Source organism: Balaenoptera ricei, chromosome 16, assembly GCF_028023285.1.
Source record: "Balaenoptera ricei isolate mBalRic1 chromosome 16, mBalRic1.hap2, whole genome shotgun sequence".
Lineage (NCBI taxonomy): Eukaryota > Metazoa > Chordata > Mammalia > Artiodactyla > Balaenopteridae > Balaenoptera > Balaenoptera ricei.
This window is the reverse complement of record NC_082654.1, coordinates 49,200,037-49,344,215: the sequence shown is the minus strand read 5'-3', so window position 1 is coordinate 49,344,215 and position 144,179 is coordinate 49,200,037. Positions and strand designations below refer to the sequence as shown.

Genomic DNA, 144,179 nt, shown 5'->3' with positions numbered 1-144,179 from the left:
GGGCTGGCCCTGCCCCCTCTACGGAGCCCTCGGACAGTCACCCTCTTGCAACTTAAGCTGCAGCCTCAGGCTCCTTCTCTCTGCACCTCAGAGCCCCAGCTCCTTCCTGCTCGGGGCCTCCACACATGTCCTTTTCCCTGCCCTCTTGCTGCCACTCTCTTGACCTGAGTGACTCCAGCCACCCTTCAGGTCAGATGTCACTTCCTTGGGAAAGACACCCGCACCCTCTAGACTACCTTGAGTCCCCCCTGCTCATTATTTCTGTGAAATGCGGACGACTGAAAAAACATTTATTGTGATTATGATCTTTTAATTTATTTGCCCTTCTAGATGACTGTCTTCCTGCAGCATTATGTTGCTGTGACCCTAGGAATCTCTCCAGCCTTTTTCTTGACTATGTCCCTTGGGCCTCAGAGATCGATTAGTAAATATGGATTGAATGAATTACTTGGAAATGGCTATTAAATAAGTTAGAAAACCATTGACTCTATTGCTTTTAATAGCTTTTATTTTTTAGAGAAATAAGTTCGCAGCAAAATTGAGCCTAGAGTAATACAGAGATTTCCCACATGTCTTTGCACTCACGCGCACAACCTCCCCGTTATCAACAACCCACCACCAGAGTGGTGCCTTCATCATAATCAACGACCCTACACTTACGTATCTTTATCACCCAAAGTCCATAGTTTACATTAGGGTTCACTCTTGGTGCTGTACATTCTATGGGTTTGGACAAACGTGTACAGGCAAAATGATTTTTATTGCACTTCTTATTGTGCTTCACAGATACTGCTTTTTCTTCAAATTGAAGGTTTGTGGCAACCTGCAACGAGCAAGTCTATTGGCGCCATTTTTCCAACAGCATTTGCTCACTGCATGTCTGTCACATTTTGGTAATTCTCGAAATATCTCAAACTTTTTCATTATTATTATATTTGTTAGGGTGATGTGCGGTCGGTGATCTTTGGTGTCACTCCTATGACTCACTGAAGGCTCAGATGATGGTTAGCATTTTTTAGAAATAAGCATTTTTAAAAATAAATTTATTTATTTATTTTATTTTTGGCTGTGTTGGGTCTTCGTTGCTGTGTGCGGGCTTTCTCTAGTTGTGGCGAGTGGGGGCTTCTTTGTTGCGGTGCGTGGGCTTCTCATCATGGTGGCTTCTCTTGTTGAGGAACACAGGCTCTAGGTGCGCGGGCTTCAGTAGGTGTGGCTCATGGGCTCTAGAGTGCAGGCTCAGTAGTTGTGGCACACAGGCTTTGTTGCTCTGCGACATGTGGGATCTTCCCGGACCAGGGCTCAAACCCATGTCCCCTGCATTGGTAGGCGGATTCTTAAACACTGCGCCACCAGGGAAGTCCCTAAAGCATTTTTTAATTAAGGTATGTACATTGTTTTTTAGACATAATGCTATTGCACACTTAATAGACTACAGTATAGTGTAAACATAAATTTTATATGCACTGGGAGACCAAAAATTCGTGTGACTTGCTTTTTGCAATATTTACCTTATTGCACTGGTCTGGAGCTGAACACGCAGTACCTCTGAGGTCTGCCTGTAATGACATGTATCCACCATTGCAATGTCACAGTATCTTCTCTGCCCTAAAAATCATCTGCGCTTCTCCTGTTCATCCCTCCCTCCCGAGAAGCCCCTGGAAATTACTGATCTTTTTACTCTCCCCATGGCTTTCCCTTTTCCAGGTTATCATTTGGTTAGAATCATACAGTATGCATAATTTTTTTGCCCATTTTTAATTGAGTTGCTCATTTTCTTATTGTTAACTTTTAAGAGTTCTTTGTATATTTTACATAAGTCCTTTATCAGATATGTCTTTTGCAAATATTTTCTCCCAGTCAGTGGCTTACATTTTCTTACTGTTGAGTTTTAAGAGTTCTTTGTATAGTTTACATAAGTTCTTTGTTAGATACGTCTCCCAGTCAGAGGCTTGTCATCTCTTTTTCTTGAATTATATTGATTTTTAAAGACAAAAATAAACCTGAAGCTATTTTAAGGAGTTTGTAAGATAGATAGATCCATAAGTTATATCCAGGCTTTCTTCCTAGTTCTTGAACCCATGCACAAACACAGATTTGTAGACACTTCTCAACGTGAGAGAGCAGGTTTGTCAAGAGTTACGGGAATATCTCCTAAGCTGCCCTGATGAAGCTGAACAATGAACATGGCCAAGTCCGTCTCATCTGGCCTGCTAAGCCACAGTCACCATCTCAGGCTAAGGCTTTAGGATAGAAAAGCCAAAAGTCCTTTGAATAGAGACTCCACAGGGCAGAAGGAGGTGGGGAGGGCAGTCCAAGACTGATGCCGCAGGTGAATTTACCTTCAAGCTAATGACACTTATAGGACAGGCCCCCCAGTTTACAGGAACCCCTTCCAAAGCCCCAGGAGGGACCCTAACAATATAAAAAGTAAGATTGCCTTCTCTTTGCACTGGGGCTTCCCATTTGTCACATATACCCCCCAACCCCCATCAGATGGCACTGGTGGGGCCCCAGGCGTTTTGGTATCCAGCTAAGGAGAGGTTCAATTGGGAATATATTGTTTAAATTTTAACTTAGAAAAATGTTTTTAAATGTTGCAATAAATCAAATGAAAAGTTATAGTTTTCCAATTTGAACATACATGTAATTTTTTGTACTTAAATTTTTAATTAAGAAACTGAGAAAAGAAGCATACTCACAGATATAGAAGACAAAACTGTGGTTACCAAGGGGGAGAGGGAAGGGGGGAGGGGCAATGTAGGGGTAGGGGAGTAAGAGGTACAAACTATTAGGTATAAAATAAGCTACAAGGATATATTGTACAATAAAGGGAATATCGCAATATTTTATAACTATAAATGGAGTATAACTTTTAAAATTGTGAATCACTATATTGTATACCTGTAACTTATATAATATTGTACAGCAACTGGACTTCAATTTTTAAAAAAAGAAACTGAAAAAATCAGATGAAAATTAGTGGAGTATAAGACAAGGTATAAAGATGTGCAATGGAATCAATCAAAATTATCGTTAATCAAATTAAAATTTTAAATGTTCAGATTTTACCATGAAGAGGAAGAGATAAATCTCTAAAAAAATAATAAATAGGCTCTTGGATGGGTTTAGTAATCTAACTAATTAAAAGGAGTGAATCCCAGGAAGATATTGGGAAGATATTTCAATTTCTTGCTGAATTCACTAAAACTGACAACAAAGAAAACACAAAGTGACAAACATGTGAATATCATCATTCAGAGAATATTTAACAATAGTAACCATGCGAAACCTTGAAATGCCCTAAAATCTTATAGCTCACATACACACAGAAACATGATACAAATGTTCCCCAAATTTGATAATAATACTATAATTTACATGTCATTACCAATGAGTTATGAAATTGAAAGCAATTTTTCTAAACTACCCAAAAACTTTTACTATTTTTGATCAGCCATACTCTGAAGAAAGACTAAATTATCTTTTTATTATGACTGTAGAAAATCACTGTCATATGAAGAGAACAAAGACTACTCAGCCAAAAACGTAAGGAAAGTATTATAGAAGTATGGCTGGAAGTGAGTCAAAATTATGTTTTTGAAGGGTTTTATGATATTTATATTATTTATCAGCTTTTTAAAATGTATGATTTGTTGTGTTTCTGGTCACATTGGGCATATTCACTTTTAGACCTAATTTTGTATTCATACTTTTGTGTTTGTTTTTTCTTAAAGGAGTTCCCCAACTTGAATAAGGAATACTAGAACCTAAGTCTACCATGACTGACATGGGTGACGGAGGGATGGGAGGGGGAGGGGGCCTGCCCACCACACAGACTCTCCACTGCCTCAGACAGTCTTTGGTGGCAAGGTGCCTGGCAGCCAAGGGCACACAGAGCCAACCTAAGAACCTGCAGGAGTGGAGGCTTTCCTGCAGGGAGCCAGCCCTCTGTCCCTGAAGCTTCAGCAGAGGGCCCCCTGACAGGCAGCTCCTGCTTCACGTGGTGATTGGACTGGCATCTAGTCACTAGATAGCTAGGCACCAGATTCACGTCTGAGTCATTTCCAGCCCTGATCCTTTTTTAAAGACTGGTGGTGGGCACCGTCACGCTCTTGGAGAGCAAATAAAGTGACTCACTTTCTGGAAGACTAGTTGGCAAGAAATACTCAACATGTTCACACCCTTCAGCCCAGTGATTCCCCTTCCAGGAATCTATGAATAGAAATGATTAGAAATACAGGCAAATATGTAAGCAAAATGAAGCTCCCACAGCATTACATGGCACAAAGACGATACGATAGCGACAGTGTTTAAAACAGTCCCCCTCTTGTGTACAGCTAGGTGTCTAGAACTGAAGAAATTTACCAGAATGTTGCTAAAATGCTTCTCAGTGGTGCCATTTGTGATTGTTATTTTCTTTTTTATGTATTTATCGGTGTGTACCGGCACGTGTGTGTGTGTGTTTGTGTAATCAGCACAGATGACTTTGACAATCAGAAGAATGTGCATTTTTTAAATGAACCAGTTGTGGAAGGAAATCAGACACCTACACTAGGTGGCCAACACACCTGCTCCCACAGGAATTTCTTTGTACTCATCAGTCTTTCTTTAAAATAAATTGCTTTAGCCATCAGAAAAATGGGCGCCTCCCACCTCGTTTCTCCAGGATCCCTGGAGCCTTTGCCTGGACACTATGATTCAGCAACACAGGTAAACTTGGAGCCACTCTTTGCAAGATTCCTCGCATTCTAATGTGGGCTTTCCTCTCAGTGGGTGGGCTATTGCGTGTACAGGCAGTCCTCTCGGTTCTCACTGTCACAAGAGCCGTGTACATGCCTGGATGGGGATGTGTAAGAGGACATAACCTGAAGATATCCTCCAGCTGAGGAGTCCTTTGGACCTTGGAGAGACCAGGAAGCAGAGAAAGCACAAGAGCCCATGTGATGGACCTCACTCTCCTCTCTGTAAAGTGAGGGTCTGAGCGATCTCTGAGGACCCTGGTTCCACCCCTTTGAGCACTGCTACAGTGCTGGTGCATCATGAGAACTACACGGCAAGGACACAGACTCCACCTTATCCAGTGGGATTGTCACGGCTCTATTTTAGGTTGGACGATTCAATATTACTCATCCTGAACTCAAACTACCTTCTCTGGTCTGCTTGAGTCTCTTTAGAAATCAGGCTGGGATTATGGAAATATATAAATTACACATGCTGTGCAGGCAGAATTTTTTAAACAGAAATGAGCAAGGGGAAAGGAGGCAAAAATAGTGTGCCTCTGTGTGCCTGATCCGTGCAAAGTGCCTGAGTATGTATAAAACAAGCCTGTGAGCTGGGCCATCAACTGTGCTCAGGAAGGGGATGAGCAGCTATGGTGGTCAGAGCAGGGGGCAGAGCTAGCGCCATCGGCCTGCACAGCAAGGGTCCCATCGCGGAGGCCTCTGTGCAGGGGCCACCCAGGAGGGGACTCTTCATGGGACTCAGTGCCACAGGGAGTCTCTATGGGTCAGGGGAGTCCTGGGGTCCAATTCCAGGAAGGGAGTGTTCCAGAGAGAAGAACGAGGGCCAAGAGAGGTCAAACTAGAGGCACAGCCCTGTGCCAGGTACAGAGGAAGGCCAGGAAATCACAAGCGCAGGGTGGGCTCACGGCACTTCAGAGGCCACCAGCCGGGGAGGAAAGCCCCCTGAACCGGGTGCCTGAACACAGCATGGCCCACAGACCCCATCCTGCCAAAGGCTCTGCACCCACGCACTCTGATCTCCCTTATCCCGGCTTTCACACAAAAAGAGTTTCTACGTGTCTATCCAGCCAGCAAAGGCCACCAGCAGGCTCAGGAATGAGGTGGAGCAGACCCCTTCCGGGCCCTCTACGGCCTTTGATCCTATGTGTTACTCAGGCCAGTTCATGACGTGGAGGATCCACCTGATGCAGAGGTTCTATCTCCAGGAAGCCCTGGGTGCCACCTTTGAGCCTGCTCGGAAGAATGTCGGAATCACAGCAGATTGGCCGATGTCTAGGAGAAGCTGGGGAAACTGAGATCCACACAGGGAGGCATAACTCACTCAGACTCCCAGCTGGCGCAGGCAGATTTGGAAGCAGCTGGAAACCACACTGTGAATAACCATGATCTGCTTTGGCCACAACTCCCGACGGGGCATTTTCCCCCCACATTGCCTGCTCGTGGGCTTCCAAACCATCCACTTGGAAGCTCCCCATCACCAGCCTCTAACGAAGTGCACTCGGCCTTCCAGAGCACGGCCCCACCTTTACTGATCGGAGCAGCCCCTGGTCCAGGCCGCACGCACTTGGGGGTGCGCCACTCCGGCTGCATGAATCCAGTGTGCTGTGAGATGCTGGGAAATGGTCTGCAAAGCTCTGATGTTTATTACTTTCCAAATTTATCACGCTCGGTCTTCCAACACAGAAAAATATGGTTTTGATTTTGTCATCGATGCGTCCCAAAGCCCCAGTCTGTGGGTCCTCGACGACAGGCCCCTCTTGGTGGGCAGGGCCTGGGGCCCGAGGCTGGGCTCAGAGGGTTTGCTGAGCCTTCCTGCCAGGCCCTGATGCTGAGGATGGCGCTGGCCTTGCCCGATCTTACTGGCCATCGGCAGAAGCCCACCCAGCCCGGGTGGTCCTTTCCCAGATGTCCCCAGGCTGGCTGAGGCCCTCCTGGTGTGCTTTCCCTGGTGAGCAGGGATCCACCGGCAGGAGACGGAGCAGCAGCCATCATAAGGAGAGCTCTTGAGCACCTGGTATGTGCCAGCATCATTAGTACCGGATGCTCCCTGGCATGGGCCGTGAGCCAGGCCTTGGAAGGGGAGAGGTGAGGACCTGCGGTCAGGTCTTCAAGGGAGGCGGGTGGGCACCCAGCTTGTCCCAAGTCAGGTGGAACCCACAGGCCCCAAGAGGCTCATCCAGATTCCCACTCTTTCTTGTTCTCAATCTGTCTCTCGCTGTCTCTGTGCATCTCTATGTCTGTCTCTGTCTCCTTGTCTCTCTCCATCTCTCCTTCTCTCTCGGTCTCTCTCCCCCTGACCTCCCATCACCCCCACCCCATCACCTCCAGGCTCATCTTCACCTGGCAGCAGTTGCTCTGTGCCCAAGGTCACCTGGGGGCCTGCTGGGGTGGGTCCTGCCCCGTTGTTCAGCCGAGCCTGACCCAGTGCTTGCCCCTTGTCCCGACACCAGGGAGCTACCCCTGTGCCCCCCAGAGGGTGTGCCTGACCCAGGGAGCTGCGGAGCCTTCTCCCCACATCTTTGCCTCCCCCTCCGCTTGGGGTTAAGAACAGTTGCTTCAATGTCTGTTGTCTGTCCTGGAAGCTTGTGGTATGTCTGGAAGCTTCTGGAAATCTTAGGAACCTCTTTTTGCCCTTTCCCTTCATCTCCCCCAGAGTGGGTGGAGTTTTCCTCTGTGACAGTGTGACTGGGGCCAATCAGCTCCGGCCTTCTCTCTCCCAGCATGAGAGAACCAGAGGCCGAGCTACACACAGGGTCCCCGGCTAGCTGCTCCCACCAGGTTTCTAGCCCAAACCAAAATCGCTAGTTCTGGGGTGGGGGAGCCCTCCCTCACTGCCCCCCCATTCACTCCCTACTCTGCTGTGGACTGCTAATACCAATGACCTTGAGTGCCTGTCACCACCCCCATATTCCTCTCTAGGGCAACCAGGATCATAGCCAGATTGAGGGTCCTGGGTAGATGCCAAGGACTCATGGAAGGCATCCCCATCCATGGTGGAGGCTGCTAACAAGGCAGGGGACATATAAGCAGTGAAGGGGGCACTATAGGGAGTGGTGGGGTCTGTGGTAACATTTTCACCAACTGCATAGGCAGCCTCTCTCCTCTCACACAGTGTGGCCAGATCTTCCATTTTTTTCAAAAGAAACTTCAAACCTGGATTTTTATAGGAAAATGTTAGGACATAAATAAAAATTTTTGAGAAGCACTCTGTAAGCCAAATCAAACACACTGACAGGATAAATCTGACCTGCACACCACCTTTATGACCTTTGTTTGGTGTCCCCTAACACCCACCCCCTAACCTCCCAACCACCCTGATGACTGACTGGCAGGGGGGCTCCTCACAGATCCCACACTCCTCCTTTGCCCCCAACCACGGGCCACATGCCCTGTCCCTCAAGAGCCATCGAGGTACTCAGATGATCCCCATGCAGAGACCACTACAGCCTGCAGCCTCCAGGCTGGTCACCCTTCCCTTGGCCTGCAGACTCCTGGGCTGCCCTTCTCCTTCTCACCCAGCACAACACAAACAAAGCCGAGGCAGTAAGATGGTCCAAGCCACAGGGAGTCCCCAGAGGGCCAGGCTGCCGATGACATGCTTGTTTAGTTTTCTTTCCCCTTCTTTGCTGCTACCAAAGATGATGTTTCAACACAGCTACTGTCTCCACTCAGGCAACCAGGTCAGAGTGCCTTCCAGGGACTGATCCCACGGCCCCCAGGAAGGGTCCTGCCTGCGCACGGCTGGCCCCAGCCCTGGGCTGCCCCTCAGGCGGTGAGAAGCAGACGTGTCTGGACCAGTTACCAGCTTTGCTGAGCTATGGCTGTGTGGCCTGGGCAAGTGACTAAACTTGGCTGCCCTGCTTCTTCATCCATAAAGCAGGAACATTAACTACCTCATGCTAGATAAAAAGACACAAAATTAGATAACATACTTAAATTCCCTCCCAGCTTCCTCACCTGCAGAAACCCTGGAATAATAATAATAATGGTTAACATTTATTGACCCCTACGGTGTGTGAGGCACTGATAAGGGCTTACAAACATCTCATGTAACCCTCACGACTGCCCTGTGGGGATTATCATCACCCCATCTCCCCCATTTCCATTTTACAGATAGAATCCCAGCTCCAGAGAAGTTGGCTATTTGTCCCTGGAAAAGCCCAGATTTGAAAGTTTAGTTTGTCTTAATGTTGAATCTAAAGATACCAAGGTAGGATTTGGGGCCGCCCCTGTTGGTTTCAGTTACCTGACTTCCACCCCCTTCAGCTCCCTTGTCCTAGGACTCACTCCCTCCCCCAGAGTCTGCCCTTGGCCCTGGGGTCCAACATGTGTGGGTTCAGCTGTCTGAGCACCCCACGGGGGCTGGACAGCCGCCACTCTTAACACAGACCTGCAGCCTTCTTCAACTTACCACCCACCACCCGGCTCCCACTTCCTTCTTGTGCAACACGGGCCTCGAGCGTGGAATGCTGCCCACTTGGCGCAACTGACTCCTACTCATTCTTCGGAACACAGTTCAGACAAACCTTCCACTGAAGCCCCTGGCAGCCCCCAACCCCTGAGCTGGGCTGAACCCCTCCTCTGGGCCATCCCGGCACCCACCCTTGCCTTGATAGCGCATTCTTTTTTGCCGCATGAGTTCACAACACAGTGAGTGACATAAGTGAGCAGAGGCAAGGCGGGTCTCTCCAGGTTTGACCTGAGGGTCCCAGCAGCTGTTCCCAGGACCCCTGTTCTTGCCTCTGATGTCACCCCAGGCCACTCTTTGCCGCTCCCAAGAAAATCACACCCTGCCAGGAGGCCTGGGGGCCACCAAGCCTGCGAGGACAGAGACCTGTGCTGGGTGTCCTGCCCTGGGCTCTGCAGAAGCCCCTGGTCAAAGCCCTCTGGCCTCCATGCTCCCCTTTGCTCCTCCCATGTGGACTGGGCACCTTCCCTTTCTCAGGCTTTATTTCACACCTGCTTCAGATGCCTTCTCATCAGGAACTGTATGTCCCTTTCTCAGGGCTGAGATGAGTGGAGGCACCAGGAGCCCCAGGCTGCCCCGGGTGTGACATCCTGCGATATTATTAGCATAGGAGGCGATGAAGTGCAGACAGTTTGCCATCTAGGACCGGAGCTAGATTACCATCGAAGCGATGCCAGATATGGGCACCCACTCAAAAATGTAAAAATATGTATTCCAGCTGTTGGAAGTGTCTCCAGGAGAGGGGGCGGGGAGGGGCGTCCCTCGGTGGCACAGCACCCCCTGCTGGTCATGCTGAAGATGCAGCTTCACTCACAGGCATCCTTTGCTGCAGGGAGGGACAGAGGGGGGACCAGGGGATACAGGGTGTGCACGCACACACCATTTCTCCCGCTCTCTCTCTCACACACACACACACACACACATACACACACACACTGACGCCCCTCTTGAAGACCCCTCAGTCCACTGGCACCAGGAACCAGTCACATAGCAAACAAATTCATAAGCACCTACTGTATGCAGACACTGCCCCAGAGTCTCCTTATCCAGGGTGCCCCCCAGCCTTCACTCCCTGCCTTCACTTTGCTATGGAGTCCTCCTTTCCTGCCTCCAATGGCCCCCACCCCAGGGAACTGGCCCTCGACGCCTGCCCCCAGGCCATGATGCCCTCACAAGGAGACGGGCCCAGGGCCCAGCCAGGTGCCCTGCCTCTGCGTGTTCCCGCACCCACCCATCCTGCAGGGCCAAACCTCCAGGGCCTCCCCTGCGGCAGTGAAGGCCTTGGTTCGTGAAACCAGCCCGCACACGGGCTCCCCATTTCCCACTCATCCACCCTCTATGCAAACCACAGCGCCATCGCCTACCCCAGGCCTTACAGACCCCCTCACCTGCCCCCTCACCAGCCCAGGCACCCCCTGCTTTATACCCCTCCACACAGCCCTCGCCCCTATGCCTGCTCACAGACGCACAAGCTTTCTCTTCCTCACTCTGTGCCACGTGTACCTGCCAGCCCTCGTCTCTCTGCACGAGACCCCCACTCCCAGAAGCACCCACTTCCCTGACACCCTCGCCCCTGAGGCCAGGGCTCTGTGGAGAAAGGTGGAACACAGGGGAGCATGAGGGTCACAGGCCGCACTGCCCCATTTCCCAGGAGGAGCCTTTCCAAGACGTTGCATTCAGAGGGTGGCGGCCTGCCGCCAGAGCTGCACAGCCAGCAGGACCATTGTTCAGACCTCGGCCGCTGGAGTCCCTTCTCTGTCTGCTGAGGCAGTGGGAAAACGGGACCTTGAACCCGGAGGCCTAGGGGCGCATCTGAGCAGCTCCCCTCAAGCAGAAGTTTCCCACATCGCCTTCCAGCTGGGGCGCTGCACCAAGCCCTCCACCTCCCCACCAACGCCCGCCTCCAGCTTGCCTGGCCTTGGCGTTGTGTCTGCCGGAGCAGGGGAGGGCCCGGGAGAGGGGAGGGAGCTGGGAGGGCTTAGCAGGCCGGCCAGGCTCCTGAATGGTGGTCGCCCTTTCTCTGAGGATCCTTCTGGCCCTCAGACCACCTCTTTCTACCGCCTAGAGATACACCTTGACCTGCATGGGGCTTGGGGACCCACCAAGTGAAGTCCACATCACTGGGCCCCTTCCAAGCCATCGTGTGACCCCGGGCAAGTGAGAGGACCTTTTCCTGCCTTGTCTCCTCATGCCCTCCTCACTGAGACAAGCTTGGAGAGCCCACGTGGAGATTCCGAGAGAAAGCTCCTGTACAGGTCCCAGAGCGGCACCTGGTACTAGTGAGCCCCTTCTAAGATATCCTCCCAGGAATCCGTTTGCCCAAATTTGAGCTTCTTCAGGACCTAGAGACCCCACCCCCAGCTGGAGTGGGCTGCTCTCTCCCCCTCCCCTCGGGGGGCCTCTGTTCTGGCTGTGTTCTCAGCCTGACGTTGCCCACCTCCCCTTGGCCTGCAGGACAAGATGCTGGCACTCTGTGTCCCCGCCCTGAGCCCCACCTCTCTGCTCCACTCTCCCCACCCCACCTGACCGCCCCGGACTTCCAGCCCTCGCCGTTCCTCTGACAGGTGCTGCTTCGAGCCCCAGGGTCTCACCTCTTCACACCCAGCCCCTCGGCAGGGCCAAGGTGCCTCAGCAGGGGCTTGGTGGAGAGCGGGAGGGGGCCTTTGACACGCAGATGCCCTCTGCATTGCTCTAGGGAGAGAAGACACAGAAAGTACTAACAACCCAGGCTTTTTGTCCCCAGGCCCTTTCGGAGAGACCCTCTGCCCTGCTGTCTCTGGTAGCTCCCGCGGCTGTTTCCTACTCATGCTGTAGCCTGGCCGTCCCAGTGGGTCCGCACACTCCCTGAGCCCATGGCCACAGGGAGGCCTGGCTGCCATGCTCCTTGGAGGCTCAGGATCCAGGTGCCAAGAGCTCAGGGCCACCTGCTGAAGTCCCCTCCGAGAGGGTCCATCCCTTCAGGCCTGCACACAGGGGTGGCTTTTCACAAGCACACATTGTGCCTGGCTGGTTCCAGGACCTCCTGAGCCCACCCCACCTGCCCACACAGCCAGTGAAGATGAGGCCAGCTTCCAGGTCCGCTCACTCTTGGGACCACCCTGCTATGACTCTGTCCCTGTTTCCTCTGACCTTTGATGCCTTTTCCTTCTTGCAACTCAGCACGTCAATTGGACTCAGTCCATGGGCCTTGGAGACCTGGCCTTGACCTTCAACTCACCCCAGGACTGTGCCTTGGACTTGGCCCTTTGGCCTTTTCCGCCTAGTACATGCTCAGGTGGACTGCCCAGAGCCACTTTGAGCCTCACAGGACCCATTTCCTGTGGTGGTCAGTGCTCTAGACAGAGGAATGTTCTGGAGAAGGAGCGAGACGTGCAGGACTTGGGGCCTGGAGCAGCAGATGCTGAGCCTGGCACCTGACCCTCGGCAGCACCTCGGACTGGATTCCATCCTTCTGCAGCTCTTTGGGGTCCCAGTTCCCATACCCTATCGAGGAAGGGAGACCATGCACAGGGAGGTGGAACTCTCATCCCACATGGCAGTGGAGCACATGCTAAGCAGGGTCTGGCCTGTGACTGTTCTCAGCTCTCATGGAATCTTAGCATCAGGAGGACCCGCCCTCATGCTCCCTCATCCTGATAAGTAGAGGGTTATCCAATAAAGGGCCAGAGAGGCCCGGGGGCGGGGGCAGAAAGGCCCTGGGAGGAAGCAGCAGGGATGGCAAGCCACTCTAATCAGAACAGAAAAGCATCAGTGGGAATAAGGGAAAAAAGAGGGCAAGCATGAGACAAAGGATTGAGTAGGTTCTAGAAAGAGTCCTGGGCCATGCTGAGCCAAGTCTAGTGGCTGCCATCTCCCAGGAGGTAGAGCTAAAATCCAGGGGCAGGCACAACCAAAGGGATCAAGCAGGACCCAGAAGACAGAGGAGATGGCTCCCAGGGGGACACTGCGATGGGATTCCTGCTGTCTTTGCAATTCCTGGGCTCTGTGTCTTCCTGGGGGAGGCTGGAAGGCCTAACCCAGAGCATAAGTCTTCTGAAAGGCAAGGCCGGCCTGCTTCTTAGGGGAGAGGTACTGGTCAGTGGTAGGGGCATTGTGAACGGGGTGTGCAAGTCCCATGCCACTCACAGTGACAGGGCTTGGCCTTACCTGGGGGTCCAGGTTATCACGGCATCTTCCAGTCTCCCGGACCTCCTCATCTCAGGGTCATTCCTCATGCTCCTTCCAGGGACCCCCAGTGCTCCCGTGTGGCCCCCGTGTGGATATGCTCCAGAGGCTCAGAGGCCCTTCTAAAGTGTGGCGCCGAAAAGCACCGCCCGCCCCCTCACCCAGCCCCGGGGCAGAGGTAGAAACGTTTTCCACATGCATGTCACTCTAGCTCGGTCTCATGAAGGAGAGACAGAAGCTGACACGGGACATCAGAACTGCCTGTGCCCCTGTACTCAGCTCGGATGAGGTGGGACGCCCCGCAGCCCCCGTGGCTCTGCCTGGGCCCATTCTTTGGATGCCCCTTCCTGGATCTCAATCAGCAGCTTCAGTTTGGACCTCCAAAGTGGGGTTCCAAGGCCCTGACTGCTCTCTCCTCTCTGAGCTGAGCTGGAGGAAGCTCATCAGAGGGGATGCCCAGGGGCAGCTATAGCTGCGAGGGATGTCCAGGGTTCCCCAGAGATGGGGTGTGAGGCACACATGGGCCAGGAGTTCTGCCCTCAGCAGCAGGACCCCCAGGGGTCCACGGCCATCGTCCATCACCACCCGGAACCTCTGGCTGTTCTGTCTCCCCACTCTCTGGGCCTGCTCGTTGCCAGGTGGGCGTGAGCATGGGCCCTCATGGTCACGGAGCCCCACAGCCAGATCATGGCGAGGTTTACAGGCGGCCAGTGCGTGGGAAGCAGCCTGCTGCTTACAAAGCACAGGAAACTCCAGGCACTGGCTACAGAGCCTTCCCATACAAAGCACAGGAAACTCCAGGCACTGGCTACAGAGCCCAGCATATCTACTTCAGTTTCCTCAGGAGTGTGAAAAGTATTTTACATGAGAGCTCAATTTTCTTTAAACAGGTGGAGTGACCTATGCAGGGCACCTCCCTGATGCCAAACATCTGGGTCCAGCAGTGAAAATGCCCCTAGTCGTTTGGATGGTTTCTCATATCCAGATGTCGGGCACCAGGGAACTCAAACTTCCACATGAGGACTTTGGGTTCTGATGCAGGAAAGACCCCAGAGGCCATTGGAGTGATGGTTGTCACTTCCCAGGTGAGCATGCACACCTGGATACAATCCTTGACGCGGGATTGACCAGGCAGAATCAGGAGGCCTTAAGAGGAACTAGAAAACTGTGCTCCTCCAGGGTCACCTTCCTACCGTGAAGGAAGTGCCACCTGTAGGAAGTGCCACCTGTGAGTGCCTGGCACACAGTGGGGCTCATTAAATGCTGGGAAGTGTCCACTGACTTGAGGTCAAGTGGAGGAGTGCAGCCTCCCGTGCAAGGCTAGAGCCCCATCTGTGCTGCACACACACATGCGCCTGCCTCGTCTAAGCCGAGGAGGGAATTTCATCAGGACAACTGGAAAGCTTCTCCCCAGTCCTTGGCCAAGTGGCCTGATGCCAGAACTGCGATCCAGGGCATCCCTGCCAAGTTTCCAGGCTCTTGTCATGCTTCCCTCTTACCCAGGGGGAAAACCCCTGCACTTTCTCACTTCTTTTGAGACAGATCCATTTAAAGAGAGTTGGCTCAGATCTAAGACTAGGCCTATTTTCTCTACACACGTTTTTTGGAAGGGGGAACAAATTATTTTCCTTCTTTTCCACGGATGCTGGTGATGGGCTCTGGGGGACATGCTCCAAGGCACCTGTTGCTAAATCCCAGGGCTGAGCAGAGATGGCACAAACTGCCAACTGCCGTGGGCTCTGTGATGAAAAAGAGAAAAAGCCACTCAGGTTCTCTGAAGTCCAGTGGCAGCATCTTGCAGGATATACGGCGGGGTTAATGGTGCCCTGAATGTGCACATGGCCATGACAAGGCTGAAGGGCAGATCTCCACTCAGCCAGGAGGGTGCTTCTCCACAGGCCCTGCGGTCCTGCACCCCTGGGAATTCCAACCTGGGCCAAGGGTAGAGGGTGGGCCCCCGCTGGGCACTCACACAGCAGTTGAGCCTGAGGGCAGCCTGGACTGGCTCCCTGTCCTGAGGAAAGGGCCAGGTGGAGCCGTTGTCCTGAGGCAAGCCTGCTTCCATGGCCTGAGGGATTTATGCCCGTTTAGGTGAACCATTCATTCACGGGCTCAGCAAGCATCCTTTGAAGGCTTCCTCATGGAAAGTGCTACCATGTAGGGCATCTTTCGGGAAAATCACACAAGAACTGCACTAAGGGTCTCCTGAATGCACTGGAGTACAAAGAGAGGATCACCACCTGGGCTACCCCCAAGGGTTCCATGTCTGGAGAGAGTGACAAGGCATGGCCATGCCATCCTTGAGGGAGCCCTGGACCCCTAGGGTTGGGAGAGTCCCCCAGAGGAAGTGGCTCCTCAGTTGAGCCTCACTGGATGACCTTCAAGGATGGGGGCCATTCCTCCCACACGGAGGTCTCCATGAGGGGGCTAAAAAGACAGAACATTATATAGCTCAGTTTTACAGACCAGATCACATTAGGGGGAGACTGATGGAATGTGTGTCCCCTGTTCCCATTTCTAGAACACTCGTGTCCCTCTCTTCCTTCAACTTGGAGGCCTTCCTCGACCCTCCCCGACAACATACATACACCCTCCCCCTCCCTGCTCCATCATTTCTTCCTGGCACTTCTTCCCACCGACAGCACGTATTTGACTCATGTGTGTTGCTCACTGTTGGGCCTCCTTCCTGCTGTAGCAGCAGCTCCTGGGGTCCGTGAAAGCAGTACACCTTGCCCTGCTAGAAATACAACCTTGCTGCAGCTAGAGGTTTACATTTCACCATTTCATCAGTTCTCAAGATAGCTTTGCAAGGCACGTGTCACTGCTCCCATGTGACAGATTAGGAAACCTTCTCTCAGGTCCATAAGAAATATGCCGAAGGTCCCACCCACAGCGGATAGGAGCAGAAGTGGGATTTGAACCTAAGATTGTCTGGTTTCAAAAATGCACTTAAAAAAAAAAAATGCACTTAAGAACCACCTTGATGCGCAGTTGGGCCATCCTCCCCCTGGGCATCCGTCTGGCAGGCATGGGTGTGGAAGCTGTGCTGGACCGGCTCATTCTTATCCTGCCCACCTACCATGGACTGTTTATGTTAATGTCACAGCTCTAAAATATTATCACTGGAGGCCATGAGAGTTCAGAAAGAGCTTCCTTTCCAGAGCCACGTTGCTATCTATAATTAGCACAAGTTTCCATAAGCATCAAGAAAAGGCAGGAGCAGCTGCCCCGGGAGCTAGGTTTGTTAATGTAAGGCATTCCTGGGGCTTCTGTGCAGCCCAGGCTGTGCTCCTCTATCCCCGCTTCTCTGGCCCCTGCCATCGGGAGCCGCCAGGCCCTCATTAAGGGATTAGCAACATCAGCCATTCAATGCCTTGGCTGTGGACGCGAGAAGTGCTGGGCCCTCTGCTCTGTCCCCTCTGCCCCTTATCAGTGGTCCCTGAGTCATGTTTGTGCTGCGGAAATCAAAGCAGGGCTTGGGCGGAAATTATGGACCACTGGTGTCACACACTAATTAAAGACTCTGGGGTCAAGCTTCAGGGAGGGGACCAGACTTCTTCCATCCTCGGTCCCTCTGCTAATGGGATGTCGAAGAGCACAGCTGGGCTGCAGGCTGAGAAAGCCCACTGTGCCAAGGCCTGTGAGAGAGAGATAAAAGGGTGATGCAGTCTGCTGTGCCTCAGGAAAGATGACAGGTCTTCCTTAAGCAAGTACAGAAGAGGGGCGCTCCTATCTGGGCCCAGCGCCTGGGTCACAAAGCATCTCGCTGCCGGAGACTGGCCACATGCTGTGAACACCCCCAGCAGTGGTCCATCTTCAACAGCCCTCTGCTTTCAGTGCAGGAGGGCGGGAGGAGCTCTGGGGGATATTCTTATGTTGATCACAACACATTTATGACCCGGTAGGATGTTTGGGACAATTCTGAGCGTCTATATCTCTGTCATTAAAAAAAAAAAAAACTGATTAAAATTCAAGGACAATTCTGAATAATGAAAAATAACCAAACATACAGGGGAAAAAACAAAACGTAACCCTGAACAGCTTCTCCTATTGTTCTCTGTTTCCTAGGCTCTCAGCCCACTAGACTGTGAGCAGCTCCATCAATATGATCCTTCTCTGCTCCTGTCCCCAAGAAGGCAGGTGCAAGGTGAGAGCCTGGGGCCGAGTCAATGGCTGAGCCCTTGCACGAGGGGTGAATAACACCCCCAGGTATCAATCACATCTCCCTCTACCTCCCCTACTCACTCAGTCCTTCTTGCGACTGGGGCCCTTTCTCTAGCCTCATCCTAGCTCCCAGCCCTTGCCCTCAGCCTCGCCCCAGATCCCAGCCACAGACAGATGGACAGGAGACTCTTCCTGCTGACTCCAAAGCAAAGGCTGTAAATATGAAACCACTAAAGTTAAGGCCTGGCAATTTCAGCCTAGATGAGAGAGCTGGCATGAGTTCCTGCACAGAAAGCGTTCATATGTTCCGGGACTAACACCAAAACTTCTCATGGACCAGGAAAAGGTCCACATGGGCATAACCCCACCTGAGTAAGCATGGTCACTGCCAGGACCAGGTAGTACTGCAAGGGTCCAGCTCAGAGCCCCTGCCCCACCCACTGTCCTCTGGTCAGGACTCCCAGTGGTGGCACCTGCCATCCAGTTTGTAGTGATAGTTAGTCACTGCCCAAGACTATCCCCATTCAATGCACCCATGTGACCAGCCCCCGTCTAGTGGCCCAGGACACTCTCCAGCCTCTTTCTAGACCCCTGCAGGAGATGCAGTGTTCAAGGCAGGCCTGCCCATGACCGGTGTGGTGTGTTGGGGCAGATGTGCTATGGTGTAATCCAATAATTCTTGAGGAAAACTTCTGAGACCCTTTCTCTTCCTCCTGCCTGTTCTCAAGCCCCACTTTTGTTGAACATGTTTTTCAACTTCTTTATGACCCAGTCAAGCTTCTTCTGACAGAAGCAGCCTCACCTTTATTGAGCACATACTATTTTCTAGGACCGGTTCCGCCAACTAGGCCTGCAGACCAAATACAGCCCATTGTCTGTCAATAAAGTTTTATTGGAACACAACCAGGTCAATTTATTTATGTTTTATTTTACTTCCTTATTTATTTTTTTTAAACTTTTTATTTTATATTGAAGTATAGTTGTTTAACAATGCTGTGATAGTTTCAGGTGTACAGCAAAGTGATTCAGTTATACATATACATGTATCTATTCTTTTTCAAATTCTTTTCCCATTTAGGTTGTTACATAATATTGAGCAGAGTTCCTTGCACTATGCAGTATATTTATGTATGCTTTTAGGCTACAGCAGCCGAGTTGAGTATTTGCAACAAAGACCGTGTGGCCCACAGAACCTAAAATATTTACTATCTGGCCCTTTACAGAGAAAGTTTGCCAACTTTTGTTCCAGGAGGTTTGCAACAATGGTTTTGTTGTACCTTCATAGTGTCCCTGGGCACCACACCCTGATTTGCATTTGGAGAGAAGCCTCTGAAGCCTGGCAAAGTCAAGTAGAACCCATAGCTGGTAAGGAGGGGAGGCGGACCTCAAACCCACCACACTCTTGGCACTTGGCATTTCTTTTGCATCTTTGGTAGAATAAACTGAGGGTGAATAGTTGCCTTTGTCCTGTTGTTTGGGTGGCTAGAACTATGGCTCCCAAACCAGCAGGATGTCTAGTAACTGACTCCAGCTTTTCTCCCTGGAAATCCTGATTAAAAACAAAAGATAAGTGACCTTCTCCCAATTATCTCCGAAGATGCCCAAATTAATCACCCAGGCAACTAAGTCCCTCCTCTTCCCCTTGGGTTTGTGAAATAAAAGTCAGTCAATCAATCAGCCTCTTCCTCTTCCCTCTGATCCAGGTATTAGGCATTCAGACCCCGAACCAAGTGGGTAAGGCTAGGCCAAATGCCCCTCAGGGTCTTCTCTGGGAAAATCAGAGGATTTTCCATGGGCCGTGAGACTCAGCATGAGGAAGTTGATGGAGAAAGTGCCTTATGGGCATCCGGAACTCAACAGACCTTATCTTTAATCCCTAGGATTCCCTGGAAAGCACATGAATTGGCACTAAGCTGTTTCTCATTCTCTCTGTTGGCTGCCAAGCCTCTGAATGTCCTTTCATGCTTGGAGAGCTGGCCTTTGCATGAGTCTTGGGGGACACAGAGCACAGCCACCGCTATAGAAACTGAGCAGGGTAGGCATGGCTCTTCAATCTTTCTTCTCCCTGTGCCCACCAGGCCATGTCCTCTACACTCCTCCATCCAGGAGTGACCTCCACCAAGGTTCAAGGGCCGAGGTGGCAGCACAGGGCAGTGGTGTCAGCGTGGCAGCAGCAGTGGCCTGGACCCACACCCTCACAGCTGACCTTGGCCTTGGTGGCTACGCCTGCCTTGATTCCTGCCTGTTCTCCAAGTCTGTGCACCAGGCTTCTTTGTCACTGGCCTGATCTCTTCCAATAAATTCAATTTCTACTGAAGTTGACTCAGGTCTGTGAAGAAATGGAGCTTGAAGAGATTAGATGGCTTGTCCAGAGTGACACTAATAGTAACAGGCAGATCTGGGATTCATTCCTAGCTCCTCTGGACTGAACAGACAGTGCCTTTCCACTAGCCCACACTTCCTCTCAAGGAGTGACACCACTTGTTGTAGAACCTCAGAAATTGGCTGCCACCCAGATGTGGTTGGAACTGTCCTATGCCCACCCTCACTCAACTCCCAGCCAGGGCCTCCCTAGTGACTTCTCAGGCCCAGGGCAGCCTCTTGACCTAAGTCCTGGCTTCTTGGGAAGCACAGTCAAATTCCTGGGCTACCAAGTGGGTTTCAGAAATGAAAGTAGAATTTTCAATCATATGTGGAATGATGAGGGGAAGGATGGGCTTGGAAGGTGCCAGTCAGCTTGAAGATGAGCAGCCTTACCCATGGGTACCAGCCACGGGAGGAGGTGGATGGGAGGTCCAAATCCCTGGAGGGTCTGAGACCAAGTCAAGGAACCAAGAAAGCGAGCCTGTGGTGGCTTGTCAGTGTCCCAGAGCAGGATGAACAGGGGTTGCCCACTGGGTGGGGTTGTGCAGGTGTGGAGTTGAGACTGACCTGGGCAGAAGGGTGTCTGCATAGGGCAGTGCCGCTCACCTGCACCCCTGCAGGACTCCCATACACCTGCCAGTCCTACAGGAGTCTTGGGGCCTCAGATTTTTTTTTTAATTCCTGAGGCTTAACTCCCTGAGCCTAAGGATGTGTGGACAGGACAGATCTGGGCCTTACCTCCTTCCTCTTGCTCCTGCCCAGACATAGCTGGATGATGGGCCAGACATTGGGGGGAAGTTCTGACTTCTAAGTTTGGGGACCCAAGGGTCCTGATTTTCCTGTTCAAGCCCAGGGATCTACATCCCTTGGCTTTTGACTATGGTCACTTGGGGTACTCCCTCAAAAGGTGAGCATGACAGCCCCGTGCTAAGTACTTCACATATTTATGTGACAAGGGCCATCGTGAGGATGAGACAGACCTATTTGCTGATCTTCTAATCATCTCATTTTTAAATCACAAAAGTGAAAATAAATAAGCTTTATTTTTGTTTATTTATTTATTTATTTATTATTTATTTTTGGCTGCTTTGGGTCTTCATTGCTGCACTGTGGGCTTTCTCTAGTTGCAGCGAGCAGGGGTTGCGGTGTGCAGGCTTCTCATTGTGGCGGAGCACGGGCTCTAGGCACGCAGGCTTCAGTAGTTGTGGCACGCGGGCTCAGTAGTTGTGGCTTGTGGGCATAGTTGCTCCTCAACATGTGGGATCTTCCCGGACCAGGGCTCGAACCCGGGTCCCCTGCACTGGCAGGAGGATTCTTAACCACTGTGCCACCAGGGAAGCCCGAAAATAAATAAGCTTTAGAAAAAAGAATTCCTTTTACTTGTCTTTGCAGAGAAACTTAAGAAATTATCACACTTCCTCAGGCCTCCAAGTTGCCTTCAGAATTCTGTTGAAAACTTGGACAGGGTGCTTGTAACATCCTTGTCAACTGTCCTTATTGACTGAACATTTTATTGAAATTGCACTTAGCACCTGCCTGCAATCTCTCAGCTCTGGCAAAGAGCAGAACTCTGGTTAAGTGCTTGTCCCCGCTTTCGCACAGCATCACCCCAGGCGAAGGCCGGGCCGAGGGGGCATCATCTGTCTTCATCAAGCCTCCGCTCCCACGCTCTGACAGCAGCTGTTCAGGAGGTAATGAGGACAGTTACCGCTGGGAGGCCGAGATGCTAACGACATCCTCTTCAGTGTCCAGGGAGTGATTTGTATTCATTACCGGTCCTCCCAATCCCTGTCTCCGGGCTTACACGGAGAGCAGGCACGGACAGCCTGGCCAGGCTGCGAAGGCAAGGAGGCGGGGAGGTTAATGATGGCAATGATGCTGACGACGGTGATGATGAGAGGAGGTGGCGGCCGCTGACGCCGATGCTGATGAACCCGGCCACTTCGGGAGCACCTGCCGTGTCAGGTACCATGCCAATCGTGCGGCCCAATCCTTCCCATGTCACACCCACGCCAACTCTGCGAGATTGCTATTCTCGGGTTCTCCTTCCACTTTATAGCTGAGGAGATGGAGATGGGCGCACGATCACTTACCCAGACAAACTCAGCCATGTCCTTCTGCCTGGAAGCCCACCTGCAGCCTCCTCGAAGGCTTGAGCACATGACCCTGCCCCTCACCTTTCCCTGCCAGGAGGTGCTCCCTGGGCCAGTGGGGCTGGCTTTCTGTGGCCGCAGGGAGGCAGGTGTACTGGGTGACTCTGTGGTCATGAGCTGTCCCCTCAGCCAAGTCCATCACTGGTGGGTCTCCTGGTTCAAACAGAGCTAATTGTTGAACGTATTAAATGTAGTGTGTGTGTGTGTGTGTGTGTGTGTGTGTGTGTGTAAAGCTGTGTTTTAGAGCTAGAACACGGGGAGGATTGTGGAATGAGTGGAAAACGTCATGATTCATGGGATCAGTGACATGCAGGTTGGAGTCATAGCTCTACTTTCAACACTGTGACCTTGGGCAACTCACTCATTGACTAACACCTGCCTCAGAGTTATACCCGGGGATGGAGCCCCAGGGCTCACCTCTACCACTAAGGGAGTGGAGTTCTCTAATCTTCCAGGCCAGTTTATTCACATGAGGAGATGCTTTCGCCATTCAGCTCCAGAGTCCCACTGGCCCTACCTCCTATCTCGCTGGCCATCCTCTCCGCTCCCAACCCATTTCCACTGGCCTAATCGTACCTTTATCACACATCCTCCAGACCACTGCTACTGAAGCAGTCTTGCCAAAATGCATATGGCACCACTTCCCTGAGTAAAGTCATTTAAGGGCTCTTGTCTCCAACCAAGTAGAGCGAAGCCCCTCAGGGCACCATGCAAATCCCTTTGGCTCGGCCCTTGCTTAGCCCCAGCCTATCTCCCAGCCCTCCTGGCCTCCCCTTTGCTACTCCAGTCATGATGAACCACTGGAAACTCCTCGAACCTGCACGAGGGCTCCGCCACCTCCACGTCTCAACACCATCTGCTTCGTGGCTTGGAAGTTTCTTCCCTCCTTTATTTATTCATCAATTATCAGACAACATCCAGAGAGCTGTCCTGAACCCTGCACCTACTTTCTGTGCCCACCCCACCCATCCACTGCCCCAACCCTAATACCACACTTTCTGCCTGCTGCTTCCCATGTCTATCTGTCTCTCATCACCACCAGACTGTAGGTGCCAAATATGGGAACTGTGACACATGTGCATCTGCATGTCTGCCCAGCACCTGCCCTACCAGGGCTCCAGGCTCCTGACTTGCCCTGGACCATCCTTGTATCACATGCTGTCACTTAGCACGTTCACCTCAAAGTTGTATGAATGGCTTTGGTATTGCCTGTGCCCACCCTCTTCATCCTCAAAATAGTCACAGAGGCTTACCTCCCAGCTTCTGATTTCCTTTTAATAAAAAGACCCACCCTCCCAAGAACCAGAACCATAACAAAAAGGCAGATGAATGAAAGGAAAATAGAAGCAAGTCTGAAACCCTCACCACCCTCCGTCCAGGGAAAGATGTCTCAAGGTGTCCTCTCAGCCAAGTGGCCTGTCCATGACCGCCATGACCAAGGCCATGACCTGTCCGCCTCACCGACTAATACCCAGTACAGTTGCCTGGAGAATGAGTCACAGAATCACCCCCATCTCAGTGCTGTGGGGATTTTCAAGGTCCATCGGACTCAGCTCCCATGGGAAGGGCCCCTTCTGCATTATCCCCCAAATGAAGTCCAGCTTCCCAAGACATCCTTAGGGGAGGGGCTTCTGGGAGGAGCTGCAGCTCTAAAGTCAGAAAGCCCCTTCTAAGCCTTGGCAGCCCCCTCCTCTGGCTCTCTCTCTCCGGGAGCTATAGAGCCGCCCAGATGAAGTGCCACCAGGAAACAAATGCACCTGTTCCCTCCCTTCACCCCCGCTCTGCAGGCGGAATGATCCACCCAAACACTACCACCGGACGGGTTCCGGGCCCTTCTCTTTCCCTCTCAGGCTCTTCTAGAGGCACTGCCTCTGTGGGGTCTGAGCAGCCCGGAGGAGACCCGGTGCCCTCGTGCTAGCGGTTCTACCTCTGTGGATACAGGGAGCAGCGGCAGTGAGCTTCCGGCAGCCCCGCTGCCCTGACTCACACTGAGCCTTGCCTTCCCCTTGGCTCCACCCAACCAGAGCAACAGAGCCTTGCTCTCCAGCCTCCATGCATGACCTCCCTGATCATTTCCCGTCGTTGAACTCAAGCCAGAGTCAATTCAGTGACGTGCAATGGTCTCAGGGGCTGTGCTTACATTAAGGCCCAGCCTGGGTCCCCACTCTGTCTATCCCTGAGCCTCCCCAGGGAGTCCTTCCCACCTCCCTCTACACCTCCAGCCCCATCTCCTCTGGCGCCAGACCTGCATTTCAATCTGAAAGTTCCAAGGGCAGCTCAAACTCACCATGTCCCAAACTGAACTCATTACTGATTCTTCCAAACTCACTCCTGTTCCGTGCTCCAAAAAATGACATCACCACCACCCAGTCTCCACGCCAGAAACCTGGGACTCATTTGAGATGTCTACCCCACCAGTGAGTACGCATTTACCTAGTTTTTCTCAAATCCAGCCACCCCCTGCCCTTCCCACCGTGCTTTCCCTAATTCAGACTCTCACCATCTTTTGTCTGGACTATTACTGCACCAGCCTCCTAACTGGTGTAATTCTAACCTGGATTCCTTCCAATCCACCCTTAACACAGTTCTCAAGAAGCTCTTTCTAAATGTCCAACATATACATTTCAAGGAAGACAAACTTGCTAACCTGGCTTATGCCTGCTTTGCTACCTTGTTACCTTTCTTTTCTTTCCTGCACTTTCAATTCTCTTTTTATTTCCCTGTGATCCCCCTTGTCCTCCATCCCCAGCGCTGAGCATGCTGTAGGGCAGTGGTTGTCAAACTTAAGGGTGCATCAGAATCAGCTGTAAGGGCCTGTTAAAGCACAGTGCTGGAGACCCCCTATCCAGGGTTTCTGATGAGGGAATCTGGGTGGGCCCTGAGAATTTGCATTTCCAACTTCAAATCTTCATAGAGTGACGCTGCCAGTCTGGTGGCCACATTTAGAGAAGCGCTGGTACAAGGCTTCAGTGAGTACTCAGAAAGGACTCAGTAAATGTCAGCTGAATGAACGAGTTGCATACATGCTGACCAACTGAAGTTTTGCAGCCCTTCATGAGGACTCATTACGCACGTGTATGAGTAATCTCGGGTGGAATTTCTGAATAAGTTAAAAGAGACAAAAGTACATCACGCCCTCTCCAAAGTCTGGAGGACCCATCTGAGTTTCTCCCCATGATCAGGGCCTCGCTGTGTGCCTGGAGGAGGCAGTATCTTTCCCAGGCACAGAGGAGGGAATTGGAGGGTCCGGGCCTGGGATCCACGACAGCATTCCCGGTCACATCATTTGGAATTCTTTATAGAGTGGAGAGCTTACAATGTCATCAAAACATGTTTTTGTGATTTTCCAGTAACGCTGATTCCTGCTAACATGTCCTGTTCCCAAACCACTGCCAAGCTGGGCGGACAAAAGCCAGCAAGCCTCTGAGCTCTCAAATGCTCATAGCATGTCCCTTCTCATGGAGGGGGTTTGGAGAATGGAAAACAGGATGCGAAAGACCCAGAAAACACTAGAGAAGGTTCTGCAGTGAGCTGGCCCATACCTGGACAAGTAGTAATTGTGGAGACTCCGTGCCTTCCAGAGTCATGATCAGTATAAAGAAGACCCCAGGGCCCAGCACAGCCATGCCGGCCACCAAGGTCCCCCTGCTTCACCCATCTTGCGTCCTGAGCCCCAGGCTGGTCCACTCTGATCTTTGAAACAGTAGAACTAACTGGAGCAGCATCCGTTACCCCATTCCTCAGTTTATCTTAACTGCAGGTGCTGCCAGCTCCCCTGGGACTTCACAGAGGACGTGCAGGGGATAGCTGCTGTATCCACAGCTGCAGGCCCCGGGGTCCCACACGGCAGTCACTGCGAGGGTCCTTTCCCTGCCTGAGATTTAGCGCTGAGCCTTGGGTAAGGGAAGTCCTCTCCAAGGGACTGTCAGGCCACTGTCCCTCCTCCAGGTAACTCCAGGTGACTCTGCCCCAGAAAGGCGTGCTGCCCTCGTGCTTCTCGCTACTTCCGCAGCGCTCAGGGGTTCACTGTGCCTCAGAACGGCACCTGCAGCACACACCAGTGTGCCTGGAACACTGTCGTGAAGGGGACGAACATAGGAGGCGAGGGTGGAGGAGGAGGCTGCAGGCCTGCCGCGCCAACACCAGCCCTCCCTCCACACGACGGGGAGCCCTACGATTCAACGCGCTCCTGATGCTAACCGCCTGGTGTCAGAGCAGCCCGCGAGGGCATAGGGCCACAGCACTGCCTCCATCGCAGACGCTGGCCCCAAGCTGGCAGGTGTTCCCAGGCTACCCACACTTCCGCTCAGCCAACTCACGAACCACCCCCAGCTTTGATAATTTTCTAGACCAACACACAGAACTTGGGAAAAGCCTATACTTACTACTACGGTTTATCATAAAGAACACAAATGAACAACCAGATTGAAGAGAATAGGACAAGGTGAGGGGTGGGATGGGGGCGCAGAGCTTCCGGGGCTCCCTCCCAGCACACCCACGTATTCACTAACCCAGATGCCTTGCTTCAAGATCTTTTCTTGGGGTTTCATCACCTAGGCAGGATTGAGTAAATCATCACTGGTCACATGATTGGGTGCAATCTCCAGTCCCCTCCGCCCCACAGGGAGTCGGGAGTCAGGAACCGGTGGGGCTGAAAGTTGCTACCTCCAATCTCGTGTTTGCTCTTCCTGGTGGCCACCCCCTGCCTTGAAACTCCCTGAGGGCCCGCCACGATACACGTGTGTCTGTGAGACATAATGTCAGGTATGGTCAAGGGGCTCTTTATGAATGACAAAAGACACTCTTACCACTCAGGAAATTCCAAGGGTTTTAGGAGCTCTGTGCCAGGAACTGGCGGCACAGGCCAAATAGATGTTTTATTACACCTGAGGCCCCAAAGACAAATATAGGGGCCTTCCTTCCCTTGCAGTGTGACCTCCCAGGTCCTACCCACAGCCTGCAGGTTCCGACCCCTTCTCCCGCTGGCCAGGCGTGTCCTGAGCAGAAGCGGGAGCCCCACTGAGGCTCAGACACAGGCCGCCCAGGCTGCTGGGATGCTGGGCTGGGGCACAGGCTGCAGAAGCAGGCAGGGGCCAAAGGGCTTGGGCCTTCGGGGCCTGGAGAGTCGTGCTAAGAGCCCCCGATCGAGATTCTGAGTGACTGGGAGCCCTGGGAGCAGGGGCGGCACTGATGGAGAAAGGCCGCTTTGCTGCTGTGTGGGAAACGTTCCCTGTGGGAACGCAGAGCACAACTCCAGGAAATGTTCTCACTAAACATCTCTTGAGTGGACTTGAGCGGGTGAAGCCTGAGGCAGGTGACCCTGGAGGCAGGAGGCTGACAAGGGAGACTCCCCCCAGTTCAGGCAGAGCGGTGGGGAGCCGAGGGGAGTCATTGCACATGTTTCAGACAGAAAGCCAGGCAGAGCTGGACCAATGGCTGGCAGGGGTGGGCGGGCGGAGGGCACTCCAGGCATTCAGTTTGGGGCTGTGTGACTGGCCTCGGGGGCGCAGAAGGGTGGGAGGGAGGGTGGCGGTGGCAGCTTCCTGGCGGACAGGCTGAGGATGAGGAAACCGGACACTGGGCACGGGCAGCCGGGGCCGGGGGGAAGGAGACCCTCCCACGGAGGCCTGAGCCCGGCTCTCACCTTCCCCCAGGGCAGGGTGCAATCACACGTGGGTCCCGCGAGCCTGGGTGGCACCCTCACCGTCCTGCTTGCTCTGTCCCTCCTTGGGATGGAGGGAGCCTAAGATGGCTCCATCAGCAGGTTTCTCATAGGAGTTAGCCCTGCAACCTGCCCAGCACACCTGGCTCAGAGGTCGGTGCGAATCAGGTGTTCCCTCTCCTTCCCTGGACCCTGGTCATCCATCCCCATCCGGCCACCTTTGCTCATCTCAGGCAATGTAGGAAAGACTTGGATTCCCTGATTGGGGGACTGCAGAGTCTTCAGAAGAACAGGGCGACCAGCCTGTCCCTCCCCCTCCCCCAGCCCTGCTCCAACTCCCTAAGGGCTTCCTTCCCAGCTCCATTGCCTCTGCACCCCAGGCTGCCCAGATGCGCCCCACTGGGAAAGCTCCTGCTTCAGCCCAGGGCTCTAGAATTGTGCGTCAGGTGCACGTGGGGACAGCCGATGTGAGGGAACCTGGCAGCTATGGAATCAAGCTGGGCAGCCCCAGGCCTGCCCATGACTTTTTCTCCTTAAAGAAAGAGGTCATTAATGCCCTCCTTGGTGGCTCATACTGCTCTGCGCCACAAGCCCTACAGTCACTCTCACCCCAGCCGACAGGAAGGGAGCAAAGCCCCAACTACAGAAGCCCCGCCCCATCTGGTCTCAGTCTTCTCTGGGTCCATGATCCCTGATGCACCCACAAGTCCCCTGCCCTGCGCCCAGCACAGCCTCCTCCACCAAACACGGGACAGGGCCCAGGTGGGGGCACATGAAGACAGGTAGTTCTGGAGGTTGTTCTGGTTTCCTTCGCCTCCAGGCTGTGTGACCCTGGGCCGTTGCTGAACCTCTCTGAACCTCCGTTTACTCACTTGACAGGTGGTTGCGAAGATCCAAAGCCATAACGTATGTAAAGTGCTTTTTGCATGAGGCAAATGAAGGCTTCCCTTCCTCCCTGAAACTAACAAATGCAGCCCTGGGAAGTGGAATATTAAGCCCATCCTCAAACAGGATTTGGGGCTGATGGCAGCGATTTCCAGCTGAGGCTCATCTGTTGGCCACAGACTTCTGACTCGGAACGGAGCAGGGCACAGGGATTGGGTGAGCGGGAGTCGGGGGAGCTTGCTTCCCAGGACCCACCGCTTTCTGGCACTGACGTGCAGCTGCACAGGCAGGCAGCGCCACCTAGTGGATGTCGTTGGGACCATGAATCAGGAGGCCGATTTACGGGGTGGGCGTCTTCTCTCTCCTGCCGCACCTCTCTCACACAAACACGCAGACGGACACACACACAGCATCAGGAACACTTACCACAGCCCCTACCCACACCTGCGCCCACACACAAATATTTCCCAGCCTCCTCCCCGCTGGGTCTCGCTTTGGAGCTGGCCATCGGCAGCCATAAAACAATGATTCCTTTCTCTTTCCAAAAACTGATTCTGTGACAACTGTGTGAGGACAGCAAAATTGTCTGAAAAGGAAACGGAGTGAGGTCACATTTGCTAAGGGCCTAGTACTGCCAGGCTTCAAGCCGTGAGGTAGGTGTCACCGTCACACAGAAAGGGCGACGTATCCAGGCCCACCCAGCCAGGAAGGGGCTCCAAACTGCAGGCTGTGCAGCTGAGGCCTCCACTCCTCTGAGCTCCACCAACCGTTCCATTTTCTAAAGTGGTTGCTATGGATCCTGTAACTTCCTTCTTGAACTAGGATTTTATTTCAAACAGAATCGGCTTGACCCAGAATTCTATTTTTGGTCCTAAGATGATTTTCTAAGTGACACCAGAACCTCAACTCTCAATAGTCAGTGTCGTACCTACCCTGTCCTCAGCCTCCTCCCAGCAGTGGAGTGTGTGTGTATGAGTGTGTGTGTGTACATCCACGTGTATGTGGTTTGGTATATGTTTTATGTGAGTGTCTGTGAATGTGTGTATATATCTGTATGTGCAGTATTGTGGTATGTGTGTGGTGAGTGGGGTTTGTGGCACAGATGCCGCAGTCAGAGACGGGGGGGGGGGGGTCAAATCCCAGTTCTGCCCCCTGCTATCCTGGGTGTGAGCCCACCTCCCGGGTTTGTGTAATCCCCCCCAACCTTGAATGTAGGCTGCCCCTAGTGACTTGCTTCTAATGAATAGAATATGGCAAACGTGATGTGATGTCACTTCCAAAATTAGGTCACGGAAAAGACTCTGAGTTCCATCCCAGCTGCCCTCTCACTCACCTGTTCTGAAGGAAGCCAGCTACCATGCCCTGAGCTGCCCTATGGAGAAGCCCATGTGACAAGAAACCTCATGAGAGAGGCTTCAGTCAACAAATAGCAAGTAAGTGAATGGCACCAACATCACTGGGCAAGATTGGAAGCAGGCCCTCCCCAATCAAGGCTTGAGATGAGACCACAGCCCCAGCTGACAACTGGATGGAGCCTGTGAGAGATCCAAGCCAGGGGATCAGCTAAGCCACACCTGGATTCTTGTCCCACAGAAATTGTGAGGTGATAAATGTTGTTTAAGCCACCAAATTTGGAGTAATTTGCTATGCAGCCATAGATAACTAACACCCTGGGCCTTTCCTTTGCTTTTCTTGAGTCCCAGGTTCCCTGCTATAAAATAGGGATTGGATCCTAGGACATGCCTAGCACAGTGCCTGGCGCAAAAGAGAGACAACAAAAGTTTCCTTTCTCCTTTCCACGCTGAAGGCAGGCTTGGTGGGTGTATTGCTCTCCCAAACAGCATGGTGTGATGGAAAACCCTAAGTCAGGCTCTGTTTGGAGGCAGGAGGCTGACGGAGAGCCCACCCCTTCCCAGCCCATGACTGGAGCACAGCTTGTTGCCTCTAGAGAATCAGGAGCTGGCAGCCCAGCCATGCGTAGAGCAGATGTGATGGCATCAGCTTGGGCCTCCTCCATTGTGCAGGGGGTGGGGTGATCACCTCCAGCCACAGATGCCCTTGACCTCTGTCCTTACTGGAGGGAGCAAGACCCTCTCCAGGACCAGGACGGTCTGCTGGGTGTTCACTGGACCAGACGCTAACAGCCCTAACAGCAAGCTGACTCTGCCTTTGCCGCAGTGAGCCCAGGGAGGCACCCGGCCACCGCCCACAGCTGTGGGGAGGCGCACCTGCCCAGCGCCTGCTGCCCCAGCTGCACCCAAGCACCCCCAAGTCCCTCTGTCTATCCTTCTGGCTAAAGAGTGGGAGGCAGCCCCCCAGCTCCCTCCCCTGCTGCTGCCCCAGGGCCCCCCACTGACATGCTGTCTCACTGCGAGGATTCCAGGGGTGGCTCTCCAAGGCAGGCCCCGGGAGTCGCGTTCGAGGTTGGGTCTCCCTCCGGTGAGGCCGGCTGAGCCCCTCTTCTCCTGCTGCCCCTTGGGTCAGGCACACTGGCCCCCGACCCTGCAAAGTGCAGAGAATTCACCTCTGGAACCCGGGCTCCCAGACTAGGCTTCTACCTGCTTTATCCTCCCTCCCAGCAAGGGAAGAGTTTGTCCTACTTTCTAGATGAGGTTCAGAGTCTTTGGCAAGGTCACACAGCACGGGTGGCGGCTCTTAAACACTCTTTGTTCCCGGAATTCTCTGACATCCCTGGCACTGATGGGGGCGGGGGGAGGGTTCTGCCCTCTCTCTTTGAATCTGGGCCTGGGACTGCTTGGCCAAGAGAACACGGCAGAAGCAACACTGTGCCAGTTCCCGTGGTGGGCTGCAAGGAGCTGGCCGCCTCCACTTCCGGTCTCTTGGGACGTTGCTCTTGGAACTCAGTCACCATTCTGTGAGGAAGCCCGCGTGGAGGGGCTGCATGGAGAGGAACCGAGACCCCAGCCCTCAGCTCCAGCCAAGCCCCTGCCGCCGGCCAGCACCCCCTCATCAGCCATGAAGTGAGACTTCTTCAAAGCAGACCTTCGGCCCCTAGTCGAGCTGCCCCAGCTGACGCCTCTCTGCTGAGTCCTCTTCCAGCCCACACTGCTGTGTCCTGAGATAAATAAGCGGTGGTCTTCAAGCCAGTAGGTCTGGGATGACTTTAAGTTTAAGGAACTGATACAGCAAGAAGTGATGAGCACAGCTCACCTGACAGCAAGGTCCATGCTCTCCTAGATTCCCAGTGTGGCAGGAATACCCCCAAATCAAACTCCCCATCTCACCAGGGGCCAGGAAATTCCTTTCAGGCCTAGCCTGACTGCATTTCACCTCCCAGCCCTGTGGTAGGGTTAGAAGGCCAAGATGAGCCTGAAGCCCCTCGCCCTTGTACAACCTCTTTCCTTGATTGTGGGTAAGACTTGTGAATATGGTGAGATATCACTCCCTTGATGAAGTTACTTACATGGCAAAGGGACTTTGCAGATGGCATTCAGGATACTCATCAGGTGACCTTAAGATAGGGAGACTTTGGGAGGGGCTTCATCAAACCTAACCTAATCACCTGGGACCTCTAAACTGAGGCGTTTTCTCTGGTTGGTGGAAGACAAGGTAGTCGGAGGGGATTGATGTGGGTGCTTGAGCATGAAGGAGGGGCTCCCTTGCTGAGGTGGAGGGGCAGGGGTCCGGACCTGAGAGTGGTCACTGGGAGCTAAGAGCAGCCTCCAGATCTCAGCCAGCAAGAAAGTGGGGACCTCAGTCCCCAACCCACAAAGACCTGAATCCTGCCGGCAACCTGAAGAAGATGGGAAGCAGATTTCCCCCAGAGCCTCCAGATAAGATCCTGGCCCAGTGATTTCAATCCCATGGGACCCTAGGCAGATGGCCCAGTGGAGCCCACCTAGACCTCTGACCTACAGAACTGCGACATGATAATTGGGTGTTAAGTCGCTAAATTTGTAGTTTGTTACACAGCAATAGATAATTAATACGACCCCATTCCTTTTGCTTCTGGACTCTTCCTTCCCTGGAAGTATCCTTTCTTTCTTCATTGCACATGGGGTAACACGTAGGCCTTCAAGCATAGGCAGGGGTGGGATCTACAGCCTGGGCCAGGGCCCCTGAACCAGCTCTCAGGAGTAAGCGGTTCCACCCATCGGTGGGTCCAAGCGTGGGCTCAGGATGGAGGTCCTTAGCATCCCCCTGCCAAGCCTCTGTGGCCTGGCAGAGCCTTCAGGTCTCAGGGTCCAGCGGATGGTAGCATCAAGTCCGCTGGCTATCAGACTATCAGACTCCCAAAATTCTTGTTAGGGTGACTAAGCCTAGCCTTAATTAGCTGGGCTCTGATGACCTGGACACTTCCAATTCCCTCATTTCCAGGACAATAAAAGCTCCCTGTTCAGACCAGATTTCCTCCCGAAGGACCAGTTTCAAACTCTTCATATAGCTGATTTAATCTGCTCCCTGTCTAACTAAGCCATGATTTGTCTCTTACCTTCTCTGAACCCAGCAGCATTCTGGTCTGGATCCACAAGGACACCTCACAGCGTGGGGACGCTGGGGTATGGATGGTACTTAATGGGCTCAACGCCCCTTCACCTCCTCCCCCTCCCCGTGCCAGGCCGTACTCCCAGGAAGCAGACCACACAGCAATTTCCATGCCCATTTTCCAGATGGGAATCCTGAGGCTCAGAGCACTAACACAGAACATGGCACTTAGAATGCCACTTGGAGGGGTTTCTAGTTACTTCATGTCATTGCGATTACTTCTTAGGTTTTGAAGGACAATGATTTTTGTCTTCTATCACTAAGGAAGATGTCCCCATCAGAAAGAAGCACCAGCCTGGATATACAGCGGATGATTAAGAAAACTGCCCTGATGATTGCCAGGTGATATATTTACTTATCAGATCAAGCAGGGGGGTGTTGTTTGGATTCTCCATTTCCTTACTAATTGTCTTACCTGTTTAAATAGAAGTAAATTAAAATCTCCCATTTTGGTTACAGCTTTGCAATTTCTTACCATTCTGTTGGGTTTTGCTTTATGCATGTTGAGGCAATATTGTTTTTGATATTCCAGGGCTACGTTATTTAAGAACATACAGCTCATAATTGCAGACTGTTCCTTTGAGGACAGTGAATTGTCCCACATTACCCCCAAAATGCCACTTGCCTTAAATTCTATTTTATCTGTTATTAATATTGTGTCACCATCATTATTTAGGTTTGCATGTGCCTGATATATATATTTTTTCTATCCCTTGATTTTTCTGCATGATTTTGTTTCAGTTCTGTCACTTGTAGCAGCATATTGATGGATTTAAAAATTTTTTAATCTGATGATATCTATCTTTTAATAAGCAAGTTAATCTGCTTACTTTTTTGTGATTACTGATATAACTTGGACTTACTTCAGCTATTTTATTTTATAGTTTCTCTTTTCCATACTTTTCCATTGCCTCTCTTTTTATTTACATTTTTCCTGCACAGGCAATTTTTGCTTCTTTTATGGTTTTGAAGTGATTATATTTTTCTGTTCTTGCAGTTGTTACCCTGACCTTTCCAACCTACATCCCTAACTTTACCTTTTCCTCTGAGCTGAGAATAATGTACATTATTATTCATCATCTCTATCCCCCCTCCCAAGTATGACAAGGACCTTGCCAAACTTAACCACCCAGCCATGGAACCCTTGTCCTTCATTTCTTATTTTTGTCTGAAGTCAGTTTTACCTCTTATCTTTATATAAAATATTACCTTTAATTTTTACAATCAAAAGTGTATTATAGTTTCTGACATACTTTATAGATTCCATGTTAAATGGCTGATGTATTGTTTAAATTATTACCGGTTTCCTGCCCCAACAGATATTCTTTGTACTACATGTTCACGTTTTCCTAATCATTAACTCTTGAGCCTTTTGAGACTCAGGGGAGGCCTGAAGCAAAGGCTTTTACTTCAAGAGATGGGGGACATGGTTGGGGGGGTTCTTATACCCAAGAGGGTCACAAAGGGTCCTGTTCGATTTCAAAACGAACGCATCTGAAAACTAAAGGAAAGGAAAAACCTTGAAAGCAGGGTAACTGACATTCATGCATATCAGACAGATGCAAATTGAGGGCTACCTGCACTTTCACAGAATGAAATCGGCCTGAGGGGGACCCTTGGGATAGATGAAACTAAGGTGAGCACAGAATCTCAAATATCCCTCAAGAATCAGTCCCTCTGATGTTACCCTAGTCGACCACAGTCTGCCCCTACATCCATCTCTCCCCAGCCCTTGTTCACCTGCTATTTATCCCCCTAAATATCACCCATTTTCTCATCCTGCAAGTTCCTCCTGAAATCATTTTGAACTTTAAGCTCACATACAACTCCAAATCCCTGGCCCTCCTGGCATTTTTCCATTCCTGCTCCAGCACTGGAGAAGGCAGCACCTGGCTTCCCTTCTCCCCTCCCCGCCGTGCAGCCTGGATCCAGAGGCTGTGGAACTGTGGGCCTCGGCTCCTCGACAAGCCTGTCCTTGTTAACCTCCACTGGCCCCTTGAGGCTGCTGCGCAACCCAGTTCTTCATCCCTTGCTGGCCTCCGGCATATTCCCCCAGCATCTGTTCCCAATCTTTCTCCTCTCCCCAAGTCCACGCACCCACCCCTACTTCCTGAACTCGTAGGGGATGACTGCGCTTCATAATTTATTGAGAATTTCATCTGATAATGACACTCTCACCTTCTCTCTCCTTTGCCTCAGAATGTCTCTATCTTCCCCCAGTGGGTCTTTATTGAGAAATAGCCTTCCTCTTTCAAGACAAACGTCTCCCCCTGGACTCTGGATCCCACGCCTTCCTGATTCCTTCTTGACCTCTTTCCATGTTTCTGTCCCATAAATTCTTTTTATTTTTTAGATTTATTGAGATATAATTGATACAAAAGCATACACATATTTAATTTATACATCTTGATGAATTTGGACATATGCATACACCTGTGATACCATCACCACAACCATGGCACCAAGGCACTAAAAATATACATCACTTTCAAGAAAATATCCTTGCGTTCTTTTTTCAGTAAGAACATAACGTGTGATCAATCTTCTTAACATATTTTAAAGAGTACAATACTGTACTGTTAACTACAGGTACTATGTTGTATAACAAAATCTCTAGAACTTATTCATCTTGCATAATAGATTCTATACCCATTGAAAAACAATTCCTAGTTCCCCCCTACACCCCAGCGCCTGGCAACAACCATTCTATTCTCTGTTTCTAGGAGGTTGACTATTTTAGATGTCTCATATAAGTGGGATCATGTGGTATTTGTCCTGTGACTGGCTTATTTCACTGGGCATAATTTCCTCTAGGTTCATCCATGTTGTCACAAATGGCAGAATTTCCCCTTTTAAGGATTCAATTTTATATATATATATACACACACACACACATATATATACACACACATATATATACATGTATGTATATATATACATATATACACATCATATGTATACATACATGTATATATGATATATATAATTTCTTTGTCCTTTTATCTGTTGATGAAAATTTGGTTTGTTTCCATATCATGACTATTGTGAATAATGCTGTAATGAACTTGGGGATACAGATAACTCTTAGAGATCTTGATTTCAATTTTTTTGGATATACACCCAGAAGTGGGATTGCCGGATCATATAGTAGTTGTATTTTTAATTTTTTGAGGAACCTCCATACTGTTCTCCATAGTGGCTGTATCATTCTACATTCCTACCAGCAGTGTATAAGGGTTCTAATTTCTCCACATTCTTGCCAACACTTATCCTTTGTTTTTGATAATTGCCATCCTAACTGGCATGAGGTAATATCCCACTATGGTTTTGATCTTCATTTCCTTGATGATTGGGGATGTTGAGCACCTTTTCATATACCTGTTGGCCATCTGTATGTATTATTTGGAGAAATGTCTATACAAGTCCTTTGCCCATTTTCTAATTGGATTATTTGTTTTTTGGGTTTTTTTGCTATTGAGTTGAAGGAGATACTTATATATTTGGAATATTTTCCCCTTATTAGATGGATGGTTTGCAAATTTTCTCTCATTCTATAGGATGCCTTTTTACTTTGTTGATTGTTTGCTGTTTCCTTTCCTTTTTAGTTTGATATAGTCCCACTTGTCTATTTTTGGTTTTGTTTCCTGTGCTTTTGGTATCAAATCCAAGAAGTCATTGCCAAGACCAGTGTCAAGAAGTTCTCCACCCCCACCCCATGTTTTCTTTGAGGAGTTTTATAGTTTCAGGTCTTACATCTAAGTCTTTAATCCATTTTGAGTTGATTTTTATTTATGATGTAAAATAGGGGTCCAATTTCATTCTTTTGCATGTGGATAACCAGTTTTCCCAACACCATTTGTTGAAGAGACTATCCTTTCCCCATGTGTTTTCTGTCTTGTGACTTCTCTTCATCCACAAAACTCATGAAAACTGAGTTTATCAATTTAAAACAAACCATATCCTCAGGCTTGTTGCCTTTCAGATTCCTGCCCATCTCCTTCCCTGCTTCTCTTCATGATTGTAAACCTGAGTAGTGAACTGTGCAGTCACTACTTCCCACCTTGTCCTCCATCCACCCTTGGCCCGCAGGCATTGTGCCCCTGCCCTCCACACCCATGGAAGACCACGTGCAGTGGCTCCTTCATGGTTCTCATTCCCTTTGCCTTCTCCACAACCTGTTACTCTTGTGAGTTCCCAAGTCTCAGTTTCTCTGATGTGATAAGTGCACGCTCTCCTCCCACTTCGTATCAGTCCTCAGTTTCCTTACCACAAATCTCTAGGATTCTGCCCTTGACCCTCCTCTCTTGCTATATTTCACCTGTGTTTCTCAACAGGAAGGTACGGCCCTTTAAAACTTATCATCCAAACTGGGACACTTTAGAGAATGAAAGCCGTATCATTAATAATTATGTAGAGCAACAGGTGTCAATCAGGACAGTCCTGATCAGCCTACCCATAGGGCTGTTGTAAGGGTTCCTAGGATTTGTTTTAATCATGTATAATAAGACATGCAGTCCTGGAAATGATTGTCATGAAAGAAAAAGTTGTTATATCCACAAATCCCTAGAAACAGGAGGCACAGCCTGCCATGTAGGGCCACAAGGGGAAGCACCAGAGTCGATCAGGAGGCAGAGAAAGAGGGGAAAACATGGGCAAAAGCATTTATTGTGGTTTTCATGGGAATGATTAGGCACGGCAGGGTGAGGTTGCTTAGGATTGGCTAGTTTGAACAATTTTAGTAGCTCTGGGGCACGTTTCTGGTATGTGGCCCTGGGTGATTAGGGAAGGTTGATAGTGGCCCAAAGTGTGAGAGCCAATAAAGGAGGCAGTTGGGGTGTGGGCCCTGGATTGGTTGCAGTTGAAAAGCATACTTTCAGATGAGTTGTTTACTATCTTCAGGAATTGGCTGACCCTGGGAGGGGCAACAAGGCCCCAAGGTGTCAAAGCATCAGAATACAGAAAACAAAAGACATGATCAATACGAGGGTCTATGAGAGTCACTGAAGAGACTTTTCCAAGACTGACAGGAAGAGGAAGATGCACTACTTCCACCCTCTGCTTACCTCCCCAGGTAAGAATAACTATCTCAGTGAGCCAGAGCTACTGATGCACGTGCCATATTTCTCATGTGTGTGAGAACAGGAAACGTGAGAACCACTGCTTTGCAGGTCGCCACCACTTATGCTGACTTGACACACCTAATACCTTGATTCCAAACCTGTATCCTTAACTTCAGCCTCCCCTTTACTCCTGAACTCTGCCTGCTACTTCATTTACTCCCATCCTTTCCTTCACCTGGAGCCCTTTCTTCCCCAGTTCCACCTATCAAAGACCAGCTCAAGGCCCCGTTACAATGCTGTTTGCTGCAAACACCTGAGTCATCCTCTACCAGGCTGGGGCCCTGCAGAGTTTACAGTGCCCCTACCCTCCAGCACTTCCTCAGCTGCTTTCAGCCTTATACATCTCTCCCGTCTTCTTTTCTGGTTCAGCCGTGGGAGCAGAGGGTGGGGGCAACCTCTCTGCTGAACATGGATGCTCTTAGACTGAATTCTGTTGCATCCCTCCAGAGTAATATATGTGTGTTAATGTACCAATGTGTTACTCCCTGGCAACATGTTTAAATGAGAACAGAAGCTTCTGGGAAACATGACATTTTAGCTAGTGTTTCCCATGATACGGGAACACAAGCTTCCTGGGATGCTAATAGGCATTATGCAGAACAAACAAGTATGACTCTGGGTTTAACAGTTACAGTTTTGCTGAACTACAGTACTTCTCACAGCTTTAGATACCAAGGAGCCTTTAATAAAGACAGTCCTCCCAAGGAGAGGAAAAGGGAGTCTGGAGGTTGTTTTTGTTTTTGTTTGTTTTTTTGTAATTTACTTGGCCTTTTTTTCTCAGACTCATGAAATTGATGGTTACGAAGAACACTTTAGTCTAAGAGCAATGCTCTCAAGAGGCTGTGGGGCCGTGCATAAGCAGGTGGGTCCTCCTGCATCCTGCAAGTCACGTCAGCTCACATCAGCAGGACCAGCGCCTATTTCACTAGCATGCAATCATCCCCAGCCTCCAATTAAGGTGAGCTTTGTCCAGAGAAACTAAAATGTCCCATCGGTTCCTTCTGTTTAGTCACCCCCAGGGACATAAGCTAAGCCAGCCCTTCCCCCTCACCTTTGGCTCCAGTCAAGCTGATCAGCTCGCAGTTTCCTGAATGCAACACAACGTTTCTCTCCTCTGCACCTTTTCTCACACTACTTGCATCAACTAAAAAATTATATATATATGAAGATCATAATCCTAATATGTATAAAACCTAATATGTATAACCATATATGTACATCTGTACACAGAACCATATATATATGAAGTTTGAGATGCACATATATATGGAGATGTATATAAAGGAAAGAGAAACAAAGTGGACTCCACTATGGACCCACATTTCAGTATCTCAAATGTCCTATATTTCACACCTACCATGTCTTTCTTGTCAACTTGCTCTCCTGCCCTCCAAAATGACTATTGCTAACCTCTCTTCTCCTAAACTCTCCCATTGTGCACACTCCCCTTCGCTCCAAGCAGGTGACCCTGCCCCTACTTTCCAGGGGAACCCTTGTCTGGTATACAGTCCGCAGCTGAGCCCCTGAGCCCAGCCCCTGTCCGCCCTCAGCTCTCACCCTCCACCCTCGTTGACCATCGGCACTGGTCTTCTTTCAGTTTCCCGGACACAGCCTGCTCCCCCTGCAAGGGCCCATTGCAGGTGGCTCTGTCTCTGCTGGCACGCCCGGTGGCACACTCAGCAAAGTAACTCTCACTCGCCCTGCAGATCTCAGCTCAAACATCACTCCCCCCATGGCACTGGCCCTGAACCTTGAAAACAGGTCCACTTCCTCTGCCTTATGTTCTCCTGGCACCCGCTTCCTTTCATACCTTTAATCTCCTCAAATAGTCATCATGACTATTTTAAGATGTTTAAATTAAAGATGTTTAAATTATAGACACTGTAATCTTCCAGAAGGGTTTGAAAACACCATGAGGACAGGCACCTATCTGCTTCTGATTCTTAGGTTGCCCCTGACACTTAGGAAATGCTCAATGATATTTACTACATGAAAGAAAAACGGGGAAAAGAGAGTAAGTCAGTGAATGAACAAATGAAAGTAAAGTCTTCAGTACCCATATTGGAGAATCTTGATCTGATAAGAAACAGAAGTTGTGGCTTGCCAAAGACTCCCTCCTTGACCAAACTTTAGGCAGGGCCCTCTGAGCCCTCCTCTGGACTTGGCCTTGTCTTTGGCCGGCTGAGCCCAGGGTCACATGCCAACAGATTCTGAATGGGATGAGGAGACTCAGGACTGAATTCTGGGACAAACTTACACTCGATTACAGCAAGCCCACCTGTCACAAACTCAAGATGGCCCTGGAGAGAGTGCCAGGACCTCTTTCTGCCCTAGGCCTGGCTGGCCCTGGTCAAGCAGCCAGCCTGCTGTTCAGAAGGTGCCTGGGGACCCGGGGAAATGGCTGTTCTCATGCTTGCTGGTGAGGCTGATGTATTAGACTCCAAACCTCACCTTCCAAGCTTTCTTAGGACCAGAGCCTCTGAGGCAAATATACCTCCTGGTTGTTCTCATTCCCTAAACGGCTGTGTTTTATGATGTGTTAAGGTTGGGGGAAAAAAAGAAAGTTCCTCCAGCTGTGGAGTTATCCCAGCTGAAAGCCTTGCGGGATGGTGATTTATGATCTGCTGAGTGCCAGCAGCGCGCTCAGTTCCACGGGAGGGCCGAGAGGGGAGAGCCGGCCAGGGCACCGCACCGCACCGCACCTCAGGCAGCAGGTACGACCTCCACGGAGACCCTCCAGGTTGAAGTGCCCCTGGGGGCTCAGGGCTGCCCTCATGCTGGATCTGTCTCCAAGCCTTGGAAGCTATTGGCCTGCTGTTCCTGTCGCCCTGAGAGTCCAAGCACGGCCTTGGGTCATGGAGATTCTTTGGCTTGAGCAACTGCCTTGTAAGCTGGAGGCCCCATGGGCAGCTGTTTCTGGCCTGCGGCCCCTGCAGCCTTGCCCCTGCCTTGGTGCCTGGGCCCAGGGTAAGCAGGGCCTGTTTGTCCTGGAGGCTGACCCAGTGACCTCAAAGCAGACTTTTTTTTTGCCAGCTTACCCCTTCCAGACCTAGATGTGAGGGCTGCTCTCCACTGGTTTCCTTCCCCGGGAGGCAGAAGGCTGTGCACAGTCAGCCTACCCAGGAGGTTTGAACTTACTGGTTACGTGGCGTGGAGCCACGCCAAACTTCGAGCAGAGTGACCTCATTAGAGGTGCAGGCTCCCCAAGACGGGCACACACGATGACTGCTGGCGTGGGCGTGTGGGTACCATGTGGTGGTGAGGGGGCTGACAAAGATGGGGGCAGGCTTTAGTGGCAGGAAACCATTTAGAGGTGGTGATAAAGGATCCAGGCAAGCCCTCATCGATGGCCTCCCACCTTCCCTCTTTGATAGAGCACAACCCACCCTCTCAAAGCTCACCGCAGATTCCCCTCACTGCAGAAGCTGCCTGTAACTCCAGGCCAGTCTTGACCAGGGATGGGGATGAGCGGCCTGGAGGGGTGAGAACTTGGGGATTCCGGCCCCATAGAAGCCACCTGGAGCCAACACCAGTAGGTGCTCTGGGCTCCGTGGGCTCTGGGGGCCAGTGCTGCTGGCAGGTGGAGAATCGGCACACACAGGAAGTGCCAGGGTGGCCGTGTTTCTGTCCAGCAGGAGGCTCACTGTCAGCTCCAAATCCAAGCAGAAAAACAGGGGAACCCTGAGCCCCACCAGAGAGCGGAGGGAGCGTGGAGGGATGGAGAACCACAGCAGCCAGCTCTGGCTGTAGTTACATGTGACTTAGAGTCCTCATCTCCAACAAGGACCACTAAACCTCTCCCTCAGGGGTTCCTGTGAGCTTCCGATGGGGTAATGGATGAGAGCATCCTCTGTGCTGCGATCTTGCTCAGCAGGGAGGCACAGCCCTCACGTCCCGAGGTGGCTGGCACTGCTCTCCCCGACGGGTCACGCAAAGAACAGGCATTCAACTAATACTTAGAGTTAGGATTAACTCGCCCTGCTGCCTGTTCTTATGTCATTTATATAGCCACTTATTTAATTAATGTTACTGGGTGCCAGAAAATACATTAAGCACAGACAATACAGAATGAATGCAGTCAAATTGGAAATACATTAGACCAAGGTTAATCCAGAGGTGAGTAGTGAAATTATCATCCCAACAGTAAACTTTTACTATTGTGGTCTGTTTTTTTTTTTTTTTTCTTTTCTCAGGTGGGATGGATTGGTTTGTAAGAGGAAAATCACGTGGGAAATTAGAGAATAACAGTTCTGAGGGGAGCTGTGCCTGCTCTAAGCCCGGCCCGGTGCTGCCCTGCCCTGTCTGAAGGGACCCTGGGTGAGAAAGAAGTTGGCATACGCCCGAGAAAGAGACAAATGAAAGCTATTCCTGGTAACCAGGTCCCGCCAAGCCTGGTACCCACCTTTCCTTCTCAACAGCCTGGAACACAAGGATGGCTTGTCCTCTGGGTGGATCAAAGTGTCTCTGGCCCAGGGACGAGGAATGGGCCTCAGAGTCTCACTACTGTCTGTGGAAAGATGAACAACCACTTCTACTTAAGGAATGGCCATGATCCTACTTCCCATTACAGGAGGGACACACACACAGACCACAACCACACAAGAGGACACTGTGTACTGGGCCCATGTAAGGCCAAGTATGCAAAAGCCAGGCCAATGTGGACAGTGTGCTACACCTGGCAACAGTATTATGAAGGGGCATGGTGAGCCCCTATGTTGACTCATGGACTGTCACTTTCTCTCCTTGTTCTCCCTCTGATCGTTCTCAGTGAGGGAGTCATGTCTGCTCAGGTTCCAGCATGAGCAGGGCTCTGAATCGGATGTTCACCTTCCACCATCAGCTCTGGGACACACACAAAGGGTGAGGCACTTTGACATATCTGAGCAACTACACACATGGAGTGCAGAACCCAGCGTTGACCTACACCGTGACTTTTTTTATTTTTAGCCAGCCACCTCTGGTTTACCTGTTATCAACAGAAAAAGCTAAGCAAAAGAGAATTTCCAAGTTCAGAAGGATTCGCTTAACAGAGATTTCCCAAAATGCCTTATACAAACAGCAACAGCAGTCAAGATGGTGACTGTACATTGTTACCAGCTTGCCTCTCTTGGGAGATGATCTGCAAGAGAATGTCAAATGCTATCTACTTAACAACTCTAGTCGTCGGCAATGCATCGTGAGAGTGCAAAGCATCTCTTTTCACTCCACAATAAAGGAGAACTCCTAAGGGCCTCTGTGACAATACTAAGCTACTAGTTCACTCAGTTTCTCTAACAGCAAACGAGCATTTGTGGTGACCTGGTTCACCAAAACACTAGGAAAACGTACCCTGAAAATAAGGTATTGACATTCATTCACTCATTCAAAAATATGAACTATTTGAAATTGAGGAGCAGGGACACAGAGGACAGCACTGGTGAGGACATGCTTAGAGACAGCAGAGTGAAGTCCAAGCTGCCAGCCCTGACAACACCAACACCACCCTTCAGTGTTCACTGTAGAGAGAAGGGCTTCCTGTCAGAGTGGAAAGGAACGACCATGGATACCATTCAGACACCAGAGGAGAGGAAACAGGCAACCAGCAGCTGAAGAATACTCACTAGATGAGAATTATGATTCCACAAAATAAGAACTAAAGGAGAGAGAGGCCAACAGAAGAAGAAGAAGAAGGAGAAGAAAAAGGTAATAGGAGAATAAAAGCAGTTTAAAAGTGAGTTGGTGGTGCTTGGGGAAATAATCCCACCCAGACCTTTGGTCTTCCTGCTGGTTCGGCCATTAATGAGGTAAATGAAACAATGAGCTGTGCTCCCTGTCTATTTGTATGAGAATTGTTTTCAACACAACAAGTTCCTCCATAACAACATTCAATGCTATGAGAAGGTAGGTGAATGTTTACAAAATGTCTACAGTGTCTACAAAACCCTCCAAGTGAGAAAAGAATAACACATGAATTTTATACAGAGCCAAACGTCATGCATGATAAAGACATTTTCAAATACACCAGACATCAGAGAATACAGAATTCATGAGCTCATCTTGGAAAAACTATTGGAGGATGAACTCTAATCAATGTAGTGGAATTCCTATATATCCACTAAAGAGACAAAAGCAAGTTTGCTATTACATTCCAATATTTAATTCACTCATCCTTCTTCCTAGAGTCATAATTTCATACCAGAGGCTAAGAGAGGGATGGCATTTTCTACGTGCAAGTCCTCCTCCTGGTCTGTCTGATGCTAGTATACTAATGTGCACTGTGGAACTCCAACAGAAGCACGTGGAACGCAGTATTTCCCAAGAACCCTTCTCTTACCGACTCTCATGGGACTGGTTTCTGCGGAATATGACTAAGCATTTCAGGATAGTATGCTCATGTCATAAACCAATGCCTATGATATGAACAACACTCCAAAATACTGACATTACATGATGAGTAAGTAATCACAATTTTTCTGTTCATTCATTCTCCATTCATCTAGCTTTTACTGAGGACTTAACTCTATTTAGGCATCATGCTAGGTAATGGTGACTCAAAGCAGAGTAAAGCACAGGCAAGCCATGAGAGCTCATAGGAAAGTCATCAATTAATAATTATATAATGTTGTGTTTGCTGTAGTATTAGTGGTACAAACAGTCACTCTAAGAGTCTAGAGGTGAGAGTGAAAAAAAAGTGTATAATGCTTCACAAATCTGCACCTATTTCAAGGACAGGGCTATAAGTGGAACACGACACTGTCCCCTCCTGCCCTGCTCAGAAGAAAGGTGTGTGGTAGGGAAAGCAGAGAAGTGCCAGGAGATCACACCTGTGTGACTGTCCATGCATCTGGGTGTGGGCAACCAGCGAGCGCATGAGTGAGACTAAAGGGTGAGGGCACTAGAAGTGTATGTTTGTGATTCTCCAGGAGCAGAAGTCTCAATCAAACCAGACTATGGCAAACCAGCCTCCTCCCAGGGTGCCCCTCTGCCCACAGATCTATGGAGGATCTCCCAGCCTGTGTCCCAGCATTACCCCTCAGGTTCCTGCCCTCCTCACACTCTCCCTCGGGAAAGGACACCCTCCTGGGCACAGGTGCAGATCCAGCCCTGGCCTTGTCATTACCGTGATGAGTGGAGGCCTCTTTTCTTCTCACTAAAACCACTGATGAACCCCGACAAAAGTGTATTCCCAGATTATTTGTTCTTATTGCACTGCTTTATATGACTTGCTTTTACAGCTTATTGTTCCATCAACCCTTCCTCAACCTGACATACGTTCCCAGAAGGTCAACAGCCAGAGAAAACGTGAGCAACCCTGGTCAACCCCAGGCCTCCCTTACAAAATCCCTTACTCATGGTTCCTGCAGGAGCCTGGCAGTCTCTTTACCCCCTGGACGACTCTTTTCCACAGAACTTGACCTGAGAATCTAGGGGGTGGCCATTGTGCCCAAATGCCATCACTTAGCTCTGGAGGCAGCTGTCAGTGCCAGCGGGCACAGACATTATCTCCACTGAGAGGTCATTAGAAGTCTCATAAAAATAAGCTGCTCCCATAAGCATGTCAGCCCAGGCATCCTGGGGAGGCCCCACCATGCCCCGGTGCTCAGTGGCAGACCAGCTTGGACAGTCACTAAGGGACCCACGCACCATTTTGTTTTGTAGAGCTGGTAACGCTCAGACTCTGGAATGCTGTGTCTCTTTGATTTGGCCCTTTGTTGCAAAGAGCTTTAATACTCTGCTTTGCTTTCAGCTTCATACAGGCAGAATTCCCTGTAAACAAGCACCTTAACACTAGACTACTGGGCTCTTCAGATGTACTTTCCTAGAGAATAAAATACTGCTAACATAGGCATTTGTATTTGACCTGTGAAGTACCTTTTCTACATTGGGTTTGTGAGAGGATTGGTTCTGGATTGCTGACATCACAGTGGTGATCCTGAGCAGAAAGGATACTGTTAGAGAATACTGAAGGTGCTCTATGGCGTAAAATTAACCAAATCTACTCCCTCTATATCTGAGAAAGAACTTAAGAATCATCACCAGTGAGGAAGGCATGATCTTTTGCATCAAGAGATATTTAGTTGTTTCCTTGGGGCTTCTATCCAAGCCTGACTGTGTAGTGGACTCAGTTTTCCCAGTTCCATGCCTACCCATTTTTCAGAAGGCAAGTCCAAGACAGCACTTGATTTGTAGGAGGGAAGAATGTCTTGCTATTAAATGAACATCACCTGTAAATTTGCTGCAGCTATCCGCTAGCAGATTAAAGCAATTTCCTTCTGTTCCTAGTTTGCTAAGGATTTTCTTTTTCAAAATCAAAAATGGATATCAAATTTCATCAGAATTGTTCTGCATCTATTGAGCTGTCTGTAGGATTTTCTCTTTTAATCCATTAGTGTGATGGATCACATTCATTGATTTTACATTGTTAAACCAATTTGGCATTCCTAGAATAAATGCAATTTGATCATGATATCTTATCCTTTTTATATTGCCAGGAAAAACTGTAAAAAGCTTTGAAATGGACCAAAAGGATTACTTGGTGTTCTCAATGGAAAACTAGGAATTTTTTAATTTTAGGTTTTCTGATTTTTATCGGTACTGTACCTTTCATAGTCTTTGAGCTATTTTACAACTCTGCAATTGCAGATAATTGATAGCAATACAAATGATTCTGATCCATAGACACGTAAGTTAAATCTGCCCAGTGGAGAGACAATTCATTCTTCTTCTCACCCATTATGGTAAAAGCCAGTTTATCATCTATTTGTAAATTTCAGCATTTATGTGTAATTTAAAAACTTGTTATTAATTGTATTAATTTTAATTAATTATGTGTTTTAATATTAATTTTTAATTAATTTTTAATTTTTAAGTTACATGTGTACAATATGGTGATTCACAACTTTAAAGGTTATACTCCACTTATAATTACTGTAAAATATTAGCTATATTCCCTGTGCTGTACAATATATCCTTGTAGCTTACTGTATACCTAATTATGTGTGATATTTTAAAATTTTCCTGAGAACTAGCTTATGGGTTCCCTCATTAATTGATGAATTAAATACAAATTTTGACTTGTGTATATTTAATATTATGAAAGAAATAATTATGCTTTCTTTAAAAATTATCCCCTAACAGTTCATTTCTAGGTTCAATTTGTTACTACTTTGTTTAGGATATATGCATACATGTTCATGAGTCAAAATTGACCTGATGTGTTCTCATAGTTTCCTTTTTGGGTTTTGGTATCAATGCTATGCTAAACTTTTTCTTTTCTATCAAAGAACTGTATAAGATTGGAGACACTTCTAATTATTTTTTAGAACTTGCCAGTGAAGCCACCTACTTTTTTATTGTGGAATGGTTTTAATTATGAATCAGTTTGTTTGAAATTTTGTTTTTTTGTGTTTTTTTTTTTTAAATTAATTAATTAATTTATTTATTTTTGGCTGTGTTGGGTCTTCGTTTCTGTGCGAGGGCTTTCTCTAGTTGCGGCGAGCGGGGGCCACTCTTCATTGCGGTGCGCGGGCCTCTCACTATCGCGGCCTCTCTTGTTGCAGAGCACAGGCTCCAGACGCGCAGGCTCAGTAGTTGTGGCTCACGGGCCCAGTTGCCCCGCGGCATGTGGGATCTTCCCAGACCAGGGCTCGAACCCGTGTCCCCTGCATTGGCAGGCAGATTCTCAACCACTGCGCCACCAGGGAAGCCCCTCTTTGAAATTTTAGACCTACCTATTATGATTTTCTATTTTGATTGTTAGTTTTTCTAGGGATCTGTCCATTTCAAGTGTGTTGGCATAAACTTATTGATATTCTCTCACTTTCTTTTTTTTCAGCTTTTTTATTGAGGTATAATTGACATATAACATTATATTAGTTTCAGGTATACAACATAGCGGTTTGATATTTGTATATCTTGTGAAATGATCACCAGAATAAGTCTAGTTAACATCCTTTACCATACAAGTTAAAAAATTTTTTTCTTGTGATGAGGACTTTTAAAATCTACTCTCTTAGCAATTTTCAAATATGCAATAAAGTATTATTAACTATGGTCACCATGCTGTATGTTACATCCCCATGACTTATTTTATAACTGGAAGTTTGTACCTTTTGACCCCCTTCACTCATTTCATCCACCCCTAACTCCTGCCTCTAGTAGCCACAAACCTGTTTTCTGTATCCATGAGCTTGGTTTTTATTTTGTTTTGTTTTGTTTTTTAGATTCCACATATGAGGTCATATAGTATTTGTCTTTCTCTGTCTGACTTGTTTCACTTAGCATAATGCCCTCAAGGTCCATCCATGTTGTTGCAAGTGGCAAGATTTCATTCTTTTTTGCTCTTGAATAGTATTCCATTGTGTATATATATACCACATCTTCTATATCCATTTATCCATTGATGGACACTTAGCTTGTTTTCATATCTTGGCTATTGTAAATAATGCTGCAATGAACATGGGGGTACATATATCTTTTCAAATTAGTGTTTTCGTTTTCTTTGGATAAATACCCAGAAGTGAAATTACTGGATCATATGGTAGTTCTATTTTTAATTTTTTAAGGAAACTCCATACTGTTCTCTGTGATAGCTGCACCAATTTACATTCCCACCAACAGTGCATGTGTGTTCCCTTTTATCCACATCCTTGCCAACACTTGTTATTTCTTGTCTTTTTGATAATAGCCATTCTAACAGGTGTGAGTGTTATCTCATTGTGGTTTTGATTTGCATTTCCCTGATGGTTAGTGATGTTGAGCATCTTTTCTTGTACCTGTTGGACATCTGTATCTTCTTTGGAAAAATGTCTATTCAAATCATCTGCCCATTTTTAAAATCAGCTTGCTTGTTTTTTTGTTTATCATTTGTTTGTTTTTGTTGTTTGCAATTGAGTTGTATGAGTTCTTTATATATTTGGATATTAATCCATTATCAAATATATGATTTACAAATATTTTACCTCATCCAGTAGGTTGCCTTTTTCATTTAGTTGATGGTTTCCTTTGTTGTACAGAAGCTTTTTAGTTTGATATACTCTCACTTATTTATTTTTTCTTTTATCGCCTTTGCTTTTAGAGCCTGCATTTTCTTTTTTTAAAGTCTCCAGATTCTATAATGAAATACCTTTGATTCCATTCTTGCTTTTTGTTATTTGTTCCTTCTCTCATTTTTCTGGATCAGTCTTACTAGAACCAGTTTTGATCAAGCTATGTTGATTCCCCTTATCATATATTTGTTTTCTATGTCATTCATTTCTAGTCTAAACTTCATTCTACTTTACTTTGGTTAATTTTGCTGTCCTTTAACTTCTTGAGATCAATGCTTATTTAGCTTACTAATTTTGTCCTTTCTTACCTAATATATGTATTTAAGGCTATAGATTCTCCTCTAAATATTGCTTTAGCTCTCTCACAAAAGTTTTTAAATGTACTAATTTCATTATCAGTTCAAACTTATTTCGATTATGATTTTTCCTTTGTCCCGTTATTTATTTAAAAGTACATTTCTTAAGTTTCAGATATATGTGGCTTTTCCAGTTATCATTCTGTTACTAATTTCTAGCATAATTGCATTTGGTTTAGAAAACACACTGCTTATGATTTTAATTATTTTGAAATAAATTGAAATTTGCTTTTTGGCCCAGGGTCATTTTTGGTATAAGTGTCATGACAGCTTGAAAAAAAGTATATTCGGCAGTCTTGGATGCAATGTTTTATATATGTTCTTTGGTCAACTGGGTACATCATGTTCTTCTGTAGTCTCACTGATTTTTTTTGTTTGTTTGTTTATACAACAGAAATTTATTTTATTAAAATTCTGGAGGGTAAAAGTCCAAGATCAAGGTGTTGGCAGGGTTGGTTTCTTCTGAGGCCTGTAGATGGCTGTCTTCTTCCTATAGTCTCACTGATTTTTGTCTGCTTGTTTTATTAATTACTAAGAGAGGTTTAAACTCCTCACTATTACTTTGTAGTTGTCTCTCTCTTTATAGTTTATTTTATATATATGCTTCATTTATTTTGTATATATATTTTATATATTTTAGGGCCCTGTTATTAGGTGCATGCAAATTTAGAGTGGTCATATATTTCCAGAACACCTCTCTAGTAATGCTTTTTGCTAAAATTCTATTTTGTCTAAAAGTAATATACCATGCCAGCTTTCTTTTGCCTAGTGTTTGCATCCGTTTTTACACCCTTTTATTTTAAGCCTTTTTGTATCCTTATGTTTTAAATTTGTTTCTTGATATTTTTCATCATTTACATTGAGCATTTCATCCACTTATCACTTATTATAATTACTGATATCTTTGGGCTTCAGTCTACTCTTTTTATATGCTTTTTATTTGCACCACATTCTGTTTCTTTTTCTGTCCTGTCTTGCCTATATTTTACCTTCTCTTAATTTGGAACTTATACACTTTTCCTGTTCTTTTAGTAGTTACAATAGAAATTATAAGAAGCATTTTAAAGTTATCAAAATCTAATATTAGTTGATAAATTTACCCTCCTCTTGAATAGTCCAAGAACCTCAGAACATTTTAAATCTATTTATATGTCTCCCAACCAGTATGTTAGTGTCGTATTGTATTTTTAAAAATTAATTAATTAATTAATTTTGGCTGCATTGGGTCTTTGTTGCTGCACACGGGCTTTCTCTAGCTGCAGCAAGCGGGGGCTACTCTTCATTGTGGTGCACGGGCTTCTCATCACAGTGGCTTCTTTGTTGCGGAGCACGGGCTCTAGGCACACAGGCTTCAGTAGTTGTGGCATGTGGGCTCAGTAGTTGTGGCTCGTGGGCTCTAGAGCGCATGCTCAGTAGTTGTGGCGCACAGGCTTCATTGCTCTGCGGCATGCGGGATCTTCCCAGACCAGGGCTCGAACCTGTGTCCCCTGCACTGGCAGGCAGATTCCCAACAACTGCACCACCAGGGAAGTCCCTGTAATGTATTTTAATTCAATGTGTGTATTTTAAACCCAACAAAACATTTAACCCATTCTCTGCTCTTAATTCCATCTTTAACTCATCTGGGATAATTTTCTGGCATTTTAACTTTTAGAATTTCCTTTAGGGTACTCTGCTGGAAGCAAACTCTCTCAGTTTTGTTGTGTCTGAAAATGTCTATGTCACTTTCATTCTTGCAAGATTTAGAAATCAAAATCTGGGCACTAGGGATGCTCATTTTTACTAAGTTGGTCACTGTTTCTAGGACATTTAAGTTGACAAAGCATCTGGCTCTCTATCTATCTATCTAGCATCTAAATACTTCCTGGGTTCATATTGTTATTTTCAATTGAGAACTATAGGGTTTTTACTTAACTTCTGTATTACACCTGTATCTTTTTTCTTCTACATCTAGAGTCCTCATTCACAATGACACAGAGGATAACTGAATTCAAACATCACATAATTACTCATTTGCTTTACCCAGTATTACAATAGGCTCAAAATGATAATCCAATACTACTCTACCAGTTATTACCAAAATCACTTAAACATTTTTTGCCTATAGTATACCCATTTTAAGTGACTATATCTACCTTGTTAGGTCATATAGTCATTTGCATACTATAGTTTCTCTCTTGTAACTTTTTTATATTTCAAAACATTAAAAAGGTTTTCCAGCTCTGTTCCCCTCACTCACTTTTACATGGACTTTCTCTTTTCTTCATCCCTATTATCCCTGTTCTGCTCACTTCTGATTCTACAGTTTCTCCTCAGTGTGGGACTCTGTCCTGGAAAAGAGTCTTGGCTGGTCTGCTTTTAGAGTAGATAGGAACTAGACTGCTCCAACCTCTTTAGGCCTTACCAAGTGCTGCTTGCACTTACTCACTTTTAAAGTGGATGGTAGTGATACTCATCCAGTTTCAATTGCTGTTAACCCACCACACTTTCCAGTAAATATCTGTTGGCTATTTTGGGGTCTATCTGTTTGTAAATAAAACAGGCCTTTCACCACAGACTTTGAAAAGCACTGATGAAAGAATCAGAGGAGGGAGAGATGCGTGTTAGGAGGCTTCATGGAAGAACCGTGGCTCTTAGGCTGGGCCATGAAGGGCAGTCAAAGTGGGAATGAATGTTGACATTCCCCAGGGCTCTGCCCTTGGCCTCCATCTCACTTCCTTTAGGGAGCTCATCCATTCCCATGCCTTCAAACATCACCTTCAAGGCAAACACTCTCTAATATCTAGGTCTTCAAGGCAAACACTCTCTAATATCTAGGTCTTCAGCTCAGGAATCCTTTTTTTTTTTTTTTTTAAACTGATAGTTTTGAAGAAGGGAGTGCTTTTTTTTTTTTTTTTAATTTTATTTATTTATTTATTTATTTATGGCCGTGTTGGGTCTTCGTTTCCGCGCGAGGGCCCTCTCCAGTTGCGGCAAGCGGGGGCCACTCCTCATCGCAGTGCACGGGCCTCCCATTATCGTGGCCTCTCCTGTTGCGGAGCACAGGCTCCAGACGCGCAGGCTCAGTAATTGTGGCTCACGGGCCCAGCCGCTCCGCAGCACGTGGGATCGTCCCAGACCAGGGCTCGAACCCGCGTCCCCCGCACCAGCAGGCAGACTCTCAACCACTGCGCCACCAAGGAAGCCCAGGAATCCTTTTAACATTAGACTTGCAGAGACACTTGGAGGTCCCACAGACATAACAAATTCAGCATAGCCCAACCAAGAATATGACTTTCCCCCTAAACTTTGCCACTGCATCTCACAAGTTATGATATGTTGTGTTTTCATTTATTTCAAAGTATCTTCTAATTTCTCTTTTTTTCTTTGACCCATAAGTTATTTAGAAGTATACTGTTAAATTTCTAGATACCTTGGAATTTTTGAAATATTTTTATATTATTGATTTCTACTTAATTCCATAAGCATACTTATACAGTTCCTTTCCTTTGAGTTATATTGAGACTTTTTGAACCCCCAATATAATTTCTCTTGGTGAATGTTCCACGTGCACTTGAAAGAGTGTATATTCTGCTGTAGTTTGGTGAAGTGCTCTCTACAAATGTCAATTAGGTCAAGCAGGTTGATAGTGTTATACAAATCTTTTATATCCTTACTGACTTTCTTTCTACTTATTCTATTAACAATTAAGAGGTGAAATCTCTAACTATAATTGCAGATTTTTCTATCTTTCCAGTTTTATCAGTTCTATCAGTTTTTGCTTCATGTATTTTGAAGCTCTGGATTTGGAATGCTATCTTTAGCATACAATATACATTAAATATTCACAAATATATATGAGTCTGTGGACTCTACTTCTTGACTATTTTGTTCCATTGAGCCATTTATGTATCCCTGTACCAGTTTCACATTGTTTTAATTACTGTGACTTTAGACAATACTTTGATTATTGCTAAGGGAAACCCTCTCCCTTCCTCACAATTAATTTTTCTTTTCAAAAATATCATGGTTCTTTTCATGCATTTACTATTCATTTACTATTCATTCAGAATATGAACTGGTCAAGTTCTTGGTAAGTTTAATCTTAAGTATTTTATACATTTTATAAAATATATATGGTACATATCCCTATTGCTCAGAGATATTTTTCCTATTAAAGATATATAAAAGGGGTTGGCCAACTTTCTCTTTGAAGGGCCAGATAATAAATATTTTAGGCATTATGGGCCATATGATCTCTGCCACTTTGCCATTGCCATTGTAGCACAAAAGCACCTACAGACAATATATAAAGAAATGGCCATAGAACTCTATTTACAAAAACAGGCAAGAGGTCAGATTTGGCCTGTGGGCCATAGTTTGCTGACCCCTGATAGAGAGAAAGATTTTTGGTGCATAGGTATCTTTTATCCATACTTCGTAATCAATCTTCTAATACTATACTTTAGTTGAGTCTACTATTTCTATGTGGGCAAAATATCCAAACAAAAGATTACTGTGTTCCAACTTTCCAATATTTATAGCAATTATACCTTTTTGTAATCTTATTGCATTGGCTGGTTAACTCTAGAGCAGTACTCACCTATAGTGCTAACAGGAGGTATTGTTTTGTTAATCGGAAGGCTCTATTTTTTCAGCTCCAAATATGATGTTGCTTGCTAGTAGTGTCTAAAAAATGTTCAAGTTTTAGATATGATGGTTAGATAGATGGTTAAAAGATTATATATCTTTTAAGATTCCTTCTAATTCAAATTGTTTCATTATGAGGTCATCGGTTATTGCTTTTTGATTGTGGCTGTGGACTAATTGAGTACTCCACTGAGCAATCCATCACCCCCACCACTGACCTGTTTTTACTTAGTGTTTTTCAATTTTTTGGTTCAATTACTTGAAACTCAAGACAACACAGAAGAAAATTAATTCTTCCCAGGGATTAAGAAAAAGTAAGTAGGAAATGAAACTTATTTGTTTTAGAGTTATTTAAGGTGTTTTCCTTTGAGATTTTTCAACATAAATAAATTACTGAAATGACCTTTGAGTAACAATTGTAAACTTAATTGAAAATTCAACAGTGTTTTAGACAGATTGGAGGTGAAAGGTGCAAAGAAAAATAAATTGCTAAGACTTATATGAGAATAAAACATACAATGTTTATTCCTGAAAAGTCTGGGTCCAACATATAAGTTCATCAAGCACATACAATTTAAAAAATATGTATTCGAAGTTGAAAGTTAATATATGCATATATGCTTATAAATATATATTTAAATATTTTAAAATTTCTTCTAAATAAGCATTCATCTACTCACAAAGGTGTCAATGGGAGTTTCATATTCATATCCTAGGCAAAAATTGATTTATTGTTGGTACAAAACTTAGTATTTCAATTAGTCAAAAATTTTCAGGGCTTCCCTGGTGGCGCAGTGGTTGAAAATCTGTCTGCCAATGCAGGGGACATGGGTTTGAGCCCTGGTCTGGGAAGATACCACATGCCACGGAGCAACTAGGCCCATGAGCCACAACTACTGAGCCTGCGCATCTGGAGCCCATGCTCCTCAACAAGAGAGGCTGTGACAGTGAGAGGCACGCGCACCATGATGAAGAGTGGCCCCCACTTGCCGCAACTAGAGAAAGTGCTCGCACAGAAACGAAGACCCAACACAGCCAAAATAAATAAATAAATAAATAAATTAATTAATTAAAAAAAAATTTTTCAGTTTGGAATTCACATCCCAAAAATGAAATAAAAACAAATGTAATCAGTATTGCCATATTTACTTAATTTCCCTGAAAAACTAAAAATTAGTCCAGCTATAAAAATGAGGCACACATTAAAGAAGAGACAGGTTTACCATTGAGAATTGTGGAATTTTTCTTTGCAAGAACATTTCAAGGCCCAAATAATAAAAATATTTCAGGCAATCCATAGTAAATCTTTTAATTTAAATAATAGCATAGAATCCTTCTCAGAAATATTATGTACATTATATCTATTATTTTATAATAATAGAGAGAAAATAAAATTAGTAATACAAATATTAAAAGCCAATCATCAAAATTAAATTAATGTTTAGCACAGACTATTATTTATACAATGCAAATAGGCAAAATCATCAATTCCATTTAATATAAAGTACATTTCCAGCATATAATTATTTTTAAAATGAGAATTATCAATTTTAATTCAACCATTTCAAGTATTCATTCAGCTAAGGGAACAAAATAATTCTCTTAAAAATTCAAGATTTACAGATTAATATTAGAAACTTTCCCAGTATAATGCATAGACTATTCTGATATCCACTGAATTATATCATACAGAGACGTATCACTTGCTTTATAGTTTATAATCAAGTATAACTGGTCACTGAAATCTCTTGACCAAAATATCACTGTAATTGTATGAGGCAAAGTCCTATAATAAGATGAATATAATAATGGCCATATCTTTTCAAAAACAGAATATGGAAGTTTTCATTTTCACAACTATGAACTTGGTTTTCCAAAATCTGGTTCCCAAAGCCAACTTCTGAATGTTACAGTGGAGGTCGGGCAGTAATGGAAATAAATGATTTAATGGAACTCTGAAGAAAAAAATAATTATCATAGATTTTAGTTTGAAAAATATATCTGGTGTAACAGATACTCAGAAGTATGTAATACAGCTTATATCAAAGTTTATTGGTTAGCTAAAGGGCAGAGAGTAAGAGGCAAGTAGAATGTAATATTTGCTTTTAACAAAGCAGACTGAGTAATATGTTAAGTGTTCGGGTGGGATAGGAAAGAACTCGAGATGGGCAAAATTTCCTCTTGGACTTTCTATATAAACATCTGTTTTAGTTTTGGACCGTTCACCAATGTGCTCATGTGATGGAGAGGAGGAACTCTGCCCACCCATGAAAATGCTTCCCAGACCAACAGGTCCTTGTCTAGCTGCTCTAGAAAGGCAGCTTGTCCTCTGAGGTCCCTGGGGCCCCAGAGGAGTGTAGGAGTATAGGAAAATGGAAGCCAATTTGCATAGACAGTTAACCCATCCTATTGGACTCTTTAGTGACCTAAGTTTTTCAAACACCACCTACAAGTACAGACTCTAGCTAAAAAACATGGATACGTATCTGTCTTGAAGATGCCTGTAAGAGGTCATGATATGATCTTGTGATCTTGTGATCTGCAGAATCCTCAGCTCCCTTCAGCTGTCTTTCCAAATAAAATCTTAAATAATACAGTTCAAGTCCTTTATTGGGTTCTGTAACCCCTTCAACCAAATAGGCTGCAGTTGTTTTATGTAACTTTCATTTCATTGGAAAATGTGGGAGGGTACTTGATATTACCTAAGTAAGATCAGTGGGTAAACACTGTCCACCCCAAACCAAATGATGCTGCCTTCAGGGAGTTGTCAGAAAGAAAGTCAAATGATACACCGAGACAGCGCATTTGCATAAGCAAAGCCCTTCAGCACAGCTCGAACGTGTTCTTTATGAGGAGGCTCCAAGACACTTGGTAATTTCAAGAGTGAAGCAACAGAAGTCTTTCTTACTTTAAAGTCAGAAACTTCTGAAGAACTTCAAGCACAATTTTATAACAAAAGATATACTGCTCCTAAATACATATATATATATATATATATATATATATATATATACAAAAAACAATGGAATGTTAATTGAATACCAATATCCACTTTCAGAAAACACATTTGTACTTTTCAACCACAAAGAAAAGTGCCTAAAAAGAGCAAACATTTAACCAAGAACTTCTTTATGTAAATACATTTTTTAAAATATCAGGAAGATAAATGATAATAATATAATTCTTGGTCTAGAACTAGTTAACTGAAGCTTAACTGAACAGAAGGGAAACTGACTCAATCTCAATCTCTTTATATCTTCACTGGATAAATCAAATTTAAACTTATTTTTTAGACGTAGCCTAGTTCAAATGAAACACTTCATATCATTGAACATTGCCTAAAGAAACCCTAAAAAAGATTTAGGGGTACCTGTTTATTTTCATTATTCATATTCTCTTGATCCCCCAGTGATTAATATAACTAATCTGTGACATAAATGATTTCTTTTTTATGACATGTCAGTGACTTTGATATTTTAGTTGCAAATAAATATCCCCAAATTGCCATCCAGAAATTTATGGAAAATAACTTTAGATATGTTACTTAAAATGGCATTATGGACTAAGATGTGTTTGGGCATAGGGGACTTCAGTTTCAGTCTTGGCTCCTCTACTTGCTGTCTGAATGACATTATGGAACAAACTTCATTGCTCTGAACTTGAAGTACTTCATCAGTAATATCAGAGCATAACTAATGTCTACCTCAAACGGTGAGAATTCAATGAAACTGTGTAGGCAAAAGAGCTTTACAAATTGTAATGTGCTATACAATGTTCATCTTTATATTCATTATTGTTCTTATTAGAATTTATGTGGTGAGACTTACCTTTGTTTGGATCATTCCATAACGTTGTTCTCTCATTTGGCCCACTATATTCATGATGTTGAACTGTAACAGGATGACAGTAATTTTGTATTATCCATAGAGGGGGAAAACACAAAACCCACAGATGCCAAAGGAGTACACCATACTTCTTTTTTTTTTTTTCATACTTTTTTCCAGTAAAAGATATCTCAGGATTTAACCAGAAAGTTCTCATTTTCAGTTATAAGAAAATGTACTATGTTTAACCTTGTCTAATGGATAAGGAAGACTTGTTTAAATGGGTTTCCAGGAAAAAGCAGGAAGCAATCATTTATAATAAGAAATGCTCTCCAACAGAAATAACAACAAATTTGCCCCTGTGTATACTTTTCTGTTCTCAGAAGGGAGAACTTAAAGCAGCACTGTGATTCTGCAAAAGTCTGAAGCATAGAAGACTTTTTCTGGCCACAACAGTAACACAGCTGTTTCTCATATAAAGAGCCCTCTCAACTCAAATGGAGACCCTGAGCAACAGTTGGCCCAACACCAGATTCTGCACCTGTGCACGGAGACCAGCACTACCCAGTGTGGTCACTAAGCTGGTGCAGGTCTGCAAAGGGCTGTTGCTAGACCACAATGAGATGAGTCCAGAAACTGGTAATAAGTGTTTAGAAACTCTTACGGCAATCTGACAGTGGTGTAACATTGAGCAGCCTCATCAGTGGAACAAGATATAGACCAGCTCAGGTGTTGCTGAACTTGCCTGAAAAGTCACATGTGGTGTAAGCTGAGGACGAGTCATGTGCAGCAAGACCACAAGAAATTTAAGGTTTGTCAACTGTCAACTATAATCCAAAAGTACATAAAAATCAGAGAAAATGTAAGCATTCCTTTATTTATATAATTTGTCATTTCTATAATTTAAAATGTTAATTAAGCCTTTAAAAATTTTTATATTGAAATAATTATAGATACATAGTAAGTTGCACAAAATGTACAGAGAGAGTCTGTGTATCATTCACCTAGTTTCTCCCAATTATACCATCCTCTACAACTAGAGTATAATATCAAAACCAAAAAATTGGGGCTTCCCTGGTGGCACAGTGGTTGAGAGTCTGCCTGCCAATGCAGGGGACACGGGTTCGTGCCCTGGTCTGGGAAGATCCCACATGCCACGGAGCAACTAGGCCCGTGAGCCACAACTACTGAGCCTGCGCGTCTGGAGCCTGTGCTCCGCAACAAGAGAGGCCGCGACAGTGCGAGGCCCGCGCACCGCGATGAAGAGTGGCCCCCACTCGCTGCAACTAGAGAAAGCCCTCGCACAGAAACGAAGACCCAACACACACCCAAAAATAAATAAATTAAAAAAAAAAAAAAAAAAAAAAAAAAAAAACCAAAAAATTGACATTGGTACAATCTACAGAGCTTATTCAGATTTTGCCAGTTTAACATGCAATCATTTGTGAGAGTGGGCGTGTATGTGTGAGTATGTATAGTTCTATAAAATATTATCACGTGAAAATTCATGCAACTGCAACCACGATCAAGGTGCATAACAGTTCCACCACAAGACTTCCTCCTGTTATCCATCAGAACTACCCACCCACCCCAACCCCCAACCCTTGGCAACCAGTAATCTGTTCTCCATCTCTATAGTTTTGTTATTTCAAGGGGATTACATAATGGAATCATGTAATATCTAACTTTTTGAGACTAACTTTTTTTTCATTTAGTCTAATTGCCTCAAGATTCATCCAAATTGAGTGTATCAGTAGTTCATTCCTTTTTATTGCTAAACAGTATTCCACAGTATGGACAGGTACCAATTTTTTTAACCATTAAACTTGTTGAAGAACATCTAGGTTGTTTCCCAGTTTTGGGTTATTATAAATAGATCTGCTATGAACATTTACATACAGGTTTTTGTGTGAACATAAGTTTTCATTTCTATGGAATAAATACCCAAGTGTTATTGCTAAGGTTATATGGTAAGTTTAGTTTAGTTCTGCTTTTCTTTTTTTTAAAGAAAATTTAAAACTATTTTCCAAACTGGATATACCATTTTACATTCATTCCTATAAGCAACATATGAGTAATCTAGTTTTTTCAAACCTTCACCAGCATTTGGTGTTGTTATTATTTTTTATATTAGCCTTTCTGATGGATGTCTAGTGATATCATGTTCTTTTTTTAAACATCTTTATTGGAGTATAATTGCTTTACAATGGTATGTTAGTTTCTGCTTTATAACAAAGTGAATCAGTTATACATATACATATGTCCCCATATCTCTTCCCTCTCACGTCTCCCTCCCTCCCACCCTCCCTAACCCACCCCTCTAGGTGGTCAGAAAGCACCGAGCTGATCTCCCTGTGCTATGCGGCTACTTCCCACTAGCTATCTATTTTACGTTTGGTAGTGTACATATGTCCATGCCACTCTCTCACTTTGTCCCAGCTTACCCTTCCCCCTCCCCGTATCCTCAAGTTCATTCTCTAGTAGGTCTGTTTCTTTATTCCCATCTTGTCCCTAGGTTCTTCATGACCATTTTTTTTTTTTAGATTCCATATATATGTGTTAGTATACGGTAGTTGTTTTTCTCTTTCTGACTTACTTCACTCTGTATGACAGACTCTAGGTCCATCCACCTCACTACAAATAACTCAATTTTGTTATTTTTTATGGCTGAGTAATATTCCACTGTATATATGTGCCATATCTTCTTTATCCATTCATCTGTCGATGGACACTTAGGTTGCTTCCACGTCCTGGCTATTGTAAATAGAGCTGCAATGAACATTGTGGTGCATGACTCTTTTTGAATTATGGTTTTCTCAGGGTATATGCCCAGTAGTGGGATTGCTGGGTCGTATGGTAGTTCTATTTTAAGTTTTTTAAGGAACCTCCATACTGTTCTCCATAGTGGCTGTATCAATTTACATTCCCACCAACAGTGCAAGTGGGTTCCCTTTTCTCCACACCCTCTCCAGCATTTGTTTCTAGATTTTTTGATGATGGCCATTCTGACTGGTGTGAGATGATATCTCATTGTAGTTTTGATTTGCATTTCTCTAATGATTAATGATGTTGAGCATTCTTTCATGTGTTTGTTGGCAATCTGTATATCTTCTTTGGAGAAATGTCTATTTAGGTCTTCTGCCCATTTTTGGATTGGATTGTTTGTTTTTTTGATATTGAGCTGCATGAGTTGCTTGTAAATTTTGTCACAAAAGACCCCGAATAGCCAAAGCAATCTTGAGAAAGAAAAACAGAGCTGGAGGAATCAGGCTCCCTGACTTCAGACTATACTACAGAGCTACAGTAATCAAGACAGTATGGTACTGGCACAAAAATAGAAATATAGATCAATGGAACAGGATAGAAAGCCCAGAGATAAACCCACACACATATGGTCACCTTATCTTTGATAAAGGAGGCAAGAATATGCAGTGGAGAAAAGACAGCCTCTTCAGTAAGTGGTGCTGGGAAAACTGGACAGCTACATTTAAAAGAATGAAATTAGAACACTCCCTAACACCATACACAAAAATAAACTCAAAATGGATTAAAGACCTAAATGTAAGGCCAGACACTATCAAACTCTTAGAGGAAAACATAGGCAGAACACTCTATGACATAAATCACAGCAAGATCCTTTTGGACCCACCTCCTAGAGAAATGGAAATAAAAACAAAAATAAACAAACGGGACCTAATGAAACTTAAAAGCTTTTGCACAGCAAAGGAAACCATAAACAAGACGAAAAGACAACCCTCAGAATGGGAGAAAATATTTGCAAATGAAGCAACTGACAAAGGATTAATCTCCAAAATTTACAAGCAGCTCATGCAGCTCAATATCATGGTTTTAATTTTATTTCCCTAAAGGTTAATGAAGCTGAGCATCTTTTCATGTGCTTATTTATCATCAATACATCCTCATTGTTGAAATGTCATGTCTTTTACCCATTTTCTAACTGAATTACTTGCCTATTTATTTATTTATTTATTTTACTATTGAGTTTTGAGGATTCTTTATATACTCTAGATGTGAGACCTCTGTTGGATATGTGGATTGCAAACAGTTTTTCCAAGTCTGTAGCTTGTCTTTTCATCCACTTCATAGCATCTTTCATATAACAAATAATTTTAATTTGCTTTCCCCCTAATATTAGTGATGGCAAGAATGTCTGCTCTCACCACCTGTTTTCAACACACTTGAAGTTCCAGGTAGCGCAATAAGACTAGAAAAAAGAAATATGAGGCAAATGAATTGGAAAGGAAGAGGTAAATGTGTCCCCACTTGCAGATGGAATGATTGTCTATGCAGAAAATCCCAAGGAATCTGAAAACAAAACAAAACAGGACAAAAAAACCTCTTAGAACTAATAAGTGAGTTCAACAAGATCATAGGATACAAGATCAACATGCAAAAATCAACTGCATTTGGGGACTTCCCTGGTGGTGCAGTGGTTAAGACTCCATGCTCCCAATGCAGGGGGCCCAGGTTCAATTCCTGGTCAGGGAACTAGATCCCACATGCATCCTGCAACTAAGAGTTCACATGCCACAACTAAGGAGCCCACCTGCCACAACTAAGGAACCCATGTGCTGTAACTAAGACCCGGCACAACCAAATAAGTAAATAAATATTTTTTAAAAACACAAAACTCAACTGCATTTATACATACGTGTACACACAATGAACATGGTAGTAAAAACACAGTACCATTTACAACTGCTTCAAAGAAAATGAAATAAAATAAATCTAACAAAACACGTACAGAAGCTATATGCTGAAAATGACAAAATGCTGATGAAAGAAATCAAAGAAGACTTAAATAGAGAGACATACCACATTCATACTGGAAGATCCAACATAGTAAAAATGTCAATTCATCCTATCAAAATCCCTCAAGCTTTTTTGTAAACATAGACAAGCTAATTTTAAAATTTATATGGAAAGGCACAGACCTATAATGGTTAAAACAATTTTGCAAGTGAAGGAATCACTCTCCCTGATATTAAGACTTCCTATAGAGCTACAGGGATCCAAAGTGTGATAATGGCGAAAGGATAGACACATGGATCAATGAAACAGAATATAGAACTAGAAATAGGTCCCATACAAATATTCCCAATGATTTCTGACAAAGGTGTAAAAACAATTCAGTGGAGGAAGAATAGCAAGTGAACTTTGACTTAAACCTTGCCCCTTATTAAAAAAATTAACTCAAAATGGACTATGGACTTAAATGTAAAACATAAAACTACAGAACTTTAGAAAAGGACATAGGAAAAATTCTTTAGGACCTAAAAATTCTTTAGGCTAGTTGAGGAGTCCTTAAACTTGACACCAAAAGCATGATCCATAAAAGGAAATATTTATAAAATGGAACTTCAATGAATTTAAAAACCATTGTTTCTTGAAAGTCTGTTAATTTGTAATTTAAGATTAGGCAAATTATGAAAATATATTTGTATTATTCATTTTTAACCTTAATTTACTGATGGCAAAAGCTGCTGCACTGGATTGTCTTGACAAGAAAAGGCACAGCTTTTCTGAATATAGCTGTAGTGGTTAACCAAATGATAATAGTGGAAGTAACTACAAAGAAATGAAGACCAAAAGAGTTCATGTTAATTTTACCTAGCATTATGATTCCTCATACATTGAGTTTTATAGCCATTATTAATTGTGAATTGCTAAAACCACACTTGTATTAATTGCAAAGATGTACTGGCTAACAAAGCAAAGAAACCATTAAAATGTGCTTGTTACTTACAGAACAAAAGAAGTAAGTTCCAAGACAAAAGAATTATTTTAAAGAATACTAAAATAAAAAGCTCATGTTCAACATTTCACATGTAACATTAATACTCTGCAGACTTACAAAATAGCACTTTGAATTGCTAAGACTAAAAACCCTTACACGATTGCCAGATAATGGTGACAGACTGTATTGAAGGTGCTATATTGAAAATCTGGGCTGAAGGTGTGGCAAAAAAAGATAGTTAAAGTACCATTTTCTAATGAAGCCACAGCTTGACGAATTCAGGGACTGGCTAGTGATGAGAAGTCGTAACAACTCAGGAAACAAAAGTTAACAAAGTATTTACCGTTGCAACTTACTAACTGCACAGCTATTGCTAACATAGTGATTCAGTATATGTTTGATTTGAAAGTGATGTGATAAGAAGGAAGAATTCTTCCTTTTCTCAGTTTGATTAGTGATAAACACAACTAACTAGTCTTAAACTGCATAAAAATGCAAAGTGCTACATTGTCATCAAATGTAATTTGGAGCTTAAGTTTTGTGTAGGATTATGTTCTGGTAGTAGAGCTGCAATGACAAGAAAACAAGTCTGAGGTAGTTATACAGATTAAAGAATTTATCCCAAAAGATAAACCAACACACTGCTTCATCAAGAAAGTCTTGCTACCAAAAAAAAAAAAAAAAAAAAAAAAAAAGAACCCTGCCAGATGAACTGGACAGTGTGTTCAGTGATGTGGTAAGAATTTTTGATTTCGTAAAGGTTAATGTGTTAAATTTTGGATTACTCACTTCATTATGTGATAATATGGTAACATAATTAACAACTGTTAGAGGGGAAAGTTCTATCGAGAATGTTTCAACTACAGAGCAATATCAGTGTTGGCAAGAGAAGAGCCAGTTTGCTCCCAATGTTTTAAGGATTTTTAAGCAGGCTTACTTAAAAATAAAAACAACTATAAAATAACAATAAAAAGAAATAAATGGTTACATATTCTCAGATTTTCATATCCTTTAGAGTTATAATTGATAAACTAATCTCAGAATGTCAGCCACACACGGCTGGTATACAGCTTGCAGCATGTAAGACTCCCTGTGTGATTTCCACAACGCACAAACTGGTCTACATCCTGTTCACCAAGGCCAACCCACTGTCATGCTCTTGGATGTCACAGCAATATATCAAACTGCTTTGAAAGTTTCTAAATGCTTACTCTCAATTTCAGAAAACTTATCTTTCTGCAAATAACACAGATTGTTGCTGGTCCAAGACCATACTTTGAGTAGCTCTGGTGGACAAAATTTCTGAAAAGAGTAGAGAGGGGCATAAGTAAGAACATTTGACAGCTCAAGGCTCTATGAAAAGCCAATAAGGCAACAATGGATGCATTTCCTTTTTTTGAACCACTATTTTCCATTGAATCTAAGCATCCTTAATTGTAAAATACATCACTATTTTACATACCGCTAAGAAAAACACTGTCAATTAGGCTGACAGATGAGTTATCATAAAACACATTTTGAGTTTAAAGAAGGTATAATGTTGGGGAAAAAAAGTGCTCCTCAGAATCACAAAATACAATACTTATAGTTTTTACAGTTTCTATAAGGAATATAAAATAAGGACAAATATAAACAAATTAATTATGATGAAGAATGTATAAAATAAAAAGTATGCTAATGCATTTTCTGTTAAAAGGATAAAACAACATTAATTATAGGAACAGGTAACATCAGATTCATACTACTTAAATTTTCAGCATTTTGGGGACATTTGTCATTTTTTTACCACCCAGTTTATATTCATTATTTGTTAAAAAAAAAAAAAAAAAAAACTCTCACTTTGCTTTGGAAAACCATTCCTCTCTCATTCTCAGCCGTATGGCCTGGAGTAGTCCTGACAGACCTTAATGGACCAGCATCTCCCACAGTGATCAGTTTAGGGAAAGGGCTATAACTGAAGCGGAAACAGTGAAATGCTAGGAGATATTGTCTCAAGCTTCTGAAGAAAAGAAACTCCCTCTGTCCTCCAGGGAGTTTCTGGGAGAGGACATTTTTCTACCCCCGACGTAATACTACCTTAGAATGGAGAGTTGTAGAACCCATGCAGCCAATTTGCTATCACAAGGGAGAGTTTGTCACTGTTGGGGTATAACTACATAATGCCTAAGAGAGCAGAGATTTAACATTTGTTCTGATAACAAGATAACTCTGCAAAATTTGCCTACGAGGACAAATGCCTCGTAGCCCCTGTTATCTTATGACTGAGGTGTGGATTTTCATATTCCTTGTGGGCATGGTGAGAGCCGCTTTCCCCCCCACCCCACAGTGCCTGCTAACTAAACAAATGTCTTCCCCTCCTCACTTCTGCAGCACAGGAAAGCAGTTCAGTAAAAGTAGGCCTTTTGGGGCACAGATCTAAAGTCCCATTCCCTAATTAATCAGTAATAAAGATCATAGTAGAATCACCATATGTCTAATTCTTGTGTTTATCCCTTAGCTGGTTCCAAATTTAGGAGGAAAATAAAGAATTGTTAATGGTTGACTCAAACCCAACAATATTATTATCCTTATTTTACATATGAGAAAACTAAGTTTCAGAGAAGATGAGCAATTTGCAGAAAGTCACCAAAATCTAAAATGTGTGGCAAAACTGGCAGTCAAACCCAGGGACCTCTCATTAACTCTGAAGTCTACTTTTTTTTCCCAATGTGCTCACATGCATGTATTTCTGTTCATTAAAAATAGGCACACATCATCAACATTCTCTAACAAGATTCTAAAAACTGTATGTGTGGGTGGAGGGAAAGAAAAGGAAAATGAACTCATGTTTACGATGCACCTACCACGCTCCAGACACTGTCCGAAGCCATTCATTTGCATTGTGTACTTTAATCCTCACAACCACCTCCAAGAACCTGCAGCAGTTAAGCGAGAAGCAGGTATCCAAAGCTCACAGGCTCTCTATTTACTCAGTTGCTCTTGAAGGCCAAATATCAGTCTTCAGCTATTAGAAGGCTGTTAAAAGTATAGTGTTTACTAACAGCATCAGTTTATCTGCTTAATTCACACACTTACTGAAAAGTTCTTTTCAATGGCACAGAACACAACATCCACACATAGGAACACCCCTGTCCGGCCCGCGCCAGCACTGCAGTGAACAATGATGGTTCCTGTAAGGTGGCTCTTCCTCACATAACGAACATACTTTATAAAACCTTCTGCTGAGGCAGGAGTGCCATGGTCTGGCCACTTGGTGAACTGCAAGTGTTTTACAAAGTGACTAGCTCCTGTCTGTGGGGGTGGGGTGGGGAGGGAGAGAGGGAGAAAGGGAAAGAGAGAGAAGGAGGGAGGGAGAGAGAGGAAGGCAGAGAGAGAGGAGAGGTTTATCAACGTCTTATAGTAGAGATCTTCTTTTAATTTCTAATATGCCAGAAATAGTTAATAATAATTGCTATACGGTAATAGGATAATAAAAATAAAAATACTAACAGGTGACAGGAATTTAGCCCTTACTCTGTGCCAGGTACTGTGCTAAGGACTTCACACACATTATCTCATTTAATCTTCACATCAACCCTGGGGAGGCAAGCACTGTGATATCCTCAGGTTACAGATGAAAAAGTAAGAATTTGATTGACTGATAGATGTATGCTAGGTCAGAAGGCTCATATGTTTAGAGCTGGGACAATAATGTAGTCCTCCCAAATCTAACTCTACCATCTTTCTTCTGCACCATGAGAAAGTAGAAGAGTCCAAACAAACCAAGAATCCAAAACACTTAGGATGAAAGATGAGCTAACATGTTAGGAATAAGATAGAAAAGCAATCTATCTTGGCTTAAATATTATGATACTAGATTTAATTAAAACAGTAAGTGCTGTCAAGTTGCTTAACCGGGATTTGGTGGGGGACAACCTCCTCTGGTGATGTGGACAGGGCAGTTAATGACCATGTGAGTAGACTTTGGTCCCCACTCTTGTGTTGAACCCCCTGAAAGTGGAGCCATGGAACTCTCCTCAGTGTTGACAGATAAAGCACTTTGAGTTTACTGATCATCCTTTCCAGAGGGTTCACCCTTTCCCCAATGTGGAGCCCTCATTTTACTTCACTGGGCACCCTCGTGAAAAAACTCAGGAAGGGTTTCTCACTGCTCCTCTGCTTCTCCCTAATGCACCACTTTTTTCTACGTTCCAAATAGAAATACAATTTTCCTAAGTTCCAAAAAGAAAACCTCAATTTTGAATCATCGGTACATGAAATTGGATGAGGAAAACGATACTTGAAAATCTTGTGAAGGCACCAAATTGAGGATAGCTCTCACTCCATCACATATTTTAGGGATTAAATCTTTCATGCACTGTTGACCACTGAGAACCTGCACAAAGGTGGGCCTCACTGGTTTCCTGACACAGTGCTATGATGCAAATTCTCCAAACAGCAACCCCATGGTTTTGAGGCTTGTGGGCCTCAGCCCAAAGGTCACCATCCTAGACGCCCTTGTCAAGGGTGCACAAGTGGAACCAGGCATTTGAATCCTTGCAGACAGATCATTCCTCTGGCCCTCCCAACTGGCCTATATTCTCCAAGCATGCTGTCCTTCTCCTGCCATAGCATGTATCACACGTCATTTGGAACTGGTGTTTTCCTTCCCCACTAGACTGTAAGCACTCTAAGAGTTGAGACTGTGTCTGTTTTCTATCTCCAGCATCTGGCACAATACTTGGTTAATAGGAGGGAATCAACAAGTCTTAGGAGAGTTAAGGATCAGGCAAATCCTCAGGTGTACAGAGCAAGCACAGGGCCTAGCACACAGCCAGCAAGCTCTCCATCAATGTCCGCCATTATTACTATTCTTGGCCTCCTTGGTCACACCACTCTATGCTCTGATCCTCATGCTCTTCAATTCTATCTTTTCCCCTCCCTCCCCACTTCTCTATCTCTTCAACATCTCCCTTTGCACTCAGGCCCCCATCCCACAGTAAACTTGTGGAAACCATCATCACTTTCCTAAATGCTTCTTCCACTTCCTGGCCTTGCCTCCCATGGGCACTGCACTCTGCAGCCCTCTCTAATCAAGGCCACCTATTTTCCTGTACTCCAGGTACCACAGAGCCTAGAGATTAGGTTGCATACCCCTTGCTGCCCAATGCTATTTCCAATTCATTATTCCTTCTCTTTGTACAAAAACCTCTCTTCCTTTTGAGTTTCATACCTCTTAGCTTCACCTTCTTATCACTATCACCCTACCACAGATTCTGACTGGGCAAATTTGGGATCTCAACAGCCAAACAGACACTCTAACCTCACATTTTTATTTCTCTCTTGCAGAGGAGACCATTTTTTTTCTTCTAGTCCTCACAATGTGATCACTCCTTGGACTCACCATCACCTATAATGTCCAATATCAAAAATCTTCCAGTTCTTAGATTCCAACATCATTTTCTGAGCAGAAGCTCTTATTCTACCACCTCATTTGTGCCTCACTTCAACTCCAACAATGTGACTAAATAGAGCTCTCCTGTCCTTGTTGTCCTCCATTTCCTCCTAGCCCCTGATTCCATCCTTCTCCCTAAATTTAGACTTCATAGCTGATTATCTAAATCATTCTCTTACCAAACTGTCAACTCCTTTCATCCTTTGAATCCTGCCACATATACTAAGCAACATCCCTCCCTGGGTAAGTCTCATAACCTGTGGTCAGGAATCCCATGGTTAGGAAAAAATTAATCACATAGTTGCATATTTTACTATTATTGAAAATTATGGGTTCCAACCTCAGCACCTCCAGCAACCCTTTTCCTGATCATTGCCTGTGCTCCAATCAACTTCTTTGATGATGACTCCAAATCTCATCACTCTTTTCAAGTTTCCAGTTTAACTCCCATCCCCTTCACTCCTATAGAACACATGTATCACCTACCTGCTAATCAAATCCACTTAGAGCAATGTAACATCACTTTCTCCTATAAATCATTCCTTTTCTACTTTCTGAGTCTGTTAGAGCAAGAAATGAATTATTCTATGAATTATTCTAGACCAATACTTCCCAATAGAACTTTCTACAATGATGCAAATGCTCTGTATCTTTGCTGCCCATATGGTAGCCACTAGTAACATGTGATTAAATACTAGAAGTGTGGATACTACAAATGAGGAACTGAATTTGTTATGTTATGTAAGTTTAAATAATTTAAATATAAAATAGCCAAATGTGGCTATCGCATTTGACAGCATTATTTTTGAAAACTCCTTATAAGTCACAAGTCATAAGTCACATAAAGTCTGCCAATTTTATCTGAAAAACACCAAAGTCTTTGCTTTCTATCTAATTGTTAACTGCCCTAGTTGATCATGAACCTTCTTACTAAAATTGTTCAATGTCTCCCAATTATCTTCATAATGAAGTTCATGTTCCTTAGCTGAAATCCAAGACATTTCATGTTCTGGCTTTCTCTACTTATTTTCTATAGCCTCATCTCACCTCTCATTACTCCCTGGCATTGAACTTTTACATTCCAGAAACACTTAACTACTTGTATCTCTCTATACACATCCCATGCTATTTTATACCTTGATCATCTACTTCCTCTTTCCAGCTTTCTCATTTGGGTGATTCTCAATCCAGATGTCACCTTCTCTAGCAAATCTTCCCCTCAAGCCCAAGGAGAGCTAAGTACTTCCCTTCTGAGCTCCCAAAGCACCCCATACAAATCTCAATATTACCACATTCATTGAGCACAGTTAACTGGAGGTACCAGTGAGCTCGCCGCCCTCTTTGCTACTCAGTAAGGAGCAACAGTGCCTGGCACAGTGATTATCAGGAGACCTTAAGGACTCCACACATATCTGTCACTCTCAGCAGAAGCAGCTGAAGTACATCCCAGGATTAGGCAACTTCCAACACTCACTCTCAACCGCCCTAACTCCCCTTTTCAATTTTTTCATCTCTCCAGTCAGAGTTTGGTTAGGCAGAAGTAGAAGTGCTGTTGTCTTAGTTTCTGGTACCAGGGAGAAGTAAAAACAAGTTACTCTAAAAAGCATCCCCAGCTATGTCCCATCTTACTCCTAACTTCTCGTCCTGACACGTGTGCTTATATAATGAAATATATATCTAACACTGATTTTTTTTAACTTACGGACTTCTTGACAACTTGAAATATTCGAATGACGAAATATTGAAGTATCTGGTAGTTCTCCAGGAAGATATGACAATTTTTCAGTTCCAAAGGTTTCTTCATAGAAACAGGCCAGTAATGGTGGCATTTGATAACTCCACCTTCTACCTCTCTGGTTATCATGACAATAACATTAGTTATTTTCCAGAACCATTTGCCAAAAGTCATTTGTGGTAGTTGGCAGTGGTCCTTGGGTAGCAATATAATAATACTCTTTTCCAGAATTGACTATTTTAATATAACTAGCATTGATGTAGTCCTTGTTTTCTCCAAGAGGAACACGTGTTGCATCATCTATTACAAACACAGAAACATAGGGTAGACAAAGGAAAAGCAGGAGATGCAATACACCCAGATTTTATGAAACCCTTTCACACAGGTAAATCCATTTATCTCTTTGACCAATAGAGAAGATGGCATAGGAGTTTCTTTTCAAAGGGTTATTTCAGTCCATGAATTTAAATTCTTCCCTCCCCAAAACCTGCTGGCGTGACCTAAGAAATATACAATTAGGTTAAGGTAGTTTTTTAAAAAATCAGTTTCTGAACAGAGAAGGATGCCATTGGTATCCAGACATTCTGAGAGATTTCTGTTACATATGGCACAGGTAGGAATAGGCCAAGGGAGGTACCTCCTAGCCTATGACTGAACACAGCAAAGGAGTAGGCCTCTGAGGGAGCAAGTGAGTGAATGACATTCTCCTACAAATCCGGAGAACTTGCAAGCCCAGAGCAGTAGGGCCAAGAGGGAGGAAAAAAAAAAAAAAAAAAGATTGGGGTACTTGAGCAGATACAAATCCTAGGATTACTGTAATTCTACCAATGCCCCACACACAAGGCAGCCATCTTTTATGTCCATTCCCAGCCTTCACGTGGTGAAGTGGCATGCTAATCAAAGGTATTGTGTCAAAACGATGCTACAAAGGGGATTTGCTCCAAGTAACACGGGACTCGTCCAACATGGACTATTATAACAAATAGGAGAGGGGAAAATCCAACTACTTGGCTCACTAATAAACTCCACTGGCCCAGGAACTCTCTTCACTTTACACAGACATCTGGAGCTCTGGTTCCACCACTGTTCCCACCTAGAGAATAAAAGGAGGGTCCTTCCTTGCCATGCAGTGGTCTCACCAATAGTTCCTCTCCATTACTCAAGGTCATGTGACCCACTTATCTCCCAAAAACACTATGACCAAGATCACTGAAGAGGGCTTACACAATTTCTGACAGAACCTTTCTCAAATTCCAAAATAGCAAACATAAATTTCTCCTTGTAAATATGAATAAATAGAAAAAACAATCACTAGATATATAAAGATATCTAGTACTTCACAAAAGTATATCATTCTGAGAAATCACAGCAAATGTCTTCCTTTCTATAAGAGGGAAGAATACTTTAAAAACTCCTATTTGTATTTTAAATGAAATTTGAGCAAACATTATTTTATTATTTAAAAGAATGATGTATATCTGTTTATTGACATAAATTTGTTATATTATTAAATTATAAAGGAGGTAAAAGAGCATTAAAGTGAGATCTTTCATCATATATCTGTATGTATACATATATATCATATATAAACATATGATTAAAAAACCTGGCAAGTATTCATCAAAATGCTGGCAGTGACTATTTTATTATCTAAATTTTTATAGTGAATATGTACCATTTTGCAGAAGAAAGTAATTTTTTTATTTTCAAAAGGGAGATTTAACATGTAAAAATGAAACAATCTAAAGTAATAAAAGCTTGCTTTCAAATAAAAACCACAATTACTCAATTAAAATCCCTAACATGAGAAGCGAACAGAAAAACAAATTAGTGATTTAGAAAACCAGCTTAAGGAATTTTCCCAGAACTCAAAAAAAAAAAAAAAAAAGTGAAAAAAAATGACAATAATTATTAAAATACTAAAGGATGCAGAGCATATAAAAGGAATATATAAAAGGAAGGAATTTCAGAAACAAACTATGGAACACAGGCATACCTCAGAGATATAGTGGGTTTGGTTCCGGACCACCACAATAAAGGTACTATCGCAATAAGTGAGTCACATGAATTTTTTTGTTCCCCAGTGCATATAAAAGTTATGTTTACACTATACTGTAGTCTACTAAATGTGCAATAACATTATGTTTATAAAACAATATACGTATTTTAATTAAAAAATACTTTACTGTTAAAAAATGCTAACCATCATCTGAGCCTGCAGCAAGTTGTAATCTTTTTACAACAGTAACATCAAAGATCACTGATCATATCACTATAACAAACATAATCATAATGAAAAAGTTTGACATATTGCGAAAATTACCAAAATGTGACACAGAGACATGAAGTGAGGCAATGCTGCTGGAAGAATGTGCTCAACACAGGCTTGCCACAAACTTTCAATTTGTAAAAAACACAGTATCTGCAAAGTACAATAAAGTATAGGGCTATAAAACCAGGTATGCCTGTATTTAGCAAGAAAGAAATAACTCAAGTAGTCATAGGAGAAAAGTTCCCCTCAAAAAGGAGATAGTAATACATGATCATGAGCCCACTGCCACAAATAATTTGCCTCCAAGTGAGTTCCCTGATCAGAAGCAAGGCTGTGTGGACTACCATGATGGTGGATAAGGCATCCTGCAGGTCCAGATGGTAGATCTGGTAGAAGCTTGTATGCGAGGAAGGCAAATCCATATCTAGTGTCTATTTTATTATGAACAAAAGCACCGTTCTTTCTATGACAGAAGCAGTCCAATGTAATCAACCTGCCATCAAGTAACTAGCTGGCTGATCACCCTGGGAAATGGCGCCATATTGGGGCCTCAGTGTTGGTCTCTGCTGCTGGCAGATCGGGCACTCAGCAGTGGCCATAGCAAGGTCAGCCTTGGTGAGTGGAAGTCCATGTTGATGAGGAGCCCATGCATAGCTTCTATTCCTGCCAGCATGTCTACTTTGTTCATAAATCCACTGGGTAATGACAGGAGTGGCTGGGAAAGAGGCTGACCAGTATCTACAGAATAGGTCATCCTATCCACTTGATTATTAAAACCTCTTCTTAAATCACCCTTTGATGAGCATTCACAAAGGATACAAATATATTCATATTTTTGGCCCTTTCAGAGAGATCTATACACATTTCTCTCTCCCAGATTTCCTTGTGACCAATTTTTCAGTTATGTTTCTTCCAAGTCCTTGACCATCCAGCTAAACAATTGGCTATAGGCCATGAATTAGTAAAGATTTGTACCTCTGGCCATTTCTGCTTCCAAGCAAAATGAACAACCAAGCGCACTGCTCAAAGTTCTACCAACGGGGAAGATTTCCCTTCACTACTGTCCTTCAGGCATGTCCCCAAAACGGCATTGTAGAGCAGCTGCTGTCCACTTCCAGGTGGTGCCTGCGTGTGGTGCAGAACCATCTGTAAACCAGGTCCCAGTTTTCTCTTCCTCAGTCAATTGATCATAGGGAACTTGTCACGAAGCCACAGGTACAGGCTGAGAAAGAGAAGGTAATGTAGCAGGAGAGGGGACCATGGGTATTTTGGCCACTTCATGTAACTTATTTGTACCTTCAGAGCCTGCTCAAGCCGGACCTTGTATACACCACTTCCATTTGATGATGGAATGCTGCTGTGCACGCCCAACTTTCAGGCTCATGGTTAAGTGTTCAGCCTCTACTAAGGCCCAGTAGCAGGTCGAAAGCTGTTTCTCAAAAGGAACAGCTCTCAAGAGCAGAGTAGTTATACACAGAGACTGGCAAGGCTTTACTCCAAAATCCCATGGGCATGAGCTGTGATTCATCTATAAGGGCCTGACAAAGCCTCCAAACAGTATCCTTACCTTCCACTGACATTGCACCTATTGGATCCTGTGGCCCAAGTGGCAAAGCAGCTTGCACAGCAGCATGGACCTGTGGCAGAGCTTTCTCTTGTTCTGGGCCCCACTCAAAACTAGCAGCTTTTGAGTCTCTTGGTAAATGGGCCAGAGTAGCACACCCAAATGAGGAATATGTTGTCTCCAAAGTTCAAAGAGGACCACTAGGCACTGTGCCTCTTTTGGCTGTAGAAGGGGTCAGATGCAAATCTTATCCTTCACCTTAGAAAGGATGATTCTGACATGCCCCACACCACTGGACCTCTAGAAATTTCACTGAAGTAGAAGGCCACTGAATTTTTTGATTCATTTCCCACTCTCTGACACACAAATGTCTTACCTGTAAGTCTAGAGCAATCAGTTGCTACTTCTTGCTCACTAGGTTCAATCAGCATGATGTCATCAATATAATGGACCACTGTGATAATATTAAGTAATGGAAAGGTGATCAAGATCCCTGTGAACTATGACATAGGGATGGAGAGTTGATATTTCCCTGAGGTAGAACAGTAAAGATGTACCACTGGCCTTGCCAGCTGAAAGCAAATTGTTTCTTTTGGTCTTTACTAACAGGTATGGAGAGAAAGCATTAGCCAGATCAACAGGTACACACCAGGTACCAGGGGATGTGTTGATTTTCTAAAGCAATGAAATCGCATCTGGTACAGCAGTTGCACTTGGAGTCACCACCTGCTTAAGCTTACAATAATCCACTGTCATTCTCTAAAATCTGTTTTCTGCATAGGTCAAACAGGTGAGTTGAGTGGGGATGTGGTCGGAATCACCACCCCTGCATCCTTTAAGTCCTTGAAGGTGGCACTAATCTCTGTATTCTCTCCAAGAATGCAGGATTGCGTTTAGTTTACTATTTTCCTAGGTAGAATCAGATCTAGTGGCTTCCACTTGGCCTTTTCCGCCATATTAGCCCTCACTCCACAGGTCAGGGAACCAATGTAGGGATGCTGCCAGTTGCTGAGTATATTTAGTCCAATAATGTATTCCAGAACTGGAGAAATAACCATAGTGGGTCAGCACCCACTGGACCCACTGTGAAATGGACCTGAGCTAAAACTCCATTAATTATCTGACCTCCATAAGCACCACTAACTGGTAGACCACAGTGATGCTTTGGGTCTCCTGAAATTAGTGTCACATTAGTGCCAGTATCAGTAGCACTGGCAAAGAAGATTCTTCAGAGTTTAGGGATTTGATGTGTGCATCTTCACCAGGATCTTCCCATATGTTTCTGTTCCAATTTTCAGGATCACATTCCTTCTCACTCAATGTCATCACTTTAACAGAAAACACCCTGCAAGGTTGGGAATTCAATTTCCATTGTATTTTAGCCATTTGCACATAAGACTCTGGGTTAGATTTTCAGATGTCTCAGCTCCATGACTATAGGAGATAGGGGTTTCTTTCAGGGCAGACATAAAACTTTTAGGTCATTTATGTGGTGCTTGAGCCGGAAATTTGAAACCCTTTCTTTCCCTACTTTGTCCAGTGCAATTAGCGGCAACCAGCCAATCTCATTATACTTGTTAGTTTGACAAAAATACTCTAAGGTATTAAATACACAGTTATCTAGAACCTTGCCTCTTATAAGTATTTGAGTAGGAATATCCAATGGTGAGATTTTGTGTATCTCTATTGCCATATCACACCATGAATTACCAGTGCTCTCTTTACTACTAGAAATAAAGTCATTAATGCCTTTAAATTTTGTCAGATTAGGGAACCAATTCATAAAACCTATCCTTAAGATTCTATTCCTCTAGAACCACTCTTGGTTCCAAAATTTGTATTAGTCAGTGTTCTCTAGGGAAACAGAATCAATAGGCTATATATACACAGTAAAAGAGATTTACTTTAAGGAATTGGCTCACATTACTATGGGGGCTAGCCAGTCTGCAATTTGCAGGGCAGGCTGTCAGGTCAGAGATCCAGAGAAGAGTTGCTGGTGCAGTCTTGAGTCCAAAAGCAGTCTGCAGACAGAATAGCTTCTTCCTCGGGGGACCTCAAATTTTTTCTCTTAAAGCCTTCAACTGATTAAATGAAGCTCATCTGTATTATGGAGGGGAATCTTCTTTACTCAATGTCTACTGGTTAAATGTTAATCTAAAAATATCTTTACAACAACATCGAGACTAGTGTTTGACCAATATCTGGGTACTGTGGCCTAGCCAAGTTGACACATAAAATAAATCATCATATAAGCTAAAAATTTTAGTAGATGATCTGAAGGAGGAAGGTCTTTCTTGAAACTTAAATTAATTCCCTAGAAGACCAAATGAAAGAAAGAAAATAAGAATACAAACTAGAGAGAGAAAGAAAAAGTACATGCAAAGACTACAAAGAGGCAGAAGTAAAGAAATAGATAATAGGTATAAGCCTTAGAAGATAGATTCAGGAGACCAACCCTATAAATCATAGGAGCTCCAGAAAAAGAAAAAAGAGTAGATTGAGAAAGAGCAATTACTAAATAACTGAAGAAACTTTCCTACAAAAGAAGATCGAGTCTGCAGATTAAAAGGTTCTATAAATTGTAGGTAAGACCGATGAAATGAAATACACCTGGTAACATTCCTTGAATTCCAGGGGGAAAAAAAAAATGTTTTAAGGTTTCAGAATGAAAAAAAATGTTTCTTATAGAAGAATAAGAATCAGATTATCATTATATTTCTCATCTAAAACACTGCAAGCTGGAGGACAGTGGAGTAACACCCAGAGAAAATTGAGAGAAGAGGACTGAAATCTCACAATCCTAAAATCACCAAAGATTCATTTATCAGGATTTAAAAACAGGAGATAGCTGCAGATAGGCAGAGTTTGATAACACATTAACTACTTAGCCCATCTCTAACCAAACAACTAATTAATCAGAACAGAGACCTCAGATTAAAGGAAGATAGAAAATGAAACAGTATAGAACGAAAAGCCTTGCAAAATATAGTTGTATAGCTACATAAAGAATGACTGAGAATGGATCATTTAAGTGCTAAGAATGATTTTTTGAAGTAGAAAATAATATAACTCACAGGAAAACCTATTAATAGTCTGGAAAAAGAATTAATATAGAGAAGCGCTATTGTAGAGTGGGTAAGCCTAGGTTTGAATCCCAGTCTGTCTTCTATTTGAGGTGCAGGAAAGTCATTTATTTTAGCCTTTCAGTAAAACAAAGATACTAAGAGTACCAACATCATAGGGTTGTGGTGAGGATTAGATGAGTTACTACCTATGAAGGACTTAGTGTGGGATACATATAAAGATATTACAAAAACAACAATTGCTACTACTATTACCATTATTATTATTGGCGGTGGTGATAGTAATAGAAACAGAGACTTCGCTAATGTATGGATGCTTGTTGAATCTCTCCCTTAGAAAGCTTATATTTTTCTAGCTATCTATATTATAATGGTAAACTATACAAAATATAAAAAGTGTAATATACTTTTCGCACTCACAAACCACCTTTTTCAACAGTGTATTGAGGTATAATTGTCACACATGTGCACCCATGAAACCATCATTACAATAAAGATAATTGAACATCTCCAACACTGCTAAAATGTTCTCATGTCCCTTTGTAATCTATCCATCTTGTTCCACTCCTGCCCTCAAGGCAGCCACTGATCAAATTTATGTCAATACAAATTAGTTTGAATTTTCTAGAATTTTATATAAATGGAATTATATAGTGCATTAGTTTGCTAGGACTCCCATAACAAAACACCACAGGCTGGGTGACTTAAACAACAGAAATTTATTTTCACAGTTCTAGAGGCTGGAAGGCCAAGATCAAGGGGTCAGCAGGGTTAGTTTCTTCTAACACCTCTCTCTATGGCTTGTAGCCGACTACCTTCTTGCTGTGTTCTCACGTGGCCTCACATTCCCTCTGTGCCCATGCATCCCTGGTGCCTTTGAGTGTCCTAAACTCCTAATCTCTTCTGTAATAGGTTTAAGTGTGCCCAGCACTGATCTAAGTCCTTCACAAATACATGCTGAGTCATATGGTAGGTATACGTGTAATTTTATAAGGAACTGTTAAACTCTCTTCCATTAGAGTGGGTTATGAAATGAGACCTTATTATAGTTTTAATTTGCATTTTCCTAATGATTAATGATTTGAGCATCTTTTCATATATTTGTCACTCGTATATCTTCTTTGGTGAAGTGGCTGCTCAAATCTTTTGCTCACTTAATGTTGGGCTATTTGTCCTCTTATCAATTATAGGAACTCTTTCTATATTCTAAATACAAGTCATTTGTCAGATAAATGTTTTGAATGTATTTTTCTACCAGTCTGTTGCTTGCCTTTAATTTCCATAACAGTGTGTTGAAGAGCAATATAGGTATTTTTTTTTTTTTGATGAAGTCCAATTTGTTTTTTTCTTTTACAGTTCAAGGTTTTTGTGTCCTATTAAGAAAAACTTTGCCAAATCCAAGTACATTAAAATTTTCTCTCTGGTTTTCTTGAGAAGTTTTATGGTTTTAACTCCTATACTTAGGCCTATGATCTACTTTGAGTAAATTTTTATATAAGGTGCGAGGTAAGGGTCACAGTTAATTTTTTGGTATACGAATATGCAGTTGTTCAGAACTATCTGTTGAAAGATTATCCTTTCCTTATTGACTTGCATCCTTAAATTCAGATATTAACATCTGCTCTGCCCTCCTCATGTGATTGTAGAAAGAACTAAATGAGATATGTGTAAATGTGCTCTGAAAAGCGGAAAACTACTAGAAGTCTAAGTCACTATCATTATTAGTTAGTTCTGAGTATACCCTGACTTAAAGACAAGTAACAGAAAAAGTATTGGGCCAGGAGTCATAGAACCTGACATGTGGTACGGCCTATACGTAGAGATAGAGATATAATTATATAATTGGGACCTTTGACTTCTTGGAGTGGCACCAAATTGTTGGCATTATCTCGTAAACTGTCTAATAATGGTTTATCACCCCGATTTCAGAAATATTCATCAATGCACTTCTGCACACTCTCCCCACAGAAGACAGCATAACAAATTATTTCAACTATCTTGGGAAGGTACTTATTACTTTTATAACCATAAAGTTATTTTAGATCTGAATGAACCAACTAAACATGAAAGTATTTATCCAATGATAGCAGTCACTGTGTTCTACTCTGATTTTTATGACAACCACCTCAAGTCTAATAGGAGACATAGGAATGTAAATAGATAATTAAAACACAGTTCAGTAAGTGGGGAAGGGTAGTCACAAGACAGTATGAGACTACTGGAGAAACACCAAACCTAGCTTTGAGGAAAATAAGGGAAGTCTGGCCAAGCTAGCTCTGAAAGACAACAAGAATTACCTCAGCAAAGAAGGGAGGGTGGGTGGTTCTTGCAAGAACTGCAGATTGAAAGGCTTGGGGACAAGAGAAAGACAAGGATGAATCCCAGAAACCAAAAAAAGTTCTGTGGGAGAGCTGAAGCTAGAGAGGTGAAATTTATGCCATGCTAAAGAACTTTACCATGATAGTAGCAGACAACCAAAGAAGAGCTTTAAAAGGAGGGTAACGTGATCTGATTCGCATTTTAGGGAAGTCATTTCAGTAGCTGCTGTGAGTAGATGGGAGTGGAGGCAGTGAAGAAGACAGAGACTAGCTGAGAGATAAAGCAGGCTCCATCTAAGTTAGCAGCAGTGGGAATCAAGAGATGGGGGAGGACTCTAGAGGTATTAAGAAGGTAGAAGCAAAAGGACTTTGTGACCATTTTGGATACTGCAGGTGACTCGAAGTTTTCTGGCTTGGACAAATGAGTGGTTAAACTAGATAAGATATAGAATAAAGGAGGAAGGTCACATTGTAGGAAGAAAAATGGTAATTTAATTTGGAAAATTTCTGACTTTGAAAGGAATGTGAGGCATAAAAATGAGATTTCCAGCCTAAGAGTAAAATGGTGTTGTTTTGTTTCTGCTCTGTGGATGGTCTGAGACAGACAAATCTGCAACTGGGTGGGGAGGGGTGCAGCACTAGCTTTACCCAGCACAGGAAAGCTATGTGTAACCCTTTGGCAACAATCAAAGGGCAGACTCTTGTTGGAGGGTAGATTGACAGCTTTAATGTCCAGGACAATGAATATAAATAGTTCCATTGTATTTGTGTGTCTAAACAAAATGGCCAGGGAAGGTGGTAAGGGCTTGGGGTATCAAATGTGGCAGATGTCTCAGACTATTAGACTTTATGTTTTAGATGGTTCATGGCCTGAGAAGTAGCAATACATAAGAACAAGGTTGAAGGACTTATGAAAACAGCCCTGTGACAGTGACTAGAAGATTTACCTGAGATAGAAGACTTGACCTTCATCATGTTCTAGCATATTCAAGAATATGCCCAGGTCATCCACTGCTAGCTACCAGAGCTCTTCATCATGGTCACAGGTCAAAATGGCTAATACTGAAAGTCATACAACCCACTTTTTACCTTTTCACAAATGTAAATAGGAAAATAATTAAAACCATTGTTAGCTTACATGGAAGAATATCTCGGTATCTGTTTTTGTCTCTGTTGTGTAGTTCATTCCCAGAGTGGAACACAGCTGGAAGATTCTTAAGTTCTAAAGCCTTTAAAGGGTAAGAAATATAAGTCATGTATTTACTATAAGAAAAAAAAGAAAAAAAAAGGAAAAGAACAAATTTGTTTTTGTGTAGTGTTCATAATCCTTAAGTCCCTTCATGACATGTCCTGATGTTAAACGTGTTGTATGGTAAGTAGAGAAGTCAGAGCCCCATTGGAAAAGTCCTATATAAAATATCTTAAATTTGAGATGTCAATCAACAAGTTGCTTGATAAGGAAATGTTCAACTCTCTGGAGATACTTTTTTCCTTGAACTTCAAGATTTTTTCTTTTTCATTAAAAATTAAAAAAAAAACAACCAATACAGAATATTTCCTTCTTAGGACCTACCCCTAAATCTATCATTTTATAAACAAAAATAATAAAATAACAGCAACAAAATATATAAACAAAAATATAAAGTCTCACAATTTACTCCTTGCCCCATGAAGAAATTATAGCTATGACACTAAAGAATTCTTCTTTTCAAAAAACTTTCTCTACCAACTGTGAATTCAAGATTAACTGAATATTTAGTATGTGCTTATCACTGTTCTAGATATTGAAATACAAAGATGAATCTGAAAATGGCCTCATCCTTAAGAAGTTAACAGCAGTTAGAGAGGTGGCCGTGTGATCAATGTAGAGAGACACTAGTATAAATGACATCACTAGATTGTACTTGAAGGGATGGGAAGGAAAGCTCCTAGAAAGAAAGTAGCACTTGAACTGAGCCTTCCTGAGTCATCAGAAGTTAGTCACATGGAAATTTGTGTGTGTGAAAGGAAAGAAGAGGTGAATGGGTATCATACCAGGTAGGAGAACTGTAATAGAGGCATGGAGGCATACATGTCCTCTTGGGGTAACAGTTAATAGTATGTTAACAACAGCACAGTGCACATGATTTAGCCCAAAGGGAAACTAAAACTAATTAGGAAGGCCGTGTTTCATACACAAAAGGAATTGATATGTATCCAGTCCTATCCTATTAGAATATTTGTGGATAAAGCCTGAGAGTCTAGACTTTTTAAAAGCTCTTCAGTAATTCTTGGGTAGCCAACTTGGCACTACCATAAGTTAGTGTTGGCAACTACTGCCATGGGGAATGAGGAGTCAGAGAAGGTTTTAAGCCATAGGATAATATGATCAGATTTGTACCTTTTAATCTTTCTGCAAACCAATTCTAAAATAAATCTAGAAAAAAAATATCTGTAAGAAGAATCAGAACAATTTTGTAAAAGAAGAGTAATGAGGGAAGACTAGTCTTAATTAATGGTAAAATATAATATAAAGCTATGCTAATTTTAGAAGTTTGGTACCAGTACATGAATAAACAAATCAATGGGAAAAAAAAAAGCACAAAAATAAATTAAAATATATGTGTGGCTTCAGTATATGAAAAAGTGGCATTTCACATTACTGAAGAGAAGCTGGGACAAGAAGATCTTTGGACAACTGATTAGCTATAGAATGCTGGGTCCCTACCAAATATCTTACAACAAATTAAATTCTAGCTGGGTGAAAGATTTACATATTGAAAAAACTGTAAAATATTAGAAAAAAAAAGCATGAAATAATTGCTATGCTCCTAGAGTGAAAAGGGAATTCCTAAAGGACAGAGAAAACCCTGAAGCCCAAAAAGAAAAAACTGACACATCCAACAACTAAAAATTAGCTATTTCTTCTCAGTAAATGTATGTGCACGCATACGTGTAACACAAAGTGGAAAATTTTCATAAGTATAACACGTACAAAAGGTATAATTTCTTCATTATATAGTTATTAATTGATATGAAAAAGAATAAATAGAAAATTGAGCAAACAATTGGAATTAGCAGTTCACTGAAGATAAATATGAAAGGCTTAAAAGCATATGGAAAGCTATCTGTTTGTTCTCAAATTAAGAAATGCCAATCAGATCATCAACAAGAAATCATTTGTCATTTAAAAGATGAACAAAGATCTAAAAATTTGATAGCACAAATACTGATTGTCTTTCTAGGACTTTGCTCTAAAAAATACTCACACATATGTACATGAAGAGGGGTGATTCTTGTTCATAATAACAATGTCTAGAATAATCTAAATGTCCATCATAGGGGACTATTTAAAGAAAAGAAAGTCTTTATTCATATAATTAACTACCCTGCAACACTTAAAAAGAATGAGATATGTGCTCATAATATATTTGGGAATTATTTCTTATGTGGAATTTTTTTTTCTTTCCTTTCCTTTTAAAAAGGAAAGAAAGGGTAAAATAGTAAAGTACATGTCAACAATTTTTTTGAAAGTTTATACGACAAATTTAATAGTGGAAAGGGGGCCTAAGGAGTCAAGGGAGAAAAAGAGACTTTATCCATTTTATAACCTTTTATGCTGTTACTCTTTTACTATGTACACCTATTACTTTAAAAACCAATTTAATATTTAAAAATAAAAACAACATACTCAATCTAAAAAGGAAAAAGAAAACAAAGAATAGAAATCTTCTAGTTGAGACGTGGAAAAAGAAATCACATGTAGACTTTGGTTAAGACCAAAATATTTACCATAAATTCCTGGGTGATTTCATACTCTGATACTTTTTTCTCAAGCATTTTAAAATAATTCTTGATGGTTGATTGCTCATGAATACTGAATATTAATGGTCGAACCAGAGCCAACTGAGCTAGCTCCCTTTCAGAAACAATTTCCATACCTAAGAAAGAGAAAAATTCATATTTGTAACATATATATGTGAAGGGAGATTTTATTTTTATTGTTGCTGTTTTCTCCTAAGTAAAGACTCAGCCACTTAAGAATTAATGGAATTTTGTCTTTCCAGAGGTGAAGAGTCTATTACTTTGAAAGGAAGGATCCTTATTTTGGAAAAATCATGACTATGTACCTTGAAATTACACAAAATCCACTATTCTTGGAGAACACTGTTTGAGAAGTGTTCTGTTTTATAATGTGATTGAGGGTACGTATTGACAATTATGCCAAGGCAAGCACGTACAAGACTTGGATGGGAAAAAGAGAGAACTTTTGCCCTCTCTGGGACCAAGCGTTTGGAAGTCCCTAGAGTCTGAGATGAGAGTATGTGCTGAGTCTAACGCACCTCTAACTCTAAAACAGATCAAGCATGCACATGTGCATACACATACACACACACACCCCCCCCACGAATTGAGAAGATCTATATGATGTAATTAATAGCACTAAAAATATATATATATAATATATATCTCTATATGCTATATACAATTACAAGTAATTATATATGATATATTGTACTATAGATGTAGATATATATTATATAGTTATATACTTATAACCAATCATAACAGAAGAGAATACATTCTATTTAACAGTATATATGGGAATTTTTTGAAAAAATAATGGTCTTTTAGGTCACTTGATAGTCTAGATTCCAGATATCTAAAATTTTACAGATCATGTACACTGGCCAAAATGCAATAAATCTAGAAAGTCAATATTAAAAGAATATTTTAAAAAAGAATTTTGAGGTAAAATGCTCAAGTGAAATCTCTTTCCAAAGCTAAATATATAACAAAAATCAAGTAAATAACAGCAAAAATATACAAGAAGCAATTAAGCAAAAGAGTGGGCATAAAAAAGAGATGGAAGTTTCTAAGAATCTGCACTGCCCTGGGAAACTCATCTTGTCTGGAGCCCTACTATATCCAAAAGCTCTTTCTAGGGGTGGAAGTGAGGGACTGTTGGTTGGGAAAGACAGTCACAGAAATCCTAAAATTTTGCACAAGTATCTCTAATAAGATAAGAAGAGGTCTAGGAAGCTCAGAAGAGGAGACAAAATTCCCACTAGAAGCCATTTTGATCATCTTTGATCCCCAAAAGAAACACCAATTTGGCTTCCCACTGTGTTCTAGCCTTACTGGGAAAAAAAAAAAAAAGCTGAGAGAAGGCAGAGAGATAAGGAAAGAAAAGGTAGAATGACTACAATGGATGCTGTAATTGACTCCTCAACACTGATTCTACCCACATGGTTAGTTAAAGCCGTTTCTAATCATTCCACAATAATTCCCTTACCAGTGAATAGTTTGGTAATAGGTAGGTGATTTGGGTCAAGTGGAAGCAAAAAGAGGTTTGTTCAAGGCTTATGGGCAAGAGAAGCAAGCCTCTCTCCCACCTCAATCCCTTGAAACACAGAAGCAAAAGGCACCAATTACCACAAGCAGCCCTATTGTGATCATAGAAGGAATGAGTTGAGTATAGCAAATACGAAAAAAAAACCCATAAAGAATCTATGTTCTTGATGACATCACTGAGCAACTGATCATATTGAACCTAGAATACTTCCCATCTCTGGACCTCCATTATGGCAGAAAATATATTTATTGTTCACATCATTTTCAATTTGGTTTCTTTTGACTGCAGCCTGGTCCAAGAATTCCAATCAAAGTGTTACAGGTCAGGCTTCAGCTATAAATAAGGGCAATTATTATATAACAGAATTTTTGCAGAAAGCCAGTTTACAGAAAAGGAATTTTCTCTAGCTATTTGGTGCCAACAAACAACATTGGGTGGGTGTGAAGAACAGGTGCTTCCCCCATTATGATCCAAAAATAACAGAGCAGAATGGTCTGCCAGGAAAACTGCTACATTTGCCACAGTGAGGACTCTGAGAAAACTGGACACCACTGCTCTAACCATTGGCTCCTGGGTGACACTACCTTAGCAACCAGAGAGGAATTAGAAGTCGCCACCTCAACTGCTGGCTCTTGTAATGTACCACCTTAGCTATAATGAGGCACTAGGAATGCCATGCATGCTATGGTGTGTACCAGCAACATGGATGCTTCTCTACACATTTAAGACTTGGCTAAGTGCACGTGACTGGTCAAATCTACAATAGCTACAAGGATGCCTGAGAAATATAATTTTTAGTTTTTCTGCCTGGACCATACAGGAAGGTATGCTAAGAGGAGGGTGTGATCAATGTTGAGTAAACTGATCTATAATATCTGTCACATAACAATTCATCCACACCTTTTGAGCTTTCTGGTCCTTTCCTCTTAACCTTCGGCACACTTGTCATTGTCCTCAGGCTAAATCCAGCCTTCAACGCGTAGTTTATAGTGGAAGATAACTAGACTCAAATCAAATGGAATGAGAGACAGAAGAATTCATTCATGCTCAACCAGCAAAATGAAAGAGATGCAGAGCTATACATGTTAGTAAACAAGATGGAAATAAAACATGAGATGCAGAAAAAGTCAGTAATGCAATATGTCATGCAAAAAATTTTTAATCCATTCTGAATGGAACCTAAAATAAATTGTAAATCCACCATCTGCAGAAAGAAGTAATAAAAATATGAATTATTTTAAATGAGTTCAAAATGAGGTAAACAAAAGAATAAGGTGGAAAATAAATTTATAGACCTAAGAAAATAAATTAAAGGCCAAAAGGACTTGATTATAGAACTAATAATTAAATCAAACCCTGCAAAAAACAAAGTAGACAGTTGAAAATAAACTTATTCATAGGAAAAAGATACGTACATAAATTAATGAAGAGAAGAAGTGGCAAACAGCAAAAGATAATGCATATAAAGACCTCATCAGAAGCTCAAGAGGAACTCAAGAAATCCTCCCTTATGATGGGAGAGGGGAGCAGCAGCTTCTGCAGGAAAGGCATGAAGTCCCACCCAATCTTCCCTAAGGATCGAAAGCATAAGAAGTCGAGAAAAGGGCAGCAAAACATACTAGCCTCAAAGCACATGTTAAGACCCACTAACACTGTGGGTAGAGAGAGGAGGAAAGCATCCTGGGCTCCGACCATAATATATCATTTTCCTGAAGAAGGGACTGGGTAACTGAGAAAGTGCTACCCCTAAGACCCAAGGACACTGCACCTGCCTAAGACTGAGGTTGAACAAGGATAACAGAGAATGCTACTCCCACCTCTCACCAGGTTAGCAAGCAAAACAATTTCAAATAAGAGCACTGTCACTGGGGAATGGACAAAATCATGGACAGGAACCCTCTCTGAGATGCAGGCCTAATGGAGAAACCTAAAGCAGAGGGTAGAGTATACGTTGAAGTAAACCCTCTGGCATGCCATTTTCCATTCTAAGCACAAGGTAACAATACAGGAATTTAAAGCCGGTGGTGCACTGAGAGTAACCACAGGAACATCGAAACTCAAACTCAATTCCTGACTAAACTGACTCAACTCCTTACAATGAAGGCCTACTGAAGAAAGAAGCATGTCCTTTCCTATTTACCTCAGTCTCCAGGAATGAGATATCCAGATTTCAACAGCAAAAAAATTATATGGCACACAAAGAAGCAAGAAAAAGAAAAAATAAAACTGTCAAGAGACAAAGTAGTCAACAGAACCAGTCAGAGATAAGACACAAATGTTAAAACTATCAGACAATGAATTTAAAATAACTAAGATCAATCCCAAAAGCTTTACTGAAAAAAGTGGACAACGTGCATGAAAAAATGAGGTATTTCATCAAAGAGATGGAAGCCATATGAGTTGAGCAGAAATGCTAAAAATAAAAAATAACTGAAATAGAAAAAAGAATGCCATCAAAGGGCTCATCAATAGGCTTGATAAAGGCAAGGGGGGAAAAAAATCAGAGAACTTAAAAACAGGTCAATAGGCATTACCCAAACTGAAAGAGAAAAGAGTGGTTGGGGAAAGGCACAAAAGAGGTCATCCAAGAGCTAAAGGCCAAAATCAAGCAGACTAATATTCTTGTCATTGGAATTCCAAAATAGGAGAAAGAGAGAGAGAGAGACAGAGAGAGAGAGTGGGGGAGAGAGAGACTGGGAGAGAGAATTGGGCAGAAGAAATATCTGAAACAATAATGGCTGGTAATTTTCCAAAAATGAATAAAAGACACCAAGCCTCAGATCCAAAAGTTCATCATTAACTACACAAGTCAGAAGACAATCCAGAATCCTATAACTAATAAAAATATCTTTCAGAAAAAAATGAAGGAGAAATAAACTCTTTTACAGACAAACAAAAACTGAGAGAATTCATTAGCAGCAAACTTGCACTATAGGAAATGTTCAAGGAAGATCTTCAAGCAGAAAAAAATATATTACAGAATAGGAAACTGAATCTACATAAAGAAATGAAGAGTTCTGAAAATTCCATAAATGTAGTTAAAATAAATCTTTTTTTCTTAATTTTCACTTCTCTGAAGGGTAACTGGCTATCTAAAACAAAAATAGTAAATATGTATTTTGTGATTATTATGTAAAATTAAAATGGTTGACAACAACTGCAAAAAAGATGGACAGGAGAAATTAGGAAGACACTAAAACTGAGAAATTAAAGATGTATACTGTAAATCCTAGGGTAGCCTAGAACACATTTTTAAAAGAGGTATAAATAATAAGCAAATTGGGAAGAAAAAAGGAATCAGAAGATAATCCAAGAGGAGGCATAAAAATAAGAAAAAATTTAAAGAATAGAAGGAATAAACAGAAAACAATGAGCAAGATGGTAGAGTTAAATCTAAGATAGTAGATATAAATAAAAGCAGCCTAAATACACCAATTAAAGGACAGAGATTGGAGATTGGGTGAAAAAGTAAGGCCCAACCATACAATGCCCACAAGAAACCACTTTAAATACTATAACACAGGCAAGGTAAAAGGATGGAAAATATATATACCATGGGAACACTAATCAAAAGAAAGTGGAGTGGCTATGTTAATATCAGAGAATATATCAACAACACAACAGACTGCAGACCAAGAACATCGCCAGGGATAAAAACATCATTCCTGGGGAGAAGGTTAAATAAGTGGAGGTAAAAGGATTTTCAGGGCAGTGACACTATTCTGTTTGATACTATAAATGATGGATACAAGTTATTATACATTTTGTCCAAACCCATAGAATGTACAACACCAATAGTGAATCCTGAAGTAAACTATAGGCTCCAGGTGATGATGTGTCAATGCAGGTTCATCACCAATATACCACTCCAGAGGCGGATATTGATAGCAGGGAAAGTTATACATGTGTGGGAACAGGGAGTATATGGGAAATCTCTGCACCTTCTGCTCAGTTTTGCTGTGAACTTAAAACTTCCAAAAAATAAAATCTATTGTTAAAAAAGAGCATCACTAATGACAAAAGGATCAATTCACAGAAAAGACATAACAGTGCGAAATGTGTTTGCACCTAACAGAATGTCAAAACACATGAAGTAAAAACTGATAGTACTGCAAGGAGAAACAGACAAAACAGACTTCAATACTCAGCATTCAGGAATAAATGGAACAAGTACAGAGCAAATCAATAGGGACAGAAAAGAAGTGAACAACTTGACCTAATTGACGTTTATAAAACACTCTTTCCAACAACATAATAAAAATTCATTTCAAGTGTACCTGGAACCATCACCAGATAGACCATATTCTAGGCCAAAAATCAAACCTTAATAAATTAAAAAGGGGAATTCCCTGGAGGTCCAGGACTCCACGCTTTCACTGCTGAGGGCCTGGGTTCAATCCCTGATTGGGGAACTAAGATCCCGCAAGCTGCATGGCGGGACCAAAAAAAAAAATTAAAATGTATTAATAAAAAGTATGACCTCAGACCATAATAAAATTAAACTAAAAATCAATTACAGATATCTGGAAAATCCTCAAATTTGGGGGAAGTAAATAACATCCTTCTAAATAACCCATGGATCAAAGAAGAAGTCACAGAGAAATCAGAGAACATTTTTAAAAATAGACTTTATTTTTTAGAACATATTTATCTCTACAAAATAATTAGTAGATAGTACATACAGTTCCCAATACCCTCTGCCACACTTTCCCCTATTATTAACATCTTACATTAGGATGGCACATTTGTTACAATTAATGAACCAATATTGATATATTATTGTTAACTGAAGTCCATACTTCAGATTTCCTTAGCTTTTCCTTAATATCCTTTTACTGTTTCAGGATCCCATCTAGGATTCCACAATAAGTTTAGTTCTCACGTCTCCTTAAGTTTCTCTTGGCTGTAACAGCTTCTCAGACTTTTCCTGAATTTGATGACCTTGAAAGTTTGAGAAATACTGATCAGATATATTATAGGATGCCCCTCTATTGGAATTTGATGTTTTTCTCATGATTAGCCTGGGTTTATAGATTTTTGGGAAAATCACAGAGATAAAGGGCCATATTCATCACATCATACCAAGGGTACCTACCATTAACATGATTTATAACTCTTGATGTTGACCTTGATCACTGGCTGCAGCTTGTCTCAGATTTCTCCACTACAAAGTTACTTTTTTATTCCCCTTTCCATACTGTACTCTTTGGGAGAAAAAAATCACTATGGCAGCCCTACTTAAGGGATGGGGGAGTTACGCTCCATCTTCCTTAGAGTGGAATATCAACATAATTTATTTAGAATTCTTCTGTATGGGAGATTTGTCTCCTCTCCCCATTTATTATTATATTCATTCATTTATTATATTAGTATGGCCTCGTGTATACTTATTTTATACTTTGGGTTATAATCCAATGCTGCTTTGCATTTTTGCTCAAATTGTTCCAGCTTTGACCACTGAGGATGAGCAAATATTTTGAATTGAACGTAAATAAAAACACATCAAAATTTGTGGGATTCCACTAAAGCAGTGCTCACAGGAAGATTTACTGTATTAAATGCTTATATTTGAGAAGAAGAAAGAACTCATATCAATGAAGAAATCAATGAAATTGAAAACAATAGGGAAAATAAATGAAACTAAAAGCTAGTTCTTAGAAAAGAGCAACAGGGTTTCTCTGGTGGTGCAGTGGTTAAGAATCCACCTGCCAATGCAGGGGACACGGGTTTGAGCCCTGGTCCGGGAAGATCCCACATGCCACGGAGCAACTAAGCCCATGCACCATAACTACTGAGCCTGCACTCTAGAGCCCGCAAGCCACAACTACTAAGCCTGCGTGCTGCAACTACTGAAGCCTGCGTGCCTAGAGCTCGTGCTCCACAACAAGACAAGCCACTGCAATGAGAAGCCCGTGCACCGCAACTAAGAGTAGCCCCCACGCACCACAACTAGAGAAAGCCCGCGAGCAGCAACGAAGACCCAACACAGCCAAAAATAAATAAATAAAATAAATAAATTTTTTAAAAAAAGAAAAACACCAACAAAATCAATAAATAACCAAACTTATCAAGAAACAAAGAAAAAAGACACATTATTCCAAATCAAAGAGAGGGTATCAATTCAGATATTACAAATATTACAAAGTTAATAAGGGAATATTTTGAACAACTCTATTTCCAAAAATTAGACAACTTACATGGATGGGACAAATTCACTGAGAGACATAACTACCAAGATTCATTAGAAAAGAGATAACCTGGGCTTCCCTCGTGGCGCAGTCGTTGAGAATCTGCCTGCCAATGCAGGGGACACGGGTTCAAGCCCTGGTTTGGAAAGATCCCACATGCCGCAGGGCAACTGGGCCCATGAGCCACAACTACTGAGCCTGCGCGTCTGGAGCCTGTGCTCCGCAACAAGAGAGGCCGTGATAGTGAGAGGCCCGAGCACCGCAATCAAGAGTGCCCCCCGCTTGCCACAACTAGAGAAAGCCCTCACACAGAAACGAAGACCCAACACAGCCATAAATAAATTTAAAAAAAAAAAAAAAAAAGAAAAGAGATAACCTAATAGTCCTATATCAATTAAAGACACTGAATATTGTTATGGGCTGAATTGTATCCCCCCAAATTTTATATGTTGAAGTCCTAACCTCTAGTAACTCAGAATATGACTGTATTTGGAGATAGGATCTTTAAAGAGGTAATTAGGATGAGGTTATTAGGGCACACCCTAATCCAGTATGACTGGTATGCTTATGAGAAGAAGAGATTGGGACACAGATATACACATAGAGGGAAGACCACATGAAGACTCAAGGAGAAATATATATATATATATATATATATATATATATATATATATATATATACACACACATACACACACAAAAAAATATTTGGCATATATATATATATATATATATATATATATATATATATACACACACACATATACACACAAAAAAATATTTGGCTTACATATATACACCAAATATTTTTGTTTTCTTTTACATGATACTGAAGGACAGTATAAATCTGCTGAAGAAACAAGAACATCACTCAAAGACAAAGAGACTTTATATCCTCTTTTGGGGACAGGCTGAGAGTATGTTTTCGGTTGCAGACAGGATAGTTGCATCACTATAGATGGAAGCATAATTTTGTTTTTATTTGGAGATTAAGTATGGTTTAAAGAGATAATATATGAGGGCCAACTTGACAAGGGATGGACTGTGGTGGCTTTGCAATGTGTCAACATGGCTAGGCTGAACTACTCTTCCCAGAATTCCATTTCCTGAACGTTTCTAGTTAAGATGGTCCACAAGAGAGGTTCTTGTGTGAGATTTGGAAGGCAAACCTGAAACAATAGCCATTGCGTAGCTCACACACACACTGTAGCTGATCTCCTGACTCATCTCATTCTTTACATAGCGGGAAGAACGTAGTATCATAAAAATGCCAATCCTTCCCAAACGAATATAAATGTCATGTCACTCTAATCTGAACTTCAAAGGGGTTTACATGGGAATGAACAAAATAATTTAAAATTTCATATGTAGCAATAACTTGCCCAAATAGCCTACAAAAATTTACTTTTCAAAAATAAGGGGGAGGATTTGCCTTTCTAGATATTACTTAGAACTGTGATGATCAAAACAGAGTAACATGTCCACAGGAACAAACAGTTCAATCAGCGAAAATGTTTGGAGGACAGAAAAGAATCTAAACATTTTGGGGAATGTAATATGTGATAAAAGTACATTTAAATTCAGTTGGTAAAGGTCATTTATTTAGTCAATGATGCTGGTATAATTGTCCAGTCAATTTTCTATACCTCTATCATATTTAGCAATTAACTGCACGTAGATTAGTGATCTAAACAAAATGAATGAATGAATGAATGGAAATTCTGGGAACATTTAGGAGAATATTTGTGTATTCTTTCAGTAAAGAAGACCTTTTTAAACATTCTAGAAAACCAGAATGTTTATGAAGGTCGCCCTTCTTAAGATGTGGGACAGGGGGAAAATTTATAATATATTTGTCAGACAAACAAGGTGTTAAGATTTCTAACATGTTAAAAGTTCATACAAGTTAATAAGAAAAAAATGGGCAAAGGATATAAATATGCAAATGAAAGAAGAGGCTAATAAACATGTAAGATAATGTGCATTAGAGTAATAAGGAAATGCTATTTTTCATCCATCAGATTAGCAAAGATTAGAAAAAGGGTTATCTAGTGATGATAAGAATGTGAGCAACTGGACCCTTCCAAACAGCTGGAGCAAGAATAAATTGCTCTTTTAGGAAAGGAACCTGGTATTGTCTATTAAAATACATCTGAGTTGTTTACAGTTTAAGGCTATTACAAATAAGGACAGTATGAATATTCTTGCATATGTCTTCTGGTGCCAAAAGGAAAGAGTTTCTTTAAGGTAAATAGCTAGGAAAGATAACTGCTAGGGCATAGGGTATGCACAGATTAAAAAATGCCAAGTTGAGAAAAACAAATACTGTATGCTAACACATATATATGGAATCTAAAAAAAAAAAAAATGTTCTGAAGAACCTAGGGGCAGGACAGGAATAAAGACACAGACATAGAGAATGGACTTGAGGACACGGGGAGGGGGAAGGGTAAGCTGGGAGGAAGTGAGAGAGTGGCATGGATATATATACACTACCAAATGTAAAATAGATAGCTAGTGGGAAGCAGCCGCATAGCACAGGGAGATCAGCTTGGTGCTTTGTGTCCACCTAGAGGGGTGGGATAGGGAGGGTGGGAGGGAGACGCAAGAGGGAAGAGATATGGGGATGTATGTATATGTATAGCTGATTCACCTTGTTATAAAGCAGAAACTAACACACCATTGTAAAGCAATTATACTCCAATAAGGATGTTAAAAAAAAAAAATGCCAAGTTGTTTTCCATTGTGTTCCATATCACCAATATTTACTACTGTCATATTTTTTAAATTTTTAATAATCTAATCTATAAATTGTTATTTCACTGTGGCTTAATTTTCACTTCCCTGATTCAAAATTAGGTTAAATACCTTTTCATATTTCCTCCTCTGTGAAGTGCCTGATGATGTCTGTCTTGGTCAGCTTGGGCTGCTATAACGAATTACCATAGATTGGGTAGTTTAGACAACAAACATTTATTTCTCACAGTTCTGGAGGCTAGAAGTCTGAGATCAGGGTCCCAACCCACGGTTGGGTTCTTAGTGAATGCCCTCTTCCTGGTTTACAGATGGCTGCTTTCCTCCTGCATCCTCACATGGCAGAAAGAGAAAGCTCTAGTTCCTTCATTCCCTTATAAGGGCACCAATCTCATTGTGAGGGCTCCACCCTCATGACCTTATTCAAACTCAATTATTTCCCAAAGGCCCCACCTCCAAATGCCATCACATTGGAGACTGGCGCTTCAACATATGAACTGGCCTGGGGCAGGGGGGACGACACATAAACATTCAGTCCATAGCATTCCTTCCCTGGCCCCAAAGTTTGTGTCTTTCTTGCATGCAAAATGCATTTGTTCCATCCCACCAGCCCCAAAAGTTTTAACTTAACCAGAATCAACTCTCAGGTCTAAAATCCAAAATCTCATCTAAATATCAACTAAACCAGATATGGGTGGAACTGGAAGTAAGAATCATCTGAGGCAAAATTCCTCTCCACTTCTCAATACCAATTTCTGTCTTAGTCATCCTGGGCTGCTATGCTGCTAAAACAAATTACCACAGACTGGGTTTAAATAACAGACATTTATTTCTCACAGTTCTGGAGGCCAGAAGCCAGCATGGTATCAGCATGGTCAGGTTTCAGTGAGAACAGAACCCTCTTTCTGGTCTACAGATGGCCACTTTCTTGCTATATCCTCACTTGGTGGAGAGAAAGAGTTCTCTGGTCCTTTTATTCACTTGTAAGGGCACCATTTGCACTGGGAAGGCTCCACCCCCATGATGTATTCAAACTCAATTATATCTGAAAGGTCCCATCTCCAAATGCTATCACATTGGGGATTAGGACTTCAGCATATAAATTTGGGGGGAACAGAAAAATACAGTCCAGAGCAATGTCTTTTGCCCATTTTTCTATTGGGTTATTTGTCTTTTACTTATTAATTTGCAGTTATTTATATTTTCTGGGCATTAATCTTTTTTTAGTGCAGACCTTAATAACAGACCCCAAGAGGGGCTTAACCTTAGTCCTAAAATGAAACTGAAAATGAGGGAACTAAGAAAGGAAAAGCAGCTAGGCCATGACATTCTCCTGCTGTACAGAAACAAACATCATACAGCACCAATATTAGTTGTCACTAGGAGACCATAATAAAGCAAAACAAAATCATCTAGTCTTTATATCTGAACACAAACAGAATTCAAAAGAATAATCCTAGATATACTAACCACAAGTTTCTTGTTCCTCTATCACTCAGAATGTAAACCCCTTTTCTTTTAAAACCCCTCAAAACCACTTGCTTGGCTAGACGCTGATCTTAGATCATGGACTTCCTACTGTTGCTGCAGCAGTAGCAGTTTGAATAGTTTCGTTCTTTTTTTCAACACAGTCTAAGAATATTCCCAAAGATTGAGTTCCATGGATATTTATCATATCACTGTACATTATAATGTTTTTAAAAGAACTACCCTAGGTGACCAACCAGAAGAGATCGACTATACAGATAATTGTGTAGTCATACAATGGAACATTATTTAGCTTTTAAAAAGTGAAATATAAATATATATTCATTAAAAAGACATGTTTACAAAGGAATATGCTCTTGTTTTTATTTTTTAAATACATTTATATTCAAAATTCCACTTCTGCCTAAAATGTAGAAAGGTAGTATGAGCATCACTCACATGCTAACAACATATAAAAGTTGAAAAAAACAAAATAAAAAAATTTTTGAACCCATCAGAGAGCTGTGGTTACAGGCCAACGAAGTATTCTGAAATCTAAGGAAAGACAGCCTCCTAAGGAGCGAAAGGTCACTTGTGGCGGTCACAGTGTGTGGAGGGCACACTGGCTCACTTGTGGCACCTGAGGGGTGAACGAGATGCCAGATACTATACAGAAAGCATTCAGATTCAAAAAAGCCCAATATATTGCTAAAGGCTGAATGAGCAATTCAGCCTAGTGTGAGCATATAGAACCCCAGGAAGCCATAGATACAGAGAGTGTGCACACCTCACAGACTCAACAGACCTCCATAAGTGCTCATAAGAAGGACTGGAGACAGGATAGGAAATGGAAGGAACCGTTCTCTCAGTGGCATAGGCTTGGAGGAGGAGAGCTACTGCCACCGCTGTCGAAAAGCCCCACTTGGACCTACCTCCCCAACAGAACAAAAGTCTTCAATTGCAGGGGGAATAGCAGCAAACCCTGTTGTGCACAGGTGAATACAGTACAGTTGGAAAAAGGGAAGAAGAAAAACCCTCCACTCCTGGAGGAGGGCCGGAAACATCCCTGATCCCAGGATCCTATACCAATACTATAATGAGTCTCCTACCACTAAGCAAGGGACAGGAAACCCTCTCCCACACTAGACTTAGCAAAAATATAAGGCAGAGTTTGAATGCCATAGAGAGGAGAGGCAGCCCCACCTGCTTAGATCCCACCGCTTAGATCCTGGGATAGAGGACCGCCAGGCTGAGACTGGGCTACAACAACAAGCACCAGGTTACTGCTGGAGGGAGGGCAAGGGTAGGGAGATGACTCCTAAAGCCCAGACACACGGGAAAGACCTAAAGTTAGGGATGGACTAGGAATGGTAAAAGAAACTCTCTAACATTCCAGTTGCCACCTAAGTACAAGTTAAACCTTGAGAAATTTTAAGTCAGTAGTTCACTACAGTTCAAAATCCAGTTCATGTCCTCAACATGCTGAATCAATGACCTAACGACCTAGCAGAGGAACAGGCACAACTATCTCCAACTGTACTGTATTCACCTGTGCACAAACACCAATACTGTCAAAATGTGAGACACACAAAGAAGCAGCAGCAGCAACAGCAGCAAAAATCACTGTCGAAGAACAAAACAATCAACAGGAAAACAAAAAAACTCAGAAATAACCCATCTATTAGAATTATCAGAGAGGGAATTTGAAATAACTATAGTTAATATGTTTAAACTCTTGTGGAAAAGGTGGACAACATGCATGAACTGATACAGAATTTTTTTTAACATCTTTATTGGAGTATAATTGCTTTACAATGGTGTGTTAGTTTCTGCTTTATAACAAAGTGAATCAGCTATACATATACATATATCCCCATATCTCTTCCTCTTGCGTCTCCCTCCCTCTCACCCTCCCGATACAGAATTTGAACAGAGATGAAAACTATAAGTCAAATGGAAGTGTTAATAATAAAAAAATTACATTATAAAAGAGCTAAAAAAATGCTTTCAGTGGGTTCATTAGTAGAGTCAGCACAGCTGAGGAAAGAGTTAATAAGCTTGAAGACAGGTCAATAAAAATTGCCTTAACTGAAACACAAAGAGAAAAAAGAGTAGGAGGAAAAGAAAGTAAAAAGCATATTGGTACAGCCTCTTTGGAAAATAGTTTGTCATTTATATACTTATGACTCCAAAATCCCACTCCTAGATATTTACCTTAAAGAAATGGAAACTTAGGTTTACACAAAACCGGTATGTGAATATTTGTAATGCTTTTATCCATAATTGCCAAATCTGGAAACAACTCAAATGTCCTTCAAACTGTAAATGGCTAAACAAACTGGTGTAGCCATATAATAGAATACTACTTAGCAAATTTTTTTTTAATTAAATACTGGTAAATGCAATGGTGTGGATAGCTTTACACTAAGTGCAAAATACTCAAAATGCAACATATTTATGATTCCATCCACATGACACTTTGAAAAAGACAAAAGTAAAGAGAATGAAAACAGATTACAGGTAGCCAGGTGTTGGTGGTGGAGTTAGGAGCTGACTACACAAGAGCACAAGAGAAATTTGAGGGGTGAAGGAAATGTACTGTATCTTGACAGTAGTGGTAGACCTTTGTCTAACCTTACAGAACTGTATGCTAAAAGGGTGAATTTTACAGTATATAAGTTATACTTCAGTATTTAAAAAGTATTTTCTTGTAAACTATTTTTGTGTGAGACCTGTACTTTAATAATTATATAGTGTGATATTGCCTTAATTAGATTTGACATTCCTCAGATTAAAAAAAGTCATCAGAGAAGACGATTCTGGCACTTGATGAGAGGCTGAAAGGTGACCTCTAAGATCTTCTCTGACTCCAAGGTTTCTGAGGTATGTATGTGATTCTTCAACCTTATACACAATAATTATATATGTATATTTTTCTCCACAGTTATATTTATATTATATACAAAGGTAAATACATATACACAGAAAAAATTTGGAATATTCTTCAGTATTATGACTCATTTTATTATACATACCTGTATTTTCTTTTTTCCCACAACATATGATAATGTATAATCCAAAAAAAAGTTATTATTTTATTTACAAAGTATATACTGTGCAACAAATTAAAATTAAGAAAATGAAGAAGCAGGTCATATTCAAGGCTATACAAATCATTAAGAAATACAAACAGATCATTTTATTAAATTGACACGTTTGCTATACTAAAATATTTAAAGAAAGGGTAGAAATGTGCCCTTTATGAATGTGAGGGGTGGAGCATTTTCTTCATTTTTAAAGGAAAATCCTAGAAAATCATGTTTTCCCCATTTGAAAAAGTTTTTCCTAGCTCAGGACCTGCATTTATATTAGAAATTTCTTTGTGCATACCTCTGAAATATAGCCTCTTCAAGAATCTGCTAATAAAATGGGATGAGGTCATATCCTGAAGTGTAGGGGTGTCAGTATGGGAAGGCCCTGCAAGTTCTTCATCCTCACTGCTCGACTTCTTTTTTAGAAAGAAGCTACTGGGTGTCCACAAGCTGGGGTCACTCTCACTAGAAAAGAAATTTATATTCGTTCATGGTTTCAGAGAATGTATACATTTAAGAAAGAATCTCTGATAATCTATATTAATTATTCAATTGACATTCACCTCCATTTCAGTTCAGCCACCCATTTCCATTGTCAGCCCCTGGAACTGGCCCACTTTCGAAGAGATAATTCCAAAGTTCGAATGTCCGATCACAAACTCCAACTCCTCTCCCTTTCACCTGGCTTGCAAACTAGCTGCCTTGGATCAAGCCACCTATTCACTTTCTTTCCTCCTTTATCCAGGCTGTGGCGGAAGAAGAGTACTGGAGTCCTGGGTTTTCTAGCATCAGCAGAGAGCCATCTGGAAAACACTGGTACGTCTCTATTCCATTTCCTCTACCATTCCTAAGTGCCGTATTACCACCCTCATGTAGTCCCCTTCTCAAGTCTCTGCTTTAGTAAAAATGTAGTCCCTTCTATAAAATGTAAGCCAGAAAGTAAGAACTCTTTCAACTTACTCTCTTTAAAAATGCGTCAACATTCTTCACTACTCCTGACTTCCTCCACGTTCAGAATTAATCCTTCCATGTTCTCTATGCCTTCTGTCTCCTCTGAGAGATTTTTCTAAAATTATCTTTGCTTATATATAACTAATTTCTCCCTATCTACAAATTCTCCCTATCCACAATATCATAAGAATACTTGATTCTCTCTCACCTTAAAAACAGAAGACCCTTTGATCTTTCTATCTCTGTCTAAATAACTGCTCTATATACTCTAACAGATTTCTCAAATATGAGCCCACACTCCCTTTCTGTTTCCTCTCCAACTTCTCACTACTTAGCTTACTCACTTATGCTATCTGCTTGGCTCTCTTTGCACTTTCATTTGCAACTCCACTTAGCAAAAGGCTCCTAATTTGATTTCTGGGTCTAATCTCCAATTTCTAGAGAAAATTCTCCCCAAAATTCAAATTTTATTGTTATACCTGTTCACCAACGTCAGGATAAACTCAGGCTCCTTACTGGACTCATAAATTGAGGATGCTGGTAGTCTGTCCCCTGCCTACTTTTTCATCCTTATCTCTATTAATTTCCTTTATGCCCTTTATGCCTCAGCCTTAACAAAGTAAATGTCTTTTCCTTTTGTTTCTGTGGGTAATTTCAGGTTTCTTGCTCTTTCCTCCTTCCCACCTTTTCTTGGGTTACTGTAAACATCAACTTGTTCTCCATCTCCTGCCAGCTATCTTTCACCTCATTACCAGCAATCCTCCTTCCAGATAGGTGATTGACAGACAGATAGGAAGATGCAAAAAAGACTCCATCTGTGCTTCATTTTCATTCTAACAGACTGAATAAAATGTGTACTCCTTGGTTTCACATATATTGAGTTCCTTCACACTCTGGCCCACATTATATTTTTGCTCTGTCTCTCATCTTCTCAAGCTTCCTGGCATTCCAATTCACGTATACCTTATGACTCCTGACACATCACATTTCTCACCATTAATAAGATATTTTCATAGCTCCTTACCTTTGCTCAAACTTCTCCCAACAGCTTGAAACTTTCTTCCCTCCCTTTTCACCTGCTGAATTTCTATTTATTTAAGATCCGATCCTAAATCCAACCAAAATATCTTTTCTTCAAAGAACATGGTGGGGAACTCTCCCCCTTGCATAGTCCTCTGTCTTCTGTACCCACAATCCTTGGACTCTGACTCTATAATAATATTTACTACACTGTATTTAAATTTGTTTTTTACATGTCTGTGTCCCCAATTAAACTATAAACTAGAGAGCAAGAACTATTAATACTTTGTATTTGTATACAGTGCTTAGTATATAATTAGTATCTACTAATTAGTATATATTAGTAGCATACAATATTATCTCAAAACGCCTTTTGAATTAATATTATTTGTTCACTTAATGCACTTGTGAAAGTTGTTTACACAAGTTGCATACTATACACATTATTATGCAGTGCTCTTCCAGTGACTGTAGCTAACATTACTTATAAATCTCTAAGAAAATACGGCTCAAAAAAATGTTTCCTTATTTGATGTTTTTGCACGTAACACCTAAATTTGAACATTTTATAAGCATGAAAGCTGCTGTTTCTTTTGTTTTTCTAATGGAAATTTACTTTTCTCCCAGTTTTTAAAATTTTTTTCATTTATAGTACCAAGTATTCACCATGCTAATAATTCCATTTCTAGTATATTATTTTCTTTCTGGAAGCATATAATGTCTCATAAAATTTAGTTGTGTACTGAGCTTTACCTTACCTCAAGTACACTGCCCCCTCCAAGAGCTCCAAACACATTTACAAAGGCTTTGGAACTGGGTAATTGTTGATATGACAGAGAAATTTAATTCTTTAGGAATATCTTTTCTTGTGTTAATACCATATTTATGAGATCATAAATACACCCTATTTTTAGACAAATCAGGTTGTACTTACTACAAAGAACTATATTTTTAAAACTAATCAAACATCTGAGGGCCATTATTCACTGTCTCCACTCAGAGGGCTAGCTATGAATATGAATAAGCAAAAAACTCACTAAATAAGCATATTAGTTATACCTTTCTGTCTCCTTTTTAAAGTGATCCTCAAAATCATCACTATGTTGAAAATCCTGAAGAAAACAATTTTACTTCCCCTGAGTTAACTTCATTTTCAAAAACCTACAGGCATAAGAAAGGAAGAAATTATGGCTATGATTTTAAGAATATATAGTTTAAAGAAAATGATTTCTATAGCTTCTCAAGAAGAGCAATAAGGTATTCAATAATAGAATTAAAACCACAATCACAGTGTGATTTCTACTCCTCGAAAATCATTTGAAATGTGTATCTCCCTATTAAATATTTTCCAATCTGTCAAAACAGAGTGTAGAGTACTATGCACATATAAATTATTTCTACTGAATCACCCAAGTTATTTTCCAAAAGTTCATAAAAATAAACTTCATTTTTCTTAAAAAAAAAACAGATAAACAGATTATTACTACAGCCCAGAAGAGATTCTTATAATGAATGCTTATCACATTTAGTTTATTGTGAAAATAAAATTCCTAACACTTTATTTACCTTTATTTTAGCACTTGTAATCTAATCCAGTAATTCTAGGTATGTCTCTTCCACAAGATTTTGTCCTGCCCAATGGACTTTAGTCCACTTTGTTGCCTTTGCACCATTCTATACAGTACCTGGCCCACTGATAGACAAAATTGAATATAATTAAAGGGAAAAATCACATTAAAATAAAGATTTAGTTACCAATATTTTAGCCCTCAATTCTGCTTCAATTAATCCATTCATTTGACAGTTCTTTTCTGGGGGTCCTAGTACATGCAGATACTATTCTAAGTGCTATGGATAAAACACTGAATAAGAGGCGTGTGTTCTGCCCTTGTGGAGCACATATATTCTGATGGGGAAAGAGAAAATACACAAGCAAGCGTAAAAAATTACAGCTGTGATAAATGTTAATGCAGTAACAGAGTATGGTGATACTTAACCACCATGTACCTAAAAGATGGAAGGAAGGGCTAGGCAAAGAGACAGGAAAGCATCCTGAGCAAAAGGAACAACAGGTCCAAAGACTGGGAGGCCTGCCGTGGTCTGGCCTCTGCCTAATTTCCCACCCTCAGCTCCCATCTGTTTCTCATGCAGCATCTCTAGCCACACCCTGTGTTATGTCTTTCCACACTCTGTGTTATGTCTTTTCATCTTTTTTGAAGCATCTTTTGATGATCCTTATTTTGTGAAACTTATTAATCCTGTCCCTTCTTGTTAGTGTATATGCATGGGTATATATTTTGCTTAATTCCATGAAATTTCCTAGACTTGGAATACTTCCTAGTGGGCATATATATGCTTGTGGGCATATATACAGACATCATTACAGAAATATGGACCTAAGCACAATCGATTTTAAAAGCAAGCATATTAATGGAAAGATGTAAACAACTACCTAGCACTCTTATCAAGCATATTCGTTTCGCTGGACAAGTCAAAACATATAACTTATTAAGTTTTTAGTCTAACATAAATAAGCATTGCCTAAAATATAAAGTTAAATTATACTTTAGCAATAACTTGACCATTTTAGAATATATTAAATTCTAGTGAATTGGTTAATTGCCATTTTGAATAACATAAAACATAAATTTTAAAAATCCTTCCTTATGCGGGTAAAAAAAGATATCACTTCTCATGTATTTTTCTAAACTTTTTTAAGCTTTGCTTTTAATATTTGGGGATTTCATTCACCTAGAATAAATTTCAGTGTAAAGTGTACCTTGCCCATTCTGCTCAACCACCAACAATGATCTTGCATTCAAAAGACATTCACAAGATCCAGGAGGCCACACCTGGCACTAGGAGAGCTTTGCAGAAGGATACAGGAAGGGAGATACATGTCAGCAGAATAGCCTAAGGCTTGCCCTCATCAGGAGTTCTAATGGCATTCTAGTGTCACCTCAAGTGGAGGGAAGTGAGATGACATGGGTGGGTACCAGTTACCCTGGCTTAGAAGCCTCAAGCTACACAGGAAGCAGGACCTCTTGTAACAACTCGTGAGCCTAACCTCTAGAGACTGCAGCAAGGAGCTTCCCACATTCATCCCATTTGTATCAATACTTTCAGCAAGGCGTTTATAGTCCTAGTCATAATCCTTCTAGCCCAGGAGTCAGTTTTACCATAATCAATGCTGCCTGGTAACACAACTGATAGTCTACCATTTTTCAGGCTTCCAGAGAAACAGGGTGTTAGAAGGCTAACACAAGATCATTTTTCTCATCGTAAAGAAGAAAATGTTCTGTCGACCTTTACTCACAGGTGGTAATTCAGTTTTATCTTTCCTATTGGAATAACCAATTGTACCAGCACCATTAATTGCATAGACCATTCGATCCACAATGCCACTGGTCACAGAAAAAGTTCCCATATATACATGGGTCATCTTCTGGAATCTCTATGCAGTTTCATTGGTCTTACTTGCCACTTCCTATATTAGTACCACATTTCCTCAACTCCTATAGGTTTATAACAAGTCTTGATAACCTGCAGTTATCCCAGTTGTCCTTCCACCACATATACACTTTACCTTCCTGTCCTAATACTGCCTATTCTTGGCCTTCTGTTTTCCCAAGTACATTTTTGAATCAGCTGATTAAATCTTTCTCTCCCTCACATACAAACAGACAAAATTTGAAATTTGTATTGAAACTAAGTTAAATTAATTTTGTGGTTTAAAATTAAGAAAAAAAGTTATCTTTGTTATATTAAGTCTTATTATCCATTAATATTATATGGCTAGCCATCAAAACATTTTATAATGTTCTCAATTAACACCTTTTCTTAGATTTACTCCTACATACTTCATAGCTGGTATCATTATAAATGTATTGGTATAGATTATATAATTACATATGCTAACTACTGCATAGTGAGTAAACCACAAGTTTTTATAGATAGTAATTTTGTTTTTATTATATTCTAAAATTTTAAACTTCCATTATGACTTCTTCTTTGACTCATGAGTTAGAAGTACGTGTCTTTAAATTCCAAATGTATGCTTCATCTTTTTGTGGTTGACGTCTAACTGAATTTCTTTATATCAGAGACCACAGTCAGTACTATAAAGACTATTTGACATTTATTATGATATATTTTGATGTGGTACATGATAAATTTTTATAAATGGTCCATGTATGCTTGAAAAAAATGTGTTCTCTAATTTTTGGATGCAATTCTATATACATTCATTATATCTAGCTTGCTAATTGACTTTTTAAAAAATTTTTATACTCTTAACTAACTTTCTAGTCTATTAATAAAGGAGATATTTTAAAATGGCCCACTATCATAGTGAAGTTATCAATTACTACTTGTAATTCTGATTTATATATTCTGAAGCTATTATTAGGTGCTTATAAGTTTAGAATTTTATATCTTCCTTGTGAACTAAACCTTTTAGTATTATACAGTGACTTCTTAATGCCTAATGCTGTTTGCTTTTAAGTCTCTTCTTTCTGATCTCTCTATAGCTATACCAGCTCTCTTTTGTTAGTATTGTTCTGTGTATTTTAATTTTTACTTTAAAATATCCAGGGAAAATGTTCCCAAAGATTCCTTCTCATTAAACTACGTGGATGACCAATAAATTAAATGAAATGAGTTCTACAGAGTTGACCTAGTCCTGAAAAATAGTTTATCAACACTAATTGGTAAAGCAAATCTCTAAAAATTAATTTCAGGTAATTACGGTAGGAATGTGGAGATTATGAATGAAATGGAACAGAGGAAAAGAAATGGAGCAATGCTTATACACTGACACAATCCCTCCCATCTCCAACAAGACATTAAAAAGTCATTTGCGCACAACTCATTTACTAAGAAAAAGTGACATCACCCAAGTGAGAAGTCCTAGCATAATTTAAACCTGAGACATATTTCAAGTCATGTTTCCAAATAAACTTGATTATATTTATCAAAGAAGCAAACTGTTCTAGATAGTTGTAATTCAAATAAGGCTCACTTAGGACTCTAACATGTCTTTGATTGAATGAAATGTGATTTGGCTAACAGTATCAAGAAGGCACAAGGAGAAATATTCTAAATTATCAAGATACCAGGTCTTTTTGGAGAGTGCTCACTGAATCAAAGTAATGTCAAAGAAAAGGCTGGATAAAATTTTCCAAGGAGCCTAAGTTAACTTTTCTGCACTGCATATGCAAAGATTTATGAGGACAAAGTGTAAACAGTAATACTAAGAGATAGGAGCCTGGTTCCTGGTCTTTCCGCTGTGACTGAAGAGCTGTATGACCACAGACAAATCATTTCAGCTCTCTGGGAATTAGTTTCTTCACCTTTTAAAATGAGGGTTGGAATAAAAATTAATTGATCTATCTTCTAAATCTAGTCATCTACATACAAGTCTATGAAGTCTAGACAATTCCTAGGGACAGCATCATAACTGAAAGGGCATCAAGCAACTATAACATCAAATTAATTCATGAAATATAAGCAAGGCAAATTCTAATAAAACTAGCGATTTTATTCTAAACAACATATTCTAAAAAATACCCAGAAATGTTCTAAGATACTCTTTTCTAAAAGTAAACTTTAAAGCATATCAAAACTCATCCTAGAAAAGTCAAGCCATAAAATATAGGGGAAAACACCCAAAGCATAAAATATACTCAGTTCTAGAAGGGAGTCAGTATGGTTATATAAAGCATCTACTCAAGACATTCTGTGAAGTTTCTCACTTCCAAATATCTCTCCAAGTAGAAAATCATTCTGATCAGAGAAAAGTATCAACAGTGGAGCTGAGAACCCTGGATTACACTAAGAGAAACTGCCAGCCAGAGATGTGATGGTGGTCTTGATACGGCCACCTTGCATGTCACGGAGGAATGGACAGACTCCTACATGAGAGAACAACCAAAATACAATGTTGTTTTTCAAAGCAGCAGCACAACTGTCAGCCTTGGGTAGTGGTGGCAGCCAAATTGGGAAAGTAGGGGAGGCAGTGCCTATTCTTGGTACTGATTTTTATCTCTATTAATGCTGGAACCTACAGAGAGTGAGTATGAGGACAGTAACATGATGGAAGTCCCAAAGCTCCAATAGATTAGATAAGAAAAAAAAAATACAAGGCACCCATAAGATGAAAATATATTTCCCTTTCTGTGCTCTAACACTGGCAGTATCTTCACAAGGAAAGTAATATATCAAGGTGAGGATTTTGCCCCAGATTTTTTCACAGCCATCTACTATTCCATAGTTTGGAGACACTGCACCATGCTGTCCCTATCAATTAAAAATTCTATCATCAATATATCTAAAGGTGCTTCAAATTTTATGTGAAATTTATTTTGTGTCCCTATTAGTAGCACAAAATAAAATAGATGCTAAAATAAGTAAAATTTCCAAAAGAACAGTGAAAGGGGTTTTCTTCAGTTGCAAAAGTCCCACTCTTCCAAATCCCTGTTTTGGTCATCTTCAATATCAGAGTGACAGAGAATTGAGAAATCATTGCAGTAAGGAGATAAATTAGACATCTATTCTTCAGAGAGCTCAGTCAGTGATTTAGGTATCAGCCATAGTTAATTAGCAGAGATCCCTCTTCTTCTAGTTTTACCTCACAATTCACTGATATAGGTGTCGTTTCCTGACTTGATGAAGGCAAGCTGTCATGACTTGATGAAGGCAAGTTGTCATGACTTGATGAAGGCAAGTTATCATGATACCATGTAGGCAAACATAGATCCAGGTTTTTCATATCAGAGTCCTCTCCCTTCCAATCTTTGCCTGAACAAAGAAAAGGAAAGAACTGATCAAATGCAAAGTGTGACAGAGAAGGACAGTTTGAGCCTTAGTGAGAAAAGCCAAGCTACATGAGGGGAATTTTCACCTACTTTTCCTGTTTTAGTCATCTCATCTTTATCTCCTATATTACTCATTGTTCTCCCTGCTTTGAAAAAATAACATAGCAAACATGATCCTTCTTCTAGGATCATCCTCAGAAAGTGAATTTTTGAGCAGTCCGTTTGTTCCTACTTCCATATTATTCAAGAAAGTACCCTTGGGCTTCCCTGGTGGCGCAGTGGTTAAAAATCCGCCTGCCAATGCAGGGGACATGGGTTCAAGCCCTAGTCCGGGAAGATCGCACATGCCGCAGAGCAACTAAACCCATGTGCCACAACTACTGAGCCTGTGCTCTAGAGCCCACGAGCCACAACTACTGAAGCCCGCGTGCCTAGATTCCGTGCTCTGCAACAAGAGAAGCCACTGCGAGCCCGCACACTGTAACGAAGAGTAGCCCCCACTCATGCAACTAGAGAAAGCCCACGTGCAGCAACGAAGACCCAATGCAGCCAAAAATAAATAAATAATATAAATAAATTTATTAAAAAAAAAAAAAAAGAAAGTACCCTTCAAGTAAATTCTAAATATATACCACCTACAGAACCTATGCATTGGGATCTAAAGAATTCAATTCTTCTGTGTTTCAGAGTCTCCTTCTTAGATAAAGAATAATATGTTATGTGTCTCATTTTTACATCTTACATTGTTAATAATAAATACATTAGTAATATGTTAATGTACATAGAAAGTTGTTTTAGACTTTATTGAAGAATGTAATATGAATCATCCCTAGGAAACTCTTTGTTGGTTTTATTTTAAGATTTTTATTAATTACTCTGTTAATTACACTGCACAGAATCTTTCATATAGTAGCCAAGGGAGATATTTTTCTCTGATCTTAGAATTGAGCACTCAGAGTACTGTTTCTTATATCGTGGCAGCCTTAAATATTATGATTTAGAAATGTATGATGTAGCATGTTAAAAAAATCAACAATAAAAAGTATAGTAAAAGTATAGTAAACAAGTACTTCCGAAACTAAAAAGTGCATTTCTTAATGTGCCAAAAAGGAAATCAAATAGAAATTATGAACTATTACAACATATGAATTAATTTTCTAAGTATATAGTAAGAAATATCAATGAAAGGACAACATATCAAAACTAACGTGAAGTAGCTAAAGCAGTGTTTAAAGGGGAAATGTATAGTTTTGAAAACATTTTTAAAAAGACAAAAGAAAATGACAAAAATTAGTTTCGTATTCAATTACAAAGGCCAAGAATAACTGAGGAAGCCCCCCAAAATAGAAAGAAAGATATCATAAAGAAAAACAGCAAATAGAAAATAAGATAAAACAATAGAATAATCAACAAAATCAAAGACTGGTTCTTTGAAATCAAAGACTTAAAAATATACAAAACTCTTTCACTACTCAATAATATCAAAATGAAGAAAAGGCACAACCACAAATCCAACTATCATTTTAAGAACTAATAAGAAATTACAATTAGACAAATTTGATAAAATGGAAACTTTTATAGAATTATAAATTATCAAAATCTACTCAAGAATATACAGAAAGCCTGAATAGTATAATAACTATTTAAAAGGTTAAACCAATAATCAAAAGTCTCACACCAAGGAGGAAAAAGGCATCTGGACCCAAACAGATTTCCAGATGAGATTTTGTCAAACTTCCAATGAACAAAAATCTCTTCCTTATGCAAACTGATTTAGAGAATTTTTTTTAAGTAAAGGTATTTAATTTATATTAAAAGGTTAGTAAATCCTCACATGAAAACCAAACATGTAATATACGAGTAAGAAAAATTGTAAGCCAAACTCAAAAATGACCATAGATGCAAAAGTCCTAAATAAAATATTACTAAATGGTGCAGTGGAAAAAATGCATAGACTAAGATTTATCTCAAGAATTCAAAGTATACTCAGTTTCATAAAAATCTATCAATGTAAATCGGCATATTAACAAATGTTAACAGAATAAGAGACAGAAATCATATTATCATCTGAACATATAAAGAAAAATCATCTGAAAAATTCAATAATCTTTCAAGGTAGAAATAGAAGAAAACTTCTTTAACTTATAGACAAGGTTATCTTATCAAAATATTGAGCCAACATTACCCTTAATGGTAAAACTTTAGAAATATTCTTACTGTTTTAAAGAAAATACAGGAAAGCCTACTACTTATTTAACATTGTATAATACAGGGCCCAAGCAATGAAAAGAAAGATGAAAGAAAAATAAAAGCCATAAGGACTGGAAAAAAAGCAAGTTAACTGTTATTTGCAAATATTGTAATTGTCTACATAGAAAATTAAAGAGACTCCATGGTCGAACACTAGAAATAATAATAATAATAAAAAAGTCTGACAGAAGAGATGACACAAGATCAATAAATTAGAAACATTCCATAGGCCAACAATAACCAGCCAGATATTGCAACAAAAGAAGATATGTCATTCACAATAGACATAAAAATATAAGGTAACTAGAAATAAATTGAACCAAAAATATATACTGAAAATTGCAAAATTTTGGTGAAAGGTACAAAAAATAGAATAAATAACCTATATTCATATAGGCAAAAACTCCTATCATAATTATGGTAAATATCTTCTAAATTAATCCATAGATTCAATGAAAATCTACTCAAAATTCAAGCAGGATGTGTGGGTGTATTTGTGTGTATGTATGTATGTGTGTAGACAAACTAGAAAACAGAAATCTAAGAACAAGAAAGACAACTCTGGAAGAGTAGAACAGAGAGGGGGCATTTGCCCTATAAGATATCAATACTTATTATAAGCTAGAGTAACAGTGTGAATTGGTGTAGGGATGGAAAAGTAGACCAATAAAAGAGAATTCGGATTCAAAAACAGTCTCAATCAAGCATATAAGAGCACCTGCCATTTGATAATGACGGCAGTGCAGATCAAGTGGGGAAAGTACTAAAATAAGTGGGGTTGGGACAATTAGCTTTCCTACCAGAAAAAAAAGATCATATCCCTTTCTCACAGCATAAGATCAAAGACCAAACTATGCAAAATAAAAGAGGCTATTTTTGTTATCTCAGGTTAGGGATGGATTCTGGAATTATGAAAGCACAATTTATGGTATAAGAAAATATTGATAAGTTTGAATATTCAATTAAAAAATACTATCAACAAAAAATAAGCATTTACCAGGGAAAAGTGATACAACAGATGACAGAATTTATCTAGGATATATACAGAATTCTTAAAATTCAATATGAAAAGCAACCAACTATCGCTGATTGAAGAATAAAAAAAATTTACCACATGTCCTCTGGGAAACTCCTTTAACCACCAAAAAAGCTGAGCGATAAGATATTGTCCTCTGAATGCTGTGGGGTGCACGTCTGACACTCCTGATGCTGAATGCTAAAACTGCACCATATCTTCCTAAAGTCCTTGACTTTGGATATCACTGCCACTATTGCCTCATACCAAGATTTAAAGGACAGGGAGCTCTCCAAACCTAAGAAGGAGCTTCAAATTCTAGGGAGGTCAGTTACAAGGGGAAAAAAATGTCTAGAAGAATTATAAACAAGCAACTCATAGAAGAAGAAAACTTAAAGGCCAATAAAGATATGAAAAAAATGTCCACCATCACCTAATAAACAAAGAAATGAAAATAGAATAACCTACCACTGACTTTCACTTCTGCCCATGAGGGATTTAGTGTTGCAAAATTTATTCATAACCAGAAAATAGGACAAAATACATGTGATGACAATTTTTAGATGTTGTACAACAGACTGTGATCTCTGAAAGAGGGAAAACAAATGATGTGAGCCTTATGATTACCCCAGATTAAGGCCTCAAGGAGTTTCCAGGCTAGACATCAGGGAAAGGAACCTTGAGAGTCTGATCTTTCTTTCACTGAGTTGAGAAGAAAGACGTCAAACTTCAGATCAGGGCAGGCAGAATTTGTAGGGCAGAATATCAGAGAGAAGGGAGCTAGCTGTACAGAACAAGAGAAGTCTGAATATTGGCAAAGAAATCCTCTCATGTCCTTTACAGAATCTGGATCTGCTTTTATGTAGAGGACAAACCCTGACACCCAGGAAGAGTCGCTGGAAAGCAGCAAGCCAGACAATTCCTAGAGATTAGTAAGGGCTAGGAACAGTGTATGTTCTCACAGCCAGAATAAGAACTTGCAAAACATGGGAGCACTGGAGAGAGTGCACAAAAAAGATACCTCCTAGTAGTAAAACTAAGTTATCCTCAGAATAAAAGCTACTCTGGACCACCTACAAAAAGTTAAACAGCAAGCCTCAAAAAGGATCAAGTTACCCAAACTGCAAGTAACATAACTGCAAGGCAGAAAATACTTAACTTTTTTATAGGAATACCAAAAAAAAAAAATTCAGAACCCCAAATTGCATAATTCACAATGTCCATCATCTTGTCAACAGTTAACAGGCAAGTAAAGAAACAGGAAAATATGGCCCATAACCAGATAAGTCAATTAACAGAAATACACTTAGAAATAACAGATGATGAAATTTGTAAACAAGAACCTTTAACAAGCTATTATAACTTTTATAAAGGTGTTCAAGGAAGTAAAGAAAACATCATGTAATGAGAAGAGAAATGTAAAGTGTAAAAATGAGATCCAAATGGAACTTCTAGAAATGAAATGAAGAATATATGAACCGAATGGAATTAATAGCAGATAAGCAGAGAAGAAAAGATAAGTGTATGCCGACAGATAGCAATAGAAACTATCCAAAAATGAAGCATGGGGGCCAGTGTGGGGAGGAGACTGAACAGAGATTCAGCAAACTTTAAAAGAAAAAAAAGGGGAAAGAGATACCATGTTAACACTAGTAAAAGAAAGTTGGAATGGCTAGATTATTATAAAAATAGACTTCAGAACAAAGAATGTTACCAGGGATAAAGAGGGACATAACATAATGATAAAGAAGTTAATTCATTAGAAATATAACAATTCAAAATATGTATATAACTAATAGCAAAACTTAAAATTACATGAAGTAAATACCAACAGAATTGAAAGGAGAAAGACACATATCCACAAAATTCTCTTTCAGCAACTGACATAACAAATAGAAAAAAATATTAGTAAAGACATGGAAGACTTGAAACACCCTATAATTCACATTGTCCTAATTTAAAAGAATAGACACTTCACCCTAAAACAACAGAATACCCATTCAAGCACACATGGAACATTCTCAAAGATCACACACTGGGTCATAAAACAATTTTTAATAAATTTCTAAGCTATTAAATAATACAGAGTTTATCATATAAATTATAAAATATATCATGTAAATATCCTCAAATCACAATGAAATTAGAAACCAGTAATAATAAGATATATGGTAAATCTCCAAATATTTGGACACTAAACAACAAATTTCTATTTAACCAATGAGTCAAAGAAGAAATCACAGGAAATCTAGAAAATATCTTAAACTTCATGAAGGTGAATAAAACAGCACATTGAAATTTTAAAGAGGGAGCAAAAGTAATGTTTTTGTAAATGTACAGCACTGGATACTTCTATGAAAAAAATAGAAAGGCCTAAAATCCATGATCTAAACTTCCACCTTAAGAAGTTAGAAACAGAAGAAAAAATTAAATTCAAAGAAGCAGAAAAATGGATATGTTGGTAAGAGCATATGTTGGTAAGAAATCAATTAAATAAGGAGAAAAAGAAAATGGAACCAACATCTGGTTCATTGAAAAGATCTATAAAATTGGTAAGTATCTTGACAGATGAAGAAACAAACTAGCAATCTCAGGAATGAAAGGAAAGACCTTGTAATACTTTCAATAGAAATTTAAAGGATATTAAAGAAATATTATGAATAACTTTAAGTTAGTAAGTTTGACAACTTAGATGAAATGAACAAATAATTTGAAAGCCACAATCTAGTATAGCTCACCCAAAAAGAAACACATAATCTGAATAGCCCTATAGCTCGTAAAGAAACTGAATTCATAATTTAAAACTCTCCCACAAAGAAAACACCAGGCCCAAAGAGTTTCACTGTCAAATCCAAAACATTCATGGAAAAAATACCAATTCTACACCAACTTTCAAAAAAATTGAAAAGAAGGAAACACTTCTCACCTTATTTTATGAGGTAAACACTACTGTATTAGTTTGTTAGGGCCGTCATAAAAAAATATCACAGACTGGGTGGCTTAAACAATAGAAATTTATTTTCTCACAGTCCTGGAGGTTGGAAGTCCAAAATCAAGGTTCCAGCAGGTTTGGTTTCTTCCGAGGCATCTCTCCTTGGCATGTAGATGGCCTCCCTCCTGTTGCGTCTGCTTTGATCCCAGTTCTGTCACTTGGTGTGATCTAGGCCAAGTTCCCTACGCTCTCTATGCCTCAGTTTCCTTATCTACAGAATAGAAATACTAACAGTACCTATGTCACAAGGATGTCACAATGATTAAACAAGATATACATGAAGTGCTCAGCACAGCACTTGACGCAGGGTCAGCATTTAGTAAGTTGGTTACTACTATTCGAGTTTCCAGAATTAATTTTCTTCATTTACATTTTTCAAGAAATATTTATTCCATTAAACCATGTGATTATTTTTCAATTTATTAAAAAAAAAATATCCAGAGCCTAGAAACAATGATACTACATCAGCAACAAACATGCCCCGTGCCCATATCTTGGTTCCTAAATGCTATTATCCAATAAGAGAAAACTAAGTTCTTAGGAGAAATGGCTGCATCTAGGGCTGGGACAGGAGGAAATGCAAGATAAGCCTGGAGTATCTTGTAATGCAATAAAGTGCTCAAAAAACAAAAGGATGGGTCTTTTGACAGACTCCAGGAGTCAACCTGAAAGAGCTCCCAAGGACCTGGACTAGAACAATTTGAACAAAGTAAATAACATAACAACTAGATTATAATATAAAGTACAAAATACATATACTGAGTCCATACTGATATAAACAAATGACTGAATAAATAAATAAGTAGGGGAGTAGAAACAAATCTTCTTTATAGGGCAATCCCAAATAATGTACATATATAACTCCCTTGTCTAGGAAGCAGAGCTACCTCCCTTCCCCACCTATGAGAGCAACCTTGTTGTTTTGACCTCTTGAATGTTACTCTCCTTTTCTAATGCCACAACCACTGTCCAATTTGTCACCATGTGTCTTAATTACTGCCACAGCCTCTTAACAAGCCTGCTATTTTCACTCTTACTATCCATCCAATACATCCTCAACACTGAAGCCAGAGAAATAACAGATAATAGAAACAGACAGATAGGAGTTCTAGATACTGGCATTAACAAATAGAGACTTTAAATGTTCTATGTTTAAGGCATAAAAGACGAATGAAAATCTAGGAAAGAAACTGAAGAAAGACTTCTATGGTTTGAAAGGAACACAATAGAAAGACTAATACTGAAACTAAGACATCAGTGGTGAATTTAACAGCAGATTGCATACAGCTAAACAAATATTAGTTAACTGAAAAAAAAGTCAGAAGAAATATTTCAATAAAAATACAAAAAAAAAAAAAGACAATCTAGAGCCCGGGAGAAGATTTTTGACTTACATACTAAAGATAAGATTAGCTATAATAAAAAAAAAAAAAAGATTAGCTATAATATATAAAACCTACAAACTAAAAAAAAAAAAAAGGCAACCCAGGATAGAGAGCCCAGAGATAAACCCATGCACCTATGGTCACCTAATCTATGACAAAGGAGGCAAGAATATACAATGGAGAAAAGACAGCCTCTTCAATAAGTGGTGCTGGGAAAACTGGACAGCTACATGTAAAAGAATGAAATTAGAGCACTCCCTAACACCATACACAAAAATAAACTCAAAATGGATTAAAGACCTAAATGTAGGACCAGACACTCTAAAACTCTTAGAGGAAAACATAGGAAGAACACTCTTTGACATAAATCATAGCAAGATCTTTTTGACTCACCTCCTTGCGTAATGAAAATAAAAACAAAAATAAACAAATGGGACCTAATTAAACTTAAAAGCTTTTGCACAGCAAAGGAAACCATAAAAAAGACAAAACGACAGCCCTCAGAATGGGAGAAAATATTTGCAGACGAAGCAACTGACAAGGGATTAATCTCCAAAATATACAAACAGCTCATGCAGCTCAATATCAAAATAACAAACAAACCAGTCAAAAAATGGGCAGAAGATCTAAATAGACATTTCTCCAAAGAAGACATACAGATGGCCAAGAGGCACATGAAAAGATGCTCAACATCACTAATCATTAGAGAAATGCATATCAAAACTACAATGAGGTTATCACCTCACACTGGTCAGAAAGGCCATCATCAAAAATCTACAAACAATAAATGCTGGAAAGGGTGTAAAAAAAAGGGAACCCTCTTACACTGTTGGGGGGGAATGTAAATTGACACAGCCACTATGGAGAACAGTAGGGAGGTTCCTTAAAAAACTAAAAATAGAACTACCATATGACCCAGCAATCCCACTACTGGGCATATACCCTGAGAAAACCATAATTCAAAAAGACACATGTACCCCAATGTTCACTGCAGCACTATCTACAATAGCCAGGTCATGGAAACAACCTAAATGTTCACTGACAGATGAATGCATAAAGAAGATGTGGTACATATATACAATGGAATATTACTCATCCATAAAAAGGAATGAAATTGGGTCATTTGTAGAGATGTGAATGAACCTAGAGTCTGTCATACAGAGTGAAGTAAGTTAGAAAGAGAAAAACAAATATTGTATATTAATGCATATATGTGGAATCTAGAAAAATAGTACAGATGAACCTATTTCCAGGGCAGGAATAGAGACATAGATGTAGAGAACGGATGTGCAGACACATGGGGGGAAGGGAGGGTGGGATGACTTGGGAGATTAGGTTTGGCATTAATATAATACCATGTGTAAAATAGATAGCTAGTGGTAACCTGCAGTATAGCACAGGAAGCTCAGCTCCGTGCTCTTAATGACCTAGATGGGCGGGGTGGGGGGGATGCAAGGGAGGTCCAAGAGGGAGGGGATATATGTATACATATGGCTGATTCACTTCGTTGTACAGCAGGAACTAACACAACATTGTAAAGCAATTATACTCCAATAAAAAATATAAATTAAAAAAAAACTCAATAGCAAAAAAAAAAAAGCAAACAACCTAGTAGAAAAAAAAAGCAGAAGATATGAACAGAAAATTCCTATGAAATGGAAATAACCAATAAACAAAAAAGATGACAACCTTGCTAGCATTCAGGAAAATGTACATTAAAACAGTATGATATCACTTTGACTCATCAGTTGGGAAAAATTATTAAAATGGATAAAATTCACTGCTGATGAGGGTTAAGGGAAATAGATTAAAGGGAATGTAAATTGAAATAGTATCAACTTCCTTTAAATGTGCATTAATTTTAACGAGAAATTCCTCATCTAGATTTCTCATACAGAAATACTCACACATGTAAAAACTGATCAAAGAACAAGGATATTTCTTTTAGTACCATTTGTGGCCATAAAAATTGGGGGAAAAAATGTCCTTCAATTATAGGACAGTTGGTAAGTTAAGATGCATCCATAAAATGGAATTCTAAGCAGCTTCCCAAAAAGTCTCCTCTCTTTGCAACCAATTCATCTCTGACTGTATTCACCACTGAGTCCTGTTGTGGATTTTCAGAGACTATCCTAAATTCCCCTAATTTCAATCCCACTGCCCTTTCAAAGGCTTTCAAACTTGATGAAGCTCTACAGTGTCAAAACAGTTTGGGAGGTACAGCACAATTAGTTATAAATAATAACTAAAGTAAAGAACTATTACCTAAGGAGACAAAAGACCTGTATGCAGAAAATTATAAAACACTGATGAAAGAAATTAAAGATGATACAAATAGATGGAGAGATATACCATGTTCTTGGATTGGAAGAATCAACATTGTGAAAATGACTATACTACCCAGAGCAATCTACAGATTCAATGCAATCCCTATCAAACTACCAATGGCATTTTTCACAGAATTAGAACAAAAAATTTCACAATTTGTATGGAAACACAAAAGACCCCGAATAGCCAAAACAATCTTGAGAAAGAAAAACGGAGCTGGAGGAATCGGACTCCCGGACTTCAGACTATACTACAAAGCTACAGTAATCAAGACAGTACAGTACTGGCACAAAAACAGAACTATAGGTCAATGGAACAGTATAGAAAACCGAGATAAACCCACGCACATATGGTCACCTTATCTTTGATAAAGGAGGCAAGAATATACAATGGAGAAAAGACAGCCTCTTCAATAAGTGGTGCTGGGAAAACTGGACAGCTACATGTAAAAGAATGAAATTAGAACACTCCCTAACAAAAATAAACTCAAAATGGATTAAAGACCTAAATGTAAGGCCAGACACTATCAAACTCTTAGAGGAAAACATAGGCAGAACACTCTATGACATAAATCACAGCAAGTTCCTTTTTGACCCATCTCCTAGAGAAATAGAAATAAAAACACAAATAAACAAATGGGACCTAATGAAACTTAAAAGCTTTTGCACAGCAAAGGAAACCATAAACAAGACGAAAAGACAACCCTCAGAATGGGAGAAAATATTTGCAAACAAAGCAACTGACAAAGGATTAATCTCCAAAATATACAAGCAGCTCATGCAGCTCAATATTAAAAAAACAAACAACCCAATCCAAAAATGGGCAGAAGACCTAAATAGACATTTCTCCGAAGAAGATATACAGATTGCCAACAAACACATGAAAGAATGCTCAACATCATTAATCATTAGAAAAATGCAAATCAAAACTACAATGAGATATCATCTCACACCAGTCAGAATGGTCATCATCAAAAAATCTACAAACAATAAATGCTGGAGAGGGTGTGGAGAAAAGGGAACCCACTTGCACTGTTGGTGGGAATGTAAATTGACACAGCCACTATGGAGAACAGTATGGAGGTTCCTTAAAAAACTAAAAACAGAACTACCATATGACCCAGCAATCCCACTACTGGGCATATACCCTAAGAAAGCCATAATTCAAAAAGAGTCATGTACCACAATGTTCATTGCAGCTCTATTTACAATAGCCAGGACATAGAAGCAACCTAAGTGTCCATCAACAGATGAATGGATAAAGAAGATGTGGCACATATATACAATGGAATATTACTCAGCCATAAAAAGAAACGAAATTGAGTTATTTTTAGTAAGGTGGATGGACCTAGAGTCTGTCATACAGAGTGAAGTAAGTCAGAAAGAGAAAAACAAATACCATATGCTAACACATATTTATGGAATCTAAAAAAAAAAAAATGGTCATGAAGAACCTAGGGGCAAGACGGCAATAAAGATGCAGACCTACTAGAGAATGGACTTGAGGATACGGGGAGGGGGAAGGGTAAGCTGGGACAAAGTGAGAGAGTGGCATGGACACATATACACTACCAAACGTAAAATAGAGAGCTAGCGGGAAGCAGCCGCATAGCACAGGGAGATCAGCTCGGTGCTTTGTGACCACCTAGAGGGGTGGGATAGGGAGGGTGGGAGGGAAGGAGACACAAGAGGGAAGAGATATGGGGATATATGTATATGTGTAACTGATTCACTTTGTTATAAAGCAGAAACTAACACACCAATGTAAAGCAGTTATACTCCAATAAAGATGTTTAAAAAAAAAAAGAAGAACTAAAGTTGCGGGTCATATATGTGAAAGTTATATCAGAAGTAAAGTTAATAATTTAATAATATCATTTTGTTAAGATGTCTGTCTGACAGAAAAGGTTATAGTTTCAATACCCTGTAGAACATTAATCAATTTTATTTCTAATTCAGCAAACTTATTTCAAAATTCCCTTCCTAGTGGATCAAACATACCCTGTTCTCAAAAATGCTCTTTCAACCAGCTTTTATCCTCTCACTATTCCTTGATTATTTAATGAGTTGAATAAATTATTTGAGACAGGTTCTTCCTATATTTATTTGTATGGGTTTTCCTCTAATATAAGGTAGCTAAATGAACTGACACTTAAGTGCAGAGTGATTTTTTTCAAGCATATATGATTTTAACCTTTAGGAAAAAAGGATTGTGTCTACTTGGCTACGATGCTTTTGTGAATTCTGTCAAATTTTGAGCTTTCAAATTTTGATTTGAATAAATGAAGAGCCCTCAAGTTTACCAGACCTTGTATATACTTTTTAAGTAACCTACCTTCTCTAAAGGAATGCAGGGCTCTGTTAAGATTTTTTTTTTAACTAAAACAAAAACCTTCTAGATTTCTGACCCACTTTTTTAGCCTATGCCAGACAGCTTCCTGTCTACTAATTTAAAGAATAAAATGGTATTTATTGTCATAATGGCATCTTACTGTCTAGTTAGATTTTACATTAAATAGTCTAGCAATCCCTCAAGAAGATTCCCTTATATAATTCTATTCAATGTTGCATAGGTTTGTGTTAGATGATCATGATTTCATCATTGAATATCACAGGCCATTAACATGTTAAGGCAGAGTCTCACTCTGTAATCCTTGTTCTGGCTTCCTCACTCTGGAGCACTACAGAGTGGGTCCTCCCGCCATAGCTCCTGGCATCTTTGCACACTGGTGTAATACCTACTGTTAGGTTCTCTTCTCCAGGGTAAACATCTTTAGCTCCTTATATCACTCCTTTAGATTTTTTACTTATTCTACATTGAAAATAAACGTGAAGACACTTACTTCATGTCTGAGAAACCCTTTATTCTAGCTTCCAGTGAGATAATTTGATAAACTGACAATTTGATGCTAATTTCACTCTAGAGCACATTCTTTTATATGTAACTTGCTTTATTCTCCACCACTAGAAGCTTTTAGGATCTTTTCCATGTTTGGAGGTTTCACAATAATGTGCCTTGGTGTGCTCTTTTTTCTTTCATTTTGCTGGGTAATGGAACTTACTCTCAATCTGGAAACTCATCTTAGTCTAGGAGTTTTTCTTTAATAATTAGCTCCTCAGTCTCCACTTTTTTTCTGAATTCCTGTTAGTTAAATGCAGGCTCTTAGATTCATGCTCTAACTTTACCTTTTTTCTATTTTCTATCTCTTTATCTTTTTCTTTTATTTTCTGAAAGATATATCCAACTTTATCTTCCTCTCTTGAATTTTTTCATTTCTGCTTACACTTCTCTATTTCCAACCTAGAATACAGTGCCCAGGCCAGAACATGCAGTAGAAAAATGTCCATGGAATAATGAATTTTGTTAGCAATTGTCATTGTGTGATCAATCTTATTATATGTTTCTCTAGCAATAAGAGTATTTTTCCAAGGTTTGGACAAATGCAAGATGCTAGGCAACAGGGAAAGCTTTTCCGTTATGGTAGTAGGGGATGTGCCCTTCCATCATGGATTCTAGATTAGTAGACTAGAATAAACAAGGTATTTTCTCAAAATCATGATAATCACTTGGCCAGAAGAGTCCAAATCAGAATCAAATAAGGAAAGTAACAGGTCAAAACTGGAGAAGGGGTGCTAAGCATCAGTTCAAGGAATGAAATATGAAGTGGAAAGCTAGGAGACGAGAAGTCATATAAGACATAGAAGGCCATAAATTAATGGGGTCCATGAAAAATGAAAAGGCAACAGAGAGCCATTTTTATGTGTGCTCATGTGTGGCTTAGGGGCAGATATGAGAGTTTAAAAGCACCAGGCTGCATAGAACACCCCCTTCTCCCTTCCTACTCATTCCTAGATACCTTAACCTTGGGATAAGGCAAGGGGTGTCCCTTTTTTGTCCAGTCTGAGATCCTGCCCCTAAGAAAGCTTGTTTGACCTCACGTTCCTATGAACTCCTATGGTGTCCAGACTTTCTCCTTGGCTCGGCACTGGAGCAAGCCCTGGTGGAGGCTATTTGTGGAGCACATCCTGAAAGTCCTGGCAGCATGGTAAGGCCCCATGGACTGGGTATAGTCATAAAGGGATGGTAAGGACCAGTGAAAGAGAGAGAGAACATGAAAAGATGAAGTAGTGGTAGTAGAAAGGTAGCAACCTTTATAACTTCAGTGACTCAGGAAGAGTTCAGAATGCAGTCTTCAATGTTCTTGAAGGGTCAGGTGATAGAGATTATATGGGAGTTGAGTGAGTCTAGGTTGACTATGGGATGCTTTCTACTGGTGAGCAATGTTATGTCAATTGAGGCCTACTAGCAGCCCCTCATGTGGTATCCTATAAACCCTTCTTGTGAATTGAAATTCCTTGACCAATGGCCAGAGTCAGGATGGCTCTAGATACACTACAGAACTAAGAGTTAAGGACATAATTACCATGAAAGATGTGTGGACTGATTTAACTACCTGTTGTTCATTAACCCTGCCTCTGGGAGCTAGGTAACCTGTCATTTTACCCATATTAAAGGCACAGTACCAACAGTACTTCCCAGTGACTCCTTTAAATACCCCACTTGGCTTATTGATAGATGGACATGAACTTATAAGGTCTTAAAAATGACAAGTTACAAATGTGGCCCTCTCTCAGACACATGAGTGGGAAGGTTAGAAAAAAATTATCTCAAGAAAAAGTAGGGTTGACTGGAAAAACTAAAGATGAACCAGCACAAAGAACCTAGTGGTCTGTTTTGGCATAGATATTTACTATAATGAGAACTGTGTTCTCCTCCAGGATACTCAGGAATTGACAGCGAGCAGCATAAACCCTGGGCTAGCTAGCTCAGGTCCTACATGGTACCACATAATTCAGATTTTGGACCTGACGCAGTACGATAACCAGAAATTTCAGGTCACTGTGGTTAAGTTTTAAAGGTGCCTGAAACATGAAGAAGGCCAAGGAGCTTCACACAGATTTTGCCAATGGGACATCTAAGTGACTAGTATACTAGTTCAACTAGTAAATGAATCTCCTGCGTACTCCACAATTTTTCAGAATTATAAAAGGATGATTTCTAATTTCAGCATGCATTGCTAGGCTCAAGCAACTATTTGACCTTGCAATAGGGTTCCAAGGGAGGCTTTAGGGCCACCAGGTGTTCCAAGCAAAGAATTCCCGGGGGTTTGGTGGTTTGAGTCATTCTAATCTTAGGGTGACCAGGAAGAAGAATGCTTACTCCATTAGGATAAGGAGAGCTTCCTCTTGATCCAGGGCTGCTCTAGACTACTCTAGTTAGAGGCTGGTTTAACCTATCTTGCTCTTAGTGAAACTCAGTCAGTTCTTAAAGATCACTTCATTCTTTCCTAAGGGCTTGAAGGTCACTTCATTCTTTCTATTACAAACATCTGTTTGGTAACAGAAATTTACCGTAAGTCAAAACTGCTAATCTGTCAATTGTTGAAGGACAGCATATTGCAGAAACTACAGGTTAGTACCTCCTCTGTTCTCTGTTTCCTGTCAACGCTAAGAGCAGCTCTGAGATCATGTTCAAACCAACAAACACTTATTAAACATCTACAATACACAAAGTACTGAGCTTGCTTAAGGAAAGAGGAAAAAGACTCAATCTCCATCCTCAAGGAGTTTGCAGTTCAATAAGAAAATATAAAAATGAATGAGGCAATAAAACATACACTCCAATAAGGATATAAATAAAGGCGTATGGGAGCCAAGAAAAGAGAATACAAATTCCAGCTGGAATTCCATAAAAACTATAAATTTCAATAAGGGATAATAAGTGATTTGGGGACTGTGTCTGTGACTAAAGATTTTGATCCATTTAAAGGAACTTGGTAGGCAGAGCACTCTGACATAAATCGCAGCAAGACCCTTTTCGATGCACCTCCTAGAGTAATGAAAATAAAAACAAAAATAAACAAATGGGACCTAATTAAACTTAAAAGCTTTTGCACAGCAAAGGGAATTATAAACAAAACAAAAAGTCCTCAGAATGGGAGAAAATATATGGAAATGAAGCAACCAACAAGGGATTAATCTACAAAGCTCAATATCAAAAAAACAAACAACCCAATCAAAAAATGGGCAGAAGATCTAAATAGACATTTCTCCAAAGACATAGAGATGGCTAAAAAGCACATGAGAAGATGCTCAACATCACTAATTATTAGAGAAATGCAAATCAAAACTACAATGCAGTATCACCTTACACCAGTCAGAATGGCCATCACCAAAAAAATCTATAAACAACAAATGCTGGAGAGGGTGTGGAAAAAAGGGAGCCCTCCTACACTGTTGGTGGGAATGTAAACTGGTACAACCACTATGGAGAACAGTATGGAGGTTCCTTAAAAAACTAAAAATAGAGCTACCATATGATCCAGCAATCCCACTCCTGGGCATATATCTGGAGAAAACCATAATTTGAAAAGATACATGCACCCCAATGTTCACTGCAGCACTATTTACAATAGCCAGGACATGGGAGCAACCTAAATGTCCATCAACAGAGGAATGGACAAAGAAGATGTGGTACATATATACTATGGAACACTACTCAGCCATACAAAGAACAAAATAATGCCACTTGCAGCAACATGGATGGACCTAGAGATTGTCATACGGAGTGAAGTAAGTCAGACAGGGAAAGACAAATATCATATGATATCGCTTATATATGGAATCTTAAAAAAAGGTACAAATGAACTTATCTACAAAGCAGAAGTAGAGTTACAGATGTAGAAAACAAACTTATGGTTACCAGGGGGTAAGGGGTAGGGGGAGGGATAAACTGGAAGATTGGGATTGACATATACACACTACTATATATAAAATAGATTACTAATAAGGACCTACCGTATAGCATAGGTAACTCTACTCAATACTCTGTAATGACCTATATGGGAAAAGAATCTAAAAAAGAGTGGATATATGTATATGCATAACTGATTCACTTTGCTGTACACCTGAAACTACACAACATTGTAAATCAACTATGCTCCAATAAAAATTTAAAAAATAATAATAATAAAGTAACTTGATTCTTGCTCTGTCTGTCTTATTGTGGACTTTAAATCCATCTATATGATTAACTTTTCAATTTTGCAAAGCATTCTCTTTCCTTGAGAAAAGAGATAATTTGCTAGGTGGCAATAAAGAATAAAACTATAAATTACTACAATATAATGTAGTACTTTTTGAATACAGAAAAATATATTCATGAAAAGTTCTGACAACAAAATATGAGAATTGCTAATTTTATTTTAATTTCTTTTACGGAAGCCCACCCAGTTTGGCCACTTGCATATTAATTTGCAAATGTCTTAAGAAAATTAATGCCTCAACTATTTTTTGTATGCTTTTATTGTCCTTTTCACAGAAGCTAAAACAAAGGCATGGAGTGCTTAGGATGTAACAGAAAGAAGCCGAGTCAAAATTATATTTTAAAAGACTCACATAAAATTTAAATTTCATCAGATTCTTGAATAGAAGATCAGAAGATAATTGATAGAACTGTTAATGCACAGTTAGCTCAAAATGGAAAAAGTATCAAGCAGATTTTTTTTTTTAAGTCAGGTTACACAAAAGGAAATAAATAATCCTGGACAGTAATCACAGCAATGTAAATTAAAGGAAGCTCAAGGCATCATTTCATAAAAAGTAAATTAACAAATTAACCACATTTCTTTTTGCTGTGGTAACACCAAATGTGGTGAGGTTACAGTATAACTGATATATTGCTGGTAACGTGCTTAACCTTTTCTAAAAATAATATCGCAATAGGTAGTAAAAGTGATACAAAATTAAGATTCATTAGCTCAAGGATCCCAATCTGGAGAATTTATCCTGAAGAAAGAATTCAACCAAAGAATAAAATCTATAAATATTAACATGTCAATAATAATATCTATAATTGAAGGAAAAAATAACTGGAAACAACATATGTGTTACGGATAAGTAATATCATGATGAGAAAGAAAGCTGCCTCCAGGCTTTTCGGAGTGTAAACAGGACCAGAAGTACTTCTGAAATCAGACCTGCAAGGCTAGAGCAGCAGCCTGGCAGGGAATGCCCTATGTAGACCCCCGGCTTAAGCCCCTAGGGGAAGGGAACAACACTGATTACAGGGAGGCAGGGTAGAAGAGGAACCAAGAGCTGAGCTGTACATGGAAGAGAAAAGACATAAAAGAAATGTTGAGAACTGATGGCAAGCTACCAATGAGTGAGGCACGACAATGACACCATGAGTCAGCTGGGAGACAGTTAACATCTAATTGAAACACTGCATTAGTATTATATACCAAAATCCTCCTTTTTTGTGCGTTTATGTACTTTCCTAAGTACATAAGAATTTCTGCAATAAATATATACTATATCTACAATCAGAAATAAGCATTATTTGATCAGAGTAAAATAAAACTTATATAGGAGTCTAATCCTTGCTATTCTAAGCATGGTGGCTTGTTAGAGATGCAGAGTCTTGGGCCCCACCACAGACCCAGTGAATCAGAACGCGCGGGTTAACAAATGCACAGGTGGTTCATGCGTACTTACCGTCTGAGAAGCACTGCTCTGGCTCCTCCTGCTGCCCATGTCCACCACGGTGCACAATGCATAAGAACCTACCAGACTCTGCTGTAGTGTTCCCCGATGAAGACATGTTGTCCCCATTCCCGGATGAGATGGGTAAAAGGTTTCTGCAGGTACTGAGCCTTGTGTTCTCAGAGTCAGACAGAAGGTCGAATTAGTATCCTGGGTCCAGCACACAATTGTTGTTCACCTGGTCAAACATACAATGTAAAGGAATTTTAGACAACTCGAGTTCTCACAGTTTTGACATATTACTACTCATTTATTTAGTCACTGTAACTCAGCGAGTTAATTCTTTTAATGCCAAACTTATTCTGAATTAGGTGCTGGAGATTCGATATTGGAGGATAAGAATTAACTTCAGAGCCTATCTTCAAGGAGGTCATGTTCAATCTATAAAATGTCCTCACACAGGATAAACATTTTTTTCTCTTCTAATCTTTGCCATAATAGGCCTGTAAGATGATGTTACATTGCTCCCATTGGTTGAAATCTAGAGGTTTTTTTGGTCTGGTGACTCTTTCAATTAGTTTACCTGCAAATGAAATAAGATTACTATAATCTTAATCTAAAAGTTAATTTTTGGAAACATATTTTAAAACTTTGATATAGTATGTTAAGAAAGATTATTTAAAACATGGAGGTAAAGCAAAAACACAGGTGGCATATCCTTTCAATGTTATATGAGGATGATGTTTAAAAGGCCCTCCCAAGGATTATTTAATTATATAAAGAAATTGTACTTTGTACAACTCATTGTTTACTGTTGATTAAAAGTCCTAGACTTAGTAAAATTACATGTTAACCTACAGATTTTCAGCCAGTTGGGAAACAAATAATTTCTGAGAGAAAAGATGGTACCAAAGATTATAATTTATTGCCCTGTCACACATTAACCAGGCTTTTAAAATCTAACCTAGCATTCTTACTCTAACCTTCGTTCAAAATACATATAAAAGCCTAGATCCTCAAAATGTTCTCTGAACTACCTTGGCCACCTTCCTGGTTGCTTCATTAATAAATAAATTGAATAAAATCCTTAACATGGTTTCATTTCAAATTTTAATGAGTCACATTTTTAATTTTTGAAAATTCTACTTTGACAAAGGGGAAAAAATCTCTTTTTACAAGGACAGCAGTGGCCTTGTGACTGGTACTGAGGTAATGGACTTAAGTGATAGGCCTCCTCTGGAAATAACACTGAAACGTCAAAGACCTCATTGTTAAATAAAAACCACCAAGAATGATATCCAAGCTTCTACCTCGCAAATACATGATTGAAAATATTTTAAATGATACAATCTTTTTAAAAAATTTTTTATTGAAGTATAGTTGATTTACAATGTTGTGTTAGTTTCCAGTATGCAGCGAAGTGGTTCAATTATATATACATGCACACGCACACACACACACACACATTCTTTTCCATTACGGTTTATTACAGGATATTGAATATAGTTCCCTGTGCTATACAATAGGATCTTGTTGTTTATCTATTTTATATATAGTAGTTTGTATCTGCTAAACCCAAACTCCTAATTTATCCCTCTCCCACCCCCTTTCCCCTTTCGTAACCATAAATTTGTTTTCTATGTCTGCGAGTCTGTTTCTGTTTTGTAAATAAGTTCATTTGTATCATATTTTAGATTCCACATATAAGGGATATCATATGATATTTCTCTTTCCCTGACTTACTTCACTTAGTGTGATAATCTCTAGGTCCATCCATGTTGCTGCAAATGGCATTACATCATTTTTTATGGCTGAATAGTATTCCATTATTTATATATACCACATCTTCTTTATCCATTCATCTGTCAATGGACATTTCGGTTGCTTGTGTGTCTTGGCTATTGTAAATAATGCTGCAATGGACACTGGGGTGCATGTATCTTTTCAAATTAGAATTTTCTCCAGATATATGGCCAGGAGTGGGATTGCTGGATCATATGGCAATTCTATTTTTAGTTTTTTAAGCAACCTCTGTACTGTTTTCCATAGTGGCTACACCAATTTACATTTCCACCAACAGTGTATGAGGGTTCCCTTTTCTCCACACCCTTTCCAGCATTTGTTATTCGTAGACTTTTAAATGATGGCCATTCTGATCGGCCTGTGGTGATACCTCAATGTGGTTTTGATTTGCATTTCTCTAATAATTAGTGATGTTCAGCATTTCTTCATGTGCCTATTGGCCATCTGTATGTCTTCCTTGGAGAAATGTCTATTTAGGTCTTCTGCCCATTAAACGATACAATCTTAAAGACAGTTAAAATGAATTTCCTTCAGAAATGTCAGATAGTTTTAAGATGCTCCTTGATAACTGGAGATACTCTTACTATTTAAATACCAGTGTTTAAATATGCTATCCACTGCATTCCACCAAATAAACATGTGAATGGCAACCAAACATCTTATCCTCTTTATATAAATGCACATACGCACAATACACACACAAATTAGTAAGATCTCTCTTGCACAGAGATGAGTTGACTGAAATCCATATCAATCTATACCAACGGTCACCAATTTCAAATCTTCCATAAGAGTCAGCAGTACTTCCAGAACAATCAGCTTTGATCAGAAACACATGCCCATTTCTGGTGTCTGTTAGTGCAGTGAGTTTGAGATAACCCTATAGAAACACAAGAACCAAACTGGATGAATTTCTCTTCTCTTATATTTGACATAGTATATCATAGAAGAAATAAACAAAATAATATCAATATTAAGCTGATTAACATTTATTTCAGTTTTTGAGTTACAACCACTGTAGTAAATCAGTAATAGTGTAAGACTGTAGAATTCACCATCAACAAATGTGTACTGATGCCTAGGCAGTCTATAAAGTCTACAAAAGTAAATTATACAATAAAAACAGAATCTTCACTTTCTTTTAAAGCAAAATAAAACTTTTCAGGAAATATAGTTGAAAGCTTCTACTGTATTACCCACTTCCCCCCATGTTTTGGCTAAGTAAGCCCATTCTGTGCTTCTACTATATTTCTGTTTATAATGATTTCTTGGACACATCTCCCCAGGTTGAACCATGAGCATTTGAGGGCAGGAACTGTAACTTTTTAATTTTTGTATCTTCAGTGACTAGATATTTTACACACTCAAGAAGTGTTTGATGGATTAACTAATTAGTTAATTCTGTGAAAAACGTGTATGCATCACCAGGCAATCTGCATAACCATTTCAAGAACACAGAAGTCAGACCCCTAAAATAAAGATTTCCCTCCAACTCCTGGAGAAGGTGCTATAGTGTAGAAAATCAGGGAATTAACCCTGAGAAGAGGGAAGCCTAAAAGAAATTACTTGGTTTTGAATACAGCACTGAAGATAGAGGAGAAAAGCTCCAACATGACACAAAGTGGTCTCACGTGATCATAAGAGGGGGAAAACACATGTATTTAGTTTGCCCAGCCAACAAAAGCAGGACATTTTTCTTCAGGAGTTACAGTGACATAGAAGAGCCAATGAATACTATATGTATTCTCAAATTTTCAGCTGGGGTACTATTTTCAGTCTATCTTAAACTCTCTCAAAACTAAAGCACATGCTAGCAAAGACCATTTCTTCATATCGACTTTGTTAGATGCAAGATGCACCTTGCCCTGGCAATTCTGACCTCCTGGGCTGAGCCTACTTCCAATTCTTTTTTTTTTTTACGGCAGGAGAATGAGTTTATTCAACAAGTATTTATTGAGCCCTTACTATGTGCCAGGCACTATTTTAGGTGCTGGGAATACATTCCATTGATTAAAAACATACAAAAATCCCTGTCTTCATTGTGCTTACACTCTAGAGAAAGGATACCAGACAATGAACATAACAAATAAGTAAATTACACAGTAAGTTAGGAGGTGATGAATACTACAGAAAAAAAACAGAGCAGTCATGAGAATGAAGACAAGTCTTATCTGGAAATTTTCCAAAACCAGACACACATAAAAATATGCTTCTTTCTTGGAAAGTCTATGTATGTGTCAGTGACCAAAGAAAGTATTTCTGGCCCCTTAATGTTCATGGGATTTTCAAGCAAGAAATTACAGGGATTTTTAAAATATGAAAATGGAATTGAAAACTAAGAAAAGTAACTTGCATAAAACAGGAGCTCAATACAGAGTTCTTGAGGCAGCGGAATCTGTGCTTACTGTAGGAGCAGAGCTTCCCACGGTTCTAGCAAATTCCATGATTCTGGCCACACTGCTAACCACAGTGAATCTGAAGAGTCAAATCTGTTGAAAAGAGGTTACTAGGGTCAGAAAATGTGGAAGAACTCAAGCAGCTTTTCAGGATTTTTTGTTTTATTTCTATTTCCTTTTTAAAATATAGTGCCCTAGTTTTCGTGATTTTCTTATTTTGTTAAAGAAGGGTGAGCTCAATAGAAAGAAAAACTGAAAAATAGCAATGCCCACATTTCCGACTCAATCTCCAATCTCAAATTGTTCAAGATGCACACGTTTATTGTATATCAGTAGTCCCAGGTCTTTCGACACCATTATCAGAGGTTGTTGGCTCTAAACTACCAGGAAGATTCTTTTCTCCTTTGATTTAAATTCAAATTTCATTTCAATAAAGCAACCAGAACATTAATGAATTAGGTTCTCTAAGTCAGAAGTGAAAATAGAAAATAAATGGTGTTGTCATCTTTGATGAGAAAGTCATATTTTCAGCAAAATGGGGCAGAGGCAGAAAGTCCAGTTTGCAGGACCAGGAAAAAGGAGTGTCCACCCACAGGATACTTAGAGATTGATGACTATGACAGCAGCCCTTTCTAGAGGTAATAATGTCATTAGTTGTGATAATCCTCCAGAAACCCCAACAGCCCTGGATTAAGAACATCTGGAAATTGTTCAGATGACACAGATTTCTGTTTCCTGATGTTAAGGCTTCAGTGATGCCTCTCTGTGGCATCTGTCACCGTCTAACTTCTTTGCAAACCTCCTCCCTTCAAATCAGGAAGTGTACATAAAGTGCAAGTAAGATTCAGTCCCTCGCCCGTGCTTCCAGGTTCTTGCTTTGATACCCAGGATTACCAAATCTGACAATTAAACCGCTGGCCAGCTAGGTCATCTACAGGTATTTCTGGAGTTAGCAAATGAGTTCACCTGGCAAAGAGAGTGTCTGAAGGTAGATGCAGTCTTGGCAAGAAAACACACAGTACTGTACACAAGACAGGGATGTGAATGATGCAAGCAGCAGGGGGGTTCTCATCACCAAGTCACTAAAGAAGAGGCCTTCTTTGGATCTCAACTCTTAAAGTGAATTCAGGAACTGTTACTAAAATGAATGAGGCCAGCGTATTTCAGATCAGGGTCAGTCCTCAGTGAGGGCAGGTTCAGTTTTCCTAGTTAAATTCCTGAATTTCTTTTTGGCTTCTGCCCTTGCTTCAGCATCAAAGTACCAAACAGTCATATGGTGTATCTGATTGCATAGGAAGGCTGGACTTCATGTGGGTTCCTGTGGTCTGACCCGAAGAACAACAGTCTGTCAAAAATGGGCTCCACGTACGCTATGAACGATTTCTCTTCTGGAAATATCCGCAGGACCCCACCACCACGTAGCTGGGCATCCCAGTTCTTGTTCAGATAGTAGATGCAGGGGATACAGCAGCCATCACTGCTGGGGTTGTCCACATGTCGCACATAACCTGCTCCATTTCCTGGGTAGCAAGCCACCATCTCCATCTGCGGGTCAAGGACACTGCATGCTCCCGGATGGACCGCGGAAAGAGCCAAAGTGCTTTGGTAATTTTTCTTCTCTCTGTAAACCAGAAGTCATCTCCTCTCACCTCTGAGCTGCCACGTGGAGGCCCCAGACACCCACCTCCCAGGAACGTAACTGTTCCCAATTCCTTTAAAAGTTCTATCTCGACCCACTCTCGGAGATACTGGCCTGGAGAGAAGAGAATGAAAGAAACCCCAAATGCTCAATATTGAGTAATCTTGCTCCCCTTCCTGAAGTCACCTCAGGGATAATAGTTCCTTCCTGTAAAGTCTGTATTTCCTGTGACCAAACTGCTAGTATAAGCTTCTTGGACTATTATTAATTATTTAACATGTTTTATACCTTTTAACAATTATTTTCAGTTTAGTTGTTTTTTTTAAGGAATAATGTTGTTGCTTTTTCTGATTATAAAGATAAGCAATATTCATATTACCACTAGGAAATTTCATTTTTGCTCAGCGGTTTATTACTCATCCTCTGCACTATGAGTGTGTGAGTGTTGGGAGCGGGGTGAAGCAGGGAGGAATGAAGTGCTGCACCTCAAGAGCCACTGGCAGTTCTGGCCAGTGCAATCAGGCAAGAATAAGAAATAAAGGTATTCCAACTGGGAAGGAATAAATGAAATTATCTTTATTCATGAGATAAAGATATTTGTACATACTTATACCTCAATAAAGCTGATATTTAAAAAGCCATAAAAAGATAAACAATCTACTTCAATAAGAGTAAAATAAAACAGAGATAATTACGTAAAAATAATTTAAAAATCAAGTTATTAATGAAAGTTTAAACATTTAAAAAATAGGTGTTACCCAATCAATCATAGAAATGAGAGAGAACTATCACCCCTCATGGGTCCTTACCATGCTATTTGTATGAAATCACTGCATTCTGTGTTCTTTCCGAGTCACTGAAGTTATAGAGGTTGCAACCTTTCTACTACCACTACTTCATCTGTTCATGTTCTCCCTGTCTTTCGCTGTTCCTTACCATCCCCTTATGACCATACCCAGTCCATGAGGCATTGCCATACTGCACCAGGTTCTCATGGGGAAGAGTGGAGAAAAATACCCTTGTGTTTCAGACAAAGGGAGGGGAAAAGTAAACATTTTGAAATGCACCTAGAGCACTCTCCACAAAAAAAGCCTGCCCTCCCAAGAAAGGTACTTGACTAGAGCCTTATCTGACCTGGAGGAAGGGCAACTGGTCAACTCTAGCCCCCTCTAGCCATCCTGTCTCATGTAAAGAGGAGAAAAAAAGAGTAAGAAAACACTTCTAAATGTCACATCCCAAGGACTCAGGCCCACTACAAAAACTGAGATTTAATCATTAGGTTATACAATGCTTCTCGTCCTCGAAACCCTACCATATCAATTGGGCTTCAGTGTGTTAGCAGTGGACTATAAGTGAAAAAGTTGCAAGTCATAAATTCTATTTAAGAAGGAATTCTTAGGGAAAACTAAAGACAGTAGAAGAGGGAAAAACACACACAAAAAAACAAGTAAACTAGAGTAAACTGCAGCCTCTGACACCTACAGCTATAGGAAACATAAACAGAGCCCAGCCTCTAGCCAGATTAACATAAAACCTCACTCTGAAAGCCTAAATATCTTAGTTCCTATTACTCAATACAACATATCTGACTTTCAACAAAAATAATAAAGCACTCTAAAAGGAAAACAACAACATGTGAAGAGAAAAAGCAAGCATGAGAACCAGACTCAGATATGACACACATACTGAAATTATCATATAGAGATTTAAAGTAACTAAGAGTTCTAATGGAAACTGTAGACAATGTGCAAGAACAGATGGGTAATGTACACAAAGAGATGGAAATTCTAAGAAAGAATAAAAAGAAAATGCTAGAAACTAAAAACACTGTAACATAAATGAAGAACGCCTTTGATGGACTCATCAGTAGACTGGACATGACTGAGGAAAGAATCAGTGAGTCTGATCAACAGAAGACTATAGAGTGGAATATTTTCAAAGTTAAAAGAAAAATCCACCAACTTAGAACTCCGTATCCCATAAAATCATCCTTCCAAAGTGAAGGAGGAATAAATGCCTTCTCAGACAAAAAAAAACTGAGGGAATTTGTCACTAGTAGACCTGCCTTGCAGGAGATGTTAAAAGAAATTTGTTTGTTTGGTCTTTTTTTGGGGGGGTGGGTTGTTTGTTTGTTTGTTTTTTCAGCACAAAGAAAAATGCTACAGGCCGGAAACTAAGATCTACATAAATGAAGAGCAAGACAAAAGGAATAAATGAAGGTGAAATAGAATCCTTCATCTTTCTTACTGTTAATTGATATAGTAAATAACTTTTCAAGGTAATAAAAGCTACAATGTATTGGGTGATTATAGCATATGGATAACTGAAAATAATGACAGCAATGTTGTAAAGAACAACAGGAGGAAATTGGGACTACCGTGTTACAAGGCAACTGCTGTACCTGTGAAATAACATAGTGTTATTGGACAGTAGATTTATATTAATTGTAAATGTATACTTCAAACACTGGAGCAACCACTAAAAAAAGAATAACTTTTTAATTAAAAGGAGATAAAATGATTTAATTGATGATAAAATGATCACTTAAAATAAGAGAAGGCAGAAAAATGGGGGAAGATAATGAAACAGTAAGTGCAACAAGTTGAAAAGTTACAAATATGTAGACATTAACCTAACTATGCTAACATCACTTTAAATGTGAACAGTCTAAATACATTCGCATATCAGAGTAGACAAAAAAGACCCAAATATAAGCTGTCCACAAGAATCTCACTTTAAATATAAAGATAGAGACAGATAAAAGTAAGGGAAGGAAAAAGATACAGCATGCTAATGCTAATCAAAATAAAGCTAGAGAGGCTATATTAATTTCAGGCAAAGCAGACTTCAGGACAAGGAAAATTACAGTATCAGTGACAAAGAGTGGCACACTACATAATGATAAGTACTCCTTATCCAAGAGGACATAACAATTCTTAATATGTATGCACCTAACAACAGAGTGTCAAAATATGTGCGGCAAGTGATAGAACTACAAAAAGAAATGAACAAATCTACTGCTACAGTTGTAGACTTCAGCACCCTTTTATCAGATTGACAGATCCAGCAGGCAGAAAATCAGTAAGGACATAGTTGAAATGATCAATACCAGCAATCAAGTGTATCTAATTGACATTTATAGACTATTTCATTTAACAACATTAGCATACATGCTCCTCTCAAGCTTATATGGAACATTCACCAAGAAAGGCCACATTTGGGTCCATAAAACATACTTTAACAAATTTAAAAGAGTACAGGGGCTTCCCTGGTGGCGCAGTGGTTGAGAATCTGCCTGCCAATGCAGGGGACACGGGTTCGAGCCCTGGTCTGGGAAGATCCCACATGCCGCAGAGCAACTAAGCTCGTGAGTCACAATTACTGAGCCTGTGCGTCTGGAGCCTGTGCTCCACAACAAGAGAGGCCGCGATAGTGACAGGCCCGCGCACCGCGATGAGGAGTGGCCCCCGCTCGCCGCAACTAGAGAAAGCCCTTGCACAAAAACAAAGACCCAACACAGCCAAAAATAAATAAATAAATAAATAAAATTATAAAAAAAAAAAACAACTGGACACCCACATGCAAAAAAAAAAAAGAATCTAAACATAGACCTTACACTTTCATGAAAATTAAGTCAAAATGGATCATAGGCCTAAATGTAAAACTAAAAACTATAAATAACTGCTAGAAGATAACTGTATTGGTGCCCAAAGGCTACCGTAACAAAGTACCACAAACTGGGTGGCTTAGAAGAAAAGAACTCAAAGCTCAACAAGAAAACAACCCAATTTAAAAATAGGCAAAAAAGCTAAACTGACACCTCACCCAAGAATATGTACAGATGTCAGAGAATTCCCTGGCGGTCCAGTGGTTAGGACTCCATGCTTCTACTGCAGGGGGCATGAGTTCAATCCCTGGTCGGGGAACTAAGATCCCATATGGCGTGTGGCACGGCCCAAAAAAGAAAAAAATGTACAGATGGCAAATAAGCAAACGAAAAGATGCTCAACATCATATGTCATTAGAGAACTGCATATTAAAACAACAATAAGATGTTACAACCTAACTATCAGAATGGCTAAAATTCAAAAAAGTGACAATACTAAATGCTGTTAAGGATGTGGATTCATTGCTGAGAACACAAAATGGTACAGTCACTCTAGAAGACTGTTTAGCAGATCCTTACAAAGCTTAACTTAGTATTGCCATATTACCCAGCAATTGTACTCCCAGATATTTATCCAATTGATCTGAAACTTATGTCCACACAAAAACATGCATTCAAATGTTTATAGTTGGTTTATTCACAATCAACAAAAACTGGAAGCAATCAAGATGTACTTCAATAGTTGAATGGATAAACTGTGGTATATCCATACAATGGAATATTATTCAGTGATTAAAAAGAAATAAGCTACCTAGCCAGAAATAGATATGGAGGAATCTTAAGTGAATGTTGCTAAGGGAAAAAAGCCAATCTGAAAAGGCTATATACTGTACAATTCCAACTCTATGACAAGTCCTTTATCAGATATGTGTTTTGCAAACATTTTCTCCCAGTGTACAATTTGTCTTTATTTTCTTAACAGCATCTTTCAGAGAAGTTTTTAATTTTAATAAAGTCCAATTTATAATTTTTTCTTTCTTTTGGTTTTGTATCTAAAAATTCATTGCTAAAACCAAGACCACCTAGATTTTCTCCTATGTGACTGCGTCCCCCCAAAAATATTTTAAAGTCCTAACCCCCAGTACCTGTGAATGTAAATTTATAGGGTATTTCCAGGTATAATCAAGTGAAGATGAGTTCCTAAGCCAATGACTGATGTCCTTATAAGACAAGGGAAATTTGGACACAGACACAGAGGAAGAAATCCATGTGATAACAGAGGCAAAAATTGCAGTCATATGTCTGTAAGCCAAGGAACACCAAAGATTACTGGCAACCACTAAAAGTCACAGAGAGGCAAGGAAAGATCCTTCCATAGAGACTTCAGAGACAGTATGGCCTTGCTGGTACCTTAATTTCAGAATTTTGCCTCCAGAAATGTGAACGAATACATTTCTCCTTTTTAAAAGTCATCCAGTTTGTAGTACTTTGTTATGGCAAACCTAGGAAACTAATACATATTCTGGTACCAGAAAGTGTGGTGCTGTTGTAATAATTACCTAAAAAATGTGGAAGTGGCTTTGGAATCAGGTAATGGGTAGAAGCTGGAAGAGTTTTGAGGCACATAATAGAAAAAGCTTAGATTGCCTTAAAAAAAACTATTGGTATAAATACAAATGTTAAAGGCAATTCTGGTGAGCAGTCAGAAAGAAAAGAGGGGAATTTTAGAAAAAGCATAGAGAATGCTTAGAGAATACATGTATCGTCAAGAACAGACTGTTGCTAGAAATGCAAACTTGAAAAGGTTCTTCTGGTGAGGACTTTAAAAGGAAATGGTGAACATATTATTGGACACTGGAAGAAAAGTGATCCTTGTTACTAAGTGGCAGAAACTTGGCTAAACTGTGTTCTGCCATTGGGTGGAAAGTAAAACTTGTAAGTAATGACTTGGATGTTTAGCTGAGGAGATTCCTAAGCCAAGTGTGAAAGATGTGACCACGGTTTCTCCTTGCAGCTTAGAGTAAAATGCAAGAGGAAAGAGATAAATTGAGGAAGAAATTATTAAGCAAAAAGGAACCAACACTTGATGATCTGTAAAATTCTCAACCTGTCCAAGATATCATGCTCTGGAAACAGGACTAAAGAAGCAGCTGGACAACCTTTCACCAGAGAGATTAGGTGTAAGACTCATGGATCCAGCCATCCCTCCCAGCAGAAACACTGCTAGCCTGGAACAAGGAGGACACGAAATGTAGGAGAATGAAATGTAGGAAGGCTGTCAGACTTTTTGTATTCTGCAATCAGGAAACAGGCCATCCAGAGGGTGCATCTCATCTGCTGCTGCAGGCCAAGGTCAGTTAAGTCGACTTCACTGAGGGCAGCTCAGAGGCCCACAGGGCCTCCATGGGCCCAGAGGGTGGATCAAGCCAGAGAATTATGCCCAGGCCTTGAAACCTAATGAAACTGGCCCTGCTGTGTGGACTCACTTGGGACCTATGAACCTTTTTTCCCCTTCTGTTTTCTCCCTTCTGGAATGAGAATGTCTATCCTATGCCTATAACACCATTGTCTTCTAGGTTTCAAGATAAACAAATGGAGATGAATTCTGCCCCAGTATAGACCATACTCAGAGTCTCACAAATATCTGATTTGCATGATTTATAAGATAAGATTTGGGACATTCTGAGTTGATGAAATTTTGATGAGACTTTAGACTCATAGTTGATGCTGGAATAGGTCAAGCCTCTTGAGGATGTTGAGATGGAGCAAATGTATTTTGTATATGGTAAGGACATGACTTTTGTGGGTGGAGGGAAGACTGCTTTGATTTGAATGGTGTCAACCAACTGAATTGTGCTGCCAAGGATTGGCAGCAACCATCAAAATAGAGGGAGAGGAAAAAAAGGTGCTCCACAAGAACCCTCAGAGAGAGCATGGCCCTGCTGACACCTTGACTTCATACTTCCAGCTTCCCAAACAGTGAGAGAATATATGTCTCAGGACATTAAGAGCATAAACCACAAAAGAAAACTTGCTAATTGGACTCATAAACATTAAAAACTTCTGTTCCTCAAAATATATCATTAAAAAATAATACAAAGAAAAATCATGACTGGGAGAAAACACATATCTGAAAAAGGACTTATATCCCAAACATATAAAGACCTTTACAACTCAAAAAGAAGAAAATCAACCCAATTTTTTTTTAATGGGCGAAAAATTTCAACAGACACTTTATAAAGAAAAAATACAGATGGTATATAAACATATGAAAAGATGTTCAACACCACTGGTCAACAGAAAAATGCAAAAAAAAAAAAAACAATAATAAGATACCACTTCATACCTATTAGAATGTCTAAAATAAAACATACACACACAAAACAATACAAAGTAGTTCTGGCAACGATGTGAAGCAACTGGAATGCTCATCATTGCTGTTAGGATCACTCTACTCATTACCTTGTTTTATTTTTCTTAAAAGCACTTTGCATTACCTTAAAGTTTGCTTACGTATGTAAGTCAAAATTTATCTGCTCATATGTTTACTGTGTATCTCCCTCAGTATAAGTACCATGAGGCTGGTGACTTGGTCTGTCTTGTTACCACTGTGTCATCTCAGCACCAAGAAAAATGGCACAAACTGGGCACTCAATACGTATTTATTAAGAGGCAGGAAGGAGCAGAAAGGACACTAATATATGTGAATGTATGTAGGCAAGGAACCCAGTCACAGCACTCTACAGAAGGACAACCTACTGGTGTAAAGGAAAATGATTAGACCACCAGAAGGCTACATGGTATAATGCAGAGACTATCAATTTCAGCTGCACATTAGAATTATCTGGATAGACAGCTTTGCAAAATCTCGATTCCTGGCTATACCAAATCAATGAAATCAGAATCTCTGAGTATGGGATCCAAGAATTGATCATTAAAGTTCCCCAGGTAATCCAATTGTGTAAAGTTAAGAATCATTGAGGAAATGGAACCTAGACTATGGAGCTGTACATATCCAGGTGTAAATCTTGGGTAAGTTACTTAACCTCCCTTAGCCCCCAAATTCTCACCTACAAAATGGGAATAATACACACCCCCCAGAGTTGTTGTAAGATTGAGATTACAGGGGCTTCCCTGGTGGCACAGTGGTTGAGAATCCGCCTGCCAATGCAGGGGACACAGGTTCGTTCCCTGATCCGGGAAGATCCCACATGCTGTGGAGCAACTAAGCCCGTGTGCCACAACTACTGAGCCTGTGCTCTAGAGCCCGCGAGCCACAACTACTGAGCCTGCGTGCTGCAACTACTGAAGCCCGTGCGCCTAGAGCCCGTGCTCCACAACAAGAGAAGCCACCACAGTAAGAAGCTGCTCACCGCAACTAAGAGTAGCCCCTGCTCCCTGCAACTAGAGAAAGCCCGCGTGCAGCAATGAAGACCCAACACAGCCAAAAATAAATAAATAAATAAAGTTTAAAAAAAAAAAAAAAAAGATTGAGATTACACATAAAGGTCTCAGTAAATGTTAATTCTCCTCCCCAGGGAAAACCTGATGAAATCTTCATTGCCCAGTGATAAATGCTAATTCAATCATCAATTCATATCTTTGTTACCTGATTATTTAATTGAACATCTGCATTGGGAAACTTTAGAAATACTAATTTTTTCACTCTCCTGATAAGATGATACCTGAAGCTATGTCTATGTTCAATCTAGGAGTAACTAAACTATGGAGGGAAATCTAGCTGATTATTTACACCAGCGATTCTCAAACCTGGTTGCAGGTTAATTACATAAGAAGATTTTTTTAAAATACCAATACCAAATGTCCAGAATGTGCCCAAGCCAATTGACTCAGAAACCCTGGGGTGAGTCCAGAGCATCAGTATTTTTTAAAAAGCTAACTGAACAGTGATTTTAAAACACAGGACTGAAAAGCACTGATTTGCATTAATGATATCCCATGCTAAGTACACATTTGAGTCATTCAGGGAGCTCTTAAAAAATAGATTGATTCCAGAACCCCATCATGACTTACTGATTCAGAATCTGTGAATATGAAGCCTATCATTTTGCAAAGCTTCATAAAACTCTCCTGATTATCCTGACGCAGACCCATTAGGAACCATTACTTTATACCATGCATTTAGTCTACCTGCTGTCTACCAGAAAACATCTTTTAGAACTTTCACTGGCCTCCCATGCCAAGGCTGCTCAGTTGCTTTCAGTAACTGAAGCAACACATCACAGCAGGTCTCAATTTTACAGATCATTTCAGAACACATTCATGTGCAGCCCCTTGACCCACATCATTTACCATACACTGTGCAGAGCACTGGTTATATAGCCCATTGGCCTTTCTAACCAAATCCCTCTAATAGGCTGCTGATCTGGGAAGGGCAAAATGGAATCACATTACTCCCCAAGCCTTATTTCCCTTTAAGTGGTACTGCAATGCCAGGACAAATTAAATGAACATCACTGGTCAGATGAATCTGAATGAAATCCAAGTTGTTTTCTGCACCTAGAAGCAAATTGGTATGTTTGCTTCCCTCAGAGAGATAATAAAATCAGAGGAAACAAAGATGATCCCCGAGTTAGGAGTATTCCCAAACTCAACCTAGACCAGTAGTAGGAACCTTAGAGAATGATTTTAGGGGAGTCAATCAATCAGTACACATACCACCATGGCTGCACTACCAGGTAGGTGGTAGTGCAGCATTTACATAACCAGGCATTAATTTAGGCTTATTAAGTATATTAATTCATGTGATCCTCACAAGAACCCTATCATCAGGTACAATTATTATTCCCATTTCATGGATAAAGAAACAAAGGCACACAGAGGTTAAATAATTTGTCCAAAGTTACAGAGCTCGTATGTAGCAGTTTTTGAACCCAGGCAATCTGCTTCAGTCCATTATCTTGCCTACTCCACTACAGTGTAGATGAGTGATGGCCAAGGTCTTTAAAAAAAAAAGTTGAAGTATGCAGCAGAAACTGGAGATCAGACCATGTGTACCTTGGGCAAGTTACTTAACCCCTCAGAGCCTATTTTTGCATCTGAAAAATAGAGATAATAACAGTACCTGCCTCACTGAGTTGAGATGACAGTTAAACAAGATTATGCATATAATGTGCTTATAACAGTGCCTGGCACTTTTAAGACCTGTCAATGTCAGCCATTATTATTATCTGTATCATAATGCAGCCCAAGCGGTCACGGAGAAATTACAACCTATGAAACTGAAAATTTCCCCTGGTGATCTGAGATCCATAGATTCTGTAGATTGCCATTACATCAGATCCGATAAGACATGCAGTAATAAAAGATATTCATGAAAACTTATAAGAACTGCCACTGTGACAAACCCCCAGCCCCTCCAGTCCAAGACTATGAGTTAGTCTGAAAATGGAAAGCTCTATTTGCTATAGTTTGTCTCTTTTTAGCAAACATACTCAATTATCAAGCTGTATAAATGTAACCACACTGGGAGCCAGACTTCCAAGTAGCTGCAAACTGCGGTGGACTTTGGTGTGATTGGAGAACATGTCACAGGAGAAGATCCTCTCAGGAGGTAAATGTCAGCCTTCCTCAGTCACATTTGTATAAACAAAAGAAAAACAAAGTAAGAATTCAAACAGGTAACATTCATCATGTGCTTGCCACTGTATTAAATGTTTTCCATGTATTACCGCACCTAAACTTCACAACACCCTTCCCATCCATGGGAAGCCACACAACCCCACTAGCTTGATCCCACTCTTTCACGACTACACATCTCAAATGGGCACTCAGCACTGCCTAGCAATCCAATTCCATTTCTGTACTTAGTTCACTTTCCCGTTCTCCAGAAGGACTATGTCACATGTGTCTCCTAACACCTCTTCTCCTTTCCCCTGCTGCCCTTGCTCTCAGCCAGTGACTGCCTTCACAGACAGATGATGCCTCTGACCACCTGTTCGCATCTGCATTTGTCTCGGCTTTCCCTCTAGATACAATGGAATATGTGTTCCTGTTCATTTCAAAGCCAACTGCTCACCTACTCTGGAGTCTCCTCCCCTCTCAGGTGTTTACCTACCTCCCCTGCAGTGTTCCCCTCATCTGCATCATTTCTCCCTTTCTATGAGTTCAATCCCACTGGCATATAAACATATTCTAGTTTCCTCCATCTTAAAAACAAAATTCCACTTGACCTTAAGGCCGCTCTACTCCACTAAAGTTGTTCTTGTTAAAATGATTAAAATCCTCCTAATTGCCAAACTATCTTGCACAGTAGCATTCACCATGGTTGACCACCACCTCCCTCTTTTTTGGCTTCCTTCCTCTTCTCTATGTACGCTCTCAACCTAGGTGGTTTCACCTAGTCCTTTAGTTTAAATACCACCTATGTGGTGATGATTCCAAAGACCAATTCTAGCCCTAACATCCCCTAGGGCTTCAGACTCAAAATTCCAATGGCCTATATGACATCTTAACTTAAAAATCTACTAGGTAATTTATGTTATGTGTATTTTACCACAGTAAAAAATATATATATACCAGGTGATTAACAGATGGAGAGAGGGATGGTGAGATGAACAGGCATGTGAAAAAACAAGTGTAGCTAAATATTAATGGTAGGGTCTAGGTGGTGGGTGTATGGAGTTTAGTGTAAAATTCTTTCCAAGTATATTGTTCATATGCTGCATGTTGGGAGAAAACCTACTAGGCATCTCAACATAATATGTCTAAAACAATTTTTGATTCCAACCATTCTGAAAATGAAACCTACCTCTCACCTACAGTTTTCCCCATCTCATCAAAAAGCAGGGCAAAAGTAGGCAAGGCAAAATCCCAGGACTCAGCCTTGACAGGCTCTCTCCCACCTGGAATATAATTCCATGAAGGCAGGGGCCCTGCCCATCTAGAACAGTCCTAGCACACAGGAGGTGTTCAAAAATAGCTGTGGAATTAATCATGAATTACTGCTCTGTTTCTCTCTAGGCCCTTCAGCCCTCACTGTCCTTTAGTGAGAATGGAGCTCTTGGCCTCCAAACCTCCCCAGCCCAGGCAGCAGAGACTGTGTCTTAGTACCTGATTATGGTTTCTTACCAATCAGCGGTTCCATAGTCCTCAGCGAGAGTTCAAGGCCTTCTTTACCACAGAGCCAGTGTTTCCTGTCCCAAACCTGTGACACACATGTCACAGCACAGCTGGGCATCACACTGCCCAGGCTGTCTCCCCGCAAGGCTTCAGCAGACTCCGGCCTCACTTTGCCCAGGGCCCGCCCGAATCCAGCCCAGGAAGCCTCCCTGTGGTGGCTGGAGCCACAGTCCACTCCTTCAGTGGGCATCAAGGCATCTTCCTCTCAAGGCCATTGGGTGGGCCCAAG

At 41.1% G+C, this 144,179-nt stretch overlaps 1 protein-coding gene and 1 pseudogene across 1 annotated transcript; both read right to left on the bottom strand.

Annotated features, from left to right (window-relative positions):
* Window positions 1-57,144: 57,144 nt before the first annotated feature.
* PTPN20 (protein tyrosine phosphatase non-receptor type 20) lies at window positions 57,145-126,492 on the bottom strand. The gene is given in 11 exon segments (XM_059899628.1): window positions 57,145-57,210; window positions 58,068-58,130; window positions 66,898-67,113; window positions 70,959-71,133; window positions 71,135-71,291; window positions 81,367-81,457; window positions 84,000-84,148; window positions 99,414-99,529; window positions 102,095-102,156; window positions 102,158-102,196; window positions 126,376-126,492. Coding segments are annotated over 11 exon segments (1,251 nt in total).
* Window positions 126,493-131,627: 5,135 nt separating this feature from the next.
* Window positions 131,628-132,101, bottom strand: LOC132350824 (prolyl hydroxylase EGLN3-like; annotated as a pseudogene).
* Between the last annotated feature and the right edge of the window lie 12,078 nt (window positions 132,102-144,179).